This window comes from Pongo abelii, chromosome 3 (genome assembly GCF_028885655.2).
Source record: "Pongo abelii isolate AG06213 chromosome 3, NHGRI_mPonAbe1-v2.0_pri, whole genome shotgun sequence".
Lineage (NCBI taxonomy): Eukaryota > Metazoa > Chordata > Mammalia > Primates > Hominidae > Pongo > Pongo abelii.
This window is the reverse complement of record NC_071988.2, coordinates 132,197,841-132,342,019: the sequence shown is the minus strand read 5'-3', so window position 1 is coordinate 132,342,019 and position 144,179 is coordinate 132,197,841. Positions and strand designations below refer to the sequence as shown.

Genomic DNA, 144,179 nt, shown 5'->3' with positions numbered 1-144,179 from the left:
GTTGGAATCATACAGCACATACCCTTTCAAACTGGCTTCTTTCACTTAGTAATAGTCACTGAAGATTCATTCATGCCTTTTTATACGTTGATAGCTCCTTTCTTTTTATTGATGAATAATATTCCATTTTGTAGATTTATCATAGTTTGCTTTTTCATTCACTTATTGAAGGGCATTTTTGTTGCTTTCAGCTTTTGGCTATTATGCATAAATCTGCTATAGACATTCATATGCAGGTTTTTTTGCGGACATAAACTTTCAAATAAGCTAGGTAAATGGCTAGGAGTGCAATTGCTGGATCATATGGTAAGATTATGTTTAGCTTTGTTAGAAACATTTTCATCCAAAAAGTACCATTTTGTGTTCCCAGCACCAACGAATAAGTTCCTGGCCGGGCGTGGTGGCTCATGCCTGTAATCCCAGCACTTTGGGAGGCCAAGGAGGGCAGATCACGAGGTCAGGAGTTCGAGACCAGCCTGGCCAATATGGCGAAACCTCGTCTCTACTGAAAATACAAAAATTAGCTGGGCATGGTGGCACGCACCCGAGGTCCCAGCTACTCGGGAGGCTGAGACAGGAGAATTGCTTGAACCTGGGAGGCGGAGGTTGCAGTGAGCTGAGATTGCGTCATTGCACTTCGGCCTGGGTGACAGAGCAAGACTCTGTCTCAAAAAAAAAAAAAAAAAAAGGAATTTCTTCCTATTGCTCCACATCAATTGGTATTGCTAGTTTTTTAATTTTAGCCATTTAATAGGTTTGTAGTTATATGTTACTTTTCAATTTCCTAATGACAAATGATGGTGAGTATATTTTCATATGTTAATTTACCATCTACATATTTTAATCAGTAAAATATGATTATTTTACTGGTCTTTCAGATCTTCATTGGTAAACAGTTTGTTCAGGCTTTTTTTTACTTTAATACATCAAAAGTTTACTTCTTATTTTTTTATTATTTATTTATTTTATTTTATTTATTTATTTTGAGACAGGGTCTCACTCTGTTGCTCAGGCTGCAGTGCAGTGGTGCAATCAGGGCTTACTGCAGCCTCGACCTCCTGGGCTCAAGTGATCCTCCCACCTCAGGCTGCCCTTTTCTCCCCACCCCCAGTAGCCGGGACTACAGGTATACACCACCACGACCAGCTAATTTAAAAAAATGATTTTTTTTGTGGAGATGGAGTATCTCTGTGTTGCCCAGGCTAGTATGGAACTCCTGGGCTCAAGTGATTCTCCCGCTCAGCCTCCCAAATTGCTGGGAAAATGTTTACTTCTTACTCATGTTAAATGTCCATTGATGTATGGTTGAGGGCTCTTTTTCACACATAACTGTTCTTCTCAAACTAGGCTGATGCAGCCACTATCTAGAACTTTGACAGTTGCTGCGCCAAAAGGAAAACAGAACACATTGAAGTTCTGTTTGCTCTGGAAGCTTTTGCTTAAGAATGGCACATGATACTTAAATCTACATTTCAGTGATCAAACCAAGTACAATGACCATGTCTGATTATTGCTGTGGGGAGATGCAATTCTACCATGGGCCCCAAAAAAGAGAAAACTTGTAAACAATCAAAAATTCATGAACAATCCTAGTGAATACTAGATACAGAACATGGATATAGATAGAGAGGTAGATGAAAATGTATTCATATTTTTTCATTGTGATAAAATATATACATCTTCTGCCTATTTAAAAATTGGACTTCCTGCACTTTGGGAGGCAGAGGCGGGCAGATTACGAGGTCAGGAATTGGAGAGCAGCGTGGCCAACATAGTGAAACCCCACTCTGCTAAAAAGACAAAAATTAGCAGGACATGGTGGCAGGTGCCTGCAATCCCAGCTACTAGGGAGGCTGACACAGGAGAATCGCTTGAAACTGGAAGTGGAGGTTGCAGTGAGCTGAGATTGTGCCACTGCACTCCAGCCTGGGCAACAGAGCTAGACATCATCTGAAAAAAAAAAAAAAATTGGACATATTTTTTCTCCTTTCTGGGTCTTAAGAATGCTTTGTGGCCGGGCGTGGTGGCTCACCTGTAATCCTAGCACTTTGGGAGGCAGAGGCAGGTGGATCACGAGGTCAGGAGATCGAGACCATCCTGGCTAACATGGTGAAATCCTGTCTCTACTAAAAATACAAAAAAAAAAAAAAAATTAGCTGGCATGGTTGCAGGAGCCTGTAGTCCCAGCTACTCGGGAGGCTGAGGCAGGAGAATGGCATGAACTCGGGAGGCAGAGCTTGCAGTGAGCCAAGATCATGCTACTGCACTCCACCCTGGGTGACAGAGCGAGACTCCATCCAAAAAACAAACAAACAAACAAAAAAGGAATGCTTTGTGTGTTTTTTATACAAGACCTTTATCAGATATGTGTCTTACAAATATTTTCTAAACGGTATCTTTCACAGAGCAGAAGTTTTTAATTTTAATAAGTTCAACTTACCAGTTTATTTATGGATTGTGCTTTTGTTGTTGTATATAAAAATTATCACCAAACCTAACACTTTCTATATTTTCTTCTAGAAGTTTTATATAGCTTTGCATTTTACATTTTGGTCTATGATCCATTTTGAGTTAATTTTGTGAAGGCTTACATCTGTGTCTGCGTTCAGTTTTTTTGCATATGATGTCCAATTTTTCCCACACCATTTGCTACAAAGATGACATTCTCTCCATTTGAATTGCCTTTGCTTCTTTGTCAAATATCAGTTGGTTATCTTTGTAGCTTGTTTCTGGGCTCTCTACTGTGTATGTGTGTTTTTTAATCTATGTTTCTTCTTTCACCAATACCATGCTGTCTTGATGACTGTATTTTTATAGTAATTTTTAAAGTCAGAATGTGTGAGACTTCCAACTTTTTTCTTCTACTTCAGTATTGTGTTGGCTATTCTAGGTATTTTACCTTACATATAATATTTGCATTAGTTTATCGATAGCTACTACAAGCCTTGCTGGGATTTTGATTGGGATTATGTTAAATCTATAGATCAGGTTAGGAAGAATTGACATCTTAACCATGTTGAATCTTCCAATCTATGAATGTGGACTCTCTTTTCATTTATTTAGATTTTTAAAAATTTCTTTCACAAGAGTTTTGCAGTTTCAGTTATAGAATTTTTATTGTGTACCAGGTATGACGTAGGTACAAGGATTACAAAGGTGTAACTGAGAAGAGTGCTGCCCTTAAGAAGCTGACAATTTAATAAGTGGAGATGGATAGCGGTAATGACAGATGATAAGTGTTACAGGTTTGTGGGAAGAAAAGGTTGGAGTAGATAGTTCTATAGGGAGAGAAAGAAAGCACCATCATAGAAATGACATAAGTATTTGCTAAATGATAACATTTGCAGGAGGCCCTCTGGGCAGGAACAGTATTTGGTCGGTTTGCTTTTGGAACTTAGGGTTCAATGTCTTGGCAGTGAGGACTGAGGCTGAAGGGGTGCAGATCCCAGTAGATTGAGAGTGTCAAGTTGAGTGCTTTGAAGTCTATTCTTAAGACAGGGTGAAAGGAAGAGACTGTGCGAGCTGGCGAATGGCATGCCAAGATTTTCATTAAGAAAGACTACTTTGCTAGTAGTATAGCAGGGTAGAGAAAGGTTATTGTAATAGATTACTTGAGAATTGGTAAGAACCAAGGTAGTGAATGTGGGGATAGAAAAAAAGACTTATATTTGAGAGATATTTCAGAAGTTAAATTGATAGATGGATAGGATTTAGTGACTAATCAATTGGATATAGGATAAGTGTGATTCAGAAGTTTCTGGAAAAGTGATTATGCCACTGGCCAGAATCAGAAATACAGGAAGATTAGATTAGTGGGGGTTGTGGACAATAAGTTTCATTTTGGACTAAAACTTGACAAAGTTTGGGGTGCTTGGGGGTTATCCAGTGAAAGGTTTTCATTTAGCTTTTGGAGGTACAGTTCTCTTTAGGGCTACCTCCTCAGAGAGGCCTTCCTGACAACCCTATCTAAAATAGCATTCATCCCTCTATCCCCTTAATTTTGCCTTTTATTTTTGGTATAATATAGCTCATCACGATCTGATATTATATATTTATTAGATTTTTACCTCTCCCCCATTATGTCCATGTGAACATTGTCTATTTTACCTACTGTGTGGAATAATGTGTAACTCACATAAGCACTCAATAAATATGTATTAGGTTAATAAATGAATATATATGTCTAGGTAAGGTATAGGCAAGATATTGGCCTTCAAATACAAGTTTTAGAGCATCCCTATACAATGCCAGTTAAAAAACATGCAGCCATGGAGCTCTAGGGAATAGCATGTGGTATAAAAACAGAGGGAGCACAGTAGCCACATGCAGAAGATTGAAGCTGCACCCCTTCCTTACAACATATACAAAAATCAACTCAAGATGGATTAAAGACTTACATGTAAAACCCAAAACTAAAAAACCCTAGAAGACAACCTAGGCAATACCATCCTGGACATAGGAATGGGCAAAGATTTCATGACAAAGACATCAAAAGCAATCACAACAAAAGCAAAAACTGACAAATGGGATCTAATTAAACTTAAGAGCTTCTGCACAGCAAAAGAAACTATCAATAGAGTAGACAGACAATCTACAGAATGGGAGAAAATTTTGGCCAACTATGCATCTGATGAAGGTCAAATGTCCAGCATCTATAAGGAACTTAAACAAATTTACAAGAGAAAAACAAACAACCCCATTAAAAAGTGGGCAAAGGACACGAACACACATTTCTCAAGAGAAGACATAGATGAGGCCAACAGGCATATGAAAAAAAGCTTAATATCACTGATCATTAGAGAAACGCAAACCAAAACCACAATGAGATACTATCTCACACCAGTCAGAATGGCTATTATTAAAAAGTCAAAAAATAACAGATGCTGGTGAGGTTTTGGATAAAAGGGAACACTTATAAACTGTTGCTGGGAGTGTAGATTAGTTCAGCCATCATGGAAAGTGGTGTGCTGATTCCTCAAAGAGTTAAAAGCAGAACTATCATTTGGCCCAGCAATCCCATTACTGGGTATATACCCAAAGGAATATAAATCATTCTACCATAAAGACACATGCACTCATAAGTTCATTGCAGCACTGTTCACAATAGCAAAGACATGGAGTCAACCTAAATGCTCATCAATGACAGACTGGATAAAGAAAATGTGGTACATATACATCATGGAATATTATGCACCCATAAAAAAGAATGAGATCATGTCTTTTGCAGTAACACAGATGGAGCTGGAGGCTATCATCCTTAGCCAACTAACACAGGAACAGAAAACCAAATACCACATGTTATCACTTATAAGTGTGAGCTAAATAAGAACTTATGAGCACAAAGATGGAAACAACAGATACTGGGTCTATTTGATGGGAGGGACAAGAGAGAGGAGCAGAAAAGATAACAATTGGGTACTAAGCTTAATACTTGGTGATGTATTAATATGTACAACAAACCCTCATGAAATGTATTTATGTAACAAACCTTCACATGTACCCCCAAAACCTAAAATAAATTTTTTAAAGCAGAAACTAAAAAAAAAAAAAAGTACAGAATCATAGAAAGCATTAAATTTTAAGCAGCAGGTGGAGGAAAATAATCTAGAAAAAGAGAATGAGAAAGAGAGGTCCAAGATGTACAAAAAGGAGTCCTAAGGATTCCAGGGGAGTAAAATTTCAAGGAGGGTGTTAAGAGTTGAATTGTGTACCCTAGAATTCAAGTACTGAAGTTGTAACCGTCAATATCTCAGGATGTGACCTTAGTTGGAGGTGGGGTCTTTATAGGTGCAGTCAAGTTAAAATGAGATCATTAGGGTGGTCTCTAATTCAGCATGACTGATATCCTTAGAAAAAGGGAAAATGTGGCTACAGAGATGCACATACAGAGAGAATGCTCTGTGAACATGAAGATGGCCATCTACAAGCAAGAAGACAGGCCTGGAACAGATCTTTCCCTCACAGTCCTCAGAAGGAACCAACCCTCCCAACACTTCGATTTTGGACTTCAAGCCTCCAGAACTGTAAGACAATACCTTTCTCTCGTTTAAGCCACTTGGTTGTGATACTTTATTAGAGCAGCCCTAACAAACTAATAAGAGGGCGTGATCAGTCATCTTGCTTATTTTATTTTACTTTTTTTGAGAGAAGGTCTTGCTCTCTCAACCAGGCTGGAGTGCAGTGGTGTGATCTTGGCTCACTGCAGCCTTGACCTCCTGGACTCAAGCAATCCTCTCGTCTCAGCCTCCCAAGTAGCTGGAACCACAGGCACGCACCACCATACCTGGCTATTTTTTAAAATTTTTGCAGAGATAACGTCTTGCTATGTTGCCCAGGCTGTTCTCAAATTCCTGGGCTCAGGCGATCCTCCCACCTTGGCCTCCCAAAGTGCTAGGATTACAGACACGAGCCACTATGTCTGGCCCGTCTTACTAATGATTGTTCTGGTTAGATAAGAAATGAAAAAAAAAACACCTATTGAGTTAGTGATTAATAGGTCAGTGATACTTTAGCAAGAACAATTTCAGATGCAGAAATCCTATTTTGGTGGATCAAGGAGTGCATAGTAGCACACCAAATACAGACCATTCATATGTTTTACTTTAAATAAACTTGACACATGGAAGGGAAGGTGGTTTGTTGAGGCTCTCATCACTTCAGACTTCCTACTTAATTGTATTGATTCTCTGGCTACTTCTGTCCGTCTTGTTTCTTTTTTTTTTTTTTAATTAAATTGGTCTTTCTCCTTTTCTTTTTTTTAATACAGGTTCTTGCTCTGTCGCCCAGGCTGGAGGAGTACAGTGGTATGATCATGGCTCACTGCAACATCTACCTCCTGGGCTCAAGTGATCCTCCTGCCTCGGCTTCACGAGTACCTGGGACTATAGGCATGCATCACCATGCCTGTCCAACTTAAAAAAATTTTTTTGTAGAGACAGGGTATTGCTATGCTGCCCAGGCTTGTCTCAAACTCTTGGCCTCAAGTGATCCTCCTGCCTCAGCCTCCCAAAGTGCTGGAATTACAGGTGTGAGCCACTGTGACTGGCTTATTCCTTCTAATTTTTTATTTTCAGCATTTTATTTCTCTGTTCCAAAATTTTTAGTGGTTCTTTGATTGCCTGTAGGATAAAGGCCTTGGGTTAGTTTTCAAGACTTCACATATTCTGGGCCCTACTATGCCAATTCAGATTTACCTTTATGCATTGGGATCCTAGTCCCTCACTCTCTCTTACATATATCAAATTTATGAAAAACTCCAGCCTCCTTTTCTTTTTTTGTGTTTCCCTCTCGCTATATGTTACTATCCTTCAAGGTAAAGTTTAAGCTCTATCTCCATTAGGACTTTGTCTCTTCTAACTGGTAATTAAGACCATCTTCTGTTATTAAAATGTCAGTTAAAAGCTAACAATTTAGTTTTATTTACAAATATACATTTAAAGATGTATCTACAGAGGCAAATAGTGGAAAATTGGGACTATTTTTGAATAATAGTAGTCAAACAATCCTGCCTTTATCTAAAAATCCTACATAGGCCATTAGTTAACTAAAATCGCTAAGCAAGTAAAGCTTTGTGCCACTCTAGAAGGAACTCCATATTGATATTGGGTTTCAGTGCATCCATAATTTACATGCCTTCTTTTCCTCCAGCTGAATTTTCAGCCAACCAAGAGATAAATAAGGAGTTATTACAGATTAAAACTAGATTGGAGGACATACCTTAGGTTTATGGTGATAACAACGAACCCAAAGAATTAGGCAGACTCGCCACTCTGTCACAGCCATTCTGGGAAACTGCATCCTCACTTCCTCTATCCTATAGGGAGCCTTTATTGCTAAGTTTGCTTCATTGCTGAAAGCATATTAGAACATATGCTTTTTTGAACAGGTAGAAGATCCCTGAAAGAAAAAATAAAGGGTAGGTTGACCCATTTATGCCTGATTCCTGCTCCTAGACAGGAGGGAATAAGTGAGAGAGGAGCAGAGAAAGGCCAGTACTTTTGCTCTGTTTAAAGGTGCCTCCCCTTTATAGGACACATTAGGAGTTACAATAAGTTCGCACCTAACAGTCAGGAAAGATTTCTTCCTGAGAAGTTTCCTAGGGACACATAGCCCTTGGATCAATATTCTGAAAAACTTCAAGAAAGAATCCTTCCCCTCCACTGTCTCTAAAATAGCCCAAAGATTAACCTAACTCTTTATTTTACTTTGTGGATACCTATACGTTTGAATTAATAGTTATAATTTCTAGTTGTTGGTTTGAAAAAGACTGGCAGTTAACAAAACAAGGCGCAACTAAAATTATGGCCCTATGTGTGAGGTACCATTTGAAATCAAAGCATCCGCATCAGATCTTGTCACACTTAAATCTTACTCCTTATTGCCTCAAAATAAAGAACCTCTTCCTCTCAATGCCAACATAAAAAAATAATCCATGTGAGAAAATTTAAACATGACAGTCAGAACCAGGATTTAAAGTGGATTCCTGGGCACAATTACTTGAAGCATGAATTTGGTGAATGACAAAGTTCAGATCTCAATTGAAACGTGGGACTCTTTGCTTCATAAATCAAGTCCACCTGCTCTAAATGTTATAGGTCTCATGTTGCTCTGTTCTACTCTCATTTTGTGACTGCACATTTGACTTTAGGATTTAAGCTAAATTTTGAAACTTTATGTACAGTCATTGATTAACCTTAGCTGGATCCAGAGCATAGTTTATCGCTTTATATTTAAAAGGAAAAAAAAAGCACAGCCCTTTACTTACCCCAAGTTATGGATCTCTTAGTTTACCAGGCATTCAAGTTTTTTATTGATACATAATATGTTACATATGTATGGGGTACATGTGATACTTTGTTACATGCATAGAATGTGTAATGATCAAGTCAGAGGATTTGGGGTGTCCACCATCTTGAATATTTATCATTTATCATGTGTTGGAACATTTCAAGTTCTCTCTTTTAGCTATTTTGAAATACGCACTACATTGTTGCTAACTATAGTCACCCCACTCTGCTACTGAACATTAGAACTTATACCTTCTATCTATCTGTATGTTTGTACCCACTGACCAACCTCTTTTCATCCCTCCCCTACTCTGCTCTCACCCACATACCCTTCCCAATCTCTGGTATCTATCATTCTACTCTCTACCGCAATGAGTGAGCACAGGTGAAATTTATATTTCTGTACCTGGCTTATTTCTCTGCTTAACATAATGACCTACAGTTCCATCCATGTTGTTTCAAATAAAAGGATCCATTCTTTTTTAAGGTTAAATAGTACTCCATTGTGTATATATACCACATTTTTTTATCCATTCATCTATTGATGGACACTTAGGTTGATTCCATATCTTTGCTAATGTGAATAGTGCTGCAATAAATATACAAGTGCAGGTATCCCTTTGATATACTGATTTCTTTTCCTTTGAATAAATACCCAGTAGTGGGATTGCTGGATCATACGGTAGTTCTGTTTTTAGTTTTTTAAGAAATCTCCATACTGTTTTCCATAGCGGCTGTACTAATTTACATTCCTACCAACAGTGTATAAGAGTTCCCTTTTCTCCACATCCTCACCAGCATCTGTTATCTTTTGGCTTTTTAATTATAGACACTCTGAGGTAAGATGATATCTCATTTTGGTTTTTGATTTTTATTTCCCTGATGACTCATGATGTTGAGCATTTTTTCATATACTTATTGACCATTTGTATGTTTTCTTTTGAGAAATGTCTCTTCATGCCCTTTGCCCACTTTTTAATGGGATTATTTAGCTTTTTACTATTGGAGTTGCTTGTATATTCTGGATATTCATCCCCTGTTGGATGAATAGTTTGCAAAGATTTTCTTCCATTCACAGGTTGTCTCTTCACCTTGTTGTCCACTTACGAAGGATAACTTTGCTGAGTATTGTACACTTAGCTGGAAGTTTTTTTTTCAGCATTTTGAATATGTCATCCCATTCTCTCCTGGCCTGTAGGGTTTCTGCTCAGAAATCCTCCATTAGTCTGATGGGGGTTCTTTTATAAGTGACTGGATGCTTTTCTCTTGCTGTTTTTAGAATTTTCCCTTTGCCTATAACTTTTGGTGGTTGAACTATAATGTCCCACAGAGAAAATCTTTTTGAATTGTGTCTATTTGAGGATCTTTGAGCCTCATGTATCTGGATGTCTAAATCTCCTGCTAGACCTGAAGAGTTTCCGTCTATTATTTTATTAAATGGGGTTTTTAATGCTTTTGTTTTCTTTTTGCCTTCTGGGGCACTGAAAACTCAAGTATTTGGTCACTTTATGGTGTCCCATATGTCACTTAGGCTTTGCTCATTTTCTTCTTCTTCTTCTTTCTTTGTTTTTGTCTGATTAGATTATTTCAAAAGACCTGCCCCCAATTTGTGAGACTCTTTCTTCCTCTTGATCTAGTCTATTGTTGAAGCTCTGGAATGTATTTTGTATTTCATTCCATGAATTCTTCAGTTTCATAATTTCTGTTAGGTTCATTTTTATGATATATCTCTCTTTGGTAAATCTCACATTCATATCCTGAATTGTTTTTCAATATTCCCGTGTATCTCACTGAGATTTTTTGCTGAGATCTATTCCTGCTAATTATTTTTGGTGTGTGTCTTATTTTTTTGCTTTTTCATGTTTCCTGTGTCCATACTTTAATATTTGTGCATTTGATGTAACAGTCACTTATTCCAATTATTTGAATTTGCTTTCCCAGGAAAGGACTTTTTTTGAAGATGGATCTATGGCATTGGTCGGGTAGGGTACTTTGGCTTTGGTTCTGAGTACATGCAGTAGTGTAGTCTCTATATTATTTCTTTGGCTGTAAACAGTTTCAATAGCGTCTGTGATTTCCTCAGTGGCTTAGGGTGCAGTTATTAGTGGAGGCAAGTTCTGCTGGGGAGTGGGATGCCAGGTAGGCCAATCTTTAGGTCCCAGTGGTGGCAGCAATGGGCTGAACATGTCTGTCTTTGGGTTTCAGGGTAGTGTATGCTGGCACTGGTGTTAGTGGGCCCTGGCAGGCCAATTATTGGGCCTCCAAATGGCTTGCTCAGACACCAGGAATGGCAGCAGTGGGCCAGGCAGGTGGGTAGGCTCTTGAGCCCCTGGGCAGTGGGCATGGTGTGGGTGATATCAGTAGCAGTGGTGAGACCCCCTTGGGCCCAAGAGGTCTGCTCTGGTGTTGTTGGTGGCTGTGACAGGCTGGGCATATCGGTCCCCAGGCCCACAAGTGGTACATGTGGGTGGGTGCCAGATGTATTGGTAGCAGCAAGTTGAGAAAGCCCAAGCTTAGACCCTGGGAGGAGGGCTCTGGTGTCAAAAGCAGTGGACTAGGCTGAGCAATCCCCAGGTCCTTGGATGGTGTGCTCAGGTACGAGGGTAGGGGATTGATCCAGGCTGGGAAGCACTGCCTTTAGGTCCCTGTAGTATGTGCAGGTGATGACTCTTGTAGGCAGGGGGAGGGTAATCTTCAGGCCTCTGGCTGAATGCTCATGTGGAGGCAACAGTGGCTGTACTGTGGCCCTGTTAACGGGGAGGGCAGAGTGGTATTAAGAGGGAGCAGCAATAGGCAGGTGGCTTGGGATGGGGTTGGGGAATATCACAGTGATGGCAGCTGCAGACAGTGGAATTTGTCCTCAGAACACATGAACAACCACTCTTGCTGGGGTGGCCAGGGTTGCTGATTGTGGCTACTGCCTCAGCCCAGGTGGTAGCCACTGTGAGCTGGCAGTGTCAATGGGGCTCCAGGGATGTGGAGATTCATAGGCTATTGAGCCCCAGGGCAGGATGCATTCTACTGGGGGCTGGGCTCTCAAAGTGGTACCATGCTGCAGCTGCTTAGGACTCAGTGGTTTGTGGGACCCAGCATGAGCTCTCTGTCTGGAGCAATGCCTTTTTACAGTCTGCAGGCAGCTCTGTATGTTATTCTCGAAGCCCTCAAGAGTCAAGGGGCTCTCCTGTGCCTAGGATTATAGGGAATTGTAGTGCTGTGGGTCTCTCATTTTCCCTTTCCCCACATTAGGGAGACTCTTCAGCCTCCCAGCTGATCCCAAATGAACAGGCTGCCTTGTTTCCCCCTCCTTACTTGCTTTAGGTGCTTCCCATCACTTCTCTGTTGAATTCCAGTGTTCTCTCTTAGATGATCTATTGGAAGTGTGACTATCTACTCATTTTGATTCTTCTCCATGAAGGAGGCGAGCACCAAATGCATCCAGTCGGCCATCTTGAAGCCCCTCCTCAGTTTACCAGGCATTGTATCTAAATTTTTATAACTTTCTTCCTAATAAACTTCAAGTTTGAACTTTTCTGAAAAATTAGAGAGCATGTAGTCTCTTCACAATCATGTTGTGCATAAATCTCTCGCTAAAAGCATATATTCATTTGAGCTTTTATAGATCCTTAGACTTAGACCTTTAACTCTTTGGATAAGAACCAGTTATATCACTCAGGCATAATCATTGTTATAATTTTGACATAGATCTTTTCAATTATAATACATATTCAGTTTATCTTGAAGTGTTAATTGCAAACATGTATTGATTAAAGTTATAGATTTTATGTTACTTTATCAAGAGTTGTTTTATTATTATTTTTCTCTAAGGGGAGATGGCTGAGGAGGAAGCTCAGCAATATTTTCTTAAAACGTTTTATAGACTAAAACAACTGGAGCCATGTTCTGCATCCTGTAATTTTGGGGAACTTAATAATTTTGCCTCTGTATTAGAGTATATGCATGCAAAATTATTGATGTAAGAAAACCTTACCTTTGCACCATGGTTCTATTTTTGGAGTGGATTTTATTGAGATAGCTACCTCTCAACTTTCATAAGAATATGTCAACATTTCCTCAGTTCATCTGACTGTGAAAGTAGCAGTACAGAACATGTATACTCAAACTCACTTGTTTTCATGAAACTTACCAAAATTCAACTGAGTATTTTAGAGATTTTCTGAAGAATATAGATTATTTGTCAGATATTCTAAAATCTAACTTTAGACTTACCTAGTTATCAATTAAGTCTGTACTTAGACATTATTATTTTGGCTTTCTGTAGAATTGCCTTGAGAACTGACTACTGAATTTAGAAAGGTGACTTCAGCAAGCACAGTGTTAGTGGAAGAGTGGGGATGGAAGTCTGAGTAGAATGGGAACAAGAGCGAATTTTAGATGATCAGAAACAACTACTGAGACTAAATTTTTTGAGAGGGAGTCTTGCTCTGTTGACCAGGCTGGAGTGCAGTGGCGCAATCTCGGCTCACTGCAATCTCCGCCTCCCGGGTTCAAGTGATTCTCCTGCCTCAGCCTCCTGAGTAGCTAGGATTACAGGCACATGCCACCAGGCCCGGCCAATTTTTGTATTTTTAGTACAGACGAGGTTTCACCATGTTGGTCAGGCTGGTCTCGAACTCCTGACCTCATGATCTGCCTACCTCAGCCTCCCAAAGTGCTGGGATTACAGGCATGAGCCACCGCGTCCAGCCAGATAATGTTCTTTTAATTAGACAATTATGTACATTCCAGAAAAGGCTAAGGATTCAAGAATATAGAATAATGCTTTGTAGTTGACAGCCTTTTTCCTTCTTGTAGAAAAGTAACACAATATAAACTTTTTTTTTTAATTATACTTTAAGTTTTAGGGTACATGTGCACAATGTGCAGGTTAGTTACATATGTATACATGTGCCATGCTGGTGTGCTGCACACATTAACTCGTCATCTAGCATTAGGTATAACTCCTAAAGCTATCCCTCCCCCCTCCCCCCACCCCACAACAGTCCCCAGAGTGTGATGTTCCCCTTCCTGTGTCCATGTGTTCTCATTGTTCAATTCCCACCTATGAGCGAGAACATGCGGTGTTTGGTTTTTTGTTCTTGCGATAGTTTACCGAGAATGATGATTTCCAATTTCATCCATGTCCCTACAAAGGACATGAACTCATCATTTTTTATGGCTGCATAGTATTCCATGGTGTATATGTGCCACATTTTCTTAATCCAGTCTATCATTCTTGGACATTTGGGTTGGTTCCAAGTCTTTGCTATTGTGAATAGTGCCGCAATAAACATATGTATGCATGTGTCTTTATAGCAGCATGATTTATAATCCTTTGGGTATATACCCAGCAATGGGATGGCTGTGTCAAATGGTATTTCTAGTTCTAGATCCCTGAGGAATCGCCACACCGACTTCCACAATGGTTGAACTAGTTTACAGTCCCACCAACAGTGTAAAAGTCTTCCTATTTCTCCACATCCTCTCCAGCACCTGTTGTTTCCTGACTTTTTAATGATTGCCATTCTAACTGGTGTGAGATGGTATCTCATTGTGGTTTTGATTTGCATTTCTCTGATAGCCAGTGATGATGAGCATTTTTTCATGTGTTTTTTGGCTGCATAAATGGTTTCTTTTGAGAAGTGTCTGTTCATGTCCTTCACCCACTTTTTAATGGGGCTGTTTGTTTTTATCTTGTAAATTTGTTGGAGTTCATTGTAGATTCTGGATATTAGCCCTTTGTCAGATGAGTAGGTTGTGAAAATTTTCTCCCATTTTGTAGGTTGCCTGTTCACTCTGATGGTAGTTTCTTTTGCTGTACAGAAGCTCTTTAGTTTAATTAGATCCCATTTGTCAATTTTGGCTTCTGTTGCCATTGCTTTTGGTGTTTTAGACGTGAAGTCCTTGCCCATGCCTATGTCGTGAATGGTAATGCCTAGGTTTTCTTCTAGGGTTTTTATGGTTTTAGGTCTAACGTTTAAGTCTTTAATCCATCTTGAATTAATTTTTGTATAAGGTGTAAGGAAGGGATCCAGTTTCAGCTTTCTCCATATGGCTAGCCAGTTTTCCCAGCACCATTTATTAAATAGGGAATCCTTTCCCCATTGCTTGTTTTTCTCAGGTTTGTCAAAGATCAGATAGTTGTAGATATGCGGCATTATTTCTGAGGGCTCTGTTCTGTTCCATTGATCTATATCTCTGTTTTGGTACCAGTACCATGCTGTTTTGGTAACTGTAGCCTTGTAGTATAGTTTGAAGTCAGGTAGCGTGATGCCTCCAGCTTTGTTCTTTTGGCTTAAGATTGACTTGGCGACGCAGGCTCTTTTTTGGTTCCATATGAACTTTAAAGTAGTTTTTTCCAATTTTGTGAAGAAAGTCATTGGTAGCTTGATGGGGATGGCATTGAATCTATAAATTACCTTGGGCAGTATGGCCATTTTCATGATATTGATTCTTCCTACCCATGAGCATGGAATGTTCTTCCATTTGTTTGTATCCTCTTTTATTTCATTGAGCAGTGGTTTATAGTTCTCCTTGCACATCCCTTGTAAGTTGTATTCCTAGGTATTTGATTCTCTTTGAAGCAATTGTGAATGGGAGTTCACTCATGATTTGGCTTTCTGTTTGTCTGTTATTGGTGTATAAGAATGCTTGTGATTTTTGTACATTGATTTTGTATCCTGAGAGTTTGCTGAAGTTGCCTATCAGCTTAAGGAGATTTTGGGCTGAGACAATGGGGTTTTCTAAATATACAATCATGTCATCTGCAAACAGGGACAATTTGACTTCCTCTTTTCCTAATTGAATACCCTTTATTTCCTTCTCCTGCCTAATTGCCCTGGCCAGAACTTCCAACACTATGTTGAATAGGAGTGGTGAGAGAGGGCATCCCTGTCGTGTGCCAGTTTTCAAAGTGAATGCTTCCAGTTTTTGCCCATTCAGTATGATATTGGCTGTGGGTTTGTCATAGATAGCTCTTATTATTTTGAGATACGTCCCATCAATACCTAATTTTTTGAGAGTTTTTAGCATGAAGGGTTGTTGAATTTTGTCAAAGGCCTTTTCTGCATCTATTGAGATAATCATGTGGTTTTTGTCATTGGTTCTGTTTATATGCTGGATTACATTTATTGATTTGTGTATATTGAACCAGCCTTGCATCCCAGGGATGAAGCCCACTTGATCATGGTGGATAAGCTTTTTGATGTGCTGCTGGATTCGGTTTGCCAGTATTTTATTGAGGATTTTTGCATCAATGTTCATCAAGGATATTGGTCTAAAATTCTCTTTTTAGGTTGTGTCTCTGCCTGGCTTTGGTATCAGGATGATGCTGGCCTCATAAAGTGAGTTAGGGAGGATTCCCTCTTTTTCTATTGATTGGAATAGTTTCAGAAGGAATGGTACCAGTTCCTCCTTGTAGCTCTGGTAGAATTCGGCTATGAGTCCATCTGGTCCTGGACTTTTTTTGGTTGGTAAACTATTAATTATTGCCTCAATTTCAGAGCCTATTATTGGTCTATTCAGAGATTCAACTTCTTCCTGGTTTAGTCTTGGGAGGGTGTATGTGTTGAGGAATTTATCCATTTCTTCTAGATGTTCTAGTTTATTTGCATGGAGGTGTTTGTAGTATTCTCTGATGGTAGTTTGTATTTCTGTGGGATCGGTGGTGATATCCCCTTTATCATTTTTTATTGCGTCTATTTGATTCTTCTCTCTTTTCTTCTTTATTAGTCTTGCTAGTGGTCTATCAATTTTGTTGATCCTTTCAAAAAACCAGATCCTGGATTCATTAATTTTTTGAAGGGTTTTTTGTGTCTCTATTTCCTTCAATTCTGCTCTGATTTTAGTTATTTCTTGCCTTCTGCTAGCTTTTGAATGTGTTTGCTCTTGCTTTTCTTGTTCTTTTAATTGTGATGTTAGGGTGTCAATTTAAGATCTTTCCTGCTTTCTCTTGTGGGCATTTAGTACTATAAATTTCCCTCTACACACTGCTTTGAATGTGTCCCAGAGATTCTGGTATGTTGTGTCTTCTCATTGGTTTCAAAGAACATCTTTATTTCTGCCTTCATTTCGTTATGTACCCAGTAGTCATTCAGGAGCAGGTTGTTCAGTTTCCATGTAGTTGAGTGGTTTTCAGTGAGTTTCTTAATCCTGAGTTCTAGTTTGATTGCACTGTGGTCTGAGAGACAGTTTGTTATAATTTCTGTTCTTTTACAATTGCTGAGGAGAGCTTTACTTCCAACTATGTGGTCAATTTTGGAATAGGTGTGGTGTGGTGCTGAAAAGAATATATATTCTGTTGATTTGGGGTGGAGAGTTCTGTAGATGTCTATTAGGTCCACTTGGTTCAGAGCTGAGTTCAATTCCTGGGTATCCTTGTTAACTTCCTGTCTTGTTGATCTGTCTAATGTTGACAGTGGGGTGTTAAAGTCTCCCATTATTATTGTGTGGGAGTCTAATTCTCTCTGTAGGTCTCTAAGGACTTGCTTTATGAATCTGGGTGCTACTGTATTGGGTGCATATATATTTAGGATAGTTAGTTCTTCTTGTTGAATTGATCCCTTTACCATTATATAATGGCCTTCTTTGTCTCTTTTGATCTTTGTTGGTTTAAAGTCTGTTTTATCAGAGAGTAGGATTGCAACCCCTGCCTTTTTTTGTTTTCCATTCGCTTGGTAGATCTTCCTCCATCTTTTTATTTTGAGCCTATGTGTGTCTCTGCACGTAAGATGGGTTTCCTGAATACAGCACACTGATGGGTCTTGAGTCTTTACCCAATTTGCCAGTCTGTGTCTTTTAATTGGAGCATTTAGTCCATTTACATTTAAAGTTAATATTGTTATGTGTGAATTTGATCCTGTCATTATGATGTTAGCTGGTTATTTTGCTCATTAGTTGATGCAGTTTCTTCCTAGTCTCGATGGTCTTTACATTTTGGCATGATTTTGCAGCGGCTGGTACCGGTTTTTCCTTTCCATGTTTAGTGCTTCCTTCAGGAGCTGTTTTAGGGCAGGCCTGGTGGTGACAAAATCTCTCAGCATTTGCTTGTCTGTAAAGGATTTTATTTCTCCTTCACTTATGAAGCTTACTTTGGCTGGATATGAAATTCTGGGTTGAAAATTCTTTTCTTTAAGAATGTTGAGTATTGGCCCCCACTCTCTTCTGGCTTGTACAGTTTCTGCCAAGAGATCCGGTGTTAGTCTGATGGGCTTCCCTTTGTGGGTAACCCGACCTTTCTCTCCGGCTGCCCTTAACATTTTTTCCTTCATTTCTACTTTGGTGAATCTGACAATTATGTGTCTTGGAGTTGCTCTTCTCGAGGAGTATCTTTGTGGTGTTCTCTGTATTTCCTGAATCTGAATGTTGGCCTGCCTTGCTAGATTGGGGAAGTTCTCCTGGATAATATCCTGCAGAGTGTTTTCCAACTTGGTTCCATTCTCCCCGTTACTTTCAGGTACACCAATCAGACGAAGATTTGGTCTTTTCACATAGTCCCATATTTCTTGGAGGCTTTGTTTGTTTCTTTTTATTCTTTTTCTCTAAACTTCCCTTCTCGCTTCATTTCATTCATTTCATCTTCCATCACTGATACCCTTTCTTCCAGTTGATTGCATGGGCTCCTGAGGCTTCTGCATTCTTCACATAGTTCTCGAGCCTTGGCTTTCAGCTCCATCAGCTCCTTTAAGCACTTCCCTGTATTGGTTATTCTAGTTATACATTCGTCTAAATTTTTTTCAAAGTTTTCAACTTCTTTGCTTTGGTTTGAATTTCCTCCTGTAGCTCGGAGTAGTTTGATCGTCTGACGCCTCCTTCTCTCAACTCGTCAAAGTCATTCTCCGTCCAGCTTTGTTCCGTTGCTGGTGAGGAACTGCATTCCTTCGGAGGAGGAGAGGCACTCTGCTTTTTAGAGTTTCCAGTTTTTCTGCTCTGTTTTTTCCCCATCTTTGTTGTTTTATCTACTTTTGGTCTTTTATGATGGTGTTGTACAGATGGGTTTTTCGTGTGGCTGTCCTTTCTGTTTGTTAGTTTTCCTTCTAACAGACAGGACCCTCAGCTGTAGGTCTGTTGGAGTTTTCTAGAGGTCCACTGCAGACTGTGTTTTCCTGGGTACCAGCAGCGGTGGCTGCAGAACAGCAGATTTTCATGAACCGCGAATGCTGCTGTCTGATCGTTCCTCTGGAAGTTTTGTCTCAGAGGAGCACCTGGCCATATGAGGTGTGAGTCTGCCTCTACTGGGGGGTGCCTCCCAGTTAGGCTGCTCAGGGATCAGGGGTCAGGGACCCACTTGAGGAGGCAGTCTGCCCATTCTCAGATCTCCAGCTGCATGCTGGGAGAACCACTGCTCTCTTCAAAGCTGTCAGACAGGGACATTTAAGTCTGCAGAGGTTACTGCTGTCTTTTTGTTTGTCTGTGCCCTGCCCCCAGAGGTGGAGCCTACAGAGGCAGGCAGGCCTCCTTGAGCTGTGGTGGGCTCCACGCAGTTCGAGCTTCCCGGCTGCTTTGTTTGCCTAAGCAAGCCTGGGCAATGGCGGGCGCCCCTCCCCAGCCTCACTGCTGCCTTGCAGTTTGATCTCAGACTGCCGTGCTAGCCATCAGCGAGACTCCGTGGGCGTAGGACCCTCCAAGCCAGGTGCGGGATATAATCTCCTGGTGCGCCGTTTTTTAAGCCCGTTGGAAAAGTGCAGCATTGTGGTGGCAGTGACCCGATTTTCCAGGTGCCGTCTGACACCCCTTTCTTTGACTAGGAAAGGGAACTCCCTGACCCCTTGCGCTTCCCGAGTGAGGCAATGCCTCGCTCTGCTTCGGCTTGCTCATGGTGCGCTGCACCCACTGTCCTGCGCCCACTGTCTGGCACTCCCTAGTGAGATGAACCCGGTACCTCAGATGGAAATGCAGAAATCACCCGTCTTCTGCGTCGCTCACGCTGGGAGCTGTAGACTGGAGCTGTTCCTATTCAGCCTTCTTGGCTCCACCCCGTAAACGTCACATAATATAAACTTTTTAAAAATTTGTGCTTGTCATAAAAATTAAAATTTTCTCTAGGCATTTAAAAATACATAACTTAATATGACACATGATTAAGTTAACAAACTAATATCTTTTGAGCCATTTATTTTATCCTGCTTCGTTTTGTTTTTATTTTTTCCTGGTGTAGTTTAGCTGCTTTCCCCAGTACTAATCTCAGTTTATGGGTGAAAGGGGAGAGTTTTTATTTGTATTTCACAAGGACCTAGAATTTCAACAATTGATTGCCTTTATTTTAATGATAATGCATATAACATTGATCTCAGTTACTAGGACTACTGTTTAATGTTTCTATTTCTAAATTTTCAAATGGAAAAATAAAATGCCTGTCATTTTTCCCTTTGGGAAGTAAACTATTGGAAAAGAAATGAGATTCCTTCCATTCACATGCTGATATATGGTGATAATTATGACAATTTTATTATCTTCCTTCCTTTTCAAGTAAAGTATGGCCTCACTTGTAGCGTTTCTTCCATCTTTACTTCAGTTTCCCTCCCTTCCTCTTTTCTGTCATTTTCTTCCCTCCTTCCTTCCTTCTTTCCTTCCTTCCTTCCTTCCATAGTTCTTTTCTTTTTTTTTTTCAGTAATACTTACTGGCTCATTTTGTTAGTCTTAACAATTACTTTCCATAACATTCTTCCCTAGCTTATAAATTTTTCTTGGGGTGATGTAAAGAAATATTGCACTGGGGGACTCTTTTCATTGAAACTGAGAGGCACCATTTAAACCAGCTTACACATTGATATTTATAGGCTCATTTATTTCAAAGATCTAAGGGATGTCTATATACAGGCAGCTATTAAATACATTTAGGGTGCCAAATAATGTCGGTTTCTCTGTATCCTTCCTCTCTTAACTCAGCTTTTTTCTGCTTGGTTTCTCTCCATGTAGCAGTAAAATGACCAGCAACAGCTCCAGGAATCTCCTACATTAGTAACCCAAGCAGAAACAGAAACTTTTCTGCCCTAATAGTTATGTACCATAACCCTGAATAAATACATTAATCTATTCTGCTCAGATCAAGTGAACACTCCTGAATTTACTACTGCAATTGGCAGATGGGATATTATGGTGAGAGGTAAGGGAAAATGAAGCTCTGTGATTTTCAGTTCTACCGAGATCACATGGAGTCCTGATGATGAAGAATCCAATATAAGAATGGGTTTTATCTTTGAATAAAAATATAAAGATTTTTCAGAATTAATTATGCAAATTCTTAAATATGAAAGTAGAAGCAATTTGAAGGCGATAAACTTCATTAGCACCTTGACAAAAGGAAAATTGTCACTGTCTGTTGCAGGGACTATAAGACCTCTTCCTCAGCCAGTGCCACCCTGTGATTTATTTTAGTGACATGCCCAGGAGGAAAAACAGTAGTTTTATTGAAAGATAAATATAGTATATTCATATACTGTAAAATTTCCCCTGTTTAAGTATACAGTTAAGTGGGTTTTGGTATATTTACAGAATTGTGCAACCATCACCATTATCTAATTTTAGAACATTTTTATCACCTCAAAAAAAAGCTTTAGCAGTCTCTCCCCATATTCCAAACCCCTGACACCCACCAATCTACTTTCTGTCACTACAGATTTGGCTATTCAGGACATTTCATATGAATAGAATCATATAATATGTGGCCTTTTGTAAAAAGCTTCTTTCATTTAGCATATTTTCAAGGTTCACCCCTGTTAAAGTATGTGTCATTGCATTCTTCTTTATGGCTGAATAATATTCCATTTTATGGCTATACCATCTTTGGTTTATCCATTCATCAGCTGATGGACATTTCAATTATTTCCATTTATGCTTTTTGGTTATTTGAATAATCCTTTTGTAAACATTTATGTATATGTTTTTGTATGGACATAGGCTTTGCTTTTCCTGGATACATTCTTAGGAGTGGAATTGCTATATCATTTGGTAACTCTACATTTAACATTTGAGGAACTAGGAAAATCAATCGATGGTTTTAACAATGGTGCATTCGAATAGGTCTGTGTGTCCTAACAGAAAAGAAAAACACATTGCTCCAGCTCTTTTCCCTTTACCACAGGAAATAATCTGTTCCAAATGCTACATGTAATCATTTCTCTAATACTCCCAAAATTATCAAGGCTGAAGTAGACTCTCTGAGAGTCAGTCTATTCCATCAGTCTGTGCCAAGCAAAAGACCCTGCTTGCAGTTTTTTATATGCTAAAGGCAGTGGGCAGGAAAGGAACACAGAGTTAAATGAAAATGTAAACCAAAACAAAATCTGCAGTTCCATTTTTTATAATTCAGGTGCCAGTTCAGGAACTCCTCAAGGTATTCCAAGCAGAAATGGATTATTTCAGATTAGGCAATTACATGCCATTAAAAGGACTTGAGGAATAGAAATTAGAGGGTACATGCCAGCCTTTTGGTTTAAAGGTGCCATATCTCCACCTTTCTGATCCAGACATTAAAAACTGCTAAGATCACCCAGAAATGAGGACATTATGAGAATATATCTGAGCTTCCCTGCACCGCAGAGTTTTAGTAAATAGACAGGGACATAGAGTTCAGAGGCTGCCAATTCATGTCTACCCTCAACATTGTTTCCCCCTGCACTGTCATGGAAAGAAGAGTAGCCTCTTCTCTCATTTCCTTCCGAATCTCATACAACTGCACATCATCAGTGGAACTTAAATCATGTGGAAGCCTGGGGAGTGCAGTCTTTAGCATCCCAGCCCTGCAGTTAAGGAGGACAGGATATAGAAGGTGGGAGAATTGGTGGCCCAGTGCCAACAGACAATATCTATCAGATCTTTACATCTAAATTGCCATTTACAATCTAAATTGCCATTAGGTCATAGACATTTTATTTATGTACATGGCAAAGGTTAATATTTAAGGGCTGTCTAGCGGAATATCAGGCCAACATATTGTCAACTGCTGAAATTAGTCGTTCTTCTTGCTCCATTTGTCTCATCCTATCCCATTACTCTCTTAACTTAGTTTCTCTTTCCAATTGTTTTCTAAATCCACTCACTAATGTAGGACAACCAGTACCTAAAATAGGGTTTATTATATAACAGAAAATTTATAAATATTAGTTATTTGAATGAATGAATGAATGAGTACTTTATTCAGTTGTAATGACTAGTTTCATATGTCAACTTGACTGGGCCACAGAGTGCCCATATTAAACATTATATGTGGGTCTATCTGTGAGGAAGTTTCCAGATGAGATCAGCATTTGAGTCAGGGGACTCATGAAAGTAGATTGTACTCAGCAACATGGGTGGGCACCATCCAACATCCAATCTTTTGGGGGCCAGAATAGAACAGAAGATGAAGGAAGGAGGAATTTGCCCATCCCTTCCCCTCTTTTTTGCTAACTGCTTGACTTGGGAGAGCTCATCTCATCTTTTCCTGCCTTTGTAAAGGGGATTTACACCATCGGCTTCTCTGGTTCTGAGGCCTTCAGACTTAGGCTGAATTCCACCACTGGCTTTCTGGGATCTCCAGCTTGCAAATGGCAGATTGTGGGACTTCTCAGTCTCCGTGATCACATGAACCAATTCCTCATCATAAAATTCTTTTTTATGTCTTATATATCTTCTTTTATATGTAAATAAAATAAATTTCCATTTACACATATAAATTATATATAGATACAGCTCCTATTGGTTCTAGTTCTCTGGAGAACCCTGACTTATGCTAGCATTCTCTTTATTATTGCTCCTTTCCCCAGGCATTTTTGGTCTCTTGATTTCTGTAACCTTAGGTAGGACTACGTTAAGTCAGCAGCATTCTCTTACCATTATGGGTGCTTAAATAATGCCTGCAGCTTCTATTCACAAGTTTAGGGTTAGGCGGTGATTCTTAATTGAAGCTATTTGGCCCCCCAGAGGACATTTGGCAATGTCTAAAGACATTTTTGGTTGGAGGAAGTGTTACTGGCAACTAGAGAATAAAGATCAAGGATGGTGCTAAACATTTTACCGTGTGCAGAATAGCCCTAAAAAATTGTCAGGCCCAGCCGGACACGGTGGCTCACGCCTGTAATCCCAGCACTTTGGGAGGCTGAGGCGGGTGGATCATGAGGTCAAGAGATCGAGACCATCCTGGCTAACACGGTGAAACCCCGTCTCTGCTAAAAATACAAAAAAAATTAGCTGGGTGTGGTGGCGGGCGCCTGTAGCCCCAGCTTCTCAGGAGGCTGAGGCAGGAGAATGGTGTGAACCCAGGAGGCAGAGCTTGCAGGGAGCAGAGATCGTGCCACTGCACTCCAGCCTGGGCTACAGAGCGAGACTACATCTAAAAAAAAAAAAAAAAAAAAAAATTGTCAGGCCCCAGAAGTGAATTGCGTTGAAGTTGAGAAACTCTGGGTTAGAGTACGGAAGAAGAAGAAAAAAAAGAATTTTTGGAGGCTGAGGCAGGAGGATTGCTTGAGGTCAGGAGTTTGAAACCAGCCTGGGCAACATAGTGAGATGCTGTCTCCACAAAAAATTAGCCTGGGATGGTGGCACACGCCTGTGGTCTCAGCTACTTGGGAGGCTGAGGCAGGAGGGTCACTTAGGCCCAGGAGATCAAGACTGTGGTGAGCCATGATCTTTCTACTGCACTCCAGCCTGGGCGACAGAGCAAGATTCTATCAAAAAAAAAAAAAAAAAAAAAGAATTGAATGCAAAAGGAGGGAAGGAGTAAAGATGATATCCAGCAGGTGTCAACAAACTTTCTGTAATGGGCCAGATGATGAATATTTTAGTCTTTGTGGGCCATAAAATCTATTGCAATTACTCAGCACTGCTGTTGTAGCAGGAAAAGCAGCCATAATCCATACATAAATGAATGTATGTGCTGTGTTCCAATAAAATTTTATTTAAGGATGCTGACATTTATTTAAATTTTATATAATTTTTACATCATGAAGTATTATTCTCCTTTTGATTTTTTCAACCATCTAAAAATGTAAAACTATGTTTGGCTTTCAGGCCTTACAAAAACAGGCAGGCAAAAGGTCGCTAAACCCTGAAATAGAGGAAGGAGGAGGAGAAAGAACAGGAAATAAATGACTATGGTAGAGGCGTATGTTAGTTTGGTGTTTATATTAGGCTAGATTATGCTGAAGTAACAGACAACCTCAAAATCTCAGTGATTTACAATAACAAAGGGATATTTCTCATTTACAGCACATGTGTACTCTGTGCTGGCTAAGTTCTATTCCATGTTGTTTTCATCCTGGAATTCAGGCTCATAGTGCGGCCTCTATCTGGAATACTGCTGCACCTAGGAGCAGAAGAAACACGGAGAACATGGCAAACCAAGTGCTGGCTCTGGACGTTTCTGCCTAAAATTGACATACATCATTTCCACTCTGTTTCACTGGCCAAAGCAAGTCACATACCATGCTAGACTACAATGGGGTAGGATATAGAATCCTTTTCCAGACCAGGGCAATTACTATTTATGAACAATAACACAGGCTAACATATAGCCTACCCTTAGTGCCTTCAGTTGCTTAGGTTTGGTTATTCCTGAACCAAAGTTTATTTTATTCTTCAAACTAGTGTCTTAAGTAGGGATGGGGAGATATAATAGTAACAATAATAAGAGCTAACACTTATTGAGTGATTGTTATTTCCTATACATAAGTCCTTTACATGCATTTTTGTATTTAATCCTCACAACTACCATTGAGGTGGCTACTATTTTGATCCTTACTTTATAGATGAAACAACAATGGAGAGGTTAAAAGCACTCAACTACCAAGTAGTTGATATTCCAACCCAGGTCACTCTGATTTCAAAAGCATATTTTTACTCTAATACAGATTAAAATGTAGATTAGAGTGATAAACTGCCTGGGTTCAAATACTGGCTGGTGCCAAATACAACTTTTATAGCCTTGCGCAAGTTCTATAACTTCTCCATCTCAGTTTCTCCACTCTAAAATAAGAACAATAACAGTATCTACTTCAAGGGGGTTTTGTAAAAATTAATTTTATGTGGAGTGCTAGTGTTTATAAAAATGCTTGAAAAAAAAAAAAGGAAAGTTTGATGATGATGATTACCTAACCATGTTTTAGAAAGCACTACTGGTAATTTGAATCCCCTCCTTTCTACTTCCTTCTCATCCCCCAATTCCCTTTGAGAATTATTGTTCTAGATTTTTGCCCCTACTCTGTTTTTTTTCTACTTTTGGACTAACACTTCACCAACTTGGAGGGTAAGCTGTAGGAGTATCATTACCTTCAACCCAGGTGTACATCTCACCCTTGCTTCCCAAACCTCCCTTGCCTGTCAGTTTTACGTCTATGTTTTATTATTTAAACTCCTAATTTATAATTATGTGGGTACATAGCAATGATCTGGAATACAGGAGTGGGCTGCCTAGAGGGGAGGCAGTAATACTGGCCTTGCTTTTTGCTACATGACCTCGCTTCCCATATTTTCCAGTTAATTTTTGAAATTAGATGGTTACTTTTTTTTCAATTAAAATTAATTATTTAAATTTACTGTGGCTTAATTTTGGAAACATCATACTAAATTTTTTGTCCCCTGTGAATACTGTGCAAAACCAAGCAAGCAAAGTAATAAACTGTGCTTGGCATAGATCTATTAGGCATCAGCCTTTTAAAAACCAGGTATTGTTTGAGAAGGACCTGCTGGTCTAGAAGACTTATTCTGACAAAGTATATATAGTTCTTTCGCATGTGGATTGAAAAGAAGTAAAGAATTTGTTCTCAGGTTTAATGCTTAAAATAGAATGAAATAGAACAACGAAAGGAAAAGGCATGAAATAGAATGTCTTGTAGGCAAGTTGAAATCTGTTTTATTTACCACCCCCTTAAACTAACATTTTTCTTTTAAAATTTATTAAATTCATAAAACAGAAGGATAAACCATCTCACTTCATAATATGTCCTACCTGAAACAATACATAGACTTCAAGTGCTGGTTCTGACTGTGGTCAGAATTTTAAGTTAAGTCTTATGAGGATAGTGGGGTTTTTCTGATAAGTTATGATGTTAATATGTTTTTGCTTCTGAAATAATTTAAAATAATATTTAATATTTTTTGGGCTGGAAATTTCTTCTTCTATATCTGCCACCCGAGACCCAGTCTACATTTGAATTTACTAGTTTGGCTGTATGGATTGAGAAGTGATAATTAAGAAACAGCAACAGGAAAGTTTATAAAGTTTCAGAGTACATGATTAGGGCACATTATTGTATAAATAAAGTTAAAGCTAAGGTTTTGTTTCCATATACTTCAATTCTCATCAAGCCAATTCTAAATTACCTTACATTTTTGAAAGTTCCAAATAAATTTAGATTTTCTAGATATAGCAGATTGAAACATAGTAACTTACCATCTTTTCTGCCTATTGGACTTACATTATGGATCTAGGAGGTATCAAGTGCCATATTAAACATATTCTTGCCACCAGCTTCTATGAAATTTATGTCTTTAATCAAGTCATGCATATAAATTTGATCAGTGCTATTCTGTATGGATTAGGATCTAAGGGTTTATACATAAAATTGATCTATAAGGAGATATATGCTCAGATATGCAGAGTCATGCTGGGGATGCCCACAGGTCTCCCCATTTTCACACTTAGATTGCTAGGTGAGGTCAAAGCTAAATTCTAATTCCATTTAGTTTTAAGAAATAATCTGCCTTCTCTCTTTCCTGAACAGTTTCCAATTATTTAGCTTTTTTCCTCTAAAATCCATGGAGCAGAGTTAAGCACTATGTTCCCTCTAATTTCATAGCATATTTGAAGGAGCTTTGTAAGGAATGGAGCGAGAGAAGAGAGTACCAAGCCTGAAAAAGGCCAGATTCTTGAATCATATTTGCAATGTGTTAAATTATTTGGGGAACACTGCAGTCATTTTTATTCAAGAGTCAAGTGACACTAGAAAACAATACTTTTTCAAGATAATCATTTAGATTTATTTTTAAAAGGAGAGAAGAGTTCTCATTGATTTTATAAGAGCAAAGGCAACAGTCAGCCATTCTTTTGGCTAATTCATACGATTCTCAAGTAAAACTTAAGCCCAGGTTACTTTGGTAGGATTTAAAGTAGTAAGACATATGTGAATAAAATGATATTAGGTCTGTGTAATTCTGAATAATAAAATAAAGATTAAGATGGTAATATTGGTCCCTCAAGTACTGGTATTTAAACTTTAAAAATCAATCAAGAGAGAAGATTAAGTGGTGTTTCTTTGGTACTGAAAATGTAAAGCTAAGACCAAATTGTTCTACTTCACAGATTTAAGATACAAAGAATGATATTTAAAGGTATTAAAATAACTATTACATTATCTTCAGTTTGTAAAGAATCTCTTATGAAGTACACTTAGAAGAAATCCCTGAGTATATTAAGTACTCTATTAGTATCTTTCTTCATAAACAAAGAGGAACAATTTAAAGGCTTTGCAAGACATATAAACACAGTGCTTAGTAAAAGCATTATCTGTTTATAAGGCTCTCTCCATCGTGCTTGTAAATTAGGCCACCAAATGCTTCAGAGGAGAACAATAGATTCACAAAATTAAACTCTTAACATTTGAATACATTAACCACTCTCAAGTAAATTAAAAAACCATTCTCTGATGGTGTTTCTGTGTTGTTTTAGCCACTCGATATTGTTTTTCACTGTTTCCAGCACTTGTTCCCTAGGTTTTTCTCCTGCTCCAGCTTGTGGATATTTTGCAAAAAAGCTCTCCATCTAGAAAAGAGAGGGGAGTAATTAGGATTGTCATTTATAGCCAAATTAGTCTTTAAAAATTTCATTCACAAACTGGATTTGCTTCCTTCTTACCTAGAAATTCAGTATCACTGCACAATGTTGAGCTATACCTCTGGCGCATCATTCAGACGGAACCCATCTCTCAGATTAGCAATAGTTACCCATGGCTTTTGGATCCCCACAGCATGTCAAGCCAAAATAAGCTCTGACGTTTTGGGGAAGGATGGCAGCATGTCAATCGCTAGCATGCCCATTTCTGTTTCTGCTGCTTTCTCTATTTTCTCTGAATTCCCCAAGGTGTTCCCTGGAAAATCTCACCTATGGAGTGATGGTTTTGCTTAGCCTTTCACTCCAGGAGTCTGGAGTATTTTAATGTACTTTCAGTTCACTTATTAAGGACTCATAAAACAGATCTTTCTTAAAATTAGTGCTGTACTCCCTCTGACCTCCAAAGCCCTACCCCAAACTCAACTATACTAGGATTATTTGCTATAAAAATAAGAATAATTTGGTTTTTTAACATACAGAAAACTCTTAGCATTCTAATATCTAACACACAGATATTGAAACTTCATACAATCTCTACCTGTTCAACATTAATAGACATTTTTCCTCCTTTGGACTTGAGATATTTGAAGCCTGAAAGATTTGAGATTAGTTTTGAAATTGCAAAACTATGAATTCTGAATGGAATCAAATCTTGACCAACTTGTTCCAGAGTTACATTTACAAGAGAGGCGAGACTTTCTGCCCATGCTTCATACTTTCATGAGCTGAACTGTCTGGTGTGGCCTTCTCAGCCCCCCGCCGCCTCAACTTTCGCAGCTTTTAAACTTTCTTAGAGGCTCTTTGAATTGTTTTACGTTTAGAAAGAAAAATAGGCATACATTTTATTAGATACAAGAATTATTTCTCGATTCACTATGTATACTTATCAAGATAAATAAAAACATGTTTTACACCTTAAATATATACAATTTAAAAATACAAAACCTCACAGAATTGGAAAAAACTACTTTAAAGTTCATATGGAACCAAAAAAGAGCCCGCATCGCCAAGTCAATCCTAAGCCAAAAGAACAAAGCTGGAGGCATCACGCTACCTGACTTCAAACTATACTACAAGGCTACAGTAACCAAAACAGCATGGTACTGGTACCAAAACAGAGATATAGATCAATGGAACAGAACAGAGCCGTCAGAAATAATGCCACATATCTACAACCATCTGATCTTTGACAAACCTGAGAAAAACAAGAAATGGGGAAAGGATTCCCTATTTAATAAATGGTGCTGGGAAAACTGGCTAGCCATATGTAGAAAGCTGAAACTGGATCCCTTCCTTACACCTTATACAAAAATCAATTCAAGATGGATTAAAGACTTAAATGTTAGACCTAAAACCATAAAAACCCTAGAAGAAAACCTAGGCAATACCATTCAGGACATAGGCATGGGCAAGGACTTCATGTCTAAAACACCAAAAGCAATGGCAACAAAAGCCAAAATTGACAAATGGGATCTAATTAAACTAAAGAGCTTCTGCACAGCAAAGGAAACTACCATCAGAGTGAACAGGCAACCTACAAAATGGGAGAACATTTTCGCAACCTACTCATCTGACAAAGGGCTAATATCCAGAATCTACAATGAACTCAAACAAATTTACAAGAAAAAAACAAACAACCCCATCAAAAAGTGGGCAAAGGACATGAACAGACACTTCTCAAAAGAAGACATTTATGCAGCCAAAAGACACATGAAAAAATGCTCACCATCACTGGCCATCAGAGAAATGCAAATCAAAACCACAATGAGATACCATCTCACACCAGTTAGAATGGCAATCATTAAAAAGTCAGGAAACAACAGGTGCTGGAGAGGATGTGGAGAAATAGGAACACTTTTACACTGTTGGTGGGACTGTAAACTAGTTCAACCATTGTGGAAGTCAGTGTGGCGATTCCTCAGGGATCTAGAACTAGAAATTCCATTCAACCCAGCCATCCCATTACTGGGTATATACCCAAAGGACTATAAATCATGCTGCTATAAAGACACATGCACACGTATGTTTATTGCGGCATTATTCACAATAGCAAAGACTTGGAACCAACCCAAATGTCCAACAATGATAGACTGGATTAAGAAAATGTGGCACATCTACACCATGGAATACTATGCAGCCATAAGAAATGATGAGTTCATGTCCTTTGTAGGGACATGGATGAAATTGGAAATCATCATTCTCAGTAAACTATCGCAAGAACAAAAAACCAAACACCGCATATTCTCACTCATAGGTGGGAATTGAACAATGAGAACACATGGACACAGGAAGGGGAACATCACACTTCAGGGACTGTTGTGGGTTGGGGGGAGGGGGGAGGGATAACATTGGGAGATATACCTAATGCTAGATGACGAGTTGGTGGGTGCAGTGCACCAGCATGGCACATGTATACATATGTAACTAACTGCACATTGGGCACATGTACCATAAAACCTAAAGTATAATAATAATAATAATAATAATAATTACAATAAAAGAAAAAAAAAAAAAAATACAAAACCAAAAAGAATTCTTTCTTTCTCAATGTCTTCTGTGATTTGAATTGAGAAAATATCATTTCTATTTGAAAAAATAGTTTCATTCTATCCTGTTACTGGGTATATACCCAAAGGATTATAAATCATTCTACTATAAAGACACATGCACATGTATGTTTATTTCAGCACATGTATGTTTATTTACAATATCAAAGACTTGGAACCAACCCAAATGCCCATCAATGATGGACTGGATAAAGAAAATGTGGCACATATACACCATAGAATACTATGCAGCCATAAAAAGAATGAGTTCATGTCCTTTGCAGGGACATGGATGAAGCTGGAAACCATCATCCTCAGCAAACTATCACAGGAACAGAAAACCAAACACCACATGTTCTCACTCATAAGTGGGAGCTAAACAATGAGAACACATGGACACAGGGAGGGGAACATCACACACCAGGGCCTGTCAGTGGCGGGGAGAAAGGGGAGGGAGAGCATTAGGACAAATACCTAATGTATGCGGGGCTTAAAACCTAGATGGCGGGTTGATAGGTGCAGCAAACCGCCATGGCACATGTGTACCTATGTAAGAAACCTTCACATTCTGCACATGTATCCCTGAACTTAAAGTAAAATTTTTTTAAAAAAAGTTTCATTCTGCTCCTTCCTGGACAAATGCAGGGGAATTTATCTTCATACCTGCCACAGTTGCAGTTCAGTGTTGAATGGCTCTGCTATTGTGACAATTCGGCCAAGGTTTCTGTTATTGAGTGTATATCTGGAGAGAAATTTAGAGTAAAAGGAAGTGTAAGTGCTCAGAATGTTACATATTTTCTCTAAATGCAGATGTTTCCTTTTTATTTCATAGTTTTTAAAAGTAACTTTCAAAGTAAGCAAAACACAGTAAGAAAACCCATATTACTTAAAATCATTCTATTCAAGATAAATTCTTAGTAAACTCTGCACTTCTTTTGGTAGACAAATAGAAACGACCCTCTCAGATATGGAAGACTGCTTGTTGTAGTCCCCAAATCTGTTCTTTTCTTCCTGCACACATGAGCGCCCTGCTAGAGACTGTTTCTCAGGCTCTCTCATAGCTAGATGTCCACAGGTAACCCAATTCTTACCAACAGAACATTAGCACAATGTTCAACTGCAGCCTCCTTGCTTAAATAAAGGGAAATTGCTAGACTTCTTGGTTTTTTTCTCCTCTTCCCCCAAGCTAGAACATGTACATACCAGTGATTCAGCTTCAGCCATGCAGATAGGATACTGGCCTGGCCTCACAAAGCAGAACCACGCTAACAACTTGGACCACTCACTTCAGGAGTCTAACCGTAGTGAGAACTAATTACCCACACACGCCCTTTCAGCGGCTGCCTTTCTATGTTTCCGTTACGGCAGAACACCTCCAGCATCATTATCCTAATACTCTATGCATCTTCCTACTGGTACAGAAATTTAAATATAGGCTATTTATTCTGCTTTCAAAAAGCTTTATTAGTTGCTGGCATTTGGGGGTTATGATCTATATCAGTCTGCCTAAGCAAAGAAACCTAAAGCTAAGTTCCAAGACAGAATTTTAAAGATGATATTCTATCCCTGCTCTTTTTGCATTTTCTTTCATAAAAAACAAGAGTCAGAAGTTTCCGTATAGACCACAAATGGTTGTGATAGAGGTAAAAAAATCTCATCACAACTAATCACAGTGCAAGAAACCCACAAAATTATGTATAAACCTTAAACCCCTGGAATGTTGAGGAGGGATACAAGAAAATATGTACACAGCAATAGGATAAATTTTACACTTAAAAATTATTACAGGCTGGGTGCGGTGGCTCACGCCTGTAATCCCAGCCCTTTGCGATCTCAAGGTGGACAGATGGCTTGAGGTCAGGAGTTCAAGACCACCCTGGGCAACATGGCAAAACCCCATATCTAACAAAAATACAAAAAGTAGCTGGGCGCGTGGTGGTGTGCACCCCACAAGTGGTCCCAGCTACTTTCAGAGCTGAGGTGGGAGGATCGCTTGAACTGGGGAGGTCGAGGCTGCAGTGAACCAAGACTGCGCCACTGCACTCCAGCCTGGATGACAGAGTGAGACCTTGTCTCAAAAAAAAATTTATATATATACTATATATAATTTTTATAAGTATTAAATGTTTCCATTCCTATATATATATATATGCAAAACCAGAAATCATGAAGATAAAAGCTGATAGTTTGTTTTATGCAAATTAAAAACTTTTATACTGAGCTGGGAGGTGATGGTTTGGCCTTGTAATCCCTGTGACTTGGGAAGCTGAGATGACAGGATCCACTGAGCCCAGGAGTTCAAGACTAGTCTGGGTAACAAAAGAGTTTTATACAAAAAAAAAAAAATCCTACCATATACAAAATTAAAAGCCAAATACTAATTGAGAGCAAATCATTGTAATATATATGATAAAGAGCAAATATTTTTGCCATATAAAGAACCCTTACAAATTGGTAACAGGGAGAAATATGCCAGCATGAATTTAGCAAAGGAATGAAAATGTACCAATGGGAAAAGAATAAAATGTTCTAGTAATCAAGCATGATTTCAGTGTACCAGGTCCAGTGCCCACTCTTATCACAGATGCCACTGAATTTAAAGCCAATATGTTGTTTCATCCCTAATGTCATCAGTCATTATCTAAAATGTGATTGTGAGGCATTAGTAATGCTGCCCCTAAACGTGTGTACTTTCTTGCCTCTGACACATTTCCTAGATCTCCCCAGGCTCTTGAACCCTTTCACCTAGCCCTCTGGAACTGTCCCTTTACGGGGAACGCTACTTCTCATTCTCACTTAGAGAATGTTTCTATTCCCACATCCTTTGTAGCATCGGGTCAGGAAATAGAGTCAGTGTGCTCATGCTCCCCATTGCTGCTTTCAGACCAGCATTCCTCCAGCCTCTTTAAAAACCTCTATTCCCTTATGTTATTCCCTCGCATTTAATGATACATTCTGGTACCTGACTCCTCCAAGCCATGCCATCATTCTAGGTAATTTCCAGGTCCACACAGATGAACAATATAACACTTCTTCTCTTAGTTCCTTAACCTTATTTCCGATGATATTTTCTTCACTCGACTTCAGCCACCAAATTCCTGTGATACTTTGTGATCATCCATAAGTCATCTGCCTCTAAAATTGCTAGTTTATTCACCCTCTATGACATGTTATATCTTTCAGTTTCCACTGTGACTGTTCTTTCACTTTACCTGGACTTCTGGCCCTTTGACTATTCCCACCCCTACTATCTCTTAAACCATCAGATCTTCCTTTTCTTGCATTTATTTCTTTATGTAGTTTAGATTCCATGGTCTACCATTTTGAATAACATTTTTGCCTAAGACCTTAACTTTTTTATATTTTAATAATTTATGTATAATAAAGTATACATGTATTTGTGTGACTCTTTACTTAAAGTTTGTCTCTACTCAAAGCTTCATGACGACAGAGAACCAGGTCTGTTTCTCCTTACTATTGCATTCCCAATGCCAGTCATAATGCCTAGCACAGAGTAGGCGCTCCACAATATTTACTGGATGAAAGAAATGTAATTTAAAATGAGGTATCAGTTTTCATATATTCAATTAACAAAGATACGTAAAAATAACAACACTGAGAATTGAAAAGGGTTGGGAAAATAGGCAGTTATTAGCAACAGTTTTTAGAATGGCAATTCTGCAACATTTATCAGAAACCCTAAAAATAAACACATCTTTTCAACCAATATATTACTTCTACCATGACTTGTATTCTAAAGAAATTGTCAAGGACATTAAAAAAAACAATGAAGTATTCAGTGTACAAGACTGTTCATCAATACACTACGTAGAGTTGTAGGGGGACAGTTCTATTGTCCAACATATAGGGATTGGCTAAATAAACTAAGATATATGTACACATTGAAACATTATTAAGCCATTCAAAATGACATTGAAGATGCACACTTAAAGACATGAAAAGACACCCATAATATAGGATGATGAGGAAAAAAAGCAAGTTATAAACCATATTTGTAATATGTTTCCATTTCTGTAAATTAAGTAAACAGCCATAGAAAAACTCAAGGAGAAACAGTAATACGACAATAGGAGTTATTTCTTGGTGGTTGCATTACAGGTAATTTTTGTACTCTTATTTTTGTTTGTATGCATTTTGTGCAAAAAACACATATCAGTTTCATGATAAGAAAATAGGAATTTAAAAAAGCAAATCACACTGAGTTGCTTTGATGAGATTCTATAGATTCAAAGAAAGTCTGCTAATTGCAGCTAATAAAACAATTTTTTCAGTGACCTTCTATAATTTCTGTAATATTTATTTCTGTTTTGTCTAAAGGACATATTTAGAAATTAGCAATGAATATGCTGAGTGAAAACTGCAACTACTTGTTTAAATACCAGAAATGCCAGAACAAAATATGTACACCCCAGGAAACTAATATCGTATAAAGTATAGAAAATAAGGGAAAATATACTGCATGCTTATCATATTGGTTATTTTTAAAAACTAAAATAAGGATTTAATTATATTTTAAATAATTTGAAAAAAATTTACAAATATTGTCTTCTTGGATTTAACATTTATACAAGTATTATTATGTTATCCAAAGAAATAATTTTAATACACAGAAAACTTTTAAGTGCTTATTAAATTGTTTGGTTTATGAGGTAGTATTTGAAGGGTTTCAATCATGTCCTATTGATTTAATTTTTCATCTACCATCATAAACTAAAATCACACCACATTATTATTGGGTCAACTCAACTTCACGGTTTCATCTAAGAGTTTATTGGAAGAAACGAAAGCAAAGAATAATTTCTGAAGTATCTTTAGGACTTTGTGGCTAAGTCTCAAATTGACAAGGACATTAGTAGTGTAGCCATCAGTTGTCATAAAAATCACATGACAAAAGCTTTATTTAAATAGAAGCTTATTTATTTCAGGATGACAATAAATTGTTCAGAAATGGAGATAGTAAAACTATTCATCCTGAAATTTGGAAAATGTTCAAGTGTTTGGAAATATTTGGATAAAGTTTGGCTCATTTTTGTTTAATTTTTATTATGCAATTTTCATAGGGAAATTCTGTTTATTCAAGCCAAGTACAATTAATATTGGGTGTTTGTGTGTATTAAACATGTGGTTATTATGTAATTTTATGTTTGGGGCCATTTGAAATAATATCTCATGAGAATTAGATCATTAGATTATGAAGAAATGCTAAAGCCTTGGGCAAGAGTTTTGGAACACTTCTGGAAATAGTTTATCTTCTTTTTTTATCTTGAAAAATAATCAATTTCTCAAGCCTAATACATTTATTTTAAGGCCAGATGCTTATAAACTTTATGACAAGGTAAAACCTATTTTTTTCTACTTCTTAATTTTCCTGAAGTGAAACAACTAATTTTTAAAAATGAAAAATTTTTAAAAATGAAAAATGCATTACTTGAAATAAATCACAGCATAGCTACTCAAATAGGCCTTGAGAAATATTTATTCAATAAACAATAAGTTAATGGCCATTTTATGCAAAATAAAACATTATTTACTTATCTTTTCATAATAACTCAAAAGTAACTTTTGTGCTTCATCTACATAGGTTTCCTGCACCATACACCACAGGAAAAGAGATAGTTTTATGGTCTTTTCAATTAAAACAAAATACGCAGTATTTATCACTAGCCATATATTTTTCAGTTTATATGCATTATAAACTATTACATCTAGATAATAACATATTCTTAATAGATATATTCATTCATTCTAAATTAAGCATTTCATTTAAACAATCAGATGAACAATGCACATGTGTGCGTGCACACACACACGTACACGCACTCACATGCACACCAACCAATCTTCATAGAGATGGATGAACAGTGACACTCAATAGTTACAAGAATAGAAAAGATAAAAATTTATCACAAATAGGCAGAAGCAATGTAGTGTATTTTGGTTGGGAGCTAGAGGTAGAATCTGAATCTGAGAAGGAAAAGAAATGTAAATGGACATAATAGCACTCTGGTGAGTTGTGGGGTAGAAAAGAGAAAATAATTAAAAGTTATAATTGGAGTTGGTATTTCTCATAAGGCAGTCATTATCAATGAGACAGTGCCGCTGGATTGACAGGAGAGATTCAGAGGAGATAACACAGGCTATTTCCTGATGTAGGGATTACAGATGGTAAAGGTCCTTTCATCAATGTTTATACGTTTATTTGGGACATACGTTTATTCTATATTCTATTTTATACTCTGTCAAAGAACTGCCTTTTGGATGGGAATTGTGCGTTATATTTAGAGTATCAGAACCAAGAGCAGCAATCTTTCTTCTGCACAGGGCTGAGGAAATATGAATTTTGGAAAGGCATCTCTTTAATTGATTTTGCTCTTGTCCTTGCTAGTTCCCATTTTAAAAGTTCTATTGCCTAGGAAATATAATTGCCTTTTAAGAACCATTCAAAATACTTGAAATTTCATTATCTGGTCAGGATAGGTAATAGTTATCACCTACATAAGCTCAGTATGATATAGAACTCTAATTTGAACCCAGGTCCAATAATTTTTATCTAGCTTTCATCAAACATTAATTGAGAACTAAATATGTGCCTGGCATTATGCTAGGTACTAGCACAACAGACAGAATTGTATTAACTTGTTTTAACCAAACAAAAAATAATGGAATTTAGTCTTCCAGATCTCAGAATCCTATAGGTCAGTTGAAACAACAATTTCCAGAAAAAAATTGTTCTTAAAATTAACTAGTATGTTGCTTCCCTGGAAGGACAATACCATGATCCTTTACCTCTAATAATATGCCATTTTAGATATTGTATAGATGTCAGAGACAGTGGCCCAAAGAAAAATGAAGGAACCAGTAGATAGTATGAAACAAAGAGAACAGCAGACCATTATCAGATCATCCCACCTGTTGACTAGATAGTCCCAGTTGAGTTGTATCCAATTCCAGGCCATGCTCTTCCCATAGCTGTTATATGAGATATATCGAATGACTGTAAACACATCCTGAGTTTTAATAAGGTTTGTGTCCTTGAGCAAATCCAAATACCTAAGAGAAGCCAAACAGAAAAACAATTCAAAGTGAACTTTTAATGTTCACCCTTAGCTAAATTCCAATACAAAATAGTTTTCATGCCAGCAATTCAATTCTTGAGGTATCAACTGACAAAGTTAATTAAATATGACAAATGATGAAAGACAACTTAAAATTTTCTGATATGTTTAACTGTTTTTAAAGACCAACCTATGATTTTAAAAACTAGTGGAATGTAAACTATAAAACATTTAAAATTATATTATTTTAGAAACACCAAAAACAATTTTAAAACACAGAATTTTAACCATTAATATTTTAAAACAGCATTTATTGAATAGAGTACTTCACACGCTTACCTATTATCCCACTGGATTTTTAAAAGAAGCCAGTAAATTAAGAGAATGTATCTATGCTCTTATATTCTATAGGAAAGCAGTTGTTTGCTCTTCCCTAGATTGTAAGAAATAATCCTATAATGTAACCTATATGGTTATATTAGTTGGCAATAATTAAGAATACAAATAAGTACAAGATAAATTAAATGACTAAATGGATAGATTTAATTGTATGCCATAGCTATACCTAGAGTAGCATTTCTAGCCCAAGATCTTACAAGTGTATATTGTATGGAAAAAGTGTTTCCAAATAAGGTCAGCACACATTTTATTCACTGTGACAAGGGAACCTCAAACATAGATATCTACTACTGATAAATTAGATGTATTTTCATGTTACTCAAGTCTTGCTGCCCCATGGCATCCTACCTATTGGCTTAATTCATTTATATCTTTAGGAAGATATAAGATAATAACTACAGCAAAGGGATCACTGTTCAACTTGAGTTGTGAGCCTCTGAGAGTCAGCCTTTGTCAAAAAGAAAATATATTTCTAAATTATGTATGCTTTTATTAATATATCAAGACCCTTAGCATACTTGACATAGAAATTTACCCTAAATGAGACTAGAGAAAACTCAAGCTTAAATAAAGTCCATGCCACATGAGAAACTGGAAAACACAACCCCTTAAGAACAGGTCTATAGTTCAGCATGTACTTTTGTGCTATGCCAAAATGGCATGGGAGAGTGATAGTACATCGTAGGCAAGGTGAGGTGAATATACAACTGAGTTTAAGGTAATGATCCTGGTTCCTTTGACTTGTGGGTCCTGTTTATGGGGACCTATCAGTTTCTTCAGCCTAGCAATAAGAGGCAGGGATGCTGGAAGACCTGATGGGAAAACAAAAATACCGTACATACAGCACAGGTACTTCATGAACAGAAAAGCAAGTGACTGGGACCACTGCTTTCATCTCTGGATGACAGATAGTGCACCAGAAGGTAAAATGTGATCAATGAAAACTCAGTGGACTCTGGCCCAGACCAAAATAGGTAAGCACCTTAAGGCCAAAGCAGCAAAAATCAGAGGTCTCTTTCTCCATCACCACAAGGGTGGCATGTCTCCCTGTGCAGAAGGACCATGAGGAAGGGAAGGAACTCTAGAAGACTGAACATTTACTCCAAGAGACCATTTCAATGAGAATTATAGTTTAACAACTCGTTTAAAAACTAGACTGGCAGACAAAAATAGTCAACATCAGTTGTTCTCCCTCTCACTGGCTCATCACCCAACAGTGTGAGGACTCTTGGGAATAATCAGATAGAAAATCAAGGTCCTACATTTTCTTTGCACTTGCAATTGTGTGGGTAAATCTACTTATGTGAAAATACAACATATCAATCACATGTTTCAAATAAGAAAGGGGTTCCAAGGAAGCTAGTGTTGCAGCCTGGACTTGCTGCAGAATCTTCCTTTACTCCAGTCATTATTTGAAACCGGAAGACTCTGTAAATGGTTAAAGTAACACACTCAAATGTGAGACATGTTGCTTCCAAAATTAAAAAAAAAAGTTTACTAAGCCCACTAAAATAATCTTTTTCTGTGGCATGTCAGTCAAGGTGCAACAAATTTCTTTTACTTTGGAGGGAATGTTGTGATATGCTCTAAACTATTGAACTTCCAGAAATTGCACTAAAGTGGTGGGATCCTGAATTTATTTCATCCCCTAGTTCACAAGGTTCTTACTAAGGCATCTAAAGTTCTTGCTAATTTTCTTACCAAATACAATCAGCACAATGCCATCAAAGTAACGAATTAGTGATATTTTGTGAAATGTGAAAATGATCAAGTTCTTTTTTTTTTTTTTAATAGATACGAGGTCTCACTATGTTGCCCAGGTTAGTCTTGAACTCCTGGGCTCAAGAAAACCTCCTGCCTCAGCCTCCCAAAGTGCTGGGATTATAGGCATAAGCCACTATGCCCAGCCAAGATGATCAAGTTCTTGATGAACTGTCATGGCAGAGAGCAGGAGAATTAATATATAGCCCGGAGGAAAGAGGCCGGAGGTATATTATTGGCTCTACCTGGTAAAAGCAAACTGCTTCTGGTCGTCCTTTTAAATTGGTATTGCATTGTAATTTACTGTTTACATTCTGCCTCTCCCATGAAGCTATAAGTATCTCAAGGATAGATGTCATTTTTATTCATGTTTTATTCATTTTTATTTCCACAATCTATATATCTATACATAGAAAGGACACCATAAGTGTTGGTTAAATAAATGAAGTAAATAACTCAGACACTATAACTAAGCAAAAAATGAATTAAGGAAGAAGCTTGTTGATTTCAAGTATAAAGGCAGAAAGGGAAATGAGTCAGAGATGAGCTTTGTGCCTTCTGAGTAAAGCGTAAATACATTTGTGGCAGACACTCCTCTTTCTCTACTCACTAATGGTATCAGAGCCCAGTTTTGCTCTGATACCATTAGATATCCTTGATCTTAGGTAAAACAGACTTCAACCCCAGTCCCAGGCAATTCTAATTGGCTCAAATGAGCCAAAGGAATTCAAGTTCACCCTAGTGAGCAAAGTATCAAGTAGTAGACCCAGAGTGTGACTCACAATGATGAAGGGTGACCCAGTTCTGGATTATGAGGGGAATTGGAGACAACTGTCCTGTTGACATAAGAGACAGAGCCTTGTGAGGAAACTCTTTTGCTCCTGTTCTACTTCCATTACACATGTTTGTGTAAAAACAAAATGTTTCAAGCTCTGGAAGTCATGAGACATCCAACATGTCGATCATTGAAAATCAGAAAGAGAAGAGTCTGGGTCCTGGGTGAAAATGTTGAGCCGCTGCACACAACTGGACTCCACACAACACTACCTCCAGAATGTGTTCATATGAGATTACATTTCCTTATTGTTTAGGCCAGTCTTACATGGATAGTTTGTTTCTTGCAGGGAAAATAACTTTTAATGGATTTTTTTTTGGCAACAAAACATCATACTTTAATCAGACTCTTAAAGAGACTGTGACACATAAACTATTAAATACCATTTATATATGTGAAATAAAAGCCCAACTTACCTTGACAAAAGAGTAACGTTCTTCACTGATGCTAATCCATAGAGCAGTTTTTCTTTTTCTTGAGCTAATGAAGTTTTCTGGTATTGCTCAAGAGTGTAGTTCCATGAAATCTCATTGCCAGAGTTCTGCATCCCATACCGATACACCAGAAGCCTGAGATTTACGGGAAGACTAGAAGAAGAAACAGTGTTTCAGAGATTTCAACTACTCTTTTCTCAATTGTGTCTTCTAAACATAACAACGTGAGTAATCACCTTACAGTCCCACTTAGCCACTGCTCAAATAACGAGGAAGCATTGTTCAAGGCTTCTCTGTCTCCCATCTTGCACGCAAACCCTAAGACGGAGGAACGGAGTAACCTTAAAAAACAAACAAACACAAATCCAGGGCCTTAAGCACTTTTCAACAAGTCTTAAAACAAAAAACAAATGTTAAATGAATTTTAGTTGTTAAAAAGTGAGAAATAACTTTGTGACATGGTCTCCAGCATCATTCCATCCCAGAGAATCTGCAATAGGCTTCACTTGACCTTGGAAGTATTCCTGAAATAAAAGCATTATGTACAATAGGTAATAATTTACTACATATCAGTAGTATCCCAATTATTATACTCAGCAGCCCCTGTGATAATCTGTTTTCCTACTAATTCAGAGAACTTTGCCCTTGTCCTTAGAAAAACAATGTATTTAATTTTTATCACATTGCAATTTTTTTCAATCCTGAAAATATAAACCGTCCTGGACCTTCCTGTAACGTTTTATAAAACTTTGGGTAAGGCCCTTTTAACCCCTATTTCTTAGTTAACATATGTAATAAATAGGAAAACACTCAACGTACTTTCTGCACTAAGAAGATTGTTTAAGCATATATGAAATAATAAAAACAACTGATATTTGTATATTGCTTTAGGTTTTACAAAGCACTTTCATATTATTTGATCCTCACTATCCCATTACCGTAGGCAGGCAAGTGCTGGCATTCCTAATGTACAAAGGAAATTAAGACTCACAAATGTTAAATCATTTGTTCAAGATCTTTCATTTTGTAAATAGAAGAGCTAGAGATTTGAATCCAGAATTTGTTTAAAATTACAAGTGTCCTATGTATGTGCTACAGAAATCACAAAGCAAAGAAACGGTATTTAGAATGACTACATATAATAAAATCTCAGTGTGGAAATACCAGCAGTAAGAATAAGAAGATATAATATTATATTTTAGAAGAATAATTCATTTTTCTAAATGAAACATGGATAAAGTCCATTTTAAAAAAGATCTAATTAGTATTTACTGTTTAAAATGTTGTATATTTTAAGTAAAATATTAATTGTTGTATTCCTTCTAACACTAAAATGCACCTAAGTGGTATGTATGCAGAACAACAAATTCTGATGTACTTCAAATTGAAAAAGAATAGACGGCATAGTTTTGCTTTGATTAGTCAAGTCATTGCACTTTCTTTTGATTCCACCTGGCAAGCAAACATGGTTTACGTCCCCAAGAGCTCCTTCTCTCAGAAAGCATCCTATTCTACTAATGGCTAAACATTTACTTTCATAAGATACCATAGCATTAACGTCACCTCAATCATAGGATATAGCTCTTTATCATCTTCAAACATGCTAATGATGTAGGTTACAGCTGAAATTACTCTCTGCCATGGTAAAAAATTCTCTTCCCTTTTGAGATACTTGGTCAAGTTCAAAGCCACCTTATAATCTAGAAGTTCAGCTCTGAGAAAGACAAAAAAAAAAAACAAACCCACAGTTAATTAAAAACCACAGACTTTAGTTTCCATTTAACTGAAAGTTTTGGCGATCAAAGCATTCCAGGTTAATAAGGATTCTTCCGTTCAACAATCAAGGAATTGCATTTATTGGTTGAAGCCCAATCAAAAAGTTTTGTCCAAAATTATATAGTAGGACTTTCATACATTCAATAGTAAGGAGGAAGAAAGGCATTAAGATGTACATTTGAAAAAGCACAACAGCAAAATTTCAAATAAAACAAAAGCCTATATAGCTGTACAGTTAATATTGACAAATAGAAACTTTTAAATTTTAGGTTCCCAAGTGGATTATAACATATAAATTCACCATTATAAATGTATTTTGTTGAAATTATTTACATTTGCTTATGAAGAAGAAACATAAATAACAGTACTCATTAATCCTGAATGCTTAAAACATTCAAATTGAACTTTTATTGTCTTTTATAACATCTTCTTTCTTATATACTTCCCAGTAATATTCATTAAAAAAGTAAATTTTTCTCTTCTAGAAAATTTGAAGATACTATTGATATTTTAAAGGTTAAAGAATCCACTTTCTTCCCCTTTCGAAAGAATTTTAGAACCTTTTGAAATCAGCTCAGCTTTCCCCACTTCCCTGTCCTGTTTTTTTTACTCCCTGTCTCAGGAGATTACTCTCTCAAGAAACCACTAGTACAAGAACCTCTGTTTCTGACCCTGCTTCTAGGGAACTCAACTCAAGACTGCTAGCATTCTTACTCAACTTTGGGTCTCAAACTCCATTTAAGTCCATAGGCAAACAGCAATTCTGAAGGCCAGACTTGGTTGAGAATTTTCTTTGTTCAAAAATATTCTGTTTATATAGTCAGAGCCCAGCCTGGAGAGGGGGGACTTAAATTATGAAAGTTTACTATATTCCATAGTGTAGAGAGGTTGGAAGCTGTAGCTTAAAATTTCCACCAAATAAAATGGAGAAGAGGACAAAGGTCATATGAGAGCATTCTTGCTCTTCTATATTGAGCTAAGGCACCTAGGAAGGTTAGGGGACTCTTACAGCAGAAGGTTTGTTCTTTGTTTTCCTGAGTGCAATTTTGAAAGACTGCACAGTCCTTCTTAGAGAAGCCTAAGTTAAGTAGTTAAGTATAGTGCCTTGTCAAACATGGCTCTCTAGAGGGACAATAAAAATGGTTGAGAGGTACCTGGGGGAGTAAAACTGACCCCATGTGCTTGGGTTCTTTGGCTAGTTTTTCGGGTGGTGTGAAGGGCATAAAAAGTTCCCAGCTGTCTAGTCACTCAACTGAACTTGCCAATTAAATTCAGGTTTCTGGCTTAAAGCAGTCATTTTGCAATTAACTAAATCACCTTTGGATTCTTTGCCCATTCCCCATCTTCTCACTTCCTTTAAGGGAAGTCCATGAGAGGATGGGAAAAGTTGCTTATAGAGTTCTGTGTTGTTCTCTGGTCATCTCTGCAAACACTTACAAAAATGTTTGTATCTAAGGTCCATGATTTTGGCTTGACTGATGTTCACCTGCTGGTTCTTATTTGCTAACATGGTCGTTACCTCGGATATCCTTGGAGCCAGTGGTCCTTGAAACCTGGCTGAAATTCTGCTTAGATCATTAGCTTAGGTGGTCCTTTCAGCTGTTCTCTTTGCCATTCTTCCCTTACCTAGTGACTCCTGCCCCCACCCACAGCCTTGCCAGCCAGCACACTCTGCTTTCCCTTACGTTATCACCCACCCTCTCCCGGCTGTAGCAAGAAGTGGGCGGAAGAGGACAATATAAAGTCATTGCAAACAGAAAACAAAAAACAACAAAAACTATTGTAACAAGCATGGGGTGGGGTGGAGTGGGGGGAAGAATTATTTCCGTGTCTGTTTTGGCAAGGCCCCAAGACTAAGTCCTATGCTCCAATGCTCCAAAGAAAGACGCAGGACCCCAAAGCAGGACTAACATGGTCAAGAACAGGACCGTGGGACTCTTTGCTGATAGCCCACCACCAGCCTATAAAAGATGTTGGAGAAACTAGGGAGAGACATTTTAGTGGAGGCCTTTCGAAGAGTGCTGTCAGTATACTGAGTACACTGTAAATGCTCTCCCCTCCAAGGGCTAGGGGACCAGATGTTTTTCTGTCTAATTAAGGCTCAGGAGAGAGGTTTCAGTGGGACCACTCGAAGAGGTTTACCTGTGTCTCCTGGAACTTGGAGGCACCATGGCTTGGTGTCTGACACCCTGAGAAATCTAAAAGATGAGAGGCTATTTGGCTGTTACTCTGGCCTTAGAGTGAAGAGATGGGACTGCATGGGGTGGCCTGTTCTTCCAAATATTGCCAAGGCAAAGCATACATGACAACTTCCTATGGACCAGAAGTGGGTCAGAAGTGTCCACCTGCCCACCTCAAGGAAACTGCAGGAGAAAGATCCTTCTCAATGGAATGGATATGGGTGACAAAAATCCCATAAAAACACAATACAAGGAAAAGAATCTGCATTAAACATCAACAAAGTTCAGAGAGGACCAAAAGTAGGCACCACATTTGGATTTTTCTCCCTCTCACCTACTCTCCCTCTCTGTTCTCTTTGCCTTAACTTTGGAGAAACCAGAGGCAGCGCGGTGACTGGGGAGAGGTAGAAGTTTCAAGCAGAGAAATGAAGAGGAAATCAATCACCCCATTCCCATTGCAGGTGACTGGCCTGAACCTGGCCTAAGCTGGCGGCAGGGAGAAGCTTTAAATGAATTAGAAAGCTTTGATGATTTTACTTGACTGAGCAAATTATGGAATTGAGAGAGTTTGGATGAACTAGTGGTGATGGGTAAATTTCTTACCTTGACCAAAAGAGTCATATGCCCAGCCAGGGCAGTAAGAGTACTACCTCTTCAGATCAAGTTGGAAGAGACAGGTGAATAAAAAATACATTTATTTTTAGATGTATCATTTAGTTCTGATTATTAAATATAATGGTTACTACATTCCTTTGAATCCCTCAGTAGATTTGTGTAAATTCTAATCCTGCCACAGTTGCTCACCTATTTAACTACACATTTCTTCTCTCTTCCACCCCCTCCACCAAAGCTTTATAGTGGTCTTAGCTTAAGTGGTCTTTGAAGCTGTCCTCTTGGCTCTAACCAATGCTGGTTGAGTCTGTTTCTCTCCGAGTCCCATTTTCCTCATGTGCTGCAGAACATCATTGAGCCAGGTGATAGCACAGGTATTTTCTACCTCTCTTGTGTGATCCTACATATGTTTTGAATTTCAAATTTGTTTCATTTTCTTCCTCTCCACAGCTCTTCACAATTTTATGGGGCTGTGGCCAAGGAGCTGAGCAAATGTGAGAAAGTCTTCCAGTAGTGTAAGTTATTTGCTTTATACTCAGTTCCTCAGAGAGAGCTGTTCAAGAGGCTTTCACTTCATCTTGGAATAGAAAGGACCTCCTTCATCGTGGTGCAAATTAAACTGTAGAGATAGTACAGTTCTTTGTAATTTCTAACAGTGAAGAAGCTGAGCTTTGGAACAGGACAATTTAAAAATAAAAACTAAATGATTCTGTTTTAAAATACTTATTGATCATCTTATTTCATCATTTAATTTCCCAGATTCTATTCTACACAGTGCCTGGCACATGGTAAGTCGCCAATGTTTATTTATTAAATGAGTGAGTGGTATACTGCAATATAGTGAAAATAATCTATTAGATATCCAGGAGGTTAAACTTGGAGATTCACTAGAACATCATATTGTCTATTAGCTACAAAACGAGTGTAGATTATAAATTCAGAAGAGCTCTTCTAAACGCATCTTCACTACTAATTAATGGTTGATGCATTTTGGTCATGTAATACAATGTATTGAGTTTCTACATGCCAGATAATCTTTTAAGTGTTTTATGTCCATTATCTCATTTATTCCTCACAGAAGTTTTATAAGGTCATCTCTACTTTGGTGATAAGAAAATTGAGCCAGAGAGAGGTTAAGAGACTTACTTAAGGCTATATGGAACCAGGATTTTAATGGGGTTCAAGAGCCTGTTTTCGAACCCCGTAATTCCTTCCTTGAAATATGTCAAGGTTTTCTGACTTTCAATATACTATCTAGGAACTCTATGTAAAATAGTTTCCCCATGCCTTTAGTACTACTATACTATCCTTCCAGCTCTCTATTTAGTCAGTATTTAGTATCAACTATTATTGGCCACATACAGTCAGGAGCTGGGTTTGGGTGCCTAACCTCATGAACCTTCAGTTTGATGGGTGAAATGCACAGTTAATAAACAGTAACAATAAAATATTATGAGGAAATGTAGGGTCCCATAAGAAGGATACCCAATCCAGAGGAAGAGGCCATGGGAGGCTACTGAGGGAAGTGGCTCCTCATTCTTAGTACATTGCTCATATCTAGAATGAGGTCACTACAAAGCCCGATAAATAAAACTGGCTGTGTCCCCAGCTTCTGCAAAGTGCCAGGAACTCAATAAATGCTTGTTAAATTACTGGTGTTAAGACTATGTGAATTAAAAAAAAATAGAGGTACCATGGATACTACTTAGTTCTCCCAATCTACACTTTTTCTAAAGAGCAGGTTACCTTCAGACTATGAGAAAAAGAGTCAAATTTTCCAAATGGTCCCCTAATTCTGATCAGTTCTAAAGCACCATAGCTCATTCTTCTTACCCCAGTGACCTGAACAAGATTTGACAATTCTAGCCATAAAATCTTACACTGGGCTTGGGCTCACAGAACTGAATTAATAAAATACATTGTCTTTTTATTAAATCAAATTATGAAGATACACTTTTGATCATTTGCAAATGTCACTTCTAATTAGCTCAAGGATCCTGATATAGACAAACCATACTCAAAGGCAATAGGTTAGGTGAGTTTTTGTGTATACCTTAAGGGTTAATGTCAGTATTTTGACTATTAGGCTCATGTGAACTTTTGAAAAGAGAGTTAAGGAAAACAATAATGTTTTAAATAGTGGCTTTGGATATTTTAAGCTAAAATTGATTACTACTGCAATGTTTAATTCATTTTTAAAAGATTTATGACAAAACCCACAGTATTTTAAGTAATTTAGTCTCATTCTAAAACGCACCTTGCCAAGGCAAAAGCATCATCAATAAGACTTGCACGATCTGCTGAAGAAAATGTCTGGGAAGAGGGAGAAAGAGAGATAAAAAACAATTCTTAAGGCAAAGCATGTTGAAAAAAATTAATATCATTAAGATGCTGTTCTTAGAACAAAAATAAAAGTTTCTAACCATTGCTATCTCTTACCTTGTGGTTCAAGGAGAGCGCTGTAGCTATCGAGTCCCAAGTTGCTACTTCATAATTTACACGATAAAACCCAATATGATCTGGGTTTATTTTGAGGAAAGCATTTCCACTAGGATTAGAAGAGTTCAAAGTGATTCCTGTGGTAGTAAATAAACACTAATGAGCAACATGTTTGCATGCACTGTAAACACAGAGAAATTAGACCCAGAGGGCAAACAGAAAATAAAAGAAAAGAAATATTAGCTCAAGGAGGCAGGTTTGATTTGGATCCAAAACCCAAAGCCTAATTTTTACTTAGTTGCCTAACTTTAGAATATCACTATAATGAGTGAGCTAAAAAAGAAATAAGCAATATAAAAAATTATACTGTAATTTATGATGGATAGTTTTTACAGGCAGAAGCTTGTCAAATGGGTGAAATAATTTTGTGCTGGTCAATTCATCAATAAAAGAAAACAATGCCTCAAGACAAAGAAGTCCATGCCTTCAGGGGTAGTCCATAGATCCCTAATCATAATGGATTGATTACACAAAGAATATTCACCAGGGCATCCTGGGGAGGGGATACAAATGTAAATACTCAAAATTAATACTTTGTTTATTAAAATCAACATTGAAGTTGATGGAAATGGCTATTGCTAAACAGGATAATACATTGATAATCAGCAACACTTTTAAAATGTAACTGTATCAAGAAGACCTGCAATAGAATTGAGATCTGAATGAAACGTTCTTGATTTTGTAATCGACTTCATACTTATTCTTCCAATTTATTTATCTTTGTAAAGCCATCTACTTCCTATTTCAGTGGGTTACAACAATACTTTTCCATCAATGGATTTATCAAATTAGCATTCTTTCTAAAACGACATCCATATATATGTCAGGCTCTATTGTATAGATTTTAGAAGCCCAATGCTGAAGGAGCAGAGACTTATGTTTTAGGTAAAAGATATGTACTTAAAATAATAGCTATGCTTTGATATAACCATGTTTGTTAGCATTACTCCTATACTTTTCAGTTCATACACCATACACTCTTTTGTTTACATGGACAATACAATTTAAATAATGGTATAGGAACATAGTATAGTTGAGAAGTTTCAAATATTTTAAGGTACAAACAATGTAGGTTGTGATATTGAAAAATAGGAGATGACGCTGGAAATCAAAGCCTGGCTCAGTATGAAGAGTCACATGCCATGTTAAGAATCCATCTTATGAGAGGGGAAAAGAGTTTTAAGCAGAAACATAGCATGCTCAAGTCTATTTTCTGGAAAGATTTCAATAGTGGTATGGGAGATATTTTGGAGGCTATTCTAGTGACAAGAAGACTAATTTGGAGTCCACAGATGAGGGCTTACACTAATGTGGAGATGATGAAACTAGAAAGAAGTTGATGTATTCAAGAGACTTATCACAGGTAAAATCAATAAAATCCTTTTTCTGACTTGATGTGGACAGTCAGAGGAGGGGAAAACGGATTGCACAACTGGATGAATAATGGTGTTGCCAGTAGAGAATAGAGGAAGGTGAGTCAGTGCGGGAGGAAATGATTTAAATTTTGGAAGTGTTTGCAAGGTCTGGAAGATATCCAGGACACAGTAGTTTTTCATAATATATAAGTAAGCTCTCCAAGAAGACAATAAGTTTCTTTAGGAACTTTCGGAGTAGGTACTTGATAAATTATAAACCCTTACCTCACTCACGTAGAATTTCTCCTTCTTTGTCATCCTCCCATGGACAAGTTGTTGAAAGAAAGCTAATCTTTTGGCATCTGTACACTTTGAATGTTTGTATCAGAAGGAGAGTTGCTTGCTAAGCATAAAGCCATATGTTACAGGAGAAAGAGCATGAACTTTTGAGTCTAACAGACCTATGATAAAATGCTTGCTCTGTGACTTACTAGCTGTGTGACCTTGGCCAGATCACTTGACTCCTCTGTGTCCCAGTTCATCCCAAGGAAGACAGGGACAAAAATCCCTCACAGGGCTGTTGTGAAGATTAAATAAGATAACATAGGTAAAGTGTTGGTCACATAGTTATGTGTTACGTATCCAACAGATGGTAGCTATCCCCATTATAATGAAAGGGGATATGCTGCCAGTTCTATAAATAGCGAAGCAAATATAAATAACGTTGAGAAGTTCCTGGCAATCCATCTAAATACTGCCATATTTTAGTGTGCTTTATATGTACCTAGTTAAGCCTGTCTAGAGTTACTGTGATTTTTCTCACTTTATAGATGAGGAAGCTGAGATCCAGGAAGTCAGTAGTTAAGGACTTTCCAAGTTCATGCTACTTTTGGAACAGTTGTCAACAGCAAAATACTGTTCAGTTGTTTAGTTACATAATGAGTAGAACTAAAATACTCTAGTAAGATTAAAATATAGGACTAATATACTATATGTTTCCTTCTGTTACTCCATTTACTACTTTTTTTCTGATTCTAACAATAGTATGTATTCTTTACGGAGCACTTGGAAAATGCAAAAAAGCATAAAGAAGAATATAAAAATTACCCACCACAGTTAGCATGTTTTTACCTGTTGTGTGTGTGTGTGTGTATCTTCTATATGCACACATGCACAAACACACAACAAATATAATGGGACCCTACTGTTTTTATGATTAGTAATCCTTTTTCATTTGAAATTATATTTTAAACACCTTGCAATTTCATTTTATATATTTGGAAATCTAAGTTTAATGGACATATAATGCTGTATCCACTTAAAAATTGTTTTGTTCTGTTTCTTATTGGTTCTATCTATGCCAAAAAGTATTGAATAAGTTATTTCTGAGTAGGAGCTCTTTCTAGAAAATTCTTACTCTTTTCTTTTATTATTTGCCTAGATGATAGAGAAAAGTGATAATTACCTTTTCAAAATTTCATCCAGAGCCTCTTTAATTTCAACCCTGATAGATTTCAGTAACAGAGCACAGATAACAGTTCTTTAATGTTACTATCTATTATAAATAATTATAACAAATTTTAGACAAGTAGACAGCTTATGATAGCCTGAGATTCCTAGAGAAAAAAAACATTTTTCTTAGGTAATATAAATGCTGTGTTGCACTAATCCTTTAAGTGAATTATTTTTCAATGTAAAATTACAGAGTTTACCTCTTATTAAATTTTGTGTATCATTTGATGGTAAAACAGCTGAGGCCAGGCACAGTGACTCACACTTGTAATCCCAGCACTTTGGGAGGCCAAGATAGGAGGACTGCTTGAGACCAGTTTGAGACCAGCCTGGTCAATATAGCAAGACCCCCATCTCAATTTATTTAAGAAAGCAAAAAACAACTGAAAGATACGAGTAGTACTTTTTAACTAATGACATGCAAAATATACTTGAAGAGCTAAAAGCTTCAAGTAGAATGCATTATTAGACTTTGGGGTCATAGAAGAAAATTTTAATTTCTGAAACTAAAGCTAACATGATCCATAATAAAATGGATTGGTTATCCATTTGTGGTAATACTTTCAACAAATTACCCATTCAAGAAAGTATTAGTGATTGTTTTAATAACAATTACAGGGTCCATTCTAAATCTCAGCAAGTGGCCTAGAGAATCTGCCTGTAAAGAAAGGTGTACAAGCATACCTTACTTTATTGTGCTAGAGAGAAGTCACTTTATTGCACTTTGCAGATACTGCATTTTTTACAAATTGAAGGTTTGTAGCAAAGCCAGTCTATCAGCACCATTTTTTGAACAGCATGTGCTCGCTTCATGTCTCTAGGTTACATTTTGATCACTCTTGCAATATTTCAAACTTTTTCATTGTTATTATATCTGTTAGGGTGATCTGTGATCAGAGATTTTTGATTTTACTATTGCAATTGTTTTGGGGAGCCATGAACCACACCTATATAAGATGAGAACTTAATCGGTAAGTGTTGTGTGTGTTCTGACTGCTCCACCAGCTGGCCATTCCCGTCTCTCTTTTTATCTTTCTCTTTCTCTTTCTCTCTCTCTTTCTCTCTCCTTCTCCTTGGGCCTCCCTATTCTTTTAGATACAACCATATCGATATTAGGCCAATCAATAATGCTTCAATGGCCCTAAGTGTTCAGATGAAAGTAAGAGTTAAACATCTCTCACTTCAAATTAAAATATAGAAATGATTAAGCTTAGTAAGTTAAGTATGTCAAAAGCTGAGACAGGCTGAAAGCCAGGCCTCTTGTACCACACACTTAGCCAAGTTCTAAACATAAAGAAAAAGTCCTTGAAGGAAATTAAAAGTGCTACTCCAGTGAACACATGAATGATAAGAAAGAGAAACATCTGTATTGCTGATATGGAGAAAGCTCTAGCTCTCTGGATAGATGGCCAAACTAACCACAACATTCCCTTAATCCAAAGCCTAATCCAGAGAAAGGCCCTAACTCTCTTCAATTCTGTGAAGCCTGAGAGAGGTGAGGAAGCTACAGAAAAAAAGTTGGAAGCTAGCAAAGGTTGGTTCTTGAGGTTTAAGGAAAGAAGCCATCTCCAAACATAAAAGTTCAAGGTGAAGCAGCAAGTGTTGATATAGAAGTTAAAGCAAGTTAATAAGAAGATCTAACTAAGATCATTTTTGAAGGCAGCTACTCTAAAAAACATTTTCAGTGTAGATGAAACAGCTTTATATTAGAAGAAGATGCCATCAAGGACTTTCACAGCTAGAGAGAAGTCAATGCCTGGCTTTAAATCTTCAAAGGACAGGTTGACTCTCTGATTAGGGGTGGATGCAGCTGGCAACTTTAAATTAAAGCCAATACTCATTTACCACTCCAAAAATCCTAAGGCTCTTAAGAGTTATGCTAAATCTACTCTGCATGTGCTCTATTAATGGAACAACAAAGCCTGGGTGACAGCACATCTGTTAATAGAATGGTTTACTGAATATTGTATGCCCATTGTTGAGACCTACTGCTCACCAAAAAAGATTCCTTTCAAAATAGTACTGCTTATTGACAGTGTGCCTGGTCATCCATGAGCTCTTATAGAAATATACAAGCAGATTAATGTTTTCACAGCTGCTAACACAGTATCTATTCTGAAGCCCATGGATCAAGGAGTGACTTTGACTTTCAAGTCTTGTTATTTAAGAAATACATTTTGTAAGGCGATAGCTGTCATAGATAGTGATTCCTTTGATGGATCTGGAAAAGGTACATTAGAAACCTTATGAAAAGCATTCGCTATTCCAGAAGCTATTAAGAACATTCATGATTCATAAGAGGAGGTTAAAATATCAACATTAACAGGAGTTTGGAAGAAATTGATTGCAACCGTCATGAATGACTTTGAGGTGTTCAAGACCTATATGGAGGATGTAACTGCAGAGTGGTGAAAATAGCAAGAGAGCTAGAATTAGAAGTGAACCCTGAAGATGTATCTGAATTGTTGCTATCTCATGATAAAACTTGAATAGGTGAGGAGTTGCTTCTTATGGGTGAGCAAAGAAAGTGGTTTCTTGAGATGGAATCTACTCCTGGTGAAGATGCTGTGAGCATCTTGAAATGACAACAAAGGATTACAAATATTCCATAAACTTAATTGAGAAAGCAGCACCAGGATTTTGGAGAAGTTCTACTGTGGGTAAAATTCTACTAAACAGCATCGCATGCTTCAAAGAAACCTTTTGTGAAAGGAAGGGTCAATTAATGCAGCAAACTTCAGTGTTGTCTTATTTCAAGAAATTGCCACAGCCACCCAAGTCTTTAGCAACCACCACCCTAATTAGCTAGCAGCCATCAACGCTGAGGCAAGACCCTCTATCAGTAAAAAAGATTACAACTGGCTGAAGGTTCAGATGATTGTTAGCATTTTTAGCAATAAATTATTTTAGTTAACATATACACTTTTTTATACATAAGGCAATTGCACACTTAGTAGACTGCAGTATAGTGTAAACATAACTTGTATATGCACTGGGAAACCAAAAAACTCATGTGACTCACTTAATTGTGATATTTGCTTTATTGCGTGGCTTGGCACCAAAACTGCAGTATCTCTCAGGTATGCCTGTGGCTTTAATATATAACATGCAATGAATAGGAAACTGGAAAAATGCAACCCAATTATCGTGAGGAAAGATTACAATTAACAATAATTTTGGTAGTTGAAAAAAAATAACTGCAAAGGAGAGTTGGGTAGTGAAGATCTGTTAATGTGTTTCCAGTGTGCCCATGGAAGTAGGTGCCAAAGTGAGCTGGAACATGTGTTTCAGGCTATTTGACAGGTCTGGTCCTACAGAAAACAGTGTATGTGACAGAGACCTGTTAGTTATTTACCACACAGTTCCCTTTTCTTTCTGGGTGCAGAACTGGACTATGTTAGCTTTCCTTGCAGGACATGATTGAGAACTGGCTATAAAATGTGGGCAGAAGTAATAGATGCACTTCTAGGCCTGATTCCTTCATTATCTTCCCCTGTCTTTGGGCTAGATGCAAAAGATCCAATGAGGGATTCCAAGATGCAGGGGATGGTAAAGCCATAAGAAGGAAGAAGACAGGATTTCCAAGTCATTATTTGGTGGACAGCCACCTAGGAGAGATGACAGTCAGGAATATCTCCTTTAGAATGTTGCATGAACAAGAAACTTTTACTGCACAAAGCCACTATTGATTGTTTCTAAAGTGCAATAATTAGACTCACCTGGCTAATGCAGTATATCACACTATCACAATTTAAAGACATCTGTAAAATAATTAATCTACCTTAACTGTCCCTTAATTTTTTTTTTTTTTTTTTTGAGACAGAGTTTCGCTCTTGTTGCCCAGGTTGGAGTGCAATGGTGCAATCTCGGCTCACCACAACCTCTGCCTCCCAGGTTCAAGCAATTCTCCTGCTTCAGCCTCCCGAGTAGCTGGCATTACAGGCAGCTATGTATAAAAAAGTATATATGTTAACTAAAATAATTTATTGCTAAAAATGCTAACAAACATCTGAGCCTTCAGCCAGTTGTAATCTTTTTTACTGATAGAGGGTCTTGCCTCAGTGTTGATGTCTATGCCCAGCTAACTTTGTATTTTTTCAGTAGAGATGGTGTTTCTCCATGTTGGTCACGCTGGTCTCGAACTCCCAACCTCAGGCGATCCGCCTGCCTTGGCCTCCCAAAGTGTTGGGATTACAGGCGTGAGCCACCATGCCCAGCCCTTTAATTCTTACTAAGTAACTTGCTTCCTGGAAAGAGATACCTAATTAGGTGACATGAGTATTCGGATTCACTAACTAGTATATTTTAAGTGTGTAAATTAACAAACTAGCATTCTTAGTTAATCTCTTTTATGTTTGGTTTAGATGAGTAGATCTTCCAAGACTTGGTTGACTAGGGCTGAACTGACAAATTGAGTTTCTAAACCAGCAAAACTGAACCCATAATCATCCAATCAACGCTTGCGCATTCCATGAGGCTTAGCTTGAAAAAATGAAGAAAGTGCTTCCCTCTTGTCATCAAATACAAAAATACATGCCCATCATTATTTTGGTATTAAATATTTATATATAACTACCATAGATGTTTAGTAAATCTATTTCTATGATAGAAATTGACTGGACAGTCTGGATAGTCCAAACCATCCAGAGGACACCCTCAAATCTGGAAGTGAGAGTTGCGAAAACAGCTATTGTAGAGTCTACACCACCGTCTAGAACTTAGACCCCACCCAGATCCCATGCACTTAGAAATGTCTCTTTCAAAATATTACGTTTTAGCAAGATTGGTTACCTGATACCATATAACAACCTTCAATCCTTCTAAATGTTAGAAAGCAGTAAATTAAATGCAAAAAGGTGGTATGCTACTAAATGTAGATGCATTAACAATAGCCAAAATAGCAGCTGATACTAAAAGATAGAGACGTAACTAAAATACATGCAGTTAACCTCTAAAAGTACAGCATTCTGAGGCAAACAACCCTTCATTAAACTAGGACTTTCTGAACTCTTAGAACGTACGTAGCACCTTGTTGATAATAGGGCGGACAGGAGACAAGAAATATGTGTAGTTTGTGTCATCAAGAAGTTTATAATTTAGTTGAGAAAAAAGAGACGCCAGGTGCGGTGGCTCACGCCTATAATCCCAGCACTTTGGGAGGCTGAGGCAGGTGGATGACCTGAGGTCTGGAGTTCAAGACCAGCCTGGCCAACATTGTGAAATCCCATCCCTACTAAAAATACAAAAAAAATCCGGCCGAGGTGTTGGGCACCTGTAATCCCAGCTACATGTGAGGCTGAGGCAGGAGAATCACTTGAACCCAGGGGGCAGATGTTGCAGTGAGCTGAGATTGCTCCACTAAACTCCAGCCTGGGCAACAAGAGCAAAACTCTGTCCCCCCGCCAAAAAAAAGAAAGAAAGAACGAAAAGAGAGAATATAAGAAGCTTAATAACAATGATTTTGTTTAAAATATAAAGTAATAATACTAGGAATAAGGGCTGATGAAACTGACAGGATAAAATAAACTATATTTTATGACAGGAGATGATGACGGGAGAGATTATTCAGGGTAACTGGAGTAGCAAGAAAATGTTTTGTAATAGAGGTTCTCTTCTTTCGTTAGAAATTATGAGTTTAGTTGTTATTTTAACGCCTAAAAGAGCACATACAATAGAAATGTAAATAAAAGACCTTGGGGAGAGTCCCACTATTGCCTGAAGAATTTCTAACTAATGAATCATCAAAGAAACCAAGAGGAGGGAGGTAGGACTGGTAACATGAGCTGGTTGCCCATTTAGTACACTCAGGACATGTTCGTCATCTGTGCTCTAAGCTGAGAGCTGAAGATGTCCTCAAACAGGAAACAGGAACTTATTGTACAGCCTAAAAATGGAGCAGGCACTTTGAAGTAGAAAAAGACCTCTAGTTTGCTTCTGGCTCAGTGACCAGACATGATTCTGAAGTTTCAGATAAAGGCAGATTTGTCATCAAAGCTCTGTGACTATCAGCCTCTTCATTTATTTGTTTATTCATTCATTTATTCAATAAACAATTATTAGATGCCTGCTGTAGATCCAGAACAACAATAACAAATAAGCTCCATTTCCTCTAAGAATATTCTGTGGGGAGGGGAGACATAGATAGGTCAATAGTTAGAACAAAAAAATGTGTGAAATGTATTGACAAAGGGATACGAAGGAGTGTGAGAACTCCCTGCTCTTTCCCTTTCACAGTCATGCTTCTGTCCAGAGCACATGTCTCCTCTACATTCAGTCAATTTTTATCACCCATTTATACTCTATCTTTAGCCTCTGAACTGTCAGCCTAGATATTTTTTAGGAATGCTTCCTGAACCCCCAAACCTGGGCTGATGCTTCTATGAGTGCTTTTGGTGATCTGCATTGCCACAGAGGCACTTAGGACACAGCATTACATCTGCCTGCAAACCCATCCCTAGACAACCATCTACACAAGGGTTAGGATTGCTTTTTTCTTTTTTTTTTTTTTTGCCCCAGCGCTACCCCCATTCTTATCTCTGTGTTTGGCATGTAAGCAATACATGCTTGAAAGAATTAATCTAGTAATAAGGATTAAATTTATTATTCCAAATATTCTAAGAAGTACATAACACATATTAGAACAATGTCTATTGTGAACTCTTGAAATGCATTTTACAAAGCACTTGAGTAAGCTTTAGTTATCTGGAAAATTCACTTGTATGGAAACTTCATTCCATGAAAGTGCTGGGTGAATTGTACTAGGGTAGATGAATTATTCACACTTTCAAACTTGTAAACAGTAAATCAAACAGCTGCCGAGATATTCTTCCAATCCTCAATTAACTATGGTGACCAATGGGGAAAATATTTAGTAATAGTTAAACCAAATCCACTGAAAACCTTCCAGTGGAATTCTAACATTCTTATTATGCCTTTTATCAGTGCTGTTACACATTGTTAAAAATGTCTTTTTTTTCCTGTCTTCTCCCTTTTCCTCTGGCAAATGTACTTATGAATAAGAAAATGGTCAGAAGACCACAAAAGATAGAGCTTGGCACTGAAACACAACATAAAATACTAAAACAAAGTGGCATTGATCTGGGAATTCTGCAAAAATTTAGAATTTTTTTTTATCACGGTATTACAATAATTATTAACATAAATAAGCAAGAGAGAGTTTTGTTGTAATAGCCATCCCTGTGCAGAAGGGCTTCAGGAGTTTCACCTCTATAATGACAAAGCTGGTAGTTTGTAGTAATAGTAAAAAAATCACAAAAACGTTAACAATAAACGTTTTTTTAAAAGGCCCAAAGGTGAAAAAAACATGCTGGATCCACAGAAAAACTTATACACAAATGTTTATAGCAGCATTATTCATAACAGACAAAAGGTGGAAATGATCCAAATATCTATCAACTGATAAATGGATAAACAAATGGTGATATATCCATATAATGGGATATGATTTGGCAATAAAAAGGAATGAAGTAGAGTTACATGCTATATCATGGATGAGCTTTGAAATCATTATGCTAATCGAAAAGTCACAAAATACTGCATATACACTTTTATTTATGTGAAATGACCAGAAGAGACAAATCTATAGAGGTAGGGAATACATTAGTTGTTGCTTAGGGCTGGGCATATGGGAGGCTGCAGGCATGATAGCTAAAGGGTATGGGGTTTCTAAAACTGACTGTGGTGATGATTACACATCTGTGAATATACTAAAAAACATTGGATTGTACACTTTAAATGGGTGAATTTTATGGTATGTGAATTATATCTCAGTAAAGCTGTTCTTAAAAGGCAATCTACTGGAAACAGTAAAAATGTATTGGCCAGGAGAAATCATACCTCATTAATACTTTAAAATATTTTACAGGAGCAACTAGGCATATGTAAATAAAAAATGAGTGATCTACTTTTATCCTCAAGAAGACACAAGTGAAAGTCCATACCAAATACTATTCTGAAATCAAGTCCTCATGAAACGGGGCAAAGATGAGTGTGGTTTGTCTTAGAAAAGAAATAGTTTTGAAACACCAAAACAAATACAATGGAAAAAATATAAAAAGAAGGATTCTTCTGAGATTGCAGCTAAAGCTTGCCTTATCTATTATTTTTTTTTCATCAATCTGGAATTTCGTGATAAGGTCTACTTGTTTTTATACAACTCTAACATTTTTCAAGTAAGGAAAAAATAAATCAATGCAGATAGAACACAAATGTTTCCAAAAAATGGTCTAATTTAATGGGAGCATTGAAAAAAATCCTCAGGTTTGTCATACAACTGTTAAAGAAATTCAGTGGCTTATCTGATAAAAAGAAAAAGCAAAAAGGAAGGAAGGAAGGAAGGAAGGGAGGAAGGAAGGAAGGAAGGAAACTTACACATTGATCTTACAATGGTTGGGCATGTGACCCTTCTCCTTTGGATATGGGTATTTATGATAAATCAGTCAGTCATGATAAATCATTGAAAAGAATATCGCAAGGTAGAACAGTTCTGATTGTAGATGAAGATTTGGAATCATCAGTAAATTATTGAAGAGATCACTTAGCTGATGTTTACATAAGTTCCAGCTTTACTGTTGCATCTTTATACTTATATTAGTTTAATGTGGTACATCAATTCAAAGAAGAAATAAATCAATTAATAATATTTACCTTCTTTTTCTGACCTATTAAATAACACACTGCTTGTTATATTATCTTCAGTCCATTTAACTGGGATATTCCATGTATAACTAAAATTTTTTTAAAAAGAAAAATTTAACTTTTATTACTAAAAGATAAAATTTCAAGAGTAAAAATCACTAAAAAGCAATAGACAAGTATATGTTTCTTTTAAGTGATTATCTAGTCCATACTATACAATTAATGTAGTTAATACAACATTTTAGTGATGAAGATAAGCTGTATAACTGTTTTCAATTTCTATAAATCTAAAAAATTTAGAAATTGCATCAAAAATTAGCTAAGCATGAAAAAAATTATTTCAATAAAATGCTTTGGCATTTTAGAATAAATATATTGCATAAATTGCACAAATATAACACATCTTGCTATAATATTGAACATTCACACACGTACTTGCACACAGTCTAATCTGCTACCATTTCCATCAAGGAACACAAAACATTTTTAGAAATTAGAAGACAAATAGTAAACTCTGTGAAGGAAATAACACATTTTAGAAATTATGCTGAAATTCTACCACCACCATCATCCCCTAAAGCCTCTCGTAATCTCCTCGAAATATCCCCTATTTAGAAATAGAACTGATGCGCTCAAGGGAAGAATCATCAGGTAAGTATGTTTCATGAGTTTTCAGTGCTTCTTTTTAGCTACTTGGTGTTTTCTTGCAGAGTGGGTAGGTGGGAGTTAACTTTGTATTTTGATATATATACTTAAGAGTTTTGTCTTGAAATCTCATTTTTTTTTGGTTTGTTCTTACATCTTCTCACATCAGAAAATGCAGATCTGGAGAGAAGGTGAATCTACGTACCATTGGCTGGTTTAGGTTTCAACTCAAAGTTGGTTTATCTGTCAACATTCAATTCCCTAACAGAGAACTAGGGTTAACATTTCACCTTTTCAAGATATAACAAAATTTATGTCGTTCAAGGAGAATATATTTTTGCTATATACCTGAAAGAAGTAATCCCTTGTTTTATAACTATTGAAGTGTTTTACAGCATTGAGTTTTTTTTTTTTTAATCAGCTCCTTTGGAGCATTTTACTGCAGTGGAATGTTTTTGGCTATACATTTCATAAAACCAACACATAAATTGCTTCTTGGGCCTTATAGTGGACACTGTCAGTGCTTCCCCCTTATCTCCTTAGACCCCTTTCTCTCTTTCTTTTTCTTTTTAGATGGAGTTTCATTCTTGTTGCCCAGGCTGGAGTGCAATGGCACGGACTCGGCTCACTGCAACCTCCGCCTACCAGGTTCAAGTGATTCTCCTACCTCAGCCTCCCAAGTAGCTGGGATTACAGGCACCTGCCACCACACCCAGTCAATTTTTTTGCATTTTTAGTAGAGACGGGGTTTCACTATGTTGGCCAGGTTGGTCTCGAACTCCTGACCTCGGGTGATCCACCTGCCTCGGCCTCCCAAAGTGCTGGCATTACAGGCCTAAGCCACTGTGCCCGGCCCCCTTTGTCATTTTTGTACACCCTGGATACCAGTGTGCTTTCCCTGCCAACAATCAATACCTGGGTCTCTCTGACAGAGGACTGCCTTCCAGCTACCTGAGCAAGGAAAGCCAGAAGTTCCTGGGAATTTACGTCCTTCTGGATGTGGCCCTTAACAGTGACTGACAGGTCTGAAGTATGAGCTGCACTGGCTCCAGGACTTTCCTGCAGGACTGAGTCAAAGTTACCCTCTTCAGGACCTGCTTCATACAGCACCTTTGCTGGGCTTCCTTTCCTTCTCTATCCCACTGCCTGCTCCCCCACTGATCTTTCCTGGAAACACTTCCTAACAAGTCACTTTCACGCACATGATCATTTCAGGGTCTGCTTCTAGGGACACCAAACTAAGAGCCCTTGCAGCTTCTCAGAAGACCAACAAAGAACATTCCTAACACGCCACATCTTACCTATATATCTCACTTTCACTGGTCTGCTGAATTGGTGCTGCCATGTAAACTCACATTTTATGCTTCCTCTTCTTTCCCCAATGCCAATCTGACTGAAACAACAGAGCAGGCAGTGTCTGGATGATCTAGGCCCACAGTTAAGATTTCCTGTTTTGACTATCCTCTCTAAAACATGGCCTCTGGGACTACACCATGCCTCAAAAGGGCAGAAGCTGTTCTCCTAACCTCATGTACAAAAATACTGCTCTGAGGTCTTTAAGAGTATCGTAAGATAAAAATGATAGAAAGTTGAGGCTATACAATTTTATAGTTTTAGAATCACATAATCTAATGTAATCTAAGTGGAGTAAAATCACAGACTTGAGAGTATAAAGTGTGAAGAAATGGAAATTACATAAATGAAACAATTGAGTTTTCTACATATTGGCTAACATTCAGGAGTATCAGAATTCATTTTTATAGACATAGTTCATTATCTAACCATGTAAGAGGTTCTAGCAGTATGAAATATGGCCACTCTAATTTTCTCTAAGGAAACTGACTTTGATTGCACCAAGGTGACACACTTACTCCCATTCGCTCTGCCTGTTTACATGGAGTGGACTATCAAAGGCACATATGCTTTCCTGAGAGAGACACATCCCAGGATGGAGATGTGAAACTGGCTCATTTCTAAGAGATGGTTGAGGATATGGTGTTAAAGCAATAACTTATACATGGGTGAGCCATTTGAATTATAAAAAGGTTCTAGTCAGTAAGAATTTCCTAATCTTGGATTATTTAAACAGTGAGAAAATATTTAGAGAAGATCATTGAACTCACAGTACAACTTAACTGGCCACACTGTCTACCAAACAGGAACACATCTGAACAGAAAGTAGATGGAAGTTAGGGTTGGAAAAAAAGCTAATTCCTTTATGGGTGCATGAAGGCACTTATTATGATCAAATTCTTCTTTTAAACAAAGAAGAATCCTTTTGCTATAAAGGCTCTTTCTTATTTGTTCAGGAGCTACTACTGATTTTTAACAAACTTTCTCAACAGAGAAGAACCTCTTTTCTAAGTTTCTTTTCCTATGCATATATGACTTCTTAAAAAATAAAAATAGAATGAACATATTAACTTTATGAGAAGCCACCACAAAAAATTCATGCAACTATGGATATAAATAAAATGAAAATGGTATCTGAAGGTGGAAACTGAAGACAAATATTAAAGACAGTATAAATGTTAATATGGTTCTATGTTCTAAGTCTTGGTGAATAAAATTTTAAAATTTATTGTTACAAAAAGTGATTTTATACCCTGACGATATATTTAGTTCACTTGGCAGTAAGATTGTTTGGTTTGTGTGAAGAGAAATTCATAACCAACAAGCAGCTTTTAAAACTCCAACCCCATTAATTAAAAAAACTCCTTAGTTTAAATTGTTGACTGTCTTTGGCTTAAATTGTTGACTGTCTTTGGCTTAACAAATTAATGGATACGTATGAGAGGAAGTAACAGTTACTGGGAAATTTTCCCAGTGTAAGTTTATTTCTCAAGAGAGAAATACTTTTAAAATTTTAATATCCAGAGGCTCCAGCAGTATTAAATAGTTAATCTAATTTGCTAGAACACAAAACAGTAACTATAAAAGAAACACTTTATAGTTGTTAACAGAACAACCACAGAGATTATTCTGTGATTTTGGTAGTTGAATTATCACCTGAAAACAAGTCAGATCTATGTTTCAATTCATGTATCATGAAGAGGAAAAAGTGAAAAACAAATGTTTTCTCCATCATCATCTAATCTTTCCTTTCTAAAATAAAGGTAAGGAGTGCACTTATCTGCATAGTTCAGGGAGTATACAGACACTCCCTGAAGGGACCTCATATTGGTCTAAGTAGTCAAATTTTCCCTTGTTGTGGTGTGACCTATTGATTTTCAGAACTCGCATTATAGCAGGATACCCAGTTTCTCTGAATGTCACTTAGTGTGGGAGGCTGGGTGTCTGAGGTTTCCAGGAAGAGAGGCCGGAAATGAGCCTCAACGAGGTGAGTACAATGGCTTTCTCAATGCTTCTCCAGTTCAGGTGTCAACTGGCATCTTGGAAGCAGTTAATTTAATAATTCCGAGAGTTCATCATTCTCTGATGCCTTGGAAAGTCAAGTGCTTTGGCAATTTTAATTTTTGGAAACACCTGAGTGTGCTGTAGTGTGACTTATTTCTCCAAGCCCTGAATTGTAATCCAGGAAACAGGCTCTGTTACCCCCCTTATAGAGTACTCATCATGAAATGAGACTATAAGGATCTTTCTCTTCTGAATAAATATGGCTACGATCACTATGGTGCAAGATGAGAACAATATTCTAAAAGGAGATTGTTCTCTGCCAATTCACCTGATTGAATTCCTTCCACATTGTTCTTTAATTAGGAATTTTAGCTCAACAAAATCTTTGGAACATCTGCCATGCCCTCCAGCCCACAGCCACTCCTACCTAGTCCAGGCCTATTGTTTCCGTCAACTATCACGTGGGCTGCTCATTGCAATATTGTCCTAACTGGTCTCCCTGCCTCCACTCCTCCCCAACTGCCCAGGATCTGCGATCAGTTCTCCACAGTGCAGCCAGAGGAGAATTTTGAAAAATGTAAATGTGATCCTGCCAATTATCTCCTTAAAATCCTTAAATTTGCATACTATTTTCCAAAATCTTTAACATGGTCTGCATACCTGGTCCCTGCCTTCCTCTTCGTCTTCACCTCACACCACTTTTCCCAGTCACTCTCTGCTATCCTGTTTCTCGGAACCAGACTGCCTGGGTTCACATGAAGGCTCCATCATTTACACTGTGTGACCTTGAAATTACTTAATCACTTTTACCACGAATTCCTCATTTACTATAAAATAAAATACATCTGAAGTGCTTAAAATAGTGCCAACCACTTGGTCAATGTTCAATAAGTGTTGTAAATCATGTGTACAAGACTTTGGGGCTTTCATATATGTTGTAGTTTCTGTTTTGGGGCGGGGGGTTTGTTTTGTTTTTTTCAGACAGAGTCTCACTCTATCACCCAGGCTGGAGTGCAGTAGCATGATCTTGGCTCACTGTAGCCCCCATCTGCCAGGTTCAAGCGAGTCTCCTGCCTCAGCCTCCCGACTAGCTGGGATTACAGGTGTGTGCTACCATGCCCGGCTAATTTTTGTATTTTCAGTAGAGACGGGGTTTCATCATGTTGGCCAAGCTGGTCTCAAACTCCTGACCTCAAGTGATCCACCCACCTCGGCCTCCCAAAGTGCTGGGATTACAGGCATGAGCCACCACGCCGGGCCATAGTTTCTATTTTGAACATCCGGAGCAGTCACTTCCCCACACCAATTTGCTCACCTTAAATATCACATCCTTGGAAAAGAAAGCCTTCTGTGACCCTCCCTGCCCTACTCCACTTCCTGCTTCCCTCTCCCAATTAATTGAGGCTCAGCAAATCAGTGGACTCATATAGTAAGAGAGAATAATTACTGCGAAACTTTCCAAATGGAAGCTTGTTTGACAAGAGACATATTTTTAGATTTAATATCCAAATATTCCAGTGGTATTAGAGTTGGTCAACCTAATTTGCTAGAACATAAACCAGTAACTATAAAGGAACCAGTTTAGAGTTATTAAAGACTTTCTAAAACATCTTTTTGTGTTATTCTAATTGCTACAAGAGAATTGATCTTACAATAATTTATATATGTGACTATAAAATAATGTCAATGAAGTCATTAAGAAGGAGAAAAAGAAGACAAAGTGTCTCTTCAGTGACAATCAGGCAGTGGAGATTAGAGGACACCTGGGTGGGAATGGGTGAAAGATTCTCTCTACTGAAACAAAGTATTCAAATGTTGAAAGAGGGGGCAATATAAACTGGATATGGGTGAAATGGGAACAAAGTCCAGAGGACTAGTGATGTGCTATGCTGCCAGGATCCACTCTAGGAGGGGCTCAGCTGGGTAACCCGGGCTAGGAATATGTCCCCAGAGTGGTACATCCCAGCTCCTGGGGCCAGGCCCAGGACTGGAGTTCCTGAGATTTTGAATTTATTTCCTTCAGATGGGAGCAGCTGGCACCCAAGAAATACATACAAAAATAACGATTTAGTTATGCAGAAATGTTTATAGTATTAAGATTTTTGTACAAGTTGTGTTCATGCAGGTGTGATAAGTTTTGAAATCCTCAGCTGTGCTTTGCATGCTTTATCAGCCTTTACAATATATAAAACATTTTTAAAAATTTGAGGTCAGCTGTGATGGCTCACACTTGTAATCCTAACACTTTGAGAGGCCAAGGCAGGAGGATCGCTTGAGCTCAGGAGTTTGAGACCAGCCTGAACAACCTTTTCTCCACAAAAACTTTTTTACAAATTAGCTGGGCATGTTGGTGAGCACCTGTAGTCCCAGTTACTTGGGAGGCTGAGGTGAGAAAATCACTTGAGCTCAGGAGATTGAGGCTGCAGTAAGCTATGATTTCACCAATGCACTCCAGCCTATGTGATACAGCAAGACCCTGTCTCAGAAAACAAATTAAATAAATAAATACATTTGGTAAAGTAGAGAAAATGACATACTGGAATTGTTTTAATTGAAATACTTAGAAAATCTTAACTCAGTAGCCATATTTAAATGTCTAGAAAAATCCTGTTAAGGGTTTGATTTTTAACATAATGAAAATGTGCAAAAAATTTGATACACTATATTTGAGTTTTAATTTGTTGGATTCATAAAATATATAGAAAAAATTTTAATTAGATTTATAAATCTGCTTCTTTGGTGGTGCTTGTATTTTGAAATTATAAATGAATTCAGTAAAATTTTAGCTAGTGTTGTTTAGAAGAATTTGGTTACATTTATAAGTTTCTTGTAAGTGATATATCTTTAAGAGGACTTGATTAAGTTTGTAAGTGCTGTTTAAATGCTCAGGAGAATTTAATGTGTGCAATTTGTAGATAAATTCATCACTACTCAAAAACTTAAAAAGCTAGTGTTGAAAAACCACCATCTCCTTACTCACCCTTCCCACAGGCCAGCCCTGCTCAGAAGCATCCCCTATTAAGTGATCTGGTTTTAGTGCCTTTGTAGTCTAATTGGACTTTAAATGCCTCTGTTTTATTTAGACAATATTTATTAACTTGCCCATTGAAAGAGGGTGATTGAGCTTATACATATATTACTTTCTCTTCCATTTCTCTTTTAATAAAATAAAATTATTTTTAGATTTTCCATAGTTTGTAATTGTGCCTCTAAATAATATACTCATACTGCCATTTCTTGCTTCATAAATTTTAGTCCTAACTACTCTCCTGACTTAAATGAGGATATCCACTGGAGTACTGGTAAATGTTTAACACCCAGTTTTCATATGGGCAAAATGTAGTATTTGCTCATTTCCACGTAATACTTGCATCAGGAGCATTTTCAAGCTACCAACATGTCACTGACAAGAAAATGTTACTAAGTTGGGAAGAGAGCCATTCCTGCACACCACTGAACTAGTATCCCAACACTTTCTCCCACCTTTTCTCCCTCTTCCAAGTCCTTTTTTTGTCAGGTGATTTTTCTTGTTACAATGTCAAGACTTTATATTTGCAATTTATTCTGCCACCATAACAAAAATGTTTACATTTTCCATTGGCTGATTATAAAGTTAAAAGTCAATACCTAATATTTATGAAATTATAGCATGTATATTGTATATAATGTTGGTCAAGGAGTGTGGGGAGATCCATTTCTTACACCATGGTCCAATTTCATGGCCCCTGAGCCACTTAAGTAAAATTTCTCTAACATCAGAGCCTTTTCTCATACTATATCAATGGCATAAAATCATTCTATCTGCTTCATATTTTTGTTATTTTTTTAATAAAGAAGAGAGGTTTAATTTACTCACAGTTTTGTACGGCTGGGGCAGCCTCAGGAAACTTACAATCATGGCAGAAGAGGGAGAGGGACATTTTACATGGCGGCAGGTGAGAGAGAGCAAGCAAGAGCAGGGAAAATGGCCTTATAAAACCATCAGATCTTGTGAGAACTCCGCTTCATATTTTTGGATCATAATTTTTATATACAATCTTTGATTTGGGTTTTTCTAATTTTCTTTTTTATAGTTGACCAAACGGATGGGCTTTCACCAAATCCTCAAGTTTTTTCATCTTCCCAACCGCACTACCCACTGGAGAGAATTTCTCTTTTTCCTGGAGATTGCCTACCTCAGCCCCAGTCATCCTGCCCTTACAGGCACTCACAGCACCCTGAGCATTTCCTTTCGTGGCTTTCCTAGGTTGGATGTACCGTTTCCTGAATCCCGTGTCCTATGTATTTCACTTTTTTTTTAAATTTATTCATATCCTCCCTTCTTTTCTTTCTCTTTCTCCTCCAACCCCCAAAACCCTTTCTAAAGTGCATCCTTAAGTAACTTTCAAAGAAGTGTTATGTGGAAATCATTTTCTGGGGCTGCATTTCTGCAAATGTCTTTAATGTACTTTCATACTTGGTTTAATTTTACTGGGTATAGAACTAGAGGTTGCAAATATTTTTTGCTTCAGTATTTTGGAAGCATTGCCTCATTCGCTTCTTGCATTCAGGGTTGATGTGGAGAAGTCTAGTGCCACACTAACTTATGTCTTTGTTTTCTGAAATTTTGTGAGGGTGTATCTATGTGTGTTTTGGGGTTTTGGTTTTTCCTGTTTGTACTGTTTACTAAGTGGGGTCTGTTAATCAGAATCCTTGTGTCCTCTATTATGTATTTGATATTATTTGCCTCCAAGTTTCTCTGTTTTCCTTTTAAAGAATGCCTATTGGCCAGGCACAGTGGCTCACACCTGTAATCCCAGCACTTTGGGAGGCCAAGGTGCATGGATCATGAGGTCAGAAGATCAAGACCATCCTGGCCAACATGGTACAACCCCATCTCTACTAAAAAAATACAAAAATTAGCTGTGTGTGGTGGCGTGCACCTACAGTCCCAGTTACTTAGGAGGCTGAGGGAGGAGAATGGCTTGAACCCGAGAAGCGGAGCTTGCAGTGAGCCAGCATCCTGCCACTGCACTCCAGCCTGGCGACAAAGCAAGAGTTCGTCTCAAAAAAAAAAAAAGAATCCTATCTAATCCAGGCACAGTGGCTCATGCCTGTAATCCCAGCACTTTGGGAGGCTGAGTGGGTGGATCACCGAAGGTCAAGAGTTTAAGACCAGCCTGGTCAACATGGTGAAACTCCGCCTTTACTAAAAATACAAAAATTAGCCGGGTGTGGTGGCATGCACCTGTAATCCCAGCTACTCGGGAGGTTGAGGCAGGAGAATTGCTTGAACCCAGGAGGCAGAGGTTGCAGTGGGTTGACTTCGTGCCACTGCACTCCAACCTGGGTGACAGAGTGAGACTCTGTCTCAAAAAAAAAAAAAAAGCCAAAAAATAAAAACGCCTATCTGTTAGGTGCTAGACTGTTCATATTTGTCTTCTCTTTCATATTTGCCAGCTCTATGTGTGTTTGCCCTGTATTTTTGGAGGATTTGCTAAATTTATTTTTAGTTGATCTATTAATTCGAGAATCAGAAATTTAATCTTTCAGGTTCTTTTGTGTTCTCGATTTGTCCTTTCTAAGACATTCTGCTCCTAGTTCATTGGTGTAATAGTTCTTCTTCTCTGAATGTATCTCATACATTTATTTCGTTTCCTTAATGATGCATCTTATAAAGTCAGGAATTGTTTGTTCACATGAAATTTTAACCTTTTATCCTTCCAAATTTTTTTCATGTATCTTGTGATCTTTGTCATTCATATTTAAGAAAGAATTAAATTGATTCTAGTGGCTGGTGTGTACTCTCTCTATTATTGAGAAGGGATTTTATATATACATATATGTGTATATATATGCATGTATATATATATATATATAATTATTTATTTTATTTTATTTTATTATCTTTAGGGATGAGCTCTTGCTCTGCCACCTAGGCTGGAGTGCAGTGTTGTGATCATGGCTCACCGAAGCCTCAAACTCCTGACTTGAGATGACTCAAGTCATCTTCACGCCTCAGCCTCCTGACAAGCTAGGACTACCGGCATGAACTACCATACTCCAGTGCCTTTTTAAAATTTTTTTGTAGAGACAGGCTCTTGTTATGTTGCCTAGTCTGAAGGGAGTTGTATTTTTGAAGTTAGTTTCTCTGCTGAGCAGAAGGTCTGACTGGGAGCTCTGCGTGTGTGTATGAGGGGTGCCGTCAGCTCCAGCCCACCCATCCTGCAAATAACATAATGAGGGAGGCTTTACTCTGAGAGTCTCAACCAAATGGAAATCCTTAGCTCTCCTCTACTGTTTTAGTCAATTTCTTTGGGAAACAAGCCCACTGTATATTTTCCTGGAGCCATTGCCAGATTTCTGAGAGCTCTCTGCAGAGAAAGAAATGGTAGGTGGCAGAGAGAAAGTAGGGGTGAGGGGTGGGTCCAACTGGCACAATTGTCCTGAAACTAGACTTTTAATTCATTGTCCTATTTTCAGCCTCACTTCTCACCCTTACCCTTCAGTCTTCATGCTAACACTGAACCTAGAACCTGTCTAGGGATAGGGAAGTTCCCTTATTATTATCTGGTTGTATTTTCCTCAGTCTGTATTTCTCCTTCTGCTTTTCTTCTTCAGAACTTGTGACACAGCCCCTCCCTTTATTTTCTTTATTCTTGTAGGTTTATTTCTTTAGGTAATTCCATTCCTGTCTTCAATATCTGTAAAGAACAGGATGCAGATGCATGTACTCTGCCCACCATTTCAAACCTGGAAATCACTCGGCTATTTTTGAATTCCTTGTTCTCCTAAAGGCACTGTGGCTTTATACTTATATATCATTCATCCATCATGTACTCAAGAACAGGATATAAACAAATGACCAATACTTCTGCCAAATTTCTGTGCTTTTTTTCAATGCATTATAAAGCCTTACCCAAGATCTGAAGGGGGCTGAGAAGGGTTAGCTCTTGGGTCCAACAAAAAGCGTTTCTGTGTGATGTTCTTGACACCATTCACGTTAAGCACAGGATAACCCATCTGTCTGGTCCAGGTGTCCATTACTTCTTTCACTGGTAGCCTACTTGCCTAAGATTGAAAACAAAATGGAGATTAATTAATTAACAAATATGAGAAAATAAAAAGATAGAATAGTTAGATTAGAAAATGATTGGTAAGCCATTTGTAACTCAGACAAAGAAATATTTGGAGACATATACTCTTCCTTACCTCTTCCAGTGCTGCCCAAAAATCAGAAGTTTTTGCATTCTTGAATTGGTATTTTTCCAAGTACAGCTGTGTGTGAAACATAATCAGCATGTTAGAAGTCAATGTTTGCTTTTCTCATACTTTCACAAGATGAACCGAACCCCTACTACTCGATTCTACCTCCATTGCTCAAAACCAGCCATAGATAACCTGTACATGAATGAGCACGGCTGTTGCACTGATATGTGAATTCCATACAATGTTCATGTATCATAAAATATTTTCTTCTTCTTTGGATTTTTTTCAACCATTTAATAATGTGGAAGCCATATTTAGTTTATGAGCCTTAAAAAAAAAATACATGGATGGTGGGCCAGATTTGGCCTGCAGACAGTAGCTTGCTGATCTCTGCTGTAAGGAAATAAATATACAACCTTTTGAATAATAATGATGATGATGGTGGTGGTGGTGGATGAATTGGGGACATTTTTCACTGTAAAGCATGAGTCTTCACTCTTCAAATATTTTAAAGTACAAGTCTTTTAGATTTAAGCTTCTTTTGGCAATTTTCTTTACAAAACCTCTTTCTATATATGAGTTTTCAAATATAGTGTGATTTATCCCCAGAAAAAAATTCCCAGTCTTCTAATCCCATAACTGGGAGCCACTTGGAGTTTGCCAGTAAACTTTCCTAAGTTCCTGCTGTATCACTCCTCTGTTGCTTTCTAGAATTGTCCTGACTGAAAGTGGAGGTCTTTGATAGAAATGGAACCATCTTCAGTGTTCTTAATGTTAACTTTGCACATATCATTTTCAGTCTAAGTTGCTATAATTTTCAGTAGGTGCTGTACCTAAATCACATTACCTCCTAAATTCCTCTTCTTTTCAGGCATAGAGATAAAACAGTATTAGAAGGACTCCGAGAAGCCTGGAAGAGGGATGAAGCCACTTTGGAATGCTGCCTCCATATTTGTTCTTTTGGTTAATTCACTTCTTGGCACTACCACCAGAGGGCAGGCAAAGGAAGGGAGAAGCAGCAATCACTTTCAGGTATTCATTACAGAAAGTTGCACAAATCATTCATCATATCTTAATAAAATAATTGATATTTGGTAAATCAAATGTCTAATATTTTTAAATAATAATAATTGAATACTTGGCATAGTAATAATTATAACCATAGCTGTGTTTTGATGACAATTTCTATTGAGTATCTTTTAAAATTAATTTAGAGGAGTTTATTTGACTACTACAAGGTCTTGAGCTTAGAAACATGCAATCGTGGAACTGGAAGGGACTTTAAATATTATTTAATAAAGCTCCCACATTTTGAGGTGAAGGAAACTGCTCTCCCTAACTACCTGGGTGCCTTCAGAGGTGAAGAGATTTGCCTGAGATTATGATGAGGAGAATTCTGAACCCTGGATCAGTGTGTGTGGTTTTCATCACTGTTATTGTTGTTACTGTTTTTAAAATTTCAGTTTCTTGCTTCTCATGAACCACAGGCTGAATGGAAATTTATGTAATCAGCATATTAAAAGGTACTAATTTTATATTGTCTAGATTAGTGCTTCTGAATATTCTATATTAAGACACTTCCCTCTTCAACTTGAATAATCATGTAATCATTCAAGTCAAAATTACATGATGATCTAGGTCACAGTTCATTATTAGTTGGAATCAGTGAGCACAAAAGGAAATGAACAATGTTTCTGTTACTAGTATCCCAAGAAGGGAAAAGACATTTTCCAGCTGACCCATTCCTGTCTTATTGACAGTACTACTGATACTAGAAGAAAAAGAAAGGAAGAATATATTCTCGGTTTCTATTTCATGACCACATATTGTTATGAATGTCCCCTTCTCTATTACATCTTTTATGTACACATATAGCCTTAAAGATTTTCCAGTTGATAATTTTGCTCTTATTTCCCCCATCCTGAACCTATTTTGCTGTTGGAGGTTGAGTTTGGGGCAAGATGATGAGCACGAAAGAGAATAGACAACTGGCCAGCCCCAGATTTAGTTCCACACCAGGTTAGCTAATAAAGAGTCACTTTTTGCAGAAAGTTAGTATTTGCAACAGAAATACCTTGAACTCCCATTCATAGCCTGTGGAATTTCAGGGCAACAATCATAGAGTGATGATGACAACTCAAGGAGGATATTGTTGGGATGCTCGAACTATGTGAACTATGGAACTATGTTCCAGTTGGTCTGAGAGCTTATTGGATGTGGCCTATATCGATCATATACTATTTTCAGATATTAGCTAGTGTTTGAAGATTGAAGGAAAAGGGTGTTTGGGTGTTTTGTGTAAATTCATTCCATAGCACTATAATGGCATGAAATATTAATATCTATCCTTCCTAGTTCCGTTTTTAGCACCATCTGTGATCACAGTTAAAGGAAGACTTTTAACTTAAGAATTATTAGTTTTAGACAAAACTGGTTTTTTAAATTAATTATAACATAGATACTGGGTTAAAGGAAATATGAGAGTTTTATTCAATTATTAGGATAGCTATTCATTTTCAAGGAATCTTGGTACTTCTCTATCAAAGTCAATATGAAAGATTATTCAATTTGAATCCAGCTCTGAAGATGCCAAAAGTATGTTATTTATTAAGTACAATTTAATTTAGGATCAAAACTATACAAACCTAATTTTAACTTAATTTTTGAAAATGAATCTTCTTTATTTCTATGTCCTGTATAATTTATTGTAGGCTATTCACTCATTCATTCGTTTAACAAACATTTGCAGGACGACTTAACATGTGTAATTAAACTAGGCCCTGCAGTATAGGTAAAGATATAGAAGACAGAGTTCCTGATTAAAGATGCTTACAATAGGCTGGGCACAGTGGCTCATGGCTGTACTCCCAGCACTTTGGGAGGCCGAGGTGGGCAGATCTCTTGAGCTCACAAGTTCAAGACCAGCCTGGGCAACATGGAGACACCCCATCTCTACTAAAAATATAAAAATTAGCCAGGTGTGGTGGTGCCTGTAATCCCAGCTACTCGGGAGACTGAGACATGAGAATCGCTTGAACCTGGGAGGCAGAGGTTGCAATGAGCCAAGATCACGCCACTGCACTCCAGCCTCGGCGACAGAGCGAGACTCTGTCTCAATAACAATAATAATAATAATAATGCTTACAGTGAGGGAAGATATGATAACATTTGAGTTTGAAACTTATGGAAAAGTTACAAGATGTTCTCATGTATGCAAAAGCACAAGCACGTAGCTTCTCTCTTTGTACCTAATGTCTCTACAAAATATTTTACTAATAGACAAAGGGTTAAAATATATTGATATACTTCCCAAATATTTCCGAAATCTTGACTTTATTTCTTACTTTAATAATCACCTAGGTGTTTCACTATTGGGTAGAAGGGGGCCGTTTTCTTTTAGAGTAGTGTAGAGAGGGCTAAATGCCACACAAGAAGGCTTGATGGGAGTGAGATCTATGTGAATGGTGACCTTCTGGGGAATCACATACAGAAGAAGTACTTTCTGTGGCAGCCAGCAGGGGGCATTTCTCCAACCTGTTTTCTGCTCTCTGGGATGGATACCGTTAGCACTGCTACTCCTGACTACCTGGGTTATGGAAGTAGGCAGGATGTAGGTGGAAGGGAAAGAGTAGGAAGAAAACTTCATTTCTAGGCTGGAATGGGGCCAACCTGGGGAGACGGCAGTTATAGGGACACATTGTAGCTACTTTGATAAAATTAAAAATAAAAACAAACCTGGGACGATTGGCTTAGGGTCTGTTAGAAGAACGAAAATGAAACAGAAACATCTCCTGGAATAATACGCTTAAGTGGGATGTGTGAAATGTTTCAGAAAGTTTATTGTCATTTCTGTTACCAAAAGGAAGTAAGCCTCTTTATTCACTGACTCCATTGTAATAAGCGTACTAATATTGGTCTTTTCTAATCTAATAATAAGGGAAAAGTCTTATACTCAGTATAAGGGATGACCTTTATAGATAAATTTAAATGTTTATATCATGTTGCTATGGAAAGAATCGTATTCACTGAAATTCATATAAGCCCTAACCCCCAGTGTGATAGTATTTAGAAACGAAGCCTTTGGGAGGTGTCACATTTAGATGAGATCAGGAGGCTGGGACCCTTATGATGGAACCAGTATCCTTATAAGAGGATACTGGAGCACCAGAGTGCTCTCTCTCTCTCCCTCTCTCTCTCTGCTATGTGAGGACACAGTGGGAAGTCTACCATCTGCAAGCCCGGAAGAGAGGCTTCACCAGGAACTGAATCAGCCAGCACTTTGATCTTGGACTTTCCAGCCTCCATAACTGCGAGAAAAATGCATTTCTATTATTTAAGCCACCCAGTCTATGGTATTTCCTTATGGCAGCCCAAGCTGACTAATACACATGTAAGGAGTTTCAAAAATAACTAAGTAATCTGTTTCAACTTCTCCATGAGACTTCTGCTAAATGATCATTACAGATACAATGTAGGTACTCAATTGGATGTAAAATCATCTTTTTATCTTTTGCTATATTATCTATGCCTCAGTAAAGAGATTAAAAGGGAAATTATCCTTGATTAATCACGTATCTTAACATTCACCAGCCACATATCAATGTAGTTTACTTTTGATATCACTAAAAGTAATAAACCATACCTGACATCCTTTTTGAAAATTCTCTGGTTTTATCCAGTCTTCAAGCATTCTCAAAATGGAAGATCCCTACAATGGGGGAAAAAAAGACAAATGAAACTAATAAAGGCTATGTAAGGAACAATTATCAGTTATTACTCTTGCAACTAGTATTTCATGATCATATTTGTGAGATTAGTTCCTCAAGATGATTCTGCTAAATTATATGGCTCTATGATTTTAGGATGAAAATACCACTTGGCACAGTCCCTGTATCTATGCATCTAAAATAACTAAAAGGTAAAGAGAAATTGCTAAAATGGCCATCATTTCAGGGACTTCAGATTCAAATAATTATTGCACTTCCGCAAATAAACCAGCAGATGGGGCTTTTTTAATGAAAGAGAAATAGTCTAAAAAATCACATTCTTTGATGAATGAGGAAAGTAGTTTCAGGGTAAAATTCTGCCAACTTATTAAATATATTTTCATACTTGAAAATAAGAATTAGATTTAGCAGAGGGAAGTAGATAGTCAAGGAATTATCTGGTCAAATAGCTTAATATACATGGATACATAATTTAGGCATACAATCTTTCTCTTCTCAGTGGTCTATCTCATTTGCTTTCCTTTCATCTGAAGAATCTGATGAACCTCTTGGCCCTGTACTTTCTTTTTATGTGTTATAAGGTTAGTAGTGAAATGCACAATTTATAATATTTTAAATCAATTTTCAAGTAACTGAATGAAAAAAAAAACACTGCCCCCCACTTAAGTTAGCAATTTTTACTGTAAGTTATTAAGCATTCTAAATCAATTTTATACCTATTTAGAAAGCTAAAGGCCTAGAAACATTTATTTATCTTGGACATAATATCTTAAACCTGAGGAGTATCTAGGACTAAGGAGAAAAATGATTGAATAAATTTAAACTTCTCCCATGTGAATAATTAGAATAGGCTATAAGTGGATTTGAAATTTTCATTTTGACATGAAGATAAAAGGAATCATTCATAATATCAAAGAAAAATGAATACAAGAAGGCTGAACATACACCATGGGAATAATATGAGAGGGAAAGTAAAAAATACGATGCTAAAAATTTCAAATGCTAATACATAGAAGTTTTTTTCACTCAAGTATTCATTTTAATAATTATAATATTTTTGACTCAAATAAAGCTTTAGGTATCACTCAGGGTAACAAAATGTATTAGCCTGCAGTAGCTTCTCAGCACCTCAGTGTAGTGGGAAACCCATGAGAAACTGAAGTAGAAAATGACTAAAATAAAAATTTAAATTATGTTACATACAGATATGGAATATGTTTGAAGGAGAGACTATATGAAATATTGTGGGACAGAATGTGTCACATAAATCTTGGAGTTATAGATTTTCAGCAACTTTTCATAAAATGTTAGTGGAGAAAAAATCCTCACCTACAATATGCTAACAAATTCATCTTTACATCTTCTAAAAAGGAATAAAAGTATTTCCTTCTGAGTTGGATTTAAATGTTTATTGCAGGCACTAAAATGTTCTGCTAGAAAACCTGTGCACATATGTGGCATTTCTTGTTGACCACATAGAAGAAAAAGATTTATTGTCTTTTAAAAAATTAAACAAAACAATTTGAAATGTGATGCTTAAAGTCTAAATATTCAATTATCAGAATGAAAATAATTACATACAAGTGTGTAATGAGAAATTCTTAAAAATCTCTTTTAAAATCCTGTGACAATGAGCAGCACTCAGTTCTACTGAAAAGTACAAACTATTGAATATTCAGCACTCAGAATAACTTCTACACCATTTTCCAAAGCTCACTGGCACAGTGTGACCATTCTTACCATTTTTAGGTATCCACTAAAAGAAAAGTCACTAAACAGGAAGATGTTCAAAACAATGCTCTATTTCTCCCACCTTGCTATAGGATATTCCATCAAAAACAGATGTGATTTCATCAGGGGTTGTCACAGTCACAATAATTGGATGCGAAGACATCAAAGAATCATCCTCTTGTACAGGTAATACATCTTCAAGTAACATTTGGTCACGCTGAAATGAAAGAATGAGCCAAAGAAATATAGTATTTCCTTTATACTAGTTTATAAATTAGAATACCATATATAAGAAAAATTGGAGGAAAATAAATGTAAATGACTTCAGTTACTTAAACATTAGGTCTTCAAATTAATCATATTTTACACTGATTGAGCCATATTGATTTCATTCCCTTCTTCTACTTATAATTCCTTTTAATTTTTCCCCCAGATGACAGGCCAAGAAGACATCGACTTCTGTGAATTCTGCTTCTGCTACTTCTGTATGACTTTTGGTCATGTGCCAAACTTTTCAAGCCTCATTTCTATATCTGTGCAATGAGAATGATGACATCACCCCACAGATTTGATCTAAGAATTAAATGAGGTAGCATATCAATTTGCCAAATATTGATGTTCAGGTTTTTCTGATATCAACTTGTTATTGGAATTTGGATACTTCATAATTAATGAAAGAAAATATTAGCAGTTTATCCTTCAGTTCTAATCACCTCTCTTTTCCCTCCTAGGTTTTATCAGCAATACAGAGTGGTTGACAGGCCTGGCAGTACTGTCAGACTTCCTAGGTTCAAAGCTCAGTCTTTTCACTTTCTAGACATGTAAGTTTAAGCAAGTTTCCTCACCCATTAAATAGAAGTAATTATGGTCTCTACTTTTTGGAACTGTGCACAGGACTCAATGATAAAATTCATGGTTAGTACTTGGCATAGTACCTGGCACAGAATGAGAACCTAACCCATTAGCTGCTATAGTTATTTTGATTCTTAAGCGGTAAGATTCTGAAATCTAACTCTGCTAAATCACTACTAACTTTAAAAATTTCATTGGCTCTACTTAATTAAAAATATTTCCAAAAGAGGAGTATGCTGTATTAGCTTACATTTTCCAATTTTGCGGGTTTCATTTATAACAGGAAAGGTACTGCTGTCAAGTGATGACTGCCAATCAAGATAATTTTGACTTGGATTTTTATTTTTGTATACCTAGGAAGTTTAGGTATGGTGAGTAGAAAGATCCTGTTCTCAGTGTCAGGAAGACTGACTATACCAACTGTGTGTGTGATTTTGGATTTTGCTACCAGCTATCTCTGTGATGTTGGAAAGTTACATCATTTTCCTGGCCTTCCGATTTTTCACCAGTGAAATGAGGGTCCATGATTGTGGTATTTATTGAGCTCACTTATAAAAAATCTTTATTTATCTGACCCTTCCATCCACAAGACCTTAAATTCAGAACTCCTTAAGGGATAGAAATGTATTTTATTCATTATTCATTTTGGGGTCCTCCATTTGCTGAATGAAGAATGAATGAATGGGCTGAGCTCGGTGGCTCACGCCAGTAATCCCAGCATTTGGGGAGGCCAAGGCAGGCAGATCACTTGAGGTAAGGAGTTCAAGATCAGCCTGGCCAACATGGCAAAACCCCATCTCTACTAAACATATAAAAATTAGCCAGGAGTGCTGGTGAGGGCTTGTAGTCCCAGCTACTCAGGAGGCTGAGGCAGGAGAATCGCTTGAACCCAGGAGGTGGAGGTTGCAGTGACCTGAGGTTGCTCCACTGTACTCCAGTCTGGGTAACAGAGCGAGGCTCCATCTCCAAAAGGAAAAAAAAGAAGGAATGAATGAATAGATGAAGGAATGAATTAATTGGTGTGTTGAACGATGTGATTAAATTTCATTTAAGAAGTGCATAGCAAATTCTTCTGGAATTTAGCCACTGCTTTTGAAACACAGAACTTGGAATATTAGACAATATTAAAATGTTATAATTTCTTATAACAGTTTGCCATAAGGACCTCAGGATACTGTATGGGAGAAAATAAAGGACAACACAAATTTCCATTTATACAGTTTATTTTCAATAAGTTATAAAATCAGCAATTTTCCATGTAGATGAGTGGTTTTCAACTGGAGGAGATTTTTGTCCCCCACGGGACACCTGGAAATATGTGGAGACATTTTTAGTTGTCACAACAGGAGCTGGCAGGTTACTGGCATTTAGTTAATAGAAGTCGGGGATGCTAAGTATCCTATAACGCACAGGAAAGTCCCTCCACAAAAAAAGAATTATCTACTCCAAAATGTCAATAGTTCCATAGTTGAAAAAAACCCAGATGTAGATAAGATTTTTAAAGTAGCTAGTTTATGGAACACATATGAAAATGTGTTTATGCCACCAAGTTTTACTACTACACTTGTCTTACCACTTTTAAGTCATGAATCCTATAATTATTCATACCCCTTTGCCTATGATCAGAAGTAACTTTTAAAATTACCAATTGACTTTGGATGGAACTAGTATAAAGGCAGGAATTTTGTCTTTCAGTGGAGAATTATTCTGTTCAAGTTTGAAGTGGACACATCATTATCTTGGGATGGTACTTCTTTATTTAAATAGTCCTTTAAAGTTCTTTGAGTGGCAGAGAACGTTTTTGGTTTCAGTCTGAGAAGGCTACCAAATGGTTTAAGTTCATTTCATAGTTAGGAGAAAAAGATTTTGAGTAGTCTAATGTTGTCAGAAAGGAATAAAACGTTGTATGTACCAAGAAGGCAGAATGAAGAAGAATCACATTCACAAATGCTGTATGTTTAACAAAATATGTTTAGATGGTAATATCCAATAGTCTTATCAAGTGCTACAATCTTTTTAAACAGGGAATGGCCAAATCCAGTGCTATTGAAACAGCCTGAAGAATGCAATCTTAATTTGCCTGTATGGGACCCAAGGGTTAGTGTATTATTTTTTCCCCTACCAATTCACACTGTGCAATAACAAGTAAAAATCATCTGCATAAACTACAGGGAGACTTCCAGCCTTTTACTTATGAGTGGTCGTGTCTGTATTACACTTTCTTTTAGATAACCTCAACTATAATTGTCCTCAACTATAATTGATGTGAGAAGCATAATTATGTACCCTGTAAACCACATTCAATTGTACATAGTTTTTAATACAGATTTTACTAACATTTTAATTTATTCTATATATTAAAAAAATTGTTGTAAATTAGCCCTTTCGCTTTGTAAAGTAGGCTAGAGAAACTGTAAGGGCTTCAAGCATTTAACTTTTTTGTTCTGTCCAGTAGAGGGCAGTATTTTACACAGTACAAAACCTCTTTGTAATTAGACACATCCACATATTTGTACATTCATATATGCAATCAGATAAGAATACTCCCATGATATAAATATAAATAACAAATATACCTAGCTTTTCTGAAAAAAAATTTTAGGGTTCATAAAAGTTTCTATTCTAGGCCTCTGAGGGACACACTACATGTTAATATAGTCATTACATGCACATTTGGAAGCTTTTAAGCTTACAAGATAGAAAATAATGTTCCATTTCATAAAGGAGAAAATGGACTCAGAGATATTATATAACTTGCTCAAGGTCATATTCCCTGTCATGCACCTAAGAAATGACGTGTTCAGGATTTGAACTTCAATCTAACTAATCTAACTGCTAAGTTTATGTTATCTCTTCATCACACTATTTCTGCAATCTGTCTGAAATAAAGTAAGTCATTCACAAATGAGACTCTGACATTTTTTTCAAAGGGTTAGTGATATAGATACTTTCTGGAACACAGAGTTAACATTTTCTATGCCACCTATTTTTTTTCCTGCCTTGATAATGTGTTTTGAGTGACTCCGTCAAGGATAACCCCAGATTGTGATGATCAGCTGCCCTTCTGGGGACTGGGAAAAGGCTGTAGGCAAGGTGTAGTCAGTGGAAGTCAGCTAGCTCCACCCTGTCTTTACAGTGGAATTCTCCGCTCACCACTGTACTTGCCATCTGACTCGGGACCATTATCATAGTCCAAAGGCTTCCATCTGCTTTGCGTGAGGAAAAGAGAGATTTCAAGTTTATGTGTTTAGGACTCACCATTTGCCAGTCTGTTTCTGCATGGTTTACTCCCAGAAACTCAAAGAAAGAAGCAAATCCTTCGTTTAGCCACAAGTCTTCCCACCAGTCCATGGTCACAATATTTCCAAACCACTGAAATTATAAGCAATAAAGAGATAATTACATTCTTATGGGTATGGTAGAGAGGCCTAGAAAATGTCAAAACATTTATTTGTCCGTGCCAGTGTTGTCACTGTGACAGAAGTGGCAGGCATTGTACTTAACATTTATTTCCTGCTTTATTCTGATTATTTAAATGATATTAAATTGTCTTTAGTTTATTGCCTTTATTTAGTTATTACTGGGATACATAAATTTATATGAAGGCCTCGTGTGTATTTCCTACAGGCAAAATAATGTGGTTCAAAGTCTCTTTATGGCTAAATACTTATTAGTACCAAGAAAGATTTTCATGCAAGTTTTTCTGAGTTGGCTATTTTTTATTTGCTAAGTCGTAAATAATTTGAATTATTCCTGTGGTCTTAAGCCACTTTAAAAAAACAAGCTGATTCAGTGCTAAGATTCTATACCTGATGCACAAGTTCATGGGCAACCACAATGGCCACCCGCTGTTGGTTTGATGAGGCTGATTCCTTAGGGTCGTAAAGCAGGTTCGTTTCTCTGTACGTGATGAGTCCCCAGTTCTCCATAGCACCAGTGCCAAAATCTGGAATAGCGATTTTATCTATAGAAGAAGAAAGAGTCCAGTGAGAAATACATTCTTTCCATTTGTTCATAGCATTTCTTACCAAATTAAGTTATTTGGATGAATGTTTTTTAAAAGGCTAAAAATAATTTCTTAGAGTAAAGAACTGTAATAATGTGTGCAAACATTTCAGTCCTAATGCACTCAAAATTTCCATAGAGCATTCCCTGCTGGCTCCAGATATCAATGCTTTGTTTTTGTTTTAAAGAAGGATACTAATGGCAATGCCTCTATAATTTTATGTCTTTTGTTTCTCTCTGTATTTCATTTTTATTAGCTACATGTGTTTTAGGGGATAAGCTGTGAGGACAAAGAGAAGTTTTCAAATTAGTATTTAGAAGCTCTGAGCTTCCAAGTGTACAGATATAGTTTTCCATCCAAAGACACAGATTATTCAAGAATATAAAACTCCATTTTTCTCTAATTCTATAAAATATTGATAGGAATACCAATCTAATAGCTTATCATCTGCTTTTATGTATTAAATCGGTTGGAGAAACATGGAGTTGACTATGTTCTCTCTAGATTCCATTACAGTTCTAAAATGTTGAACAGGAGTTTCTATAGTCTTACACATAATATGTGACAGGAGGAGGCAGTGTTGATCAGTTCTATGTTAAATCCCAAGACAGAAAATGCTCAGTTGATTAGTGGCCAAAATACAGCTTCCAGTTAATGAACTGTAAACAGAATGTAATTTCTTTATTATTATATATAATTTAAATGAGGCACAGAAATGAAAACAAATTGATTTTTCACTTAACATATAAGAGAAGGCCCTTTCTTTTTGGTTAAAATAAATATATATATATATATATATATATATTTTTTTTTTTTTTTTTTTGAGACGGAGTCTCGCTCTGTTGCCCAGACTGGAGTGCAGTGGCGCGATCTCAGCTCACTGCAAGCTCTGCCTCCTGGGTTCACACCATTCTCCCACCTCAGCCTCCTGAGCAGCTGGAACTACAGGCACCCGCCACCACGCCCAGCTAATTTTTTGAATTTTTAGTAGGGACAGGGATTCACCATGTTAGCCAGGATGGTCTCGATCTCCTGACCTTGTGATCCACCCGCCTCAGCCTCCCAAAGTGCTGGGATTACAGGCGTGAGCCACCACACCCGGCCAAAATAAATATTCTTAAAGCTTTTTGTAAAAGAATGAAGAGGGATGTATCTTAAGTAGAGGTCAAGATTACAATAGTAGTTTCCTTTTCATGTTATCGTCATTTTTAGGTTTGGTTATTTTATCACAAGACAGTCATTTCAAAAGTAGAGAAGTATCTCCCCCAAGGGCCAATATTTTTCTTAATGTTGTGGAGGGCAGTTTGCACTTAATCCTTGAACAAAAGGAATTTTTTGCAATCTCATTTTTTTTTTTTTGGTCAGTATTGGCATTATAACTAACTAATTCTTGTATATTTAACTCTTTGGAGTCTAATAAATGCAGAAGTCACTTGTAAGGAGTCTAAGATATAATTAATTCTGAGAGGGTTGAAAATGCACATAAAACAGAATAAAGGCATTGGGGAGAGGGAGAAAGAAAGAGAGGAGAAGAGAGTTATAAATTTGTGAGATTTCCACTTTTCAGGTTATCCTGGGTGCTACAACTGATATAAAAGGCAAAGGATCTTTAAATTCATGTGCACAATATTTTATTAAATATTATTCTGATATTTTTAAATTGAGATGAGGTCTTCTGTCACCTAGACTGCAGTGACACAATCATGGCTCACTGCAGCCTCAACCTCCTGGGCTCAAGTGATCCTCCCACCTCAGCCTCCTGAGTAGCTGAGACTACAGGTGTGTGCCACAACACCTGGCTAATTTTTGTATTTTTTGTAGCAATGGGGTTTCACCATGTTGCCAGGCTGGTCTTGAACCTCTGGGGTCAAGCGATCCGCCCGCCTGGGCCTCCCAAAATGTTGGAATTACAGGCGTGAGCCACTGCACCTGGCCCAATATTCTGATTTGGATGAAAACTTGTTTCTTTTTCCAGCTCCTTCTCTAACATTTGTTAAGCAATCAAAAAATAGAATTGTATCCATTGAAGAGACATGCAGCATCTACAAGCTTGCTCCGAGCCACAGCCATTCTCATGCAGAGAATTTGGCATTCCCCTTGTGTGCATTGATAATTTATTAAAGTAAAGGCAGAAACAGAAACAGGGAGGCCAACTGTTGGCTAATTTGTTTTCTTACTGCCTTCATTTCATCCCCACAAACATCTATATGGGTGTTATATTTAAAGTCTTTGTTAATAGCTCTCGAGATTATTAATAAAGCATTTCCGCTATTGATAGAAATGTCATATGCACACCATTTTGGTTGTAGCCCCACTTTTGCTTTATGAAGAATGCATGTCTCCCTCTGTATTAGAAAAAATTATTGCTGGAAGAAGCACCAGTATTTCATTAAACTGCTGGGGAATCTAGAATTTTCCTTGTACAACAATGGAAAGACTGGAAGCACATGGGACTCTTACAACATCATTTATCCCTATTATTTTTTAACTCGCTGATGACAGGGAGGCAGAGCAAGTATTGAGATGAATGCTGATTTTGAAATCAACTGATCTAGGTTGCTATTTGTGGCTCCATCACTACCAAGCTCTGCAATTTTGTGCACATACTTTCATCTTTATTTGGAAACACAAGACTATATATTTATCAGATAAGAACAGAGTACAGGCTGGGCATGGTTGATTATGCCTGTAATCCTAGCACTTTGGGAGGCTGAGGCAGGTGGCTCACTTGAGCCCAAGATATTGTAGGCATATAATAAAAGGACTTAAGGATAACTGTTAACTGATGGTGACATAATTAGAAGAAATGAGTTAACTTAGATAAAAACAAAGGCAATATTAAAAATAAGAAAATTAAAAAATGATCCTCACCTAATTTAGGAAGAGAATAATTCATAGCAAAGTATTCTTCAAAATAATCAAACACACTTTTAGTTATGTTTGCAGCATATTCGGCTGTGTGCTTTTGCTCTGGCTGGACATAAATTGTAAGCTATTAAACGAAACACAAAAATTTCAGTGAAAATTATTCTTCATTCAACAAAATACAAAAACTGTGATGCATAACATACTTGAAAGAAAGTGGGCTTTGGAGCCAGATATGTCTAATTTGAATTCCAATTCTGCCTCATACTAGCTGTGTTGTCTCATAAATCACTTCATATCTCTGAGACTCTGGAGGAATTTTATGTAAAATGTTAATAAAACTTCACAACTCACTAAGTGATTTTAATGACTAGAAATAATGTAAGACACAACGGTTGGCACAATGTCCCAGACATTTGAAAAATGTTATTAATTTTTTTGACTTAGAACGTATATTATCTTTTTAAAATCTATGAATTTATCTATTCATCCATCCATATACCCACCTATCAATTTCTCTCTTGCGCGCTCTTTCTCTTTCTCTGTCTCTTTCTCTCTGTGTCATTTGTCCTTGAGGAATTGAATTAATGGGATTTTTCTCATGTAAAGAGCCCCTGAATACATGTTATCTACTTGTGCTATTCTATCTAGTTATTTCGAAATAACCCTTCTGATATTCCAACCATTCAGCTCCAGAGCCTAAAATATAATGATCCAAACTTTCCCTGAGAGAAAGTCATCTTGGTAAGCTACATCAATTCTCTAAGTCGCTACTTTGTGTCCTTATGACATAATTTATAAATCAAACCAAGTACAGATTTTTGTCCCCAATTCTAAGCATGTCTGACTTTATAAAAAATTTTCAAGAATCCTCTTCAACATAGTGTCGTGAAAGCAGATGTGGTCTCTGGACAAGAATATTACAGGTGTGTAGGCATTTCTCAATATCTGAAAGAGGAAGCAGTGCTTCAGACAACTAGTGTCTGCTAAAAGTTTGTGAGAAATTCAAATAAAATATACCTGCTAAGCCTACAACCTGATTCAAAACCCTCAAGGAAAGCAAAAGATGTATCATTTAGTAAGTTCAAGACCATTTACCTAATTAGAACAGCTGACTCAGGATTTAAACAGGAAAAAAAGAAAATATTGCCCACTCTCTTTATTATTCCCAATGCATTCCTAGTTTTGGTATTCGCTTAGGCACACATCTTGAACCACCTTTTCCTAGAAGCAAAGAGCACTGGAATGATTCACTAATATAAAGAACACATTCTGAAAGAGCATCCCTTAAATTACCAGTGCTGGCTCACTATTCTCACATCCATTGGGTAATTGGCATTCTTGCTTTATTTGCATAAATAAAGATGTGTTCATCTTCACCTCCGAAGACGGCACAACTCACTCAATCATGTCAATATTCTTAGAAGTTTTTTTTCTTACAGAAGTGATGATGCATTTTCTCTAATAGTTGTTAAGCAATCAAAAAGTGAAACTGTTTGGATTACCCTCCTGTCCTCTTTGTGAACAATGACACGTATTTTTCCAAGAAATTGAGTGACACTAAGGCTCCAGTTTTTGGCCATTGAACAGAGTAAAGGGAATTGACCATCTAAAATAAAAGTCACCACGTTCATACAGGATTGCCATGTCATAAACCGAGAGTCTCAGAATTTTTCTTCTGTGAACTAATTGGTGTGTCAAAACTCTCAGATTTTCTAACACATCTGTTCTCTACCATTAAAAACTTCAGGAAGGGCAGTCCTCTTGACCTACTCCACTGTTGTCTACACACTCAGTGCTTTGGTGCTGCACATAATATTTGGTGAGCGAAAGAGAATTGTGAAAGAAGTTGAAAGATCATGGTGAGGTCTCCCACCGTAGGTGGAGCAATGGGAAGGAGAAAGACTCAATGTGTTCTTTCTGCTAATATTTTCTCATTTCCCCTTTAAGCAGTATGCTTTAAGCAGTATGCGTCTGAGACGACGTAATTCATTTTTCTTTCTCTGTATTTCTGTTGGTGACAGTGGAAGGCAATGTGTTTAAAGAAGATTGATGTTAATGTAAATTCAATAAAAATAAAAGCAGTCCCTTCCTCTTTTGTTTCTGAGAAACTCAAATCCATAGAAATATGCTCTGTCCTTGCAGCCTGGTCAGTCTGCAGATCATCTGTGATCTACAACCCTTCATAATCAGGGTCAGCTCTTCACCAAGTAGGGACCTCAGCTCAGGCCAGCAGCGCAGCAGCCCCATCCCCTGGCTGAACATTCCCAGTAGCAGCAGCTCTGCATTTCTCTAAGGTGGATCTCCCAGAGGCAACTGAAAGCCCCTCTGCCATGGCTGCTGCAATGGTACTGCCCTTGCTGCCCTTGGACTAGGTATGGATCAAAGACCCTGAGTGCTTTAATCATATCTCCAGTAAGCCACAGCCACCCTAAGGAAAATAAGCCAGTTTGTCCCAGCCACAACCTCCTGTTACCCGTGCTCATCACCAGGCAGACCCTTGGCTTGGGCCCACAATATAACCACCTGTACCTGGGCTGATTGCACCAATTGGTAGTGGCTCTGCATTTCTCTGGGGTGGAGTTCCAAAAGACCAGTGAAAAGCCCTCTGCCACAGTGACTGCCAAGGTCCCTTCCCCTCCTGCCTCCAAGCTGCAGAAGGAGCATAAAGCCTGAGCTTGCTCCAAGGCTGTGGTGAGCAGCCCAGGAGTGCCAAGCTGAGATCTGCAGCCAGTACTCGAGTGGGAGAGGAGCCCACAGTTTCAGAGCACTGAGAGAGAGCACAGCTGCAATCAATAGGAAACACAGAGGAGCCATGCGGCTGAGCAAGAGCCTAACTACTGGCCATTATGCTTAAGCACCATCTACTGGATCGTAGCCCAAACTTCAGCACCAAAAATACTTTGCTAACATAACGCCCCTGAGAAACCAAGGACATGAATTCAGCCACAAATAATAACCCAGCACAAACACCTCGTCCTCTGAAAACATCCAGGAAAGAAATCAACTGACTGTACTCAAATTACACCACATTTGAGGGAACATCAGCCACCACAGTTGAGGGAAAGCCAGCCCACACAGATGAGAAAGAACTAGTGCAGGATCTCTGGCAGCTCAAAAAGCCAGACTGGCTTGTTTCCTCCAAACAACCACACTAGTTCCACAGCAAGGGTTCTTAACCAGGCTGAAATGACTGAAATGATAGCAATAGAATTCAGAATATGGATAGGAAGGAAGATCATTGAGATTCCATTGAGAACCATGGAGAAAGTTGAAACCAATCCAAGGAAACTAAGGATTACAATATAACAGTACAGGAACTGAAAGACAAAATAACCGTTATAAGAAAGAACCAAAATGAACTGACAGAGCTAAAAAAAACACACTACAGGAATTTCATAATGAAATCACAATTATTAACAGCAGAATAGGCCAAGCTGAAGAAAGAATCTCGGAGCTCAAAAGTGGCTCCCCAAACTAACTCAGTCAGACAAAAATAAAGAAAACATCGAGCTCATGTCCTTTGTAGGGACATGGATGAAGCCGGAAACCATCATTCTCAGCAAACTATCGCAAGGACAAAAAACCAAACATTGCATGTTCTCACTCATAGGTGGGAATTGAACAATAAGAACACTTGGATACAGGAAGGGGAACATCACACACTGGGGCCTGTCGTGGGGTAGGGGGAGGGGGGAGGGATAGCATTAGGAGATATACCTAATGTAAATGACGAGTTACTGGGTGCAGCACACCAACATGGCACATGTATACATATGTAACAAACCTGCATGTTGTGTACATGTACCCTAGAGCTTAAAGTATAATAATTAAAAAAAAGAAAACATCAAATAAGAAGAATCAATATTGTTAAAATGGCCATACTGCCCAAAGCAATTTACAGATTCAGTGCTGTTCCTATCAAACAACCAGTGATAGTTTTGACAGAATTAGAAAAAACTATTTTAAAATTTATATGGCACCAAAAATATAATAGCCAAGGTAATTTTAAGCAAAAAGAAAAAGCTGGAGGAATCACATTACCTGACTTTAAACCATACTACAAGCCTATAGTAACCAAAACAGCATGGTACTAAGACAAAAATACACACACAGACCAATGACACAGAATAGAGAGCCCAGAAATAATGCCATACACCTGCAACCATCTGATCTTCAACAAAGTTGACAAAAAGAAGCAATAGGGATAAGACTTTCTATTCAATAAATGATGCTGGGATAACTGACTAGCCATATGCAGAAGATTGAAACTGGACCCCTTCCTTACACCATATACAAAAGTCAACTCAAGACAGGTTAAAAAGTGTAAAACTTAAAACTATAAAAACCCTGGAAGATAACCTAGGAAATACCATTCCAGACATAGGACCTGGCAAAGATTTCATGACAAAGGTGCCGAAAGAAACTGCAACAAAACCATAAGTAGGCAAATGGACTTAAACTAAAGAGCTTCTGCACAGCAAAAGGAACTATCAACAGAGTAAACAGACAACATACAGAATGAGAGAAAATATTTGCAAACTATGCATCCAACTAAGGTAAAATATCCAGAATCTGTAAAGAACTTAAATCAGCAAGCAAAAACAAACAACCCTATTAAACAATGGGCAAAGGATGTGAACAGACCCTTTTCAAAAGACAGTTTTCATATATGGCCCACAAGCATATGAAAAAATGCTCAACAGGACTAATCATTAGAGAACTGCAAATCAAAACCACAATGAGATACTATCTCACCCAGTCGGAATGGCTATTATTAAAAGGTCAAAAAATAACATGCTGGCAAACTTGTAGAGAAAAAGAAACACTTATACACTGTTGGTGGGAATGCAAATTAGTTTATCCATTGTGGAAAGAAGTTTGGCAATTTCTCAAAGAACTAAAGCGGAATTACCAAATGATCCAGCTATCTTATTACAGGATATATATACCCAAGGAAATATAAACTGTTCTGCCATAAAGACACAGGCCTCCATATGTTCATCACAGCACTATTCACAGTAGCAAAGACATGGATGGAATCAACTTATTTTCATCAACAGTAGACTGGATAAATAACATGTGGTATATATACACCATGGACTACTTCACAGCCATAAAAAAGAATGAGATCATGTCCTTTGCAGCATCATGGATAAAGCTGGAGTCTTTTATCCTAAGAGAACTAGCATAGCAACATAGAACCAAATACCACATCTTCTCACTTATAAGTGGGACCTAAACATTGAGTACTCATGGACCCCAAGAAGGAAGCAATAGACATCGAGGCCTACTTGAAAGTAGAGAGGGAGGAGGGTGAGAATGAAAAAACTACCTATCGGGCACTATGCTTATTACCTGAGAAGTGAAACAATCTGTACACCAAAACCCAATGACATGCAATTTACTATATAGCTAAACCCGCACATATACCCCTGAACCTAAAATAAAAGTTTAAAAAAGAAATATTTTACAGAAGTTACCATAAAAAAATCAGGTCATAGATTTTATTCTATAACTGCTACTTTGATCAACAGAGCCAAACAATCAGAGAATATATAGCTACAGCCCATTAATTTTGTAACATAATTACCCAAAGCATAACTGTGTCTTAACTACCATATATCACAAACATTTTTATATTAAAGACTCTACCAACATGCCAACATTTTCTGTCATTTAAAGCTCCAACATGGTTTCTGTAATCCATGTAACAACAGAACATCTGTGATGTTTGGATTTGGTGATTTTAAAAGCATCCTCCCTTGTGCTGATGCCTTCACTCATCCTCACCACGCTTTTCCCACTCTCTGACCCCACCTTTAATGTATGCTCCATCTGCATCTCCTTCTCCTCTCTCTGGGCTTTGGCAGAGGTGACTGACTCTCCCCTATCATCTGCTAAGCCTCAGCACTTCTGTCCATGATAAAGTTCAGGTAATTACCCCTGACTTGTCATCATTATTTAATAATTGCCATTTTTCTAGTTTATGTGCTTGCTTTACTGAGATGATTTTTTAAGTGTGTGACTACCCATATTGAAATAACATGGAGTGAGGAGGGATGCATACATGTATTTTCTTTCCTCTTTATCTTTTAAAAGAGTCATATACGACTTTTTAAATTTAAGAACCCTATTAAAGTTTAAATATAAAGTTTGTATGTCTACTTTATCACTTTATACATAAACATTATATATAAACATAAATATGAAGTTTGTAAGGCTTCAAGAACCTAACTTTTATGCATAGATTTACTTTTTGAAGACAGTAACTTCCCTAGGCAAATTAAATTACCTGGTATACTACTGTTGGATACCATTAGTCGTCTTTCAAAGCACTGAATCAATGAAGCTAGTATCAGTGGAAAAACTTTGGGCTTTATACAGCCTTATTCAGCTGATATTCTTTTGGGAGGTATGATATATCTGCTTTAACATAGCTTTTGGTTTCCCTTATCATATTGGAGCCTACTGTAATGTAGGCTCTTAGAGTTCTTAATGTTATCCCTTTCATTCAAGTGTCTCAAACCATTTGAGAGATAGAACTTAAGTCCATGAGAATTGATTCCCGGTTGATTACCATTACTTCCTTTATGTGTCCCTTTGCCACACTTGACTTCACTTGACAATCATGACTAGATGCACTAGATCAATCTTCCTTGAACAATTTAATGAGGCTGTACACCATCTTTATCTTCAATGATTATTTATGTCCCTGCAACCAAAACCAAGCACAAAGCTCGGCGATAGTATTATGATTACTTATTAGTCTTATTATTGAGAACTTAAATTTTTTCAAGGAATGTGATAAGCATTTTCCATGCAACATTTCTTTTACTCCACACATCAATTCTATGAATCCAGAATTATTAATAATAATAGAAAAAATACTTTGCATCACTGATAATTACCCCAATCCTTTCACTGGTCCAGTTCCCACAACCCCTAATCCACACTAATAAATCCAATGAGTTCTAAAAATCAAAAGCTTTTTATATGTTTAAGCAAACTAATTTGGCAATATAATATGACCTGAACTGTTAAGAGGTTTTCAAAAATCTTTATTTTTCTCACTATAAAAAATTGCTGCAGAAGTATCACTGATTATAAGGCGTTGCCCCAAATCCCACTGTAGTTAATCACTAACATATAGTATTCAAACTACATTACCTTTCACAAATCTGAAAATTTCTGAATTCCAACATACAACTGGCCATGAGGGTTTGGGACAAGGATTGTAGACCTCTATTTATAATTTTAGAGTTTGAAGGTGATTCGAAAATAAACTTCCTCATCGTATACATGAGAAAAATGAAGTCTAAGACAGGACTGACGCTAGAGTTCAGGACAAAGTTTGTTTTCACCATATCATGCTGCCTATTTTCTCTACTTGTAAGACTGAATCTTGACCTCCCCAACTGTAAAAGAGATATAACAACAGCATTTATGTCATAGGGTTATTTCAAGTATTAAATAAGATAACGCATAAGAAATGTTTGACATGTAATGGTTCTATGTGTCCCATCAAAAGTATTAGTATCATTAGAGATAATACACTGCATTATTAACCTCTGTAATTTTCTGTGTGCGTACTTCCTTATATGTGATTGATACTCACACTGTGGTGTCCACATTGCCAGTAAGAACATTAGGAAAATGCAGGGGAAAAAAATAAATGTTACGGTTTTGACTTTCAAAATAGGCTCTTGATGCCCACACAACAAATTTAAAAGCCCAAACTTTTTGGATTGTAAGGGCCTGGTTTCAAAAGTCTTTTAGCAATAAAAACAGAAGGCAAAAAAAAAAAAAAAAAAAAAAAGCAAACCACAGGATTTTTAACTCTAATAATAATTGAAAAGAGAATAAAGAGATGTCCAGGCTACTCTGTCTCAAAAAACTAGACAAAACTTACCTGGGCCAGGGAAGGTGAGGGAAGGTTGAAGGGACAAGACCTGAAACAGACCCTGAAAGAGTGTGAGGGGACTGAGATGAGAACCCTGAACTTGGAAAGACCATGGAACAGAAAAGAATCAGCTTAAACAGACTGCCCGTTACCATTGCCACCGTCACCTGGGTCAGAAGCCAGGCAGGGCCCTGCATGGTTCCACCTGGAAGTGCCGCAGCCCCACCGTGCTCTGGATCCACTTCCTTATTGTGCTTGTCTCTTGAGTGTTTTCTATTGATAGAGGTGACTATACATTCATGTTTGCCCAGGAATGTCCCTGGAATGTAAATCTGTTGCTTACCTGTTTATACCTCTTGTTCCAGCTTAATTAATAACACCTCCTCTATTATTTATTATATATATATTTATAGATGATAAAATATATGGTCACTCTACTTATTGACAGCAGCCTGACTTTTCACTGCTGATCATCCCGCAGAAGTAGCACCATTTACCTCTTGAGGTTTTTTTTTTTGCAAGGTCTCATCTGAGCTGCTCCAAAGAGTCACATCATTTTAAATGATGAGCATGCTTAAAGGATCCCGCAAACACAAGTTGAGATCCTTGGCACTCAGGGCTAGTAACACCAAGAAAGACCCGAAAACACACTTGGGTGGCACAGGGCAGTAGTGACTGTATCTGGTGCACATCTTAATTGAAGTACAGATATCAGCATATTTCACTCCCTTCAGGGTTTAGCATCCTCTGGTGCACATAGTAGATGCTCAATAAAGACTTATACAATAATCGGTTTGAAGAAACTGTTTCATTATCAATACTGAGGTAGCCAGGATGAGAAAGAGAAAATAAATCTATATTGTTTTTAAATCTATAAATGCATATTTAAGGTACATAGCTGGTATTACTGAACATGCCATTAATGTGTTAAATTTTATAAAGTTTATGTTCTTTTATTCTTCCAGTGGTAGGTGGAAAGTTAGCAGAGGAGGGTACTTAGTAGAAAGGAATAGTGATACATCAGTTTTTTTCTTTTTAAGTTTTGCCTTATCAATGTGATATATTCTTTCTAAATTTTAGTTTGCTCTTTCCTCATAGATAAATTAGTATGAATATGCAAAACCTTGGTTTGAAGTTTAGGTGAAAAAACACCTTTTTTTCTGCTGTGGCTATGCTGGTTCAAAACATGTTCAGACTCTGAGTTGGAACTCAGCTGCTGTGAATTGCTGTTTGAGAAGGTACTCAGCATGGCCATTAGGCTACACAAAACATTTATTGGCTGCTTACCTTCCATTTAAGTTAAAATTTAAGTTGTCTGATGCTTAGTGATTATTACTGCAGTATAATTTTTAAGAAATTTAAAAATGAACATTAAAAAATCTAAATTACCCCATAAAATTTTACATTATTTTTCTTATTTTGTTTATATTTTTGTAAATTTAAATAAAAAATAAGAATTATTAGCAATCCTCCATGGCTCACTAAATTAAACAGATTCCTTCAAGGAGATTAATAACCTTCAATTTAAAGATAACCCTTCCAGTAAAGAAATTAATTTAAAAAAACTAACTAAAATGTTCTAGAAATCAAATTCATTCTGAAAACTTAGCAAAGCCATAGCCAAAATAACTTTTTAAAATAATGAAATGACCATATGTCAAAAATAATTCTGAGGAAAACAGAAAAATCACCTTTAGAACACCACAATAATAATTGTTGTGGACATCCACTGGGGAATGCTACAATAAGTGGTCAAAACCTGAAGAACAAACAGGATATTCACATAGCCTTTAATTATCACTCCCTAAATATTTATTAATCACTGTGGTGGTCATAATGTATATCGATAAATTCTTTGTGACGCCTCCCTCCAGGAAGTGGAGCTTAACTCTCTTCCCCTTGGGTGTGGACTGCATTTAGTGATTGCTTCTATAAAACAGAAGATGAAAAAAAAACTAGTAAACTACAGCAGAGAAACCTAGCAGACACCATCTCAACCAAATGATCAAAGTTAGCATTACCAGGAATAATTCATGAGGATGTCATATACCCCCTGATAGGATGTGATGAAAAGAACCCTTCACCTCTGTGAATCCAAAATCCAAAATCCAAAACCAAAATCCAAAATCCAAAGCCTCAGTCTAATCTTGAGGAAATATCACACAAACCCAAACTGAGAAACATTCTACGAAATACCTGAACAGTACTCTTAAAAAGTGTCAGGATCATAAAAAAGAAAAAAAACTGAGAAATGTCATATATCAGAATGAATTAAGGAGACAGCACTGCTAAGTATAATGTAGATGTATCATCTATTGGATTTTGGAATAGAAAAGGCACATTAGTGAAAAAACTGATGAAATCCAAGTAAAGACTGTTGTTTAGTTAATAGTACTGCATTATATTGATTTCTTAGATTTGACGAATGTTTGATAAATGGTTATATAAGATATTAACATTAAGGGAAGGTTACATGGAGACTCTGTTGTGTCTTTGCAACTCTCTGTAAATCTAAAATTATTTCAAAATAAGAAGTTTAAAAATATATCTCTGAGCATTAAAGCAATGAAACTTAAAAAATAAGATTATTTCTATGAAGAGAAATACATAAATCAAAGTCTATGGCACAAAACCTAAAACTGTTATAAAGATAGGCTGTTTTTAAAAATCCATGGCATATATACATACATACTCTGCCTTCAGCCTATCTTTCTAATCCAGGCAAACAATGGACTAAGATGGAAGCAAGTAAGAAGACACAGACAGTAGGAAGAACCCATTCACAGAGAGAATCCTAGATGCAATTATTCAGCGATCATCCTGTAAGATTTTTGGAAGAAAGGACAACATAATCCCTTCTACTGAGATATTAGAATTAATATGGTCATAGTACAAACCTAATTAAATGGATAATATCTTCCACCAGCACTCCCTTAGTGAATAATTCCTCCCAACTTCCTCCTCTGTTCAGGAAAGCCAAAGAAAACTTGACTAGAGTTGAAATAATCTCCAACAAGGTAATTTCTTGTTTTTGCACATACTTCTTTATAAAATACAGATGCCAAATACCCCCAAAGAAATTCAAGGGCTCTTGAGATTTTTGTTTCTCAGGGATGAAATCACTCGTGCCATTTATTATTTATTTACTTATTTATTTATTTATATTTTTGAGACCGAGTCTTGCTCTGTCACCCAGGCTGGAGTGCAGTGGCACCATCTCGGCTCACTGCAACCTCTGCCTCCTGGGTTCAAGCGATTCTCCTGCCTGAGCCTCCTGAGTAGCTGGGACTACAGGCACGCACCATCACGCCCGACTGATTTTTGTATTTTTAGTAGAGACAGGGTTTCACCATTTTGGCCAGGCTGCTCTCAAACTCCTGACCTCAAGTAATCTGCACACCTCAGCCTCCCAAAGTGCTGGGATTACAGGCATGAGCCACCGCGCCCGGCCACCATTGCCATTTAACTGGTCCTGAATTTGATTCCTTAAAGACTCATGCAAAGCTAAAGCATTCTGGGAAAGTTACTGTAGGTCAACTGTATCTCAGAAGGCATCACAAACCTAACAACTTCAAATGATTTTATATATACTAATACGGGGGATTTTCCTTTTTCCTACTTTACATTTTCCAAATTTTCAATAAAGTACATGAATTAAACCTATAATTTTAAAAACTCAAAAATATATTTATAATGTACATTGTTCTTGGTTTGAAAATGAATTGCAATATATTCCAATGGGGAACTTTGTGCTGAACTCTCAGGTTCATGACATGCTTATTGGGGATATTGTTTCCTCTCTGATGACTTCTGCAGGAACAATAGGATTATATTTTTTTAAACAATAACTCAACAGTTTGTTCACATAACTAAAAAGTCATATAATCTCTCTATACTATGCACAGTTCAGGGTGTGTCCACTTGTTTGTTTTTCTGGGGTGAAATTCAGTGATTTTATTTACTTGAAAACCCTAATCAATCAACTAAACCTGAAGAAGGCCACAGGAATAGATTTCTTGCAGAATTGTAAAAAAATCCTTCCATCAGTGGCTGGCCTCAATTGTTGCTAAACTATTCTAAGTAACTCTTCATGTTACTCTATTTAGCATTGAATCAAAATGCAACGCAATTAATTTAAAAAGAAAATATGAAGAGTGAAAAGACTTCTGAGCTACCTTCAAAACCAATTTAATTTTTCTCATGAGCAACAAGGATATTTTAAACATAATGAATGGCTCAATTCTAAAGTCTGCTGTACTCTCTCCAACTAAACTATTAAGAATGCAGGCATTGATTCTGTGTTTATTGATATAAAGGAACTATTGTCAGAGAGGCAAATATACCCAAGCAAGTTGAATCAGGGCATTATAGATTCTTAGATTGCATAGTATAATCTAATTATGAATAGTAGGTGGTTAATGTACTAGAATAATACTGTCAGAAGAAGAATGGATAAGAATAGTCACCTATTAATGGTGTACATAACAAATACATGGCTTCATTTTTTATTTTTGTTTTTTACTAAAAAAGTAATAAAGGACTTTGGGTACAGGTGGTACAGTAAAGGGATGCTTTGATGTACCCCACTAATCCTAATACTCAGAAATTAGTGATAAAATATAAAAATGCGAACAAGACATAAAGATCAGAAGCTATAAGCTTACTGAGCTCCAGTTTTGGAAGGATGGGTCAGAAACAGGTTCCTGGGGATCAGACCCAAGCCATGCTTTGGAAATCATGTTCTAAAACTCTGACTACTATTTCTGATTGTTTTCTCATCACTTTTTGGTTTTTCTTTTATGACGATCATATTCTTGAATTTTTGAATATATTAATTAAAGGTTGTGTGTGTGCATGTTTAATTTTGTTATGACTTTTTCGGAATTCTCTTTTGTTTCTCCAGTTATCACTATTTACTCCCACGGTGTTTCTATTTGTACTGGATGTTTTTCTTTTATGTTACTTGTTTTCCTCATATACCTGGTTGTTCTTAGCTTGTCTGTTAAGTTCTAAGAATGTAGGACTCTGAGGCTGGTGTGAGTTTCCTCTGATGTTACATTTCAATAGATTTAAGTAGGCTGGTTTTTCTGTAACTCTCTGGAGTGGGAAATCATACCAGGAGCAGTTTGTACTTGGGTGATTGTCAACTATTAGATTTCAACTTACAGTGAGTGGGTAGGGAGCCAGGAGGGGAACCTCCCAAATGCCAAAGAGGAGGAACTCACTGTGGAGCATTTGCATTCACACTAGATGCCTTAAATTTCTCCCATAAGGTTCTGTTCAACTTTTAAAGGAAACAGCCCCACAGTTTTTTCAGGAGGGGAAACTCTGGCTGCCTGTCTTCTACGGAAGGGTTGGAGGAAGGGGAAAGTGGCACATCTCATTTTCTTGTAATTTTTCCGGCTCAGAGCCTCTGAGAAGTTTCAAAAGGGAATTTGGCTTCTGTTGATCTCTTATAAAATAGATGATTGGACAGTAATGTATTAAAACAATATTATGTTTGTTTCCCTCCCAAATGATGGAACGCATTACTTATTTAAGACAAAATGTTATGCTCTCAGTTTTCATAGAAGAATCATTTAAGAAATAATTACCATCTACAGGACATTTTGGGATCTTTTGCAAAACTATTTTTTCATTATGTCACTTCAAATCCTTTATATAAAATCCATCCTAAGAACCCAGCTAACTAACTGGTGCAGGCTCTAGTGATTTACCTAGTTAGTATAATATTACAAGTAAATGTCGTTGGTCAGAGGACCCGGTGATAGAGTCATATTGGAAATTCAAGCTCACTGTCACTATTAGAAAATAACTCCAAGTACTATGTCCTCTGCTGATTGGTTAAATGCATTGTTCTTACCTATGAGACTTTGTCATCTTTAGTACAATTGCTTAGCCTTTCTGTTTCCTCTTGGTACTTCTACCTCAAATAGAAAAATTTGCTCAGAATGTAATAATAATTTTTAAAACTTGGTGTGGGAAACACCTGCACATGATGAAAGACAGCCATACAATTGAATTGTCAATGATGAAGAAAGCAGCTTCAGATGAAAATTGCATGTTTGTTATGAGACTGAAGGAAAAAAACAAGCTTGACTAATGTTTTCACCTCTATATTAAGCGAGAGGAATGCCATCGACTGCACTCAGCACAATCTAGAAAAAACAACTTCCTCTTTCTGATGCCATTTCCTTTTCATACCAATATTATCTATCAGCCACTGGTAGTTCCCTTTACCACGACTGAAGGTTGCATCAAAGCAACCTATGTGGCAAGGGAAAGTTAGAATATGGATGAGTCCTCATGATATGCAGCCCCTTTGAAAAGGTCTGTGGACATCCCCCACTCGCTATAATTTGGATACAGTATAGGCAGCATGCTGGCAACCCAGGTTGAGGACATCTGAATATCAACTCCTACTACACCAAAGCAAAGGCAAATTTTCCCTTTGTTCATTTCACAGAAATAGAGGAACCCATCCCCTCTCCTCCAGTGACTGATGAAGAGGTAAAGATATTTTCAGAATATCACACTTCAGAAGGCTAAGCAAGATACAGTATTTGGAAGGAGTTTGGAATTTAAGTTTCTACCACTTGCCAGCTGAGTAATCTTGAATAAATAGCCTAAATGTATTAAACTTCAATTTTTCTCATCTCTAAAATGGGGGTGATGATTTCCTCCTTATAAAATTATATTGCAAAGATGATGAGGCTTTATATATATAAAATATATGGCACAGAGGTGAATTAACTGGCCTAATAGACAACCTAAACATATGTTCAGGACATAAGCAAAATGGGGGCCTCCAAAATGAAAAAATTAATTAGGTAAAAGTATGTGGTTCTTCAAAAGAAAACGATTGGGCCGGGCTCGGTGGCTCATGCCTGTAATCCCAGCACTTCAGGCGGCCAAGGCCAGTGGGTCACCTGAGGTCAGGAGTTAGAGACAAGGCTGACCAATATGGTGAAACCTCGTCTCTACTAAGAACACAAAAATTAGCCAGGCGTGGTGGCGGGTGCCTGTAGTCCCAGCTACTCAGGGGGCTGAGGCAAGAGAATCACTTGAACCCGGGAGGTGGAGGTTGCAGTGAGCTGAGATCGTGTCACTGCACCCTAGCCTGGGTGACAGAGCCAGACTGTCTCAAAAAAAAAAAAGAAAGAAAGAAAACTGTTGAACTAGTCATCTTGATATTTTTTAAAAAAGCTTATTTATATTTTATCATACTTTTAAAAAATGCTTTTGGATACTTTGTTGCTACCTATTTTGATTACATATAGGAATGGAGCCACAAACTTTTCAGTGTCTTGTCATTCGAAGGATGTTCCTTTACCTCAGGTTTCCTCCTCTCTCTCTAGTGTATATCTGGGAGAGGTACACATATACCCAAACATTTTATTACATTGGGCATACCCAAACATTTTAATATATTTGTGCTGGTATACTTAGGAGCTAGCTTTTGACTTACAGCAAATGTTTCCCTTGAAACAATTTAAGGCCATAAATATCTATGTCTGTTGTGTTGGTTTATTTTTTACCTGTATCCTTTCAGCCTACATTTTTCTATATTGTTCTATGTATTATCAAGTACACAGACCCTGGGGACTAATGGGCTTTTCTGGCATGCTGTTTGAAAAAAAAACAAAAAAAACAAAAAAAAACAAAAAAAAAAACTACCCAAAAGCGGTAGAAAATTAACTACAAATGCATAGGTGGTAAATTTTTAAAATATAATGAGACTCACAGGTTTTCCACTATTTGATATTCTCTTTACAGAGTCAAATTGATGTACAGCAAAGCACACCAGGTACGTGCTCATGGGGACAGACTTCTCAAAAGTTGTTCGAGTCCATTTATCATCCACTGACTCTTCTTTCTATTGAAAAGAAAAGATAAACTTTTATCTATCAAAATATCAATCATATATATGCAAGACAAACAAATAAACGGTTGCCCCAAACCTTGCTTTCTAGCCAGAAGTCCTTTGTCAAAGCTTAGAGGTCAAACTATTTGTGGTGATGTTGAAAAGACTATAGGAAAATTTACTTTGTTTTTAGAACTGTTAAAGACTGACTGAATTACACACTGTATTAGGTTTTTCAGGGAGAAATAAAATTTTGAGTGGACTATCAGTTGAATAGGAGTTTATCTGTCTACACTAAACACATCATGCTGACCATAATATTTGAGAGTACTGCAATCTCCTAATGAAAAACAGGCTCGTGCTCAGATACTTGCTGATTCGACTGGCAGGAGGGCAATTGCTGTACCTGGTGTAGCGGAACATTGGCTTCTCTTTTCCATCTTTGGTTGTCTACATCAAAGACCAAAGGTATGGTCACCAAAGTCAGTGGCTCGGTCTCCATGGACAGAGAGGAGGATTCTATTGCTTGACACAACTACTGACCTATCTGGCTTGTTTTGTCCATGCCAGCTCTGCTGTCCTCACTGTCGATCACCAATCCTAACACTTCAACCATGAATACTTGCCCAACTCCTGTTTCCATTATTAAACATTTCCACATCTCCTGCAGCCACTCTATTTGGGATGGTTTAAAAAGAGATTAAGTGAGGGAGGCTGGATTAGAATAGGTGCGGCTGACACTTCAAGCATGTGTGTGCATGCCCTTGTATAATCGTGGTGGGGCTCCAGGCTACATTACTCTACCATAAAAACCTAGTAGTGTTAGTTTTGATCTCCTAAGAACCCAGAATATTCTCCTTCTTCCAGGACTACTATCTGGATCTAGTAGAGGGTAAAGTGTAACTCTGCACAGTGAAAAGGCCATAAGGGAAGATCTTAAGCAGAAATTGGTGAATTTGCCATTTTTTCCCCCAACTTCATCTAGATTGGTGTGTCATACTTTAAGTTTATCCTTTCCTCTTTCTTCTCCAATCAAACCTTAGAAGAAAACAAATTGATAATTAACTCTCACTGAGGCATGGATGGCTGCTAAGAGTACATTTTAATCCTCTTAAGTGTTTATTTGCTTTATTTTGTCGTTGCTTTTTCAAGGAATATTTTATCACTTAAAAAGGTGAATTTTAATGACAATATTTCAAATAGTGGATCAGAAAGATGGGAGACATAATTTGGGGCTGGTGTCCTTCTGATTATTATACCTAAAGATGACCCTGGCCCTTTTACATGTCGAATATGTAAAGTATGAAAATCTCAACTTTGAGGTAATGAAACTTTAGGTAACAACATTATCCATTATAGGGATGAGACACAATAACAGAGAGAAGAGTTTTATGTTAATAAATAATTTATACAGGCAGAAATTATCAGCCTTTTAAAAAATTTTTTCTCTTTTTTCTTTTTTAAATTTTATTTATTTATTTGTTTATTACACTTCAAGTTCTGGGATACCTGTGCAGAATGTGCAGGTTTGTTCCATAGGTATACACGTGCCACGGTGGTTTGCTGCACCCATCAACCCGTCATCTACATTAGGTATTTCTCCCAATGCTGTCGCTCCCCTAGCCCCCAACCCCTTGACAGGCCTTGGTGTTGATGTTCCCCTCCTTGTGTCCATGTGTTCTTGTTGTTCAACTCCCACTTATGAGTGAGAACATGTGGTGTTTGGTTTTCTGTTCCTGTGTTAGTTTGCTGAGAATGATGGTTTCCAGCTTCATACATGTCCTTGCAAAGGACATGAACTCATCCTTTTTTATAGCCTGTTTTTTTTTCTCCAGACATTTAACAAGCACTTCCCACTCACCAAAGGAGTCTATGGGCAAAGTGTTCCCTGGAGTTTGCTTCCACAACCCAGTATTTAAGTGAGGATTTTTTTAAATAGTAGCTTTATCTTTTTTTTAAAAAAAACAAAAAACAAAAACTGGATTTATATTCACCTGAAAACTAAATAGCGAGTAGCCCTCAAATATTGTCAAGTCTGTAATTCCATTAGTTTGTCATTACTGTAATTTGTCACGACTCAGGGATTCTGGCAGCTAAGCAGAGCCCAAGCTGATGTGTGTGTCTATGGCATTGTCTCTTGCATAGAAACACCAATGTGGCTTTCTTACTGGACTGTGATACCTTACAGACTTCTAGGACTCAAAGAAAAAGATTGCCAAAATGTATTTCACTCGGCTAAATAAACTATTAGTGCACATTTAGTTTTAGAATTCAATGAGTTCTCTTTCACAGAAAATCAGGTAATTGGCCTAATGTTATCAACAGACTCTCTGCATAAACAAAGCATTTAAAAAATACTTACCGCCACTGGCATATTTGAAAGTGCTCCATATTCTTTGGGATGGGTGATAGATATTGTATAAGTTGCCTTTTTGTTGGGCTCATCAAAACAAGGAAAGGATTTCCTGGCATCTGTCGGTTCATGATCGGTGGCCGCTATGCTCCTTAGAAACAAACACACAAACAAAATGCATGCTGCCTCTTCTGACAACCCCTATGTCTCTATTCCTAAGGAAAAAAAAAAAATCAGCTATGCAATTATAACTATTACATTTCTAAAAATGAGGTTCCATCTAGAAGACTATCAAATATTTGTCAAAGGTTTTCCTGGAATTTTTAGGTTAACAAATTTTTTAAAAATTCTGAGTCAGATTGCTTCAGATATTTCATTCACATATTTATTTGTCAAAAACCACAGTTACTTTTGCATCAACCTAACAGCTATTTTGGTGCCATAACTAAAACTCTGTGGAGGAGCAAAAATAAATCCAATTATGAGCTAGTACTCTCTCCACCCCAAACCCATTGAGTAGATAAACACAAGGCCAAACTTAAAAGCTTGTGTCTAACTGCCCTTATGGGAAGTGAACAGCTGTCTTCTGTCACAGAGTGGAGTTTATTCCAGAGCCCCCAGTCCCTGTCCCTAATGGCACATTCTTTGTTATTTATATTACACCAGGGACAAAACCCCCAGTTTCATTTCCATGTAAAGGCAGTGCTGAGTAATCTCCTAGGTGAAGTAACCTTTGTCCTAGTTTAAAGCTCACTCTTAAAAAGAGACAGCAGCGTTTTTTTTAATGGCTCTAACTAGGCATATGCTTGTGTAAACTAAAATGTTAATGTTTAGTATTTTCATAATTTCAAGATGAAAATATTATTTTCTGAGTAATTGCTCAAAAAAATCAATAAGCATACACTTTTTACATGTAAACATATTACATGTAAAAAGTAAGAGAATAGTGTATATTTGCTTATTAGAAAATGAAGCAAAGTAAAAAGTATAAAAGTAAAGAAATGGTAATTTCTATTCATTAATAATTTGTACAAGGAAAAATTTTGTCCTTCAGGGTTCTCGAAACTAAGAAAGACATATCATAAAGAATATCAGGCTAAATTATTATATCATCCATTCACCCAAGAAATACTGAGTCCCTTCCACACACACACACGTGCACACACAAGCACTATGCATGCATGCACACATTTGCAGACATTTTTCTAGCAGCTGTATGAAACCGCCTTTGCAAAATTATAACAGAGGAAATTATGACAGTGTAAAAAGTCAGACCTAACCGACTCCATCTTGCTTTTAACCTTTAAGCTGTACTTGTTCATTCCTGAGCATAGGCCGAACTAATTTGGGGAAGGAATTCAGTTTATGGTTTGACTCTGCAACAAAATTGATAATAGCCCTTTCCTGAAAAGACCTCCTCCTTCCCTGGGGACCAGTCTGCCTTTGCAGGACTAACAAATTAGCTACAAGATTAGAAATTACAGTTTAGGGGTCATGCAGCCTCTGGCTGCAAGAGTCTCAACCTCCTCAAATTCCTCATGGGGATAATATTACTACTGTAAAACCTAAGATTAGTGCTTGGGATATTTTGCAGACTCCATACTTGATGGATCAGCTGACACCACCCAGACCAGTATCTGGCTCAACCAGTTCTGCCATCCCACCCAGGAACAGAAAACAGCAAGAAAAACTCACTTCGACCCTCTATGACTCCATCTCCAACTTAACCAATCAGCACTCCCCACTTCCCAAACCCCTACTTGCCAAATTATCTTAAAAACTCTGATCCCCAAATGCTCGGGGAGACAAAGTTGAGTAATAATAAAATTCCAGTCTCCTGCACAGCTGGCTCTGTGTGAATTACTCTTCCTCCATTTCAATTCCCCCCATCTTGATAAATCGGCTCTGTCTAGGCAGTGGGCAAGGTGAACCCATTGGGCGGTTACATGTATAGATAAGATTCCAGACTGCTTACAGAGTGTTAGACAAGAGACACACAAATAAATAAATAATTTAGGAGAGTGATGACAGCTATCTAGAAAATAAAACACTGGAAGAGACAGAGAATGACTAGGAAAAGTGGTAAACAACATTAGGTAGAGTAGTCACAATCTCTTGGTTTGCCGAGATCTGAATAATGAGAAAAAGCCAGGCAAGTGGAGGTTCAGGGAAATGTGTTCAAGTAGAAGGAACCGCAAGTGCGAGTCCCTAAGATGAAAAAGAACCTGCTGTGGTTGAAGAATTGAAAGGTGTCCAGTGTGGCTAAAGAACACTGAACCAGACGGACTGGAGCCAGAGATAAGTTTGACATGAGGTCAGCAGAGACCAGATCAGGAAAATATCAGAGATCATGAGAAGAGCATGCATTTTATTTTGATTCAAGGATTTATTACAGCCAAGGATTTTACTGCCTTTGGCAAATTATGGGAGCATTGGAACATCAAAATAAACCATGGGATTATAACTCATTGAACAAATTAACAATCTCTGAGTCCTTACTCTGATTTTTTAAAAACGAATAAATAAATGGATGAGAAGGGAAAGTTCTTCTTTCCAGTAGATTGCCTACTAATAATATTTGGAGGAAAAAATGATTTTAAAAAATCATCAGTGGATGCCAAAACCAGGGGGTGAAAGTTTGGTGAGGAAGGGATATTTGCAAGGTTTCAAAAAAAACTCCCTGAAAGTTACCTAAAGAGAAACATTGTAACTTTACAATGGAGACACTTGGTGGACACTACCTTAAGCAAGCTATCAAAGGAAGCATCACTAATGATAGTTAAAATCAGCACAATGTGTCTCTAATGTGATTTCCTGAAAGAGACGCATCACTTCTGTGATAGTCCTGACAGAGGGGGGGGGAAAAAAAGCTTAACTTGCATTTTTAAATCATGAGGAAAATCAGACAAACTACAACTGAGGGACATTCTCAAAATAGCTGGCCTGTATTCTTCAAAAATATTAACTTTAGAAAGACAAAGAAGGACTAAGGGACTGGTTTCAGTTTAAAGGAGTCTAAAAGGGCATGACGCTAAATGCAATGCACCATTCCAGACTGGGTACTGGACTGGGAAAAAAATCGTTTAAAAAGACATCATTAGGTTAGTTGATAAAATTTTATTACAGACTGTGAATTAGATAATTGTACCAATGTTAAATTTCTTGATTTTGATGACTGCACTATGTTTATTTTAGAGAATGCCCCCGTACTTAAGAAATATGCTCTGATGTTAAGGGGTAAAGGGAGAGGATGTTTCCATGTGCTCTGGAAAGGAAGCGGAAGGGGTACAGGCTAAAATGTAAACAATTGGTGAATCTAGGTTAAGTATTTCTAGGAATTCCTAGTACCGTTCTTATAACTTTCCTTTGAGTTTGAAATTATGTCACAATAAAGTTACCCAAGAAAAGCCTCAGTTAAGAATTCATTCTGCAATAGAACAATCATTGATTAGTTTTGTGACATTAACAGTTTAGTCAATTGAGGTTTCTAAACATCTTGCAGATCGTAGTTAATTGCAAATATATCAGACTCTAAAAAAGCCTGTACACTTTCCCAGAGTTTGAAAGTTTTATAAGATCCACCAAGCTCCAACCCCATGTTTAGTCAGCTGCCTTTTTCTTCTGAATTCTTCTGACTTCTGATGTCTTCAGAGGCAGAGGAAAAGCAAAAGTCACTCCTTGCAAGAATGTCTCCGCTGAGTCACACCTCAGAAATATGCCAGCTAACTAATTTGAGAAGATGAGTGTGTGTGAGTGTGCGCGTATGCATGCGCACACCACACACATCTTCGTGTGTGGGAGGTGAGAGGAAGGAGGGAGTGGAATTACACTTTCCTAAGCTATAGCCATGGGGTATGTTTTCAAATACTCTATTTTACTCTTGGATGGATGCCAGAATATGAATATATATTATATATATATAATATGTATAATATATATTCCTAAGATCCCAGGAAAGAAAATAATTTTCAATCCTTTTCTCACCTTCTCTTTTTAAAAGCCATTCTGCTTGATTGTAGGCAAAAACTACCTTCCTAAACTAGCATATTCCTGAGCTTGCCAATGGACATGGAACCGAACAGTGTGGGAGATTTCTCTGTGCAGTGTGTTTGGTCCAGCTCAGTGGTCCTCTCAGCAAATGTCAGTCACAGCAAGTCTAACTCAATCACAGTGACCCAGATACAGATACAGTGACATTCATCAACCAGAAGAGCTATATAATGTTTATTTTCTTTTTCTTTTTTAAAGTTCAGAGCCAATATGATTTTATGGGGAAAACCCTTTTCTAAGAGCAAAAATTCCTACATTCTAATCCACTTCAGCTACTAAAGTGTGATCTTGACCAAGTCACAAAACCCCAGACTTTTAGTGTCCTCATCTGTAAAACCTGGTCACCAGAGCATGTATGGCCTCCTCACAGCGTTATGGGGAAGTGCAAAGGGGTAGATTACATGTAGTAATACATTTGAAACTCCCTTAAAATTTACATAATGCGGTTAGGATATACCTCAATTTACATCTTATAAATCTAGAATGCGAACTGTGCTTTCTGACATAGCACTTTCACAATCTGAAATATTTCAAATTATTTCATTTGACTGCAATATATACTGGAACAAAATTACTTGGTGTATATACACTATAGGCAATATAAGCATTTTTAAAATGGTAACCTGTTCTTTTTCTCATGAACTTCAGAATAACTCAAAAGCTCCTTTTTATATATCCTAAATTCCATCAGTCAGCCCTAAACTTTTCCAAGTGTATGCAAAGTTGAAAACAAGGAATAAGAGATAACAATACAAAACAATTCTAGATCACAACTTCTTTGGGAAGATTTTATTCAGTGATTAAAATCAGATGACTTGTGTTGCAAATTAAGAGAAAAAGTCTGACTAATAGCACAATATGTTCAGGAGTGACTTGTGGGTACGTCCTGAATAATTATCATGCCAGGCAAATGTGTTGGAGTAAACCACCTTCCCACAAGGGCCTCCCTATGCCACATTAATAAGTCACTTACTAGACCTAGCACGATAAAATGATGGTCTATGCAATTTAGTCATTTCCAAAAGGGAAGAGCATTTCTCTGGCATCTCTGAGTGGATCAGATCAAGGTGACTTTAGAGAAAACTGAGGGAGAAGGGGCCATGGCACAAGTTATGGCTTGGATCACTCTGAATTGACTCTAAAAAAAAAAAATCCAAAAAAGGTACCTAATTATCTCATAAATCATCTGGTATTTTGTTTCCAGTGAAGACTCTCTGGCTGTGCTGAGCAATTTTATATGTTGGACCAGCAAAATAAATAGCAAGTTTTGGGTGAAATCCTTAAACACAGAGCTTCTGATTCAGGACAGGTGGTACAATTGCTAGGGGTCTATATAGACTAAATAAAGGGTTCCAGAATTACATAGAGGAGCAGATTGGTGAAAAACAACCCCTCTAGATTGTTCAGACCTGTATGTATTTTTATGGCGGTTTGAATGAACCAGTTAGTTATTTAACTTTATTTTCCAATTGCTTTTTTTCTATGTAGAAGATATTCAAGGTCAAGTAAAATTTCTTTTTGTTTTCTTGCTTCCAAAATAAAAGAAATTTACTTAGCCTCCTGCAACAAGTAAACAAGACCAAAAAGAAAATGTATTCTTTTTTTGTTTGTTTGAGATGGAGTCTCACTCTGTCACCCAGGCTAGAGTGCAGTGGCGCGATCTTGACTCACTACAACCTCTGCCTCCTGGGTTCAAGCAATTCTCCTGCCTCAGCCTCCAGAGTAGCTGGGATTACAGGCATGTGCCACTACCCCTGGCACATTTTCGTATTTTTAGTAGAGGCAGGGTTTCACCATGTTAGCCAGGCTGGTCTCGAACTCCTGACCTCAGGTGATCCGTCCACCTCAGCCTCCCAAAGTGCTGGGATTACAGGCATGAGCCACCTTGCCCAACCGAAAATCTATTCTTGATTGACATTTTTATTGACAATGGGATAATAGCTCAGCATACTAATCTAAGAATGTAATGAACAAACTGACATACGACAAAAATTTCAAGATCAAAACTACATGTGCTTGAGTATACGTACACATCCATGCACGTAAGAACACCTTACACACACACACTTAATGATGATTATCTCACCGATGTTTCCACCCAACTCCTAAATCTTTATTACAAGCTCTAACCTTGTGCTTCAGACATACTTATGCAAGTGCCTACTAGTCATCTCTTCTTAGATGTCTGACAAGCCACAACACATCTGACACTGAACTTACAACCTTCCCTTCTAACCTGGCTACTTCCCACCTATTTCCAATATCAATTGAGGTGAAGGCTAGCTGGGGTATCCTAGACCCATAACTTTAACTCACCCTTCCTCATAGTCAATCAATCTGCAAATCTTGACTACTTTACCTCCAAACTATTTTCTCCATTGTGCCCTCTCTTCTCTATCCTGAAATCACCTTTCCTATCTGATCCTTATCTTCTCTTTCCTGGATTGCTCCAATATCTTTCATATATCCAAGTGTATAGTTGAGTTAACTCTTTCTTTCACCATCCGTATCCAAAAAGTCACGGGGTAATTTCTCCTTCATAATGCCTATCATGGCTATTTTTCCTTTTCCTCCATAAGGGTTTTCCTCAGTGATATCTAGCTAGCCTGTTCATATAAACTTACCCTACAAACTAATTTTCTTGTCCCCACTCTGCTTTTCTGACTTGGTGTCTTTCCTTTTTGCCTGCTTTTACTTTCTCACTTGTCTCTGCTGCTGAACTCCCACCAGAACATCAAAATTCAGCTTAAATCCTACTAGTGCTACGAAGAACACCTTGGAAGCCCAAACTAGAAATGATCTCTAAAATTCCGGTTGTACTTCCTGTCAATTCCACTGTTTCTCTGCCTTTAAACTATGGAGATTGCATTCCTAAGTACATATATATATATATACACACATATATATACACACACATATATATGTGTATATATATATATACACATATATATACACATATATATATACATATATATATACATATATATACACATATAAACTCTTCCCTTCCTCAGGGTAGGCAGAAAAGGAACCAAGGGAAAATTTTCACCCTAAGTGGGAATGTAGAGATGTTATTGGTGGAAGTTAGGCTCGTTTATGGGAGAGGAACTGTGGTAATGCAATGTGGCTCAGCATTTGCCAGAGGATACTAGTCATGTGAGAGTTTATATGAAAATATTTCCATATATTCCATTTGACAATATTTGAGTGCTCACTGTGTGCCAAACAGTAAAGGAGAGACATATATCCCTACTCTTAGGAACCCCGCAGAAGAATCCATAGTCACAGATAGCTGGGAAACTACATAGAGGACATTATCATATAAAAGCCTCTGAAAACCCTATAATCCCAGCTACTCGGAAAGCTGAGGTGGGAGGATCACTTGAACTCATGAACTCATGAGTTTGATCCAGGAGTTCTACCCCAGCCCAGACCTCATCTCTTTAAAAAAAAAAAAAAAAAAAAAAAAAAAAAAAAGTCTCTGAAAAGTTCCATAATTAAAAACAAAATCCAAAACAGATCATTTTGTATTTAGCATTATTGCACAAACTGATTCAGCCACAGAATCTCTCCCCGGCTATTTTTCTGGTAATATCTACTAAGATCCCCATGCAACTAGAATTCTGCGGTACATACTTTGGGAAGTGCTAAGTAAGCATAATCCAAATGCTGACAAGGAAAAGCCAAATCTTGGAGAGAAGAAAATATACACTTTGGAGTTTGAGTAGAGGGAAACTCTTTTAGGGAAGAGAACAGCTGGAAATCCTACATAACATGGTGAGAAAATGGGAAGAAGGAGGGTGTGGTCAGAGGAACATTTCAAAGGTTCCAATTCTTCCAAGTGATTTTCCTCAGACCCTGAAGAATAGACTAGCGAGTAGGAAGAGGTAGATCAATAAAGGAAAAGTGACTGGATGTTTCTCAAACTTTCTCCTTCCACGCCCCACTACAGCTCTGTCCCCAGAAAAACAATGTGGAATTCTAAATTTTGTCCCCTTTCTTCCCCATGTCTCAATCTTGAGAGAAAGCAACTTGGGTAGCTGTGAAGTTTGTGAAGCTCAAAGTCCTGATTGTATTTGCAGAAATTAAGTAATTTTGGTTACTACTGAGTGCAGTCCTGTTTAGTTTGCACTGTGGTTGTCACATTAATATCCCTAACTGCTAATACTCAATCCTGGAGTTACATTTTACATTAAGGTCAGAAAATATAATTTTGACTCCATACTTCAAATGTATTACTATGATGACGTTTAAAACGATACAAACGTCACATATGACGAAGCTCACTCTATAGTATGAAAGAAAGGCACTGCCCCCAGTGAACTCCCTCTGGTGGCCCTTATATGGAGCCTGTGGATGAGAACTCCTAGAGGCTGCATTGCCAAAATATTACTCACAGGCTAGAAAAAAAAAGCATGATGCACTTTTCTCATACGCTTGAAATATTGCAGACAAGGAAAACAAAAAGTATTCCATTTAGCCTAAATGAGGTTATTGAGCAGACGCCAGATCTGTTCCAAAACCATGTGTGTGCAGTACAGAACTGGCAGCATCTTTTGTAATGTGAGAGCTTCAATTGCTCCCAATGAAACATACAAACTTGGGAACACCAATCCTCAGTGAGAAATGAACTGAGCATCAGCCTTCCTCACCAATGTTGCCGTCATTTCGTAATCTCCAATCCAAAGTTAAGTCAACTGAGCTTCAGAAGGGCAGCTCTCTGGTATATATTTTATGGCAAAATTAACTGGTACAGTAAAATAACTCAAAGAGTGAGAGTGAGTATTTGTGTATATATTGCTTTTTTTAGACTTATAAAGTACATAATAGAAACTTATTAATGGAAACTACATAGTTCCAATTTTTGGCCTTCCTAATATGTGTAAAATTTTATTTTATTATTTTATAAATATTTTGATGGTTTTACTCAGATAAAATTTCTCTTGTCTTTACGATCTAAGAAGCAGTTTTAAAGTTTTAGCAATAATATTTAAAAAGTCTTGACTTGCTTTCACTTCAATGAATTTTTAGAATCTCTTTAAGGTGGATATTCTTCAGAATATTGCCCTTCCCTCGACCATTGGCAAACACTTTTAAAAAATCATTGTATCGTTAGTAAGGCTCAGAGGAATAGTCGCTTTCATACATTGTTGGTGGAAATGGAGTTTGGGACATATTTTTTGGAAGTCAGTTTGAAGACACACACACACATGCATACACATGTTCATGCATATATATGTTATACATGTATATGCATGTACACATATATACATAGACATACATTCATTTATACACAGGTAGTTTTGGCCCATCTTCTAGGAATTTTCTTAAATATTAGAAAATGTTCATAAATAGTTATTTACAAGGATAGTCAATATAAGGATGCGCCTTCTTCTAGATCCTTATAGGTGAAAAAATAGGGGCAACTTAAATACTCATATTTAATGGAAAAGTGAATCAACTACATTGTAGTCACACAATGGCCTACCATGTATCCATCGAATAATTTGTGGAAGAACATCGAATGACATATTAAAGCACTGATGTTATATTGAAAAAGCAGGTTACACAATACTATGTGTAATATAATTATGCCACAGCTATCTATGTCCAGAAAAGTACTAAAAGAGTCTCTGCCTAAATGTTGACAATGGCTATACTTAGGTAAAGAATTTATGGATGAATTTATGTTTTCCTATAATTTTCTCTGTTTTCTGAGTTTTCTTCAATAATTGTATATTATTTATGTTATCAATAAACAAAGTAACTATTACAATATCTTGGTATATTTGTACACTTTGACCCAGCAATTCTATTTTTAGGACTATATCCTAACCTAAGGAAATAAACAGATGTACACACAAAGAGGTATTTAGAACTATGTTATCTGGTGATTTGTTTGTAATAATAAAATACTAGAAACAACTCAAATGCTCAACAATAGAATTTGTTTTAAAAAATTACAGTGTATTCGAACAACGGAATAACTTCACATCTTTAAAATCAGATTCTTGGCTGTGTGCAGTGGCTCATGCCTATAATCCCAGCACTTTGGGAAGTGGAGGCAGGAGGATTGCTTGAGCCCAGGAGTTCAAGACCAGCCTGGGCAACAAGCAAGACCCTGTCTCAATAAAAAACAAAAAACAGATTCTTGAAAACATGTAAGAATAAGGGGAACTTCTCAAGACATTAAGTAAAAAAGGCATATAGATAGACAGATATAATGCAATTAAAGGTTTGATTGCCTAGAAAAACATCAGAATATACATTAATATGCTAGCAGGGATTACCACTGGGCAGTGAAATTACTTACAGATTCTTCTGATTATCCTCTTTGATAATTTTTATGCTTTCAATGATGTAATTTTTATGAACAGAAAAAATATGTAAACAGTAAGAGTGTTTTATTGCTAGCAATATTAAGATATAGGATCTATATAAGCATGACTCCTCCAGATATTTTCTTCAAACTATCACTTCTACTCAATTTATCAGTTTACCACACAGGAATATAGGAATATTTAAATGTTTTGTTTTAGTCCATGGGTCTGTGTGACAAACAATAGAAAGAATTTTGACCAAAAAATTTGCTTGCTTTGTAAGATGCTTAAAACAACAGAAAAAAAAGGGATATTTGTGGGTGGACTGGCCCAAGACTCACATCTCTAAACTGTGACACGAAGCTTTCTTAATCATTTACCTCTTCAGAATCTAAGCCAGCAAAGGTCAAAGCAGTCCAGAGACAACACAAGGTGTAGTGTAGCCTTCCTCCCTGATGCAAGGGCTACATCCACAGTGTGAAGAAAGTTTTTTGGAGTTCCATGAGAGAGTTTATGCCTTTAACACAGCTCTGGTAGTAGCCACTGATCGATACAAAGGCTAGACGAATAGGTGGGTAAGTGGAATAAATATCTATCTATCTAGATAGATATTTGTATACAAATATTTGTATGTATTTAACTACTTAATATATCTTTTATGTTGTAAAAGGCTTAGCATTAGGTTTGCATATTGCATGATGAGCAACAAGCCCCCAAATTTACCTATGCCACTGATGTGTGGACTCAATGAATATTTCCTGAAAGCCTATGTGTAAAGCATGGTTCTGGCTATAGGAGACAGAAAAAAACACAGTCCTGTCTTCCTTTCCAGATGAAGACATAAAGACAATTCTGTGGATCACATGTGATTTTTCAATGTCTCTCTTCTCCAAAAAAGAGACATTGGACAAAAAAAAAATGGACAAAATAATAACTGAAATTTACTGATGTTTCACATAAATTTAGTGTAATACCACTTTAAAAGTTCATATATATTGCTATATATATATTGCTACATAGCCTGGGAATATCACTAGTGAAATTTACCAAAGGCAGTTCTCAAACCTGAGATAATTTATGAAAATCTTCAAGATAGGGTGCAGTATATTATGATTTCTCCTGATGGAATAAAAGACTCACACTGACTTTTGACTCTACGAAGCTCATTCACTACTTTCAAGTTTTATGACAGGGTTTGGAAATACAACAGGGCAACAATTTTGGCTTCCCAGATGGACAGCCAGAATGGAAACCAAGAGCCGATCAAGATCAGACCAACAAAATAATCAAAAGTGGAAAGTGGAAAGGAAAGGAAAAGAAACGGAAAGCAGATATGTGAGCTTAAGGGAGGTAAAGCAAAAATTAATATTTACTTGACTTGTCCGTTCTCCGTGTAGGTGGTTCTATAAAACCCCACGAGGGAGCCGTTCAGCCAGCCGGCGAACTCCATGGTCAGGAGATACAGGCCATCTCCACTGCTGGGGGTAAGCTCTTCCTCAGCCTCGACCACCACGTACTCCTGCTTTTTGTATTCGAAACACCTCCGGACTTGCACCTGGTCCCCAGAGGGCCTCTTCAGCTCGGGGAGCCGGGTGATCCTGGTCTCCCGGAGGTGCAGCCACAGGTGCCGGGTGGGAGCGCTCAGGTTGATGGAGATGCTCACGGTGCCCGTGTAGGTGTCCTCCTCCAACAGGGGCTTCACGTGCAGGTCGTAGTGGACTGGGTTGACGAAGTCCGGCAGTCGAAAGTTTTTCCACTGTCCGCTCTCATCCTCACTGGCCGGGCAGATGTCCTGGTCCTGGGCAGGAGGACCTGAGGGGCTGGCCGTGGAAGAAGGCAGGTGGGAAGGAGCTGGCGCAGTGCCTGGCCCGCCGTCCCCGCTGGAGTCACACGATCTGGTCAAGCCCACGGCAAGTCCCACTATTAATCCTACACCCACCACCACCGCACAGAGAATGGCCACATGCTTCGTTTGAATGCAGTATCTCTTAGAGCCCTCTCTCTCCGCAAAGTTCATTTTTGCTTCCGAAGTCAAGTGTTACCACATAAAAAGATGTTAAATTTAACTAACTAACGTCAGCAGACTTCCTTTTTAAATTGGAAGGAATCCCCTGATTTGGCAGCCTGTTTTCGCTTTTCCCACACCCCTCTCTCTGGCTTCTTGCGCCTTTTCCTCTCCCTTTTCACGTTCCCACCAGCCACTCAGGATGAATGCGGAAACAAGGGGGGTGGAATGAGGACTCCGTAAGAGCAGCCGAGTGGGAGGAAGAGGGCTGGCAAGGAGTTTGTCACAGCTCCCCTTATAAACGACGCATTTCCACCCCTACCCCTCCTGCACTGCAGCGAGTTAAATATAAAACAGGGCTTCGCTTATCAGCCAACGGGAGGATGAGCCCTCGCCAAAGCTCCGTCAGCAGCTTTCAGGGAGGAAGGGTTTGGGTGAGGTGTGCTTACGATAGAAAATCTCAACCTTTGCCACTCAGCCTGGGGCTTCTTCCTGTTGTGTTCGCAATCTCTCCCTCCTAACTAAAGGGCTTCTTGAATTTCAGCTATTTTATCAGATAGCTTGCCAAAGAAGCTAAGTGTTTTCTTTTATTTTTTTCCCCTCATATTATATAAACATTCCAATTCTGTCTTTGGAGAAGTCATATCCTGGAATTGGGTGCTCAGGGTGATTCAAGGACCACCTAGGTACTCAGTAAATATTTGTCGAATTAGATTAGGAAAGCATAGCCAGGTAACCCTAAATCAGTTCAGCTGGTGCTGGATGAATGAGAGAGGCGGAACCCAAAGAAATTAGCCAAAGCAGTAGTGGAGCTGGAAAGCTTAAGAAGAGAGAGGGAACAAGAGGGGGCGAAGTCTGAAAGGACAGAGGGACAAGGAGGAAGGACTGCTTGTCTCTGCAGTGTGCCTCCAAGTGAGATTGACTTCCTTAGACTTTGATGTGGTAGAGCACGTTTAAAGTAGATTCCAGATGTGAAAATTGACCTGTGGGGAAATCCATCATCCATGCAAATCTATCGTTTTGTTTCTGAATGACAAGGTCAGGAAGAAAAATTGCAATGAACTTCATATTTACTGGCAGCTTAGCTATGGACTGACATTTAGAGAGGTTAAGCGATTGCTCAAGGTCACACACCTGGCAAATAGCAGAACTGGGGTTTGAACCCAGGTTGTCTGAGTCTAAAGTCCATATATCCAGCCAGGTGTGGTGGCTCATGCCTGTAATCTCAGCACTTTGGGAGGCTGAGGCAGGTGGATCACCTGAGGTCGGGAGTTTGAGAAGAGCCTGGCCAACGTGGTGAAACCCCATCTCTACTAAAAATACAAAAATTAGCCAGGCGTGATGGTACACGTCTGTAATCCCAGCTACTCGGGAGGCTGAGGCAGGAGAATTGCTTGAAGCTGGGAGGCGGAGGTTGCAGTGAGCAGAGATTGTGCCATTGTACTCCATCCTGTGTGACAGAGCAAGACTCCATCTCAAAATAAATAAATAAATAAATAAATAAATAAATAAATAAATAAATAAATAAATAAAATTTAAAAAATTAAAGTCCGTATATCAACGATTGCATTCTACTGCTTCCATGCTCTGAGGAGGATAAATATTCAAGGGTTAAGTAACTATGAAAAATTTGGTATGCAATCCATGGATATTAACAGATCTACTTGCCAAGCAAATAATGCTGGGTTAAAGTGAAAAATCTTCTTTTACTACTCTCCATTCTTGCAGAGCCTCCAGATGGTGACACACATTATGAGCCTCCCAGAGAGGAAACGCGATGGAGTGCTTTCCTCATTTAGTTGACAAGACAGCTTTTTCTGGTGAGGTACCTTTTGAGGGCCTTATGTTCCACAGAGCACACTCTGAGAAACGTTGTTTCAAACTGTTCTAAATTACAAACTAAACAAACAAAAAAACAAAACTTTAAAAGCAAACAGGTCCATTTTACTCTGTAACATTTCTGTTGTTTTTCTCACAAAATAGTAGTAACAGAAAAAGAATTAAAGGAAAAAGGGATATGTTTTTCTAAATTGTAGGCCCATCTTGTATTGATTAATTTTACATTCTGAAGCAATCCTAAACTTCTTGAGATCATAGCATGTTTAAGTTTGGCACATTAACTTCCTGAATTTTAGCCCTTGAAACCCTCTTTTTATTGAAAAGATCATCTGACATTTCAATAAATGTTTGATGGGTCAAATATTTTTATATGTTTCTTAGGAATGAAAGGCAAAAATGTGGCTCAAATTTACCTGAACATAGTGAAAGGAAAAGCAAAAAGTATTTGGAAGAATGTGCATAAAATTATGTTAAACTGGAATTATTTTTTAAAATCTCAGATGTGGCAAACATTTGAAATTTCTTAAACTTAACAGAGCCCTCAGAAATAACGCCGCATATCTACAACTATCTGATCTTTGACAAACCTGACAAAAACAAGCAATGGGGAAAGGATTCCCTATTTAATAAATGGTGCTGGGAAAACTGGCTAGCCATATGTAGAAAGCTGAAACTGGATCCCTTCCTTACACCTTATACAAAAATTAACTCAAGATGGATTAAAGACTTAAACGTTAGACCTACAACCATAAAAACCCTAGAAGAAAACCCAGGCAATACCATTCAGGACATAGGCATGGGCAAGGACTTCATGAATAAAACACCAAAAGCAATGGCAACAAAAGCCCAAATTGACAAATGGGATCTAATGAAACGAAAGAGCTTCTGCACAGCAAAAGAAACTACCATCAGAGTGAACAGGCAACCTACAAAATGGGAGAAAATTTTCGCAACCTACTTATCTGACAAAGGGCTAATATCCAGAATCTACAATCAACTCCAACAAGTTTACAAGAAAAAACAAACAACCCCATCAAAAAGTGGGCGAAGGACATGAACAGACACTTCTCAAAAGAAGACATTTATGCAGCCAAAAAACACATGAAAAAATGCTCACCATCACTGGCCATCAGGGAAATGCAAATCAAAACCACAATGAGATACCATCTCACACCACTTAGAATGGCAATCATTAAAAAGTCAGGAAACAACAGGTACTGGAGAGGATGTGGAGAAATAGGAACACTTTTACACTGTTGGTGGGACTGTAAACTAGTTCAACCATTGTGGAAGTCTGTGGCAAATCCTCAGGGATCTAGAACTAGAAATACCATTTGACCCAGCCATCCCGTTACTGGGCATATACCCAAAGGACTATAAATCATGCTACTATAAAGACACATGCACACGTATGTTTATTGTGGCACTATTCACAATAGCAAAGACTTGGAACCAACCCAAATATCCAACAATGATAGATTGGATTAAGAAAATGTGGCACATGTACACCATGGAATACTATGCAGCCATAAAAAATGATGAGTTCATGTCTTTTGTAGGGACACGGATGAAATTGGAAATCATCATTCTCAGTAAACTATCGCAAGGACAAATAGCCAAACACAGCATATTCTCACTCATAGGTGGGAATTGAACAATGAGAACACATGGACACAGAAAGGGGAACATCACACTCTGGGGACTGTTGTGGGGTGGGGGGAGTGGGGAAGGATAGCTTTAGAAGGTATACCTAATGCTAAATGACGAGTTAATGTGTGCAGCACACCAGCATGGCACATGTATACGTATGTAACTAACCTGCACATTGTGCACATGTACCCTAAAACTTAAAGTATAATAATAATAAAATTAAAAAAAAAAAAAGAAATCTCTTAAACTTGACCTTGTGGCAAACATATATGAAATCTCTTAAACTTGCCCTTATTTAGAAAGACAACAATCTCATCACCAGGTCTTATGTACAGAGAAGATAATAGACCTTTGGGTTGGGTACACTTAAGGAAGATTAAGAATGGCCACCCGCTATGAAAAAGCTCTACTACTCTGCCTGAAATTCTACCATAAGGAATATACTATTTAAATGCATTTTTTTTTGCCAGAAGAAATAAAATACCCTAAGTCCACATATGGGGGGGGGTGTGTGTGTAGGTTTTCAGTCCACAGACCAGTTCTAGCCACAGTATCTTATTAGTACCAACCTGTGTGAGCTGACTGCATCCAATGAAGGGCACCACATCTTGTGAGGATCAGCATATTAGGGTTACCTAATACAGCCAGATGAGCAGAGGTAGAACAGCCAGCACGTGCACCATCACAGGCACCCTCCTAGATTAAATAGTCGATATTGGGTAATCTTACGTTGAATGAATCTACATTGGATATAAATAATTTCAAAAGACTACTGCTGGTCAATTTCCGCTTATTAGGTCCAAGCCAGTGGAGTGAAAGAAAACAGTTTACTGCAGGTTCTATATGACAATCTCCATCCCTTTTGATACGTACATTATCATGATCTACTTTGAATACTAAAATTCCAGTATCTGTTCCTTATTTAACATTCAATAGATATCTGTTCCCTATTTAACACTCAATAAATGTTTATTGATTTTAGTGAATAAACAAATGAACAAATAAATGAACAAGGAGAGGAAGGAAAAACAATAATCCAGAATGGGAGGGGTTAATAGACATACTGTGCCAGGAATGTTGAGAGAAACTCTGTTCGAATTCCAGAAAAGACTGGAAAGACATTCCCTGGGGTGAGGACCTGGAAATCACATCTGATCTTGAGTAGGTGAGGAAATTCTTGGCAAATTCCTTCCCATAGGCGGTAGACTGTAACATCAAAGGCCAAGTATGCACCTCTCTTTTTCACTTAGAGCTTCCATTTAAAGCTTTTCTATTAGGTACCAGGAATTACACATCCTACAGAGCTATTGGGCCTTCTGTGTATACACGGTGTTGTCTTAGTCTGTTTTTTGTTGCTATAACATATACCTGAGGCTGGGTAATTTATAGAGAAAAGAGGATTACTTAGCTCACATTTCTGTAGACTAGGAAGCACAAGAAGCATGGCAACAGCACCTGCTTGGCTTCTGGTGAGGGCTTTCGCACCATTACAACATTAGGGAAGGTCAAAGGGGAAGCAGACACGTGTAAAGTGGCAAAACCCAAGGTGCATCCTGGCTCTATGACAGCCCAGTCTCACAGGAGTTAATTCATTCCCACAAGAACTAATTCAGTCTTGCCAGAGCAAGAATTCATTTACTGTTGTAGAATACAGAAGGGCACCAAGCCACCCATGAGGGTAGAGTCGTCATGACCTAAACACTTCCCATTAGACCCCACCTCCCAACACTGCCACTGGGGATCCAATTTCAACATGAGTTTCTGTTGGAACAAACAAGCCATATCCATACCATAACATGTGCTGCTGGCTCACCTGGGCACTAGGAGCATCTCAGGAAATGTAGTCAGCAATTAACACTACCGTGTGATTATTTGGCTGGCCCTTTACTCAATGATCTGAGCTGAATGCTATGGTTCAAGGCTGATCACCTGAGGTCAGGAGTTCAAGACTAGCCTGGCCAACACAGTGAAACCCCGACTCTACAAAAATACAAAACTTAGCTGGGCATGATGGTGGGTGCCTGTAATCCCAGCTACTCGGGAGGCTGAGGTGGGAGAATCCCGCTTGAACCCAGAAGGCGGAGGTTGCAGTGAGCTGAGATCACGCCATTGCACTCCAGCCTGGGCGACAGAGCGAGACTCTGTCTCCAAAAAAAAAAAAAAAAAAGTGGCAAGCTAGATTCACAATGGAGGAAATAGAATCTGCAAATTAGACTGTATATATAGAGAACAAGGAGGGCCTGAACCAGTTTCTGTCCATCTAGCCACAGGGCCACTATTATTAAACTCATAAATTCTATAAACAGCCTTGGTCAATTCAGGCATTTCCAAACTTTAAAGGTTTAGTGAGCTGTGAGAGTTGAAAAAGGAGAGAGTCATTGCAACTGACTTGGCTAACTGTGAGGTCTAAATCCATATTGGCAATGTTCTTTGTGATGCCGGTAAATTCACATGTATTTCCAATGCCTGTTCCCTACTTGTCATCTTTTATTTGGTGTCAACAACTGTTTTAAAAGGTTCAGTTGGTTTTAAGACTAAGTGAACTAGATTAACTTTTTCCAAGAGCTGAAAACTGATTCAGATATCAGGAGTAGTTTTAAGACAGAAAATGTTCAGCATGCCACATCTAATTTTTATTGGTGGGAAAATGATGAATCTGTCTAATGACTGGCACAATAAAGGGAGAAGGAGGAAAGATGAGGAAAAGGAGAAGAAGAAAGAGACAAGAGGCAGAGGAAAGGGAGAGGAAAAAGGAAGACTTTCAAAATAGATGAGAAGGAAAATAAACCTCCAAAACACAAAACATAATTTAATAAAAAATAAAAATCAGGCCAGGCACAGTGGCTCACGCCTGTAATCCCAGCACTTTGGGAGGCCATGGCAGGTGGATCACTTGAGGCCAGGAGTTCAAGACCAGCCTAGCCAACATGGTCAAACCCCGTCTCAATTAAAAGTACAAACATATAGCCGGGCATGGTGGTGGGCACCTGTAATCCCAGCTACTTACGAGGCTGAGGCAGGAGAATCGCTTGAACCTGGAGGGTGAGGTTGCAGTGAGCCGAGATCACGTCACTGCACTCCAGCCTGGGCAACAGAGCAAGACTCTGTCTCAAAAAAATAAAAAATAAAAATAAAAATCAGTGAAACAATAAGTTTCTATCTTCTCTATTCCTTGTTGTTTCCAGGCTGATTTGAGAACTCTCTGCAGTTTTCTGGGATACCCAGAATGATGCTCATAATGTCTTTCACCACTAATCCCTGAATGCCAGGAGATGTCAGTTCACAAGCAAGAATTATGCTCCTGTTAGCTATTTGGATCACTCTAGAGAGAATCTGTTCACTTCACTTGCTTCCCCTGCCCCCCCCCACCCCCCACTGCCAGAAAAGTGTTTCTCAGCCACTATTTATTTATTCACTTATTCATTCATTCAATAACTCAACAAATATTTGTTGACTAAATAAATATTTACTCTTCAACAAATATTTATTAGGTAAGGAATGCTAGGATAAACTTCAAAATGTGAGCATTAAAAGAAATAATAGTGAATATTCTTAATATTCTTAAAGGCATATATGTAAAGCCCTGCCTTGTTCTCAGCATGTAGAGATTTTGAAAATATTTAGAAAAGAAAACAAAATAAAACTAAAACACTTATGATTCCTATAATTTTTAACTGCTTTTGTATTGAGTTCCCTCATGTGCAATAATGCATTGGGAGAAAGTGGTTGGACATAAAAACAGCAGGAGAAAAATAATAGTGATAATATAGTCTAGATTTCTGTTGTTCTAAGAATTTTGAAATTATATATATTTTTTCAGTGCACTAAATAATAGTTCTGTATTCTGAAGAGTTTTAAAACTTCCTGAAATGTTTAATTTACTCAACATTTCCTTTCAGCCTTTATGATATCAGAATTCTTGGCAATATTTTCTTCTCTTCTATCTGCAGGAGTCTGCAAAAATAATGTTGGTATAGGGAAACTATTTCATCCAATGTTCTTTACTCCATAAAGAGTCCAAGTGAGTTATACTAGCAATGATTATTTTGGATTATGTTCTCCACAAAAATTCTAATAGACCCTTTCTTTACCTTAGGTAATATTAATTATTTATTTCAAAGAAAAGGCCTACAATTTTACAATTTTTATTTATTAGTGCTAGCTGTTTGGTTTGAAAATTTCTTTATTGCCACATTAACTTTAACCAAATAAAGTTGTCTTCAATTTTTGTTTTCCTTGGAAGTAAAGACTTTAACTGCATTAAGATGATCAAAGTCATCCATATGGGTAATAGAAACATTATTTCTCCTGTTGCTGTTCTCTTTATTTAGCATCTCTTCTGTTTTCAGTTTATGACTTTTTTAGAATGCTTTTGTTTTAAGCTAAAAAAAAAAATGCTCCCCTCCAAAAAATATCCACTTGATAATCCCTGGAACCTGTGCATGTTACAAAATATAGTTTTTTTTTAAGTGTCTTTGCAGATATGATTAAGTTTAAGATCTTGAGATGGAAGATTATCCTGTACTATTAGAGTAGGTCCTAATATACGATCTCATGTGTCCTTATAAAAGGGAGGCAGAGAGATTTTACACACAGACAGAGGTGATGTAAAGACAGAGCAGAGAGAGATTTGAAGGTGCTGTTGAAGGTGCTGGTCTTTAAGATTGGAGTGATGCAGCCACAAGCCAAGGAATGCTGGCAGTCACCAGAAGAGGGAAGCAACAGATTCTCCCCTACAGCTTCTAGATCAAGACGACCCTGCTATCCTTGATTTTGGCCTAGTGATATTCATTTTGGACTTCTGGCCTCCAAAAATGTGAAAGAATACATTTCTGTTATTTTAAGCCAAGTCCGTAGTAATTTGTTAAAGCAGCCACAGAAAAAGAGTACAGCAGATTTTATGTATTCACTCAACAAACATTTATTGAAAACAATAATGTCCCAGGCACTTCAAATGTTGGAAAAGCACTAAATAAAAACACAAATGAAAACATAGCCTCAGGACAGAATAGGTGTTTTTCAAGTAGAAAGAGGATCACAATGAGATAGAATACTAGCTTTTTGAATAAGAACACACTCTCTTTTTTCATTCACTTCCGATTTTCTAAAGATATACTTGACAACTTGGTTTTTGTTCTTTGGGAGGTATTTTGCTCAAGGTTTCAAAGATTTTTGTGTGTTTATTTTCCAGTTGTCTTCATGGCAGAATATTTGTTTACAGTGTTAATAAATTATTTGTTCAGTTAACAGGCTGTATGTCGTTTTGTATAAGCAATATGACTCCCACTGATTTTATTTGAATCTTTCATTAAATTTATGTCTGGGGAAATCTTATACCCATCTCTGATTTTGAAGCTTTCATTACAGATGCTTTTTTAAGGTCAATGATATACAAATCCAGGGCAAAATAACACTATTTCTTGAGGGTACAGTAACTACCTTCCATCTTCTGAATGCTTTGCCTCATTTATTTCTACTGTCCTCAATGATGGCTAGTCTGGTGGATTGTTTGACTTCTGTATTTTAGATAATTTCCTTTGATATCTTGCTTTCCATTCAGCTTTTAGAGGGTTTTAATGTGACTCTTTCATTCTTGGTTTATCATTTGTATCTGGGCTTAAGATATTTATGTGCATGTATTGTAAGGGTCTTAGCTTCACTGTTTAAATCTCTTTACTCAGGATTCAGATATGTCTCCATGTGTGAAATCATCAGCTACAGCCCACCACGGGTTGGAGCATACAAACACTTTAGATATTAATACCTTTTGAGAAGGAATTTATTTTGGAGTAATCAGGAATTCTTTTAGTTCCAAATAACAGAAAACTTAGCTAATTGTGGCTTAATCTATAAGGACATCTAATTATCTCTCATCATAAGAAGTCTGGGACCGGATGTGGTGGCTCGCACCTGTAATCCCAGCTCTTTGGGAGGCTGAGGCAAGTAGATCGCTTGAGCCCTGGAGTTTGAGATCAGCCTGGGCAACATAATTAGATTCTGTCTCTACAGAAAACACAAAAATTAGCTAGGTGTGATGGTGCATGCCTGTAGTCCCAGCTACTCGGGAGGCTGAGGCAGGAGAGTCACTTGAGCCTGGAAGGTCGAGGCTGCAGTGAGCTGTGATTACACCACTGCACTCCAGCCTGGGCAACGGAGTGAGATCTTATCTCAAAAAAAGAGTCTGGAGGTAGAGACTATCAACATGCCTTGGAGCTCAATGATGCTATCAAGAAACTAAGCTCTGCCTATCTTTTCATTCCACCATCTCTACTGTGTGGACTCAAGCTGACTGCCACAGCTTCAACTATCACAATATCATTCGAAAGCAAGAAGTGGAGAGAGGGAAGAAGAGTAAAAGATTTTCTCTTAAGTAGTTCTTTCCTTTTATCAGTGAAGAAGATGTTTCCCAGAAGCCCTCAGCAGGCTTCCCCTGATATCGCCTTGTCCAGGTGAATCACGAGTTACTTCTGTAATTTCAACCATATTCTGTTGAGAGGAATGTAATAGAAGCGACTGACTTGAATGACACCAGTTCATCTCCAGAACAGGACACACTGCTGCCACAAAGTCGGAATATTTGTTGGCAAATAAGAAGGGGGAAATGGCTTTCGGGTAGACGATAATACTGCTGCCACACTTCGAGGAGCACAAACATGGCCTGAATGCAAGATACTCATAGGAGAGTGAAAGACAGGGCTGAGGAGAACAGGAAGTTCGCACTTCCTGTCCTTCACTACCTGCCACCCGTCTCATCCCCTGCACATTAACTAGCTGGGTTTTTCTTTTCTTTTTTCTCTCCTATCTCTTCACTTTTTCCTAGAATCACTTTCACATTGCCATTGCACTATGCAAACATCTTCAGTGAGTCCCACTCACTGATAAGATAGGTTCTTGGTATGGGACTCAAAACCCCACTTCCTTTCTCTCCAAAGGGTTCCTAGCCTCTCAAAATCCCTTTTCAAATTTACCTCCAAGCCAAACTGATCTATTTATGTCTTAAAGATGTAAATTACACATTGTCATCACCATGCTCCTGCCTGGGTTTCTTCTCCTCTCCCTCTTTTCTAATACATTCTCAGGACCCAACTTACTTCTCTTCCCAAGCAAACCTTCATTGATCCGGACAGACCACAATGATCAATCCTTCTCTAATCTCCTGTAAATATTTACACTTGATATCATTCACTTGCCAGCTATCTTCAGACCAACCCCAATCTGGCCAATTACGCTGTGTGTTAATAAGATGAGTCTAATGCCGAGACAAAGAGTACCAATATATCTGTGATAGAACACAGTAAAATTTGATTTCTCACTCTGGCCACATTCAAGGTGGATATTCTTTGTTGGAGAACTCTATTGGAAAACATTTTTCCAAGCAGTGACTCAGGGATTTAGGCTCCTTTCATCTTGCGGTGCCTCCCTCTTCGTATAGCCTCCAAGGATGCCACAGAAAAGAACATGAGGAGCTTCCACTGGATGACTAATCACCTCAGCCTAGAAGTCCTGCACATTACTTTCACTCATACTCATTGGCCATTCTAATCTATTTTAATCTAATAGAAGGAATCTTATGACTACTCTTATTTTTTATTTTATTTATTTATTTTTTTTCTGAGAAGGAGTCTCGCTCTGTCACCCAGGCTGGAGTGTAGTGGCGAGATCTCAGTTGACTGCAACCTCCATTTCCCAGGTTCAAGAGATCCTCCCACCTCAGCCTCCTGAGTAGCTGGGATTACAGGCATGCACCACCACACCCAGCTAATTTTTATATTTTTAGTAGAGATGGGTTTTCGCCGTGGTGGCCAGGCTGGTCTCAAACTCCTGACCTCAAGTGATGCACCCGCCTTGGCCTCTCAAAGTGCAGGGATTACAGGCAGGAGCCAACTGCACCCTGTCCATGTGGCTACTCTTAATAGCGAGGGGGCTGGTATACATAGGTATCAACAACGCTGCCTTTAGAGAGAGAAGCAGGTCTCTTTGGTGATCACCTAGCTGCTCTGTCCCATACTGGCCTCCCCTCATTTTAGGACTTACTTTGTTGTACAGTGCAATGACTCAGATGGACAGGCCATAGGAAGAAAAATGTTTCACTGTTGCTGCTAAAATTTGTACGGAAGCAAAATCTCTTCTCTCTTCACACTTGTAGAAAAACTATTCAGCTACATGCTCACAGTTTATGTTTGTTTCTTGTCATGGCTGTTCTGAATATTTATTTTAACTGTTTTTTTCCTGAGCAGACTTGGTTTACTGTGAGCGGGTCACATGCTAAGTGATTTGCCCTAGACCCCACACTGCTTCTAGAGATGGCTCAAGTACTGCAACTCCTGATTTTATTTCCCAAAAGATAATTTTATTTGTACTTCAGAATATCATAGAAACAGATGGGAGTTAAGGTAATCATATTCAGGTGGAAGAAAAGAGGAAGGAAACCGAATGAAATAGAACCAATCTTCATGGCACATACTTGGTCCCAGATGTCTTTTATTTGCTGTCTTTTTAGTGCATCCAGCAAAGTTATGAGTTTGTTATTATGAGTACCAGGTGCCACTTACCATAGCAAGCTGACTCCAGATCTAATAGAAAGAGTTTGGTACTGTTTATGGCCTAGTCCAGACCTTCCCATGAATAATTTTGTATTTTAGCTACATTATGGGCTATCCAGACCTTTGCAGGTAGCGTTGACAACAAATCACATTTATAATACAGTTTCTAAAGAAAACTGTACTACAAGATCCAACATATATATTTATCTCGGTGTCAAACCTATCAATACACTGAGAGAATCCCCACCCCAACATGTGCCAACTGAGGTGGACATTGCATTACTTTTTGTCCTCTAGTGTCCTGGGGGTGTCCCTAACTGCTTGGCGTGTTCAGAAAGTAGCCTTGTAATTTAGGTAGTATAAATACTGCCTAGCTTATATGTTAAATGATGACAAATGTTAGAATACGGAAAGAACAACAAAAATAAGGTGGCCAAGTGTGATGCACTAATGTTGTTTAATGCAAACTGATTGTAATTCTATTTTTTAAACAAATCAGATTTAAGAAGTCATCAAGTCTTCTCAAATTTTAGATGATTTTAATTATGTGATTATTTTAATTGTCTATTTTGCTTTCTCAATAATTTTTTATGTGTTTCAAATATAGCATTATAGATATAAAGTAACTTTACCCAAATCCACATCCAGGAAGTTGGCCACATCATTTTCCTGTGGTGATTCTGGCTATGATTCAAGTTCTGAACCATTCCTGTGATTTCAATGATAATACTCGATCCTTCTATTCTGCGTCTTTCTGAAGGCTGGCATTGCTCATTTTCTCCAATTGCCTATAAAATAATTTGCATAATGACTATGTGCCATTTAGTATAGAATTATTTGCTTTGTTGCTTTTCTTTAACAACTGAAACTCAATACTGCTGACTCTAAAGCAACTATGTCCATACATGGCAATAAAATACATGAACATTTGTCTAACAATTTGATTAATTTGACCCACGTAGACATTCACCTTTGATAATCAAAGACAAAATTACATTTGAGGTTCAAGGTACCTTTTGGCTTATTGGCAGTGATTGGCTAATTGTTCATGAACTATATTTCCCATCTTCCTGGACTCACAGTTGAACAGAATTTCTCAGCCATCTTTACTGTGGAAATGTGACTCTGTTTTGGCTAATAGGATGTGGAGAGAAGTGGTATATTCTCTTCCATACCTGGTGTATAAAAACAACCTGTGTAATCCTGTGCTCTCTCTTCCTTTGGCTCCAGATCATGTTGCCATCCAGGGAGATCTCAAATGCCATATATGGAAGGTGGAAGCATCACAAGATGGAAGGAGCCTGAGCTTCCAAATGAACACATCCTCCTTTCCTACTCCACACCACCAACTGATCTTTATGTGAGCAACTAACAAAAGCCTGTTGTATTAAGCTACCAAGAGCTGAAGGAAATATCTGCAAGCATGACTTTAACGAATACCCTTCACCATAGGTATTCTTTTTATTTCATCTCTCAATTGTTATTTTAGGTCAGTGGTTGTCAATCAAGAGTAAGTTTGGGCCAGGCACAGTGGCTCACGCCTGTAATCCCAACACTTTGGGAGGCCGAGGTGGGTGGATCACCTGAGGTCAGGAGTTTGAGACCAGCCTTGCTAACATGGTGAAACCTGTTTCTACTAAAAATATAAAAAATTAGGAGGCCGAGGCGAGTGGATCCCTGGTTCAAGAGTTCAAGACCAGCCTGGCCAACAGAATGAAACCCCGTCTCTACCAAAAATACAAAAGTTAGCCAGGCGTGTTGGTGTGCACCTGTAGTCCCAGTTACTCAGGAGGCTGAGGCAGGAGAATTGCTTGAACCTAGGCGGCAGAGGTTTCAGTGAGCCGAGATCACGCCATTGCACTCCAGCTTGGGCAACAAGAGCAAAACTCCATCTCAAAACAAACAAACAAACAAAACAAAACAAAAAAACAAGTAATTTTGCTATCCTCCCAGAGGACATTTGGCAGTATCTGGAGATTTTTGATTGTCACAACTGAGGAAGAAGGTGGATTGGGGTAGAGGTCCTGGATGCTGCTGAACATCCTACAATGCACGGGACAGCCTCCCTATGCATCGTTTAATCCAAATGTCAGTGGGGCTGAGGTTGAAAAACTCTGCTTTAGCTATATCTATTTGGCAAAAATACATATAATTAAATATTTAGTGGCCAGGCGTGGTGGCTGAGGCCTATAATCCCGACACACTGGGAGGCCAAGGCGGGTGGATCACTTGAGGTCAGGAGTTTGAGACCAGCCTTGGCAACATCGTGAAACCCTATCTTTACTAAAAACACAAAATGTAGTCGGGCGTGGTGGCCCACACTTGTAATCCCAGCTACTCGGTAGGCTGAGGCATGAGAATCAACTGAACCCAGGAGGCAGAGGTTGCAGTGAGCAGAGATTATATCACTGCACTCCAGCCTGGGCGACAGAAAGAGACACTGTCTCAAAAATAAATAAATAAATAAATAAATATTTGGTTACCTTTATTACGTACCTTATTTAGTAATCCTCCAATTCTGTCTGCTTAGTTTAGGTTCTTGTTGTGGTGGTGTGATCCCAGTCGCTTTGGTTACCAGTTGTCATTAATGCAAAGTTCAGTGATCTCTAAATTTTTCTTTCCGTTTCCGTAGCCATCCTTGCTTGTCTCCCCTTTCACCACACTATTTTCTACACCACATATTTATTGCTGTATCTCCAGAAATCCTCACAATATCTGACATAAAGTAGGCATGTAATAAATGTTACTGCATGAAATTGAACTAATATAATGAAAACATGGAGAAAAAAAATAAATGAACCGTTCCCCGCCCTCATCTTCTTCTCCCTTGGCTTCGATGACACTACATTGCTTAGCTTCTTCATACCCTGTGCTGTCTTCTCCAAAGTCTTCACCTACTCCCTCTGCATGGACTTCCTCCACAAGTCAGATATTTTCTCTTCTCCCTCTTACACCTTTGGATAACTCAATCTTATGACTTCAACCATCACATCTACTCAAAGAACCCACAGATTTTATCATGAGTATGAATTTTCTCCTGAGAGTCAAGGTCAAAACTATACCTACCTGTGTCCACTTGCATATTCCACCAACAATTCAGTTGGTCTAAAGCTAAATAGTATCACTCCCCACAGAAACACTGTAGCTCTGCACTCCTTGCCATGTTTCATTTCTCCATCAGCATTACAATCATTTTCCTCAGTATCAACCAAGACCTTCCCTCTCTCTCACAGACGGCTAGATATATTGTAGATGCTTGTCAATTTGTAGCTTCTGTTTCTCATCTCTCGGCACTTTGTATAGGTTATTTTGTACAGCTTTAATTTGCCATTTTCTTGTTTGAATTTTAAAAATCCAGAGCAGCACCGATAAATAAGAGATAGTGTCAGCCATATGTGTAAATACAAACTTTCTTAGTAGCCACATTAAAAATTCAAAAAGAACCAGGTGAAAATAATTTTAATATTATGGTTTATTTAACCCAATTCATCTGTCTGAAATATTGTTTTGTGTGCTCAAAATAAAAATATGTACTTAATATAAAAGTTAATAATGTATTTTACATTTGTTGGATAACATCAAAACCTAGCATGTTTTATGCTTATACCACATCTCACTTAGGACTAACCATTTCAAGTGCTCAATATGCACATGTGGCCAGTGGCTGCCCTAGTGAAAAACACACCTCTAGAGCTTTAAGACTATCTTATGCTTGCTTGTGTTCATGACATTTTGTACAATATGTATCACAAAAATATGTTTGGTCAAAGAAACTAACCTCGCTTTCATGGAATTGATTTCTCTTTGTTCCAAGGTACTCCAGAACTTATGTTGTATACCATCTTATTTGCTATTTTAAGTTATTTTGTACTTTCTTGACATAATATGTGCCTTTTCTCCCACACACACAATATTTTGAGATTAGAGTCATTCATTATGTTTTCTAATCCCTTTGTATTCATACTACATTGCATGGTACCAAATTCATAGAAGACATCATCTGGATGGAATAAGTGGATAAAATAATGGCCAGATCAAACTTAAGTTGAAAAAAAGTTTATTTCCTGTTTTAATTATAAATGTAAAAGTTTAACTATGTTCATATAACAGCATTTAGGCAGCTTTTCTCTATAAGATACGAATGGATTTTTATTATGATGCTATATTTAACTGTTTTAATTACTAACCAATACAGCTTTATTGTAGAAAAAGAACATGCAAATAATTTAATATACATATACAGAAAGTGAAAAAAGCAAGCAACAAAATGATACAAACTATATAAAACTGCTATTGCAAAAATATATACATAGAAAAAAGACAGGAAATAAAACAATAAAATATTAAACATTGGTTTTCTTAAGCAGTATGTACAACTATGGGAAAATTCTTTTGCAGCTTTTTTTTTTTGAGATGGAGTCTCGCTCTGTAGCCCAGGCTGGAGTGAAGGGAGTGCAGTGGTGTGATCATGGCTCACTGCAACCTCTGCCTCCCGGGTCCCGGTTCAAGCAATTCTCCTGCCTCAGCCTCCCAGGTAGCTGGGATTACAGGCATGCGCCACCATGCCCGGCTAATTTTTGTATTTTTACTAGAGACAGGGTTCCACCATGTTGGCCAGGCTAGTCTTGAACTCCTGACCTCATGATCCACCCACCTCGGCCTCCTAAAGTGATAGATTACAGGCATGAGCTACCACGCCAGGGCTCTTTTGCAGTTTTATGTTATTTTTATTTTATTTTGGAGTATTTTTCTGAAGATATGTTTCTTTAGTATTATGAAAAAAATAAACATACACAGATATATGCATACATTATCAGTATACAGGCCAATGTCCTTCTAGAAAACTAGAGATGTTTATTAACATGTGTTACTTCCCTGTACTATAATAATACTCCTCCAAATCTTGATTCATTCAGCTTATTAAACTAAGAAAAGAGTATGGAATGATGATAGGAATTGATTTACAAAATCCCAAAATCCCTTTGCAGTTGGATTTTGTAAATCCATTCCCATCATCATTCCATACCTCTAGTTTACTAGGGTAGGTTTAATTCCTTATCTGGGCTCCCCTGTTTTGCATTTTCCATACATTGTGTTTTTGATTGTTGACCTCTTCATTGTGCTGAGATTTACATTACATGGGTTATACACTCCCCTCTGGTCATCTGTCCCACTTCCCACACACCCTGCCCACCCCGGGTCTCTTTTTAGGGTGTTATTACATATTACTCCTTCCCTTGGAGACTGTTTTTACAACGTGGATTACAGGATGGTCAAATAACAAATATACCTTAATAAGCCCTTATTGAAGACATCTGACATTCAGATACACAGGCAGATAAAGCATATGTTTCACATTTTAAATATGATTTTATTTTTTATTAATGAAAAGCTTTAGAAACTTTTTCTATATAAAGTTTGCTTTTTCTTACTTTTTCTTATGAGAAAGAAAAAAGTGAACTTTATGTAGAAAAGTGCAGTATCTACAGCAGCCATAGTAATCTTTTAAAAACATAAATTGCAATACTCTCCTGCTTAAAACCCTCCATGGCTTCCCAATGCAATTGGAACAACAATGAAACGCTTTTCTTGGCCTGCAAGTACCTACAAGATCTCTTTTCTTCTTTTCCCCTAGGCGCCATGCTCTTGAGCCTTCTTTCTGTTCTGTGAATACTCTGGAGTCTCATTTCTGAGCTATTCTACTTGCTTAAAACACATTTATTCAACATCTTTACAAGCCTGTCTTCTTACCATTCATGCCTCATCTCAAATGTCATCTCCCCAGACAGGACCATCTCCTTCTACCTACTCCTCAGACCTTTCTGTTCCAATCAGAGCCTTTTCCCCATCTGAAGTTACTTTACTTGTTTGTTAATGTGCATTCTCTGTCTCCCCAACTACAATGTAAGCTCCACCAAGCAGGGACTTTTTCTTGTATCCTCATTGCCTAGAAATGTTCTAGGTATAGATAGCAGGTACATAATAAATATATTTTGTTTTGGGATTTAATAAAAATTAACTTGAGTAGTGAGCAGTACTGCACCCTGTTTGCTCCTAAAAAGGCTACATGGTCTGCTGTTCAGGAAACAAGGAGCACATTCTCCTTCTCTCTTCTCCTACTCTCTCTCTGAGTAGAGAGAGTCCTTTCTCCTAGTTCCTTCCGTTTCTCTGTCACCATTCTCAAACTGTTAGAGCCTTTTCAGGCCACCACCAAAATGCCAATGGTCTGATTTCACCCCTACCCTTCAACATTCAAGTTCCTGGAGAGATTCCCATTCGTTGCAGTAATGGAAAATCAGCCTAATCAATGAAATTTCATGTTGTCCTTTGATCTACAAAGGTGAAACTGTAGTGCTATTAGAAGCAGGTGCTTATAGTGGAATTGTCTCTTATCTAGCCAAGTTCTTATCATGCCTTCTTACCACACTCGTGGCCTAATCTGCAATCAGAATGTTCATCTGCAAGGCTGGATAGTGTCTGTTTTAGCACTTATTTCAAAATAGGAATTATGAACATGGCTTCATTAGCATCAGGACCTAATCAATTTTTCTCATTCATCCTAAAAATGTATTCAACCATAACTGCCTATACCTGCAATTGACTTAAAAATAAAGAGAAATTTATCTTTCATAAGAACATGAAAATTTAGGGCTGCAATGCAATTTAGATATAATTGCAGATAACAGATACGACAACTAAAACCCAGGGTGAGGCTAAGGAATCTTCCAAAGGTCACTAAGACAGGCAAAGGCAGAATGAACTTTATACACCCAGTCCAGGGCTCTTTCCACTACATCTAATAAGATTGAATGTTTATTAGTTATAGGCTTACCTATTTCTATAATATTAATATTTCTCTGTCACAGTGCCTGCCACATAGAAAGCTAACAATAAAATTGGCAATAAGTAAATCAACAATTAACATTAAGTTTTGAAAAAGTATAAAAACATTTTTGAGTTTAGGGATTTGGCTTCAATTTGGAATGGTGATTACAAGGTCTTGGTGTTTTTCATTTATCTCTGTCTTTTGAAGATGTAAAACTCAAGCGTAAGTATCACACACAGTAGCTTCAACAGTATTAATTTACATGGTTATCTGTCTCTCACATGCTTCATTCCACAGTTACCTCTGCTTGGCGAACACACCCTGGGATGTGAATCCATCTTGGTATTCACAACACAACATACATAATTCCACTACTGATGTGAATAGTGCAGTAATGTTATTTTATTTAAGTATTGGTACTTTTTTTTTTTTTTTTTTGAGATGGAGTCTTGCCCTATCACCCAGGCTGGAGTGCAATGGCACGATCTCGGCTCACTCCCGGGTTCAGGCGATTCTCCTGCCTCAGCCTCCCAAGTATCTGGGATTACAGGCATGCACCACCACGCCTGGCTAATTTTTTGTATCTTTAATAGAGATGGGGTTTCACCATGTTGGCCAGAATGGTCTCAAACTCCTGACCTCATGATCCACCCGCCTTGGCCTCCCAAAGTGCTGGGATTGCAGGCGTGAGCCACCGCACCCAGCTGGTACTTATTTTTAAAAGGAAAATAAATTAGGGTACAATTTCTGGATTTAACTATCAATACATACTCTTCAGATTGAAATACTTTTAAAATTTCTGATAAGTACTGGAATCATAAGAACAAAGATTTGACATTATATCTGAAAAGTATAATTTTCAGATATAATATTTTTCTGCAATAATGATTGCATGACGTCTTCTCTTCAAGCAATCATAGCGCTTGAAAATTTACATGGTAAATTCACAGCATGAGAGAAAATTTCAATGCAACATTACAAGTCAGATGCAATAGGAAGTGGACAATAAACTAAAGAAGGCTTTCTGAAATTTCACCCTTTGAAAAGTAACTATAATGGCAACTGTACTTTTTTTAGTACAATAAAATATCAAACTTTATGTGAGATGTTTTGAAATTCATGCTTTATATTTTGAGTGACACAATCAAGTCAAGCTAGGAAAATAATCTCATAATCCTTGGGCATGTTTTACCTTCACTTATAAGCCATGCAATAGAGGGCTTATCTATTAAGTTCTAATTGTAGTGACTATTTATCTGTACTCTTATCTCACTGAGGGTATGCACTTTGTCTAACTTGCCTTGATTTACCTTTGCTCTGAAGGAGGGCACATAGCCTCTTCATGGGTTTAATTATCTTCGTTCGTCCAATTCCGAGTGTTCCCTTTCACTACCTCTTTTTAACATTTCTCTGCTATATGCAGAACATTATTGCTCTTCTGTGCCCTTGGGGAGGTCAACAGCATACTCTCTCTGCTTAATCGGCAAGCACTTCCACATTCAGCAGTTTTCTTAGCATCTGTCTATAAGATACTTCTATAGGCAGTAGAAAAATGATGCTACCAATCTTGTGTGGACATACACAGCAGTACTGCAGAGGCCTTGACTCTTGTCCATTAGTCATGTTCGCTGAATCAGGTAACGATCAGAATGATGGGCAATTTCTCGCACTGTTATGGACTCAATGAACTGGTGCTCATGGTGCCCTTCTTATGAACAATGTGTCTCCTTCCACACCTTTGTGAGGTAAGAGTTTAAAAGCAGTTTTGTGGCACTATCCTAGCTGACAGCCCAAGAGCAGTTGGGAGTCCACTGTCTCTAAGATGTAATATTTTAGAGTTTCTACAGTGGGGAATGCTAAATTTTATATTCATTACAAATTTACCTTTCTTGAAACTTTCCTTTTTCTCTAAAGGTGATGCTATGAAACAAAAGTTATATGGAAATAAGTCACAACAAATCTTGTGGGTGAAAAAATTTAGAATTGCTCATTGAAATCCCATCAAGTACAGCCCAAGTTCGCAAGTTCCGTGAGGCCATGGGGTCTTTCTTTAAGCCATCCCACCCTAGTGGCTTTCACAGAGGAATCAGAGGAATCACATTCCTCTGATTCCTCTGAACTTAAAAATATTATGAATTTTCTCTACTATTTATTTGATTACCCTATGACATTTCTCCAATTGGCACTTTACATTATTTACCTCACCTCTTCTCTTATGATACTTTTGATAAATGTGTGACTTATTTTCCTGCTAGATCACAGGCACTTCCATTTTAGACACTTCTATATTCCTTGCAGCATCTTAAGCTGTCATTTTCGCAAAGTTATTTTAAAAATTAAATGATGGGTGGGGCGCAGTGGCTCATGCCTGTAATTCCAGCACTTTGGGAGGCTGGGAGGATCTCTTGAGCCCAAGAGTTCAAGACCAGCCTGGACAACATGGTGAGATCCTATCTCTATTTTCTTTTAAAATAAAGAAAAATAAATTATTTTTAAAAATTAAAAGATGAATTTATTTCCATGTGAGCTAATGTAGGTTCTTTAAAAATATGATCTCTGCTTTGGAGATGTTCTGTAAAAACTCAGACAGGGAGTAGGAGTTTTCTTAGATCCGTCCATTCTCACGCATAGAAAGGAGAGTAAGTTCTCTGTCTTCCTCTAATGGTCCCCATAACTCTGGAGAATCACTCAGGTTTCATGCAGGCGTGTGCTGGGGTGCTTTGTATCCACTTGATATATGGATAGTGCACTAAATCTGGAAAATGTCAGCATAGCATCTTTGGGGTGTAATTGTTGATTTTATCCCTCTCCTGTCCTATCCCAGACTGGGTTCCCGTTTGTATTCCATCCCACATCCATAAGTAAGCAGCTAAACTACACAAAGTTCCAGAACAGAAGAACATGCTATTTAAAAAAAAAAATAAATCTACCAGGTATTCTCTTTTGCATGGGGTGAGTTGAGAGAGAGCGGGTAGAATTTTAATTCGTGATGCCATGCCAGCTGTGATGAGTGGAGAATTTCCTTGCAGTACCTAGGTTTCTACCGCAATAACAGGTAGAAGCAGTGAAACATGTTCTGGACCCCAACTTCTCACAGCATTTGTAGAGTTCATCATTCTTAAAGGGGGACAATCTGAGTTCCAGCCAAAACTCAGTTTTCCAAGCCAAAAGAAAACATGGCTGGTCTGTGTAACAAATAAGCATTCTGTGGGACTCTGGGGCATACCAAAGCAAAAAAAACCTAGAGAGGAAGATAATCTGATCTTCCTCTTCATATAAGCATGAATGTCATACTTTGGATTGTTCCCAGGGGACAGCTATTATGTGCCAAATTGAAGCTTAGACACTCCAGTTACATAGGGGAAGTTGTAGGTGGGTTTCTTATTTCTTTGTCTGCTAAACTGCTTCTAGAAGTAAGTAACAAAATAAATCAAATAGTTATAAGATAAAGATTTTTGGAAATTCTTCCCAATTTAACCTTCTCCTTTGGATTCCACTAAACTTTATCTCTTGGAATTTTGCTGTGTTGTGGAGGGAGTTATTGTGATGAATACGTAACTCTTACTCTACAACCTCCTATCCATTGATTTTTATCTACTACTCCTACTATTCTGCATGGTGAAAGCTAATTCAAATATGAATTTATTTTGTGCCAAGTGCTATTCCACACATTGATGTAACTCATTAAATCCAGCTTACTTAAGAAGTCTCAAATCTAGCCCTCTCTGTTCATAAAGAACCACCATTAGAATGTGAAACATTTTCTGTGGGGACAATCCAGGGGCCTGTAGTTAGAAATAAATGGTGTTTGTACAAAACTTAACTTGATGTGGAATTAAAATTACTTACTTCCAGATTTCACATGATGAAACTGTATTTGGATTGTCTTTTGCAAAAACCTTATCATTCTGACACACAGACATGCTTACACTTAAATGCTGTGATTTACAGCCTGTTACACAAAGATAGTTGTAACCATATGTGAAGCTGTGTACATTAGTTCTATAAAAATGTTTTCCTCTAAAGTGTACTTGAAAGAAATGAGACTAAGAGGGAGCAGTGGTAGGAGGAGATGGCATGAATTTAAACAGAGTTGTCCATGCATGCAAATCTCAGGAAGAATTCCAACAGTTTATTATATCCAAGTAAATCTCTTTCCTGATTTACAGTCTCTTCTTCCTCATTACAAAAGAAATATTCCCAACTACTTTGTAACTTTTTAAAAAAATTTCCATACTTCCTAATTATGATTCATACAACTGTACCAAATATAGATAGTCCTGTATTTCCAAAGTGAAAATGCCAACCATAACTTCCTTTTATCTATTTTTGAAGAAATATCATTCTCAATGTTTCCACTGTAGTCAAATAATAGATTTCTATGTGAATAATTCCAAGAGCTGAGAACTAAAAGCATAGTAACTTTTAAAAGCCACCATTAGAATGTGCAAATATACTAATGTTTAGGAACTAGTAGGTTCTAGTTCTTTGTGAGTTTTCCTTTTAAAAGAAATACCTTTTCAGTGGGTGTTCTTGAATTATTATACTTTAAAAATCAAATGAGTTTTATAATCATAAAACACTGCAGAATTTGGAGTAACATTTAAAATATTTTAATTAAAAAAATAAAATTCCTAGGTAATTATATCGTTTACTTATTTCTAGCATTTCCATATGTTGAAAAATCAGGCATTATAGCATTTCAGATTTAAGGGAAAACTAAATATTCAATTCTGCATGAATTAGAGAAATTCTCATTTCTCTAGACCCCAGACCTATTAGAGAAATTACTTAATGGGCAAGAAATAAATCAAGATAGGAGGTATGTTTACTCCTTTAGGCCACTAATTAAGATTCAACCTTAATGTACTAAGTAAAATTTTCTTTGCCTAAAAAGCGAATGTAACATTAGGAAAAATAAAAAGCTAACTTTGCCCCAAGAAATAGCTTATTCACTCATATAATTATGACCAAGAAAAGAAAACAAAAACAAGAAACAAAATTATGCTTGTTAGTCATCTTTCCTTTCTAATGTTAAAACAGACTGTTCCAAGAGATTATGCCTTAATCTCCAGGCAAAATAACACATTGAAAATCACACAGATGCAGCACATTATACTAAATAGGTAGTTTCCCAAAATGAATTATCCAAGTTTTATTACCAAAACCGTTTTTAGCATATCAAGGTAAAAAGTCAGTCTAATATTTTTCATGAAAGTTATTATTTCCCCTGTGTATGAAAACATTTATCAGAACAAAAGACATCAGAAAAAATACTTTTTCAATCTGTTGCTACTTGTACAATATGAATAATAATGTTAGTTACATGGAAATTCAATGCCAATGTCTTGGCCCAGTCTATACAGACATATCTATCGAGCAGTGCCAAACACTGCTTCTGAAGATATTATTGTAGGGATCGCAGCTTAAAGTTAATAGAACTTAATAGAGACTCTCAACTTTGTCTCAGTATGTCTAGATTGAGGAGAGGTGGTACAGATCCTCCAAGAGTCTGTTTATATCAAGACTGAATTGCCTCTTAAAGAAACATTCATCCTAAGGGAAGAAAGTAGGCCCTCAAGTATGGTCTAGACCAGTACTCAGCATGGGAGGAAGAAGACTTCTGAAGACAGCAGTGTCTGTCTCTTAGCCCAGCTTGCCCATTTTGACTTTTGCCTGTGCCTGTGGGTGCAAGAGAAACAGAGAGACCTGGCTCCTGACATGAGGCAGCACCAACAGAAGATCTGGCCAGCCCTGGTAATTAACTGCACCTGCTGGTTGTTGGTGACTGCATCTGGGCTAGCAGCTACAGCATGCATGGAGGGCCATTACAAGACAGGGCCAGCAGTGGAGTACAGCAGCACAGCTGCCTTTGCCTTCATGAGGCTTGACTGGCTCAGGGGCCGTAACCTTGAGGAACCAGAACACAGCAGGGATGTTAGCCACACAGCAGCTCAAAGTACAGTGTGCATGGCACTCACACCTGTAGGTCTCTATCTATGACCAGAGGACTTTGAAAGGGTCTCATTAGGACTATGCTATAGCCAGCTGTGCTAGTGAGTTAGAACAGGAAATTCTAGTGATCAGTATCCCTTCATAAGCATGCATATTTTTTTCTCTCAGGCTATTTTATTTAAAAGGTTGGAGTTTTAAAAAAAATTGTGTTAGAACACTTAACATGAGACCTACTCTCTTAACAAATTTAAAATGTATACTACATTATGTTTTACTTAAATTTACTTTAATTTGGGCATTGCAAAGACTTTGTATGCTAGGTCTAAAATAGCAGCTTTATTTTCAATAGCTTCTTTTATTTCTGTCTCTTCTTTAACATGTCTTTTGCTTCTCAGTCGTAGAGATAAGGAAGTTTTAATTACCTAATTATATTTATAATTACCTAAATGTATACTGCTGTCTATACATCTATACACAGATCCACATCTGTGTCCATAATCATATTTGTGTCCATATCTCTATCTCTAGCTCTATCTGTTCACATTGTAATAAATTGCTGGCAACCTGATTGCACAAATTCCCCTGTCTTTGTATACTTGCCACTTAACATTGTAACTTTCTGCCACTTTTCCCATCAAGAAGTAGCATCTATTTGCCCATTCTCTTAATGTGGCTGGCCTTGTGACTTGCTTTGACTAATAGAATGAGGCAGAAGTGACGTGTGGCTTTAAAAGCTGGGTCTTAAAGGGTCTTGCAGGAAGCAGGACTTCCAAATGGCTGAGAGAGACACTTAGCACATACTTGCCTCAAAATGCAATGATAAAACTGGATAAAAGTGTTCAAAAACAATCATTTCAAGACTCTGGAAATTGACCAGACACACAGCAATTTGAAGAGCAGCTATTAAAAAAACAAAAACAAACAAAAAAACTACTAATGTATTTCCATAAATTTACACAAAGTGTGCCTGCCTCGCCTTCTCCCGCCTTCACCTCTTCTGCCTCAGCCACCCCTGAGACAGCAAGACCAACCCTTCCCCTTCTCTTTCTCCTCCTCTTCAGCCTACTCAATGTGAAGATGATGAGGATGAAGACCTTTATGATAATCCACTTTTACTTGATGAATAACAAATATATTTCTCTTCCTTATAATTTTATTTCTCTAGCTTACTTTATTATAAGAATGTAGTATATAATACACATAAAATACAAAATATGTATTAATTGACAGTTTATATTATAGGTAAGGCTTCTGGTCAACAGTAGTTTTTAAGGAGTCAACATACGCAGATTTTTTTATTATGTGTGGGGTTGGTGCCCCTAACCTCTGCATTGTTCAAAGGTCAACTGTATTGGAAGAAGTAATAGCCCAAAATTTCCCAGACATGATGGAAAATATTAGTCTATACACCAAAGAAGGTCAAAGAATTCCAAGTGGGATAGACAGAAAGAGATCTGCACTTAGAGATGTCAGAATCAAATCGTTGAAAGCCAAAGACAAGGAAGAAATCTTAAAAGTAGCAAGAAAAAAAAAATTCATTATGTAGAAGGGAACCACATTAATATTATCGATGGACTTGTCATTAGAAATAGTGGTGACCAGGCCAAGCGTGGTGGCTCACGCCTGTAATCCCAGCACTTTGGGAGGCCAAGGTGGGCAGATCACCTGAGGTCAGTTCGAGACCAGTCTGGCCAACATGGTGTAACCCCATCTCCACTAAAAATACAAAAATTAGCCAGGTGTGGTGGCTACTGTCAGCTATTCAGGAGGCTGAGGCAGGAGAATTACTGGAACTCGGGAGGTGGAGGCTGCAGTGAGCCGAGATCGCACCAGTGCACTCCAGCCTGGGTGACAGCGAGACTCTGTCTCAAAAATTAATTAATTCAAAAAAGAAGTAGTGGTGACCAAAAGGCAGTAGAATAATGTATTCACAATTCTAAAAAAAATGAAGAATTTTATCCAACAGTGCCATGCTATGCCATCCATATGGGAGCCTGAGGCAAAAGGAAAAATCAGTAATACTGATCCTGTCTCTATTTTAAATTTCGATATTTTGTTCATCATAGGTTTTATTGCATCCATTTTGATTTTTAAATATGGCGTTAAAACATTTTTATTTACTTTGATTACTGAGATTTTTGGTTTCCCTTAAATTTTGTGCTCAAGATGAGTGCCTCACGTGCTTTACCCTAGTCCCACAAGTAACCAGCAAGACTATGTTTTTAAAATGATGCTGAAATAAAGACATTCCAGATGAACACCATTCCCAGATGAACAAACACTGGGCAAATGTGCTGCTAACATACCTGGCTTTCAAGAAATACTAAATAAGTCCTTTAAGCTGAAAGGAAATGACACTGCATAGTAATTTAACTTTATATAAATAAAGAACAAACACTGGTAATTACATAATTAAATATGATATATTCTCTTAACTGATTTAAAAGATAATTGCATGAAACAATAATTCTCAAAATATATTGCTAAGGTAATGACACATAAAGATTAATATGTACTGCAGGAACAAATAGAAAAGTAATAATTTTTTTAAAAGATCTAATATGTACCAATATTGCCACAAAGTGGAGGTGGGGGGAGAATAGAGATATAGTGGAACAAGGAAATAAAATGAGACAGTAAGGGCTGGGCGCGGTGGCTCATGCCTGTAATCCCAGCACTTTGGAAGGCCGAGGCAGGTGGACCACTTGAGGTCAGGAGTTCAAGACTAGCCTGGCCAAGATGGTGAAAACCTGTCTCTACTAAAACTACAAAAATTAGCTGGGCGTAGTGGCCGGCGCCTGTAATCCCAGCTACTCGGGAGGCTGAGGCAGAATAATCGCTTGAACCCGGGCGGCAGAGGTTGCAGTGAGCCGAGATTGCACCACTGCACTCCAGCCTGCGCAACAAGAGCGAAACTCCATCTCAAAAAAAAAAAAAGTAACAAATCCACAAGTGATATGAAAATCAGAAATGATAGATATGCTGATTAATATAAAAGACTATATGTCTCCTCTTAGCTTTTTACTTTATTTATTTAAATTAATTATTTATTTATTTTGAGACCAAGTCTTGCTCTGTCTTGCAGGGTGGAGTGCAGTGGCGCAATCTCGGCTTACTGCCACCTCCGCCTCCCGGGTTCAAGCGATTCTCCTGCCTCAGCCTCCAGAGTAGCTGGGATTACAGGCGCCTGCCACCGCGCCCGGCTAATTTTTGTATTTTCAGTAGAGACGGGGTTCCGCTGGTCTCGGACTCCTGACCTCAAGTGATCTG

General features: G+C 37.6%; 1 protein-coding gene across 2 annotated transcripts; it reads right to left on the bottom strand.

The window, feature by feature from the left end:
- Nucleotides 1-27,713: 27,713 nt before the first annotated feature.
- On the bottom strand, nt 27,714-116,416 carry ENPEP (glutamyl aminopeptidase). 2 transcript variants are annotated; one of them, NM_001132893.2, is given in 20 exon segments: nt 27,720-28,518; nt 31,797-31,875; nt 38,064-38,204; nt 41,621-41,791; nt 41,875-41,979; nt 42,089-42,162; nt 43,202-43,352; nt 48,464-48,519; nt 48,646-48,782; nt 60,240-60,319; nt 71,131-71,282; nt 71,424-71,489; nt 76,063-76,128; nt 77,961-78,095; nt 81,989-82,102; nt 82,540-82,694; nt 85,608-85,728; nt 101,249-101,380; nt 103,731-103,872; nt 115,465-116,246. In NM_001132893.2, coding segments are annotated over 20 exon segments (2,874 nt in total). In that variant the 5' UTR covers nt 116,109-116,246; the 3' UTR covers nt 27,720-28,365.
- Nucleotides 116,417-144,179: the final 27,763 nt, after the last annotated feature.

Coding starts and splice junctions, on each gene's coding strand:
- ENPEP (XM_054553297.2), bottom strand. CDS start 116,108: ATGAACTTTGCGGAGAGAGAGGGCTCTAAGAGATACTGCATTCAAACG. Junction 60,320..71,130: donor CAGCCCCCTTCAGATCTTGG/GTAAGGCTTTAT, acceptor AAAAAATTTTAG/TTATACATGGAATATCCCAG. Junction 41,792..41,874: donor TGGCTAAGTGGGACTGTAAG/GTGATTACTCAC, acceptor TTCTTCTTCTAG/TCTTCCCGTAAATCTCAGGC.